Source organism: Strongylocentrotus purpuratus, unplaced genomic scaffold, assembly GCF_000002235.5.
Source record: "Strongylocentrotus purpuratus isolate Spur 01 unplaced genomic scaffold, Spur_5.0 spur5_scaffold_21, whole genome shotgun sequence".
Lineage (NCBI taxonomy): Eukaryota > Metazoa > Echinodermata > Echinoidea > Camarodonta > Strongylocentrotidae > Strongylocentrotus > Strongylocentrotus purpuratus.
This window is the reverse complement of record NW_022145607.1, coordinates 28,500,868-28,645,046: the sequence shown is the minus strand read 5'-3', so window position 1 is coordinate 28,645,046 and position 144,179 is coordinate 28,500,868. Positions and strand designations below refer to the sequence as shown.

Sequence of the window (144,179 nt, the reverse complement as noted above, 5' to 3'; positions counted from 1 at the left end):
AAATTTTACAAAATGGCGCCTAGATGACGTCATCAGTGAAGGTCAATGTTGAAAACGTTATTGTGCTTTGTACATATGTCTATACATATGTGTGCCAAATTTCTAGGCATTTGATTGAGCCATTTCCAAGTTATCTTGTTCACAAAAAAGTGGTTAGAAATAAGAAAAATATATAAATAAAGGCAATTCTAACGAAATTATAAGGTGGTCTGTACGTTATACAGCCCACCTGATAATAATAAAGAAAGAAAATTCTGACGAAAACAATAGGTGGTCTGTTGATAACAGACCACCTAATAAATAATAATAAATAAATAAATAAATAAATAAAGAAAGAAAATTCTGACGAAAACAATAGGTGATCTGTCGAAAACGACAGACCACCTAACTAGAAATTTAATTCGTCACGAAGACGAATAAGGTGGTCTGTCTAAGTCTCATGATAGATTTGAGAATGGGAGAAATTATATATGACATGTAAACAATGATGATCATGATGAACATGATGATGATCATGATAGTAAAGGTGATGATGATAATGATAATGTTATATGATGATAAAAACGATAATGTTAATGATGATGATAATGATCATGATCATGATGATGTTGATGATCATCTTTAGACCATGATGATGATGATGGTGGTGACATTGATGATGATGATGATAATGATCATATTGATGATGATGATGACGATGATGAGTATGAGCATGATCCTGACATCTGATTGAAAAAATGAGGAAATATTTAGATAGCATAAAGTCTCAGCTACAACATATTAAGATTTGGTTGAAAACTATTTTGAATAACAACCGAGACGCTGGTCAAAACACATTGTCATGCAGATTCATGTTTTGAAAAAAGTGACCTCCCTTAGACATAACACGCAAATATGACAAATTATGCATTGTCGCCTTTAATGGAATATTTAACTATGATGACGTCATCGAAATGAAAAATGAATGGCATATTTTTGATAGAGAATTATCTCAGCTACAACATATCAAAATCTGAGAGAAAAGTGATCACAGAAAAGTGAGATAATCCCAATTAAACAAAGACAAAAATGACGTCATCAACAAAATACATTTGTTTGAGTTAAGATGCCAATATGATGACTTTGTTTCACTTTGTACGAGTCAGGGTGGTATGAAATCATATCTCCAACTCATGCTTTTTCCAACCATGATATAAAAGTTGGGGGTCGACGGACTATCTGAAGAGCTATTTCGATTTATAAAGTAGCATGTTTTTGATCAAATTTACATTATATTGCCCATAGCAGCACGCGCGGAATTTGAACTTTGACGCGCGCGCACGGCCTTATGAAAGGTCAAGAGTGACTGAAATTAATGTAAATTGTCATTTACGGTAAGAGGAATCTAAATCATGTAAACGAATTAAATTTGACCTTTTCCGCGCGTTGTGAGCGCGCGCACCGCGCGCGGGGACAAGTACGGACGGAAAATTTTGAAATGCTTCAAATGACCTGATTCGTACTCTCCTTTAGTAGTTAAGTGATTTTGAGCAATTTTAAATTTTGACGCGCGCGTACGTACGCGTCATGACCTTTATGTGACCTTTGATGACATGACTTGTTGACCCTTGACCTGAAGTATATGTGATATGAATATGAATGACCTTTGCTGATGCATCATGAAGATATGATGGATAACGTGATTTCACAAAATGGCGCCTGGATGACGTCACGATGACCTGATGACCTTGAAAAGGTTACTGTCACGTCTCATGACAATGACCTATGACTGTGTCAAAATTGAAAGAAATTAACACAACCGATCTTGAGTTAACCGATGAACAAAAAACGGGGAGAAATAAAAATAAATAATAATAATAATAATAACTAGAAATTTAATTCGTCACGAAGACGAATAAGGTGGTCTGTCTAAGTCTTATGATAGAATTGAGAATGGGAGAAGTTATATAGACATGTAAACAATGATGATCATGATGACCATGATGATGATCATGATAGTAAAGGTGATGATGATGATGATAATGATAATGTTATATAATGATAAAAACGATAATGATGATGATGAGCATAAGCATGATCCTGACATTTGATTGAAAAAATAAGGAAATATTTAGATAGCAAATAGTCTCAGCTACAACATATTAAAATTTGGGAGAAAACTGTTGAATAACAACTGAGATACTGGTCAAAACACCTTGTTATGCAGATTCATGTTTTGAAAAAAGTGACCTCCCATAGACATAACACGCAAATATGACAAATTATGCATTGTCGCTATTAATGGAATATTTAACTATGATGACGTCATCGAAATGAAAAATAAATGACATATTTTTGATAGAGAATTATCTTAGCTACAACATATCAAAATCTGAGAGAAAATTGATCACAGATAAGTGAGATAATCTCAATTAAACAAAGACAAAAATGACGTCATCAACAAAAAACATTTGTTTGAGTTTAGATGCCAATATGATGACTTTGTTTCACTTTGTACGAGTCAGGGTGGTATGAAATCATATCTACAACTCATGTTTTTTCCAACCATGATATAAAAATTGGGGGTCGATGGACTATCTGAAGAGCTATTTCGATTTTTAAAATGGCATGTTTTTGATGAAATTTGCATTATATTGCCTATAGCAGCACGCGCGGATTTTGAACTTTGACGCACGCTCACGGCCTTATGAAATATGAAGAGTGACTGAAATCAATGTAACTTGTCAATTACGTTAAGAGGAATCCAAATCATGTAAACATTTTGAATTTGACTTTTTCCGCGCGTCATGAGCGCGCGCAACGCGCGCGGGGACATGTACGGACGGAAAATTTTGAAATGCTTAAAATGACCTGATTCGTACTCTCGTTTAATAGTTAAGTGATTTTGAGCTTTTTAAAATTTTGACGCGCGCGTACGTGCGCGTCATGACCTTCATGTGACCTTTGATGACATGACTTGTTGACCTTTGACTCGAAGTATATGTGATATGAATATGAATGACCTTTGCTTATGCATCCTGAAGATATGATGGATAACGGGATTTCACAAAATGGCGCCTGGATGACGTCACGATGACCTGATGACCTTGAAAAGGTTACTGTCACGTCTCATGACAATGACCTATGACTGTGTCAAAATTGAAAGAAATTAACACAACCGATCTTGAGTTAACCGATGAACAAAAAACGGGGAGAAATAAAAATAAATAATAATAATAATAATAATAATAAAGAAAGAAAATTCTGACGAAAACAATAGGTGATCTGTCGTTGACAGACCACCTAATAAACTAGAAATTTAATTCGTCATGAGGACGAATTAGGTGGTCTGTCTTCAATTCTAATGATCAGTGAAACGTCAAAAAGAAGAAAAAAAGTAAAGAAAAAAATTGTTGGAGACGCCCCAACTCGAACCAGGGACCTCGAGGTCGGAAGTCAGGTGCGTTACCGATATACCAAAACATTTCCCATAGCGATTACACGTAAACGGAAAATGAAATTCTCAAATCCCACGTTGCAAGTGAAATATGAGCATGATCTCGGCATCTGATCGAATAATAAAGGACATATTTGTGATAGCTTATTGTCTCAGCTACAACATACTCAAAGCTCAGCGTAAACAAAGATAAAACGACGGAGATATAGCTCGCGAAAGACGAGAATGTAAAATCCAGTTTTGAGAAAAAGTCATGTGCCATAGAGAATACACGCAAAATGTGAAAAATTTACATGCCTCCTTTAATCGCAAAAATACGCCATGATACCATTGTTAAAATGAAATATCGTGATGACTGCATTTGTAGAGAATATTTTCAGGTAGAACATATCAAAATTTGAAAGAAAATTGATGAACATTTACAGAGATACAATCATTTTTCCAAAAATCTGCTGACGTCATAATATGAAAATTAAAATTTTGAGTTTGGAGGCCATTATGATGACGTCATGAGTTAATTGAGGGTCAAATGAGACATGAAATGTTATCTCCAACTCATGCTTTTTCCAACCATGATATAAAAGTTGGGGACAATTGACTATCTAAAGAGCTATTACGATTTTTAAAATGGGATGTTTTTGATCAAATTTGCATTATATTGCCCATAGCAGCACGCGCGGATTTTGAACTTTGACGCGCGCTTACGGCCTTATAAAAGGTCAAGAGTGACTGAAATTAATGTAAATTGTCATTTACGGTAAGAGAAATCTAAATCATGTAAAAAATTTGAATTTGATCATTTCCGCGCGTTGTGAGCGCGCGCAACGCGCGCGGGGACACTTACGGACGGAAAATTTTGAAATGCTTAAAATGACCTGATTCGTACTCTCGTTTAATAGTTAAGTGATTTTGAGCATTTTAAAATTTTGACGCGCGCGTACGTGCGCGTCATGACCTTTATGTGACCTTTGATGACATGACTTGTTGACCCTTGACCTGAAGTATATGTGATATAAATATGAATGACCTTTGCTTATGCATCATGAAGATATGATGGATAACGTGATTTCACAAAATGGCGCCTGGATGACGTCACGATGACCTGATGACCTTGAAAAGGTTACTGTCACGTCTCATGGCAATGACCTATGACTGTGTTAAAATTGAAAGAAATTAACACAACCGATCTTGAGTTAGCCGATGAACAAAAAACGGGGAGAAATAAAAATAAATAATAAATAAATAAAGAAAGAAAATTCTGACGAAAACAGGTGATCTGTCGTTGACAGACCACCTAATAAATAAATAAAGAAAGAAAATTCTGACGAAAACAATAGGTGATCTGTCGAAAACGACAGACCACCTAACTAGAAATTTAATTCGTCACGAAGACGAATAAGGTGGTCTGTCTAAGTCTTATGATAGATTTGAGAATGGGAGAAGTTATATAGACATGTAAACAATGATGATCATGATGAACATGATGATGATCATGATAGTAAAGGTGATGATGATCATGATAATGAAAATGTTATATGATGATAAAAACGATAATGTTAATGATGATGATAATGATCATGATCATGGTGATGTTGATGATCATCATCTTCAGACCATGATGATGATGATGATGATAATGATCATGATCATGGTGATGTTGATGATCATCATCTTCAGACCATGATGATGATGATGATGGTGACATTGATGATGATGATGATAATGATGATATTGATGATGATGATGATGACGATGATGAGTATGAACATGATCCTGACATCTGATTGAAAAAATGAGGAAATATTTAGATTGCAAAAAGTTTCAGCTACAACATACTAAAATTTGGGAGAAAACTGTTGAATAATAACCGAGATACTGGTCAAAACACATTGTCATGCAGATGCATGTTTTGAAAAAAGTGACCTCCCATAGACATAACACGCAAATATGACAAATTATGCATTGTCGCCTTTAATCGAATATTTTACTATGATGACGTCAAATAAATGAAAAATAAATGACATATTTCTCATAGAGAATTATCTCAGCTACAACATATCAAAATCTGGGAGAAAGTCGATCACCGATAAGTGAGATAATCTCAAATAAACAAAGACAAAAATGACGTCATCAACAAAATACACTTGTTTGAGTTTAGATGCCAATATGATGACTTTATTTCACTTTTTACGAGTCAGGGTGGTATGAAATCATATCTCCAACTCATGCTTTCTCTAACCATGATATAAAAATTGGGGGTCAATGGACTATCTGAAGAGCTATTTCGATTTTTAAAATGGCATGTTTTTGATCAAATTTGCACTATATTGCCCATAGCAGTACGCGCGGATTTTGAACTTTGACGCACGCTCACGGCCTTATGAAATATGAAGAGTGACTGAAATTAATGGAAATTGTCAATTACGTTAAGAGGAATCCAAATCATGTAAACATTTTGAATTTGACCTTTTCCGCGCGCTGTGAGCGCGCACACCGCGCGCGGGGACACTTACGGACGGAAAATTTTGAAATGCTTAAAATGACCTGATTCGTACTCTCGTTTAATAGTTAAGTGATTTTGAGCATGTTTAAATTTTGACGCACGCGTACGCGCGCGTCATGACCTTTATGTGAGCTTTGATGACATGACCTGTTGACCCTTGACCTGAAGTATATGTGATATGAATATGAATGACCTTTGCTAATGCATCATGGAGATATGATGGATAACGTGATTTCACAAAATGGCGCCTGGATGACGTCACGATAACCTGATGACCTTGAAAATGTTCCTGTCACGTTTCATGACAAAGACCTATGACTGTGTCAAAATTGAAAGAAATTAACACAACCGATCTTGAGTTAAACGATAAACAAAAAACGGGAAGAAATAAAAATAAAGAATAATAAATAAAGAAAATTCTGACGAAAACAATAGGTGATCTGTCGTTGACAGACCACCTAATAAATAAAGAAAGAAAATTCTGACGAAAACAATAGGTGGTCTGTTGACAACAGACCACCTAATAATAGCTCACATTTATAATCCTCCTAATACTTTGTTTCTAGGCGCGGAACATATTATTACCCCGGTCATCGGATTCAGGCTTACCCGCACGCAAGGTATGCACATTCTTCACTCCCTGGGTAGCATTCTAGCCAGGCGCCATTTTACAAACGCCATTGCTAATCAAACCACATTAGCTTTCGCATCTTACCGGGTACCCATTTTAACACCCGGGTGGAGAGTGACAAATGTAGATCAATGTCTTGCCAAAAGACATTTGTGCCGCGGCGGGACTTGAACCGCGGACCTTGTGATCCACAGTCCGGTGACATATCCACTCGACCACGACACCTCTATACGAGTATAGCAAATACTGACTAAAGACTGTAACACACGTTTAGGCTCTGGTGGGCCAAAGAGTGCAGCGTTTATACTAATACAAATTCAAAAATCTTCTCGCTTGGTCGCTACGCTCCCTAGTATAATATCCTTCAAAATGTACAAGTAAACTGAACTTCAAAAACCTGTGTAGGAATAGTCACTTCCGTCACCTTCGCCGCTCCCGTTCACTATGCTCCCTTGTCCCTCGCATTTCGCCCCCCCCCCCCGGTCATGAAAAGAAATCCCCGCCCCTGGCCACGTTGAGTCTAGGGCCCCATCTTATAAAGAGTTGATAACAATCGCATCTATGTACATGAGAGATAGGAGACTGCAAACTTGGAAATGATAGGACTTGCGATTGATTTGGATCAATCTTAACTCTTTGTAAGACGAGGCCCAGGCGTCTAGATCTCGATAGAACGTAGATGTTCGGTGACCCTGTCGGCTTGTCTCCTCTCCTGTCTCGGTTCCCCCGACATAGAGTTGATGGAGCTTGGTGCAATCAAGCCCCGCCCCCCCCCCCCCCCCCTCCACTCAGTGTTATTTAGGGTACGTGTATGCCTGTTCCCTCCTTCTGAAAACACCTCCTATTAAAGTCCGGTGTGTAAAGTCAATACGGGCCGGAATTTTGTATACTACGAGCCGGACTTTGGTGCGTGAAAAGTACCCCTTTACCGGACATTTTGGGAACACGCATGGTATCCCTCCATTCACGGAGTGGGGGGGGGGGCAATCAAGGAGGTGAGGTTTTGTCTCACCTTCCTGGTGTATGTAATGGGTCGCGTCGATACTAATCCTTGGTAGTACACGTGAAGCTGACCTAGCTGGGTATCCCAGCTCGGTGCTTCCACTACACTCTCATCTTATTAGCACGATGTACTCTGAACACTCGTCACATACTAAAAGCATAAATCATCTCTTTTTTACCATTTATTGCGTCATCTTACGACTAAACGAGAGGGAGCTATTCAACTTCACTTTAAATGGTTACGACCTTTTCCAGAGAGCTGAAAATCCCTCGTTTTTCGAAATTTGGAAACCTTTTTACTTGAAATAGTGTAGTGAAATACGCTTTGAACATCTATACGATCTATCAACCTATATCCTGGACTCGGATGGTAACTCTGAACTTGAATTTAACTGGATTTTGTATTTGTCAACTGCCTCGCCCATTTTTGGATTTTGAATATGGCGGCAATTGCACACAGTACGTCATACGCTGGGAAAGCTGGAAATGAACTTCCAACAGCTACGCACTTTGGAGGTAAGCCAGTGTTTGTTAAACATAAAGACATCCCAACGATTGATGATAAAGTGATTACAAATGAAGAGATTTTCAAATGTCTCTGTAAAACTGTGCCTAGCTGTGATATCAAAGGAATTCAGAAAATCGGAGGTCTATGGAGACTGTATGTAAAAAATCAGGACAAGAGAATCAAGATCATTACGAATGGACTGAATGTACGGAATGTAAACATTGCCGTGTATGACAAGAACCCATTTCTTAGAGATAAAAATAAAAATAGTCTTCGTCTTCTGATTAGGGACATACCACTATCTGCCCATGACTCCCTGATCATCGATGAACTCGAGACACTAAAGTACAAGGTTTTGGGGACTGTTAGCTACCAACGTCTCCGCGTGAATGGGCGTTTGACAGATTGTCTAACAGGCGACAGAGTTGTGTATATTCAGCAACCATCAACCCCCCTCCCCCGAATCATGAACTTTGGCCTTTTTAAAGGCAAGATCTTCCACTATGGCCAACTCCCGTCAACTACGAGACCTAAAGTTGTCTGCTCGAGATGTCTGAGCGAAGGTCATCATCGCACCCAGTGCAGTGGCCCTGTAGTGTGTCGCCGCTGCAATCAACCAGGACACATCCAGCAAGACTGCACCAGAGATGATACCCCAACAGCTCCGTTGCATGCGCAAGATCCTACTAGTACACCTGACACCCCAGCTATACCAGCAGCCGTAGCCGCAACTGCTCCACACGTTCTAGCCAGCATCGAGAAACTCGTCGTATCTGGAAGACAACAAGCGACAATTGAATCGTCTCACAACTACCCATCGCACCATGACTACCAGACGCGCGCTCAGTCAAAGATTACGCAATTTCTGCACGGAGATAGTAAAGAGTCACCCCATGGAGCCGCTGAGGGAGTCGAAGTAAACAAACCGGATAATGTGTCATCCTCTTCCGCTAACAAGTTTGCTCCTCTCTCTAGCAATCCTGATTCCTACGTTTCGCCCTCACGTACAGATGCTTCAAGCAATGTCTCTTCATGCGATGTCGACGACGGCAGCAAAGAAGAAGCCTCCGAAATATCTTTGGAATCACCTGAGTTGCCAACACGCCGAGTGAAAGATGATACAGATAAGAGTAAAAAGAGGAAGCAAAAGTCGACGAAAAAAGCACGGAAGAAAAAATGATAGACATGTCAAACAAACTTATTTCAATTTGATTTTTGTTATACAATCTTCCTTTTTCATGTAAATGTCGAATTGTCATTTTTTTAAGTTTAAACGTTCGTGGTCTTAGAAATAAGGAAAAACGAAGTCAAATTTTTAGATGGTTTAGACATCAAAAGGGACACATATGCTTTGTACAAGAAACTTATTGGACAGCCGACATTGAAAATATTGTGAAAAGTGAGTGGCGAGGGCCGTGTTATTTTTCACACGGCACAAATCACTCCAAAGGAGTTGCCATACTATTTGATGAACACCTAGACATAGATGTCACTAGTATAGAGCAGAGTGATGATGGAAGAAAGTTGTTACTAAAAGTTAAAGGGAAAGTCCACCCCCAAAATAAGTTTGTTTCGATAGAGGCAGAATAATAAGAAAATCAGGTGAGTGAAAGTTTGAGCAAATTCTGAATGAAAGTAAGAAAGTTATGAATTATTGAAGTTGTGATCAATCAAATACAAATTGGCAACTCTGTGACTTATCATACGAGCTCTCCTTCATTTGCTTTGTGCATAATATTCCATAAAATCATGTTTTCTTCGTTATTGATGACGGAATATATATTTGTTCCTTGCAGGGGGAGTATAGAAACATATTTGCAATTATTATATTTAGGGTGCATGTATGGTTGAAATTTTTCTTGAGGGAAAATGAAAATTTTAGATTTTTTTAGTACTGAGCAAATGGAAGTTGAGCTCGCATGATACGTCATAGAGTTGCCAATTTGTGTTTGATTGATCACAACTTCAAAAATTCATAACTTTCTTATATTCATTCAGAATTTGCTCAAACTTTCACTCACCTGATTTTCTTATTATTCTGCCTCTATCGAAACAAACTTATTTTGGGGGTGGACTTTCCCTTTAAAATGGGAACCTTTTTATTGACAATGGTAAACTTATATGCACCAACTAAGAAAAAGCAAAGAGAACGGTTTTTTAGAAATCTGAATACTTTCGTATCAAATTATTGTGAAAAGTATGAAAAATCTAAATTAGTAATGGCAGGAGACTGGAACTGTGTACTAAATGTCAAGAAAGACACTACACATGTTCAGGGAACAAACCGTTCCTATTACAAGAAACCGCTAAATTTTAGTAGATTGTTAAAGAAATACGAATCGTGTGATATCTGGAGGAAAATTAATGTTAATACTATTCAGTTTACCTGGAGAAATAAATATCTAAAACTTGCTTCAAGATTAGATTATTGGCTGGTCGATAAAAGTTTTTTTAGGGAGAGTTGTAAACACAGATATCAGACCATCAATAAGAGCTGATCACAAGTTCACAACGCAATTTCTTTAAAAATAAAAACAAAAGCTGTTCAAAAGGGTCCAGGTTACTTAAAGCTGAACAGTCGTGTTCTGTCTGATGACTGTTATCATAACAATATTTGTGATGTTATTAGTTCAATGAATTCTCAAAATATGAGTCCCCTACAGAAATGGGAACTTTTGAAAATAAAGATACGTGAATTTACACAAAAATATTGTAAACATAAAGTTGAAGATCAAAAAAATAGAAAAGGGTTTTTAGAAATGAAGCTTAATGTATTACAAAAATGTATTGATAACCAAAGTGGAAGTAATGATAATGAAAACGAATATATGGTCATAAAAAAAGAGCTGAAAAATATATATAAAGTAGAATCTAAAGGAGCTGGTATCAGAGCTAAGGCAAGATGGATGGAAGAGGGAGAAAGAAGTACTAAATATTTTCTTAGCTTAGAAAAGAGAAATGCTAGCAGAAAAAACATAAATCAGCTGAAAACAGGAAACGGGAAAAGAATTATTGAAAAACAAGACGAAATATTGAAAGAAACTGTTGATTTTTATAGTAAGTTGTATACTAAAGAAGATATTGATGTTAAAAATGCAGAAGATTATATTTTTTCTCAAAATATTTCATCTCTCTCTGACGATAAAAATAAAATATGTGAAGGTTTATTAACACACACAGAATGTAAACAAACTGTATTCGCAATGAAGAAAAACAAAACTCCAGGCTCTGACGGAATAACCGCGGAATTCTTTCAGGTGTTCTGGAATGAGATCTATGAAATTTTAGTTGCCGCTCTTAACGAGTGTTATGCTAATGAGAAAATGTCGGATACTCAAAGGAAAGGAATAATTACTTTGATATACAAGAAAGGGGATCACCGAGAGCTGAAGAATTGGAGACCGATCACATTGCTGAATAGTGATTACAAAATAATTGCAACAGTGCTTGCAAAACGTTTTCAAAAAGTAATTGGTACAATTATTCATGAAAACCAGTCGGGTTACATAAGAGGTCGTCTGGCGGCTTGTAACGTAAGACTTACTAAAGATATAATCGAATACATGACAAGGAAAGATAAACACGGTGCTCTTATGATGGTAGATTTTTCTAAAGCCTTTGATGTAGTTGATGTTACTTTTATCAAAAAATGTCTGAGTAAATTTAATTTTGGACCTGTTTTCCAGAAGTGGGTAACAGTTTTATACACAAATATTTCAAGTTCTGTAATTGTAAATGGTTGGTTATCTGAAACTTTTAGTGTTCTGAGAGGAATACGCCAAGGGTGTCCCCTCTCGGCCTTATTGTTTGTAATGGCCGCAGAATTAATGGCAAATAAAGTGAGAGAAAATAAGGAAGTCAAAGGTCTAGATATTGATGATAAAGGTATTGATCTGAAATTGCTGCAATATGCAGATGACACCTTATTTTATGTATCTGATACAAATTCTTTTGAAAATATTTTAATCGAATTAGAGGTTTTTGGCAAAGTTGCAGGACCGAAGTTAAATAGAGAAAAGACTGTTTTGATTTGGATTGGAACAGCCTGTCAACGATGGTCGTTATCTTGTTTTGGCTGACATTGGACAGATGAGCCAGTAAAATACTTAGGACATCATATCGCACCTGATCTGCAGTGTGCTTTAAAGATAGATTGGCAAAATAAATTAGAAAAAATGCAAAAACTGCTAGATAACTGCAGAAAAAGAAACCTGACTTTGTTTGGAAGACTGACTATTATTAAATCACTTGCAATCAGTCAAGTTATACATTTAATGATTGTTGATACAATACCGTCTACCTTTTTGATAAAACTTAATAGCCTGATATTTAAATTTCTTTGGAAAAGTAAAATTGAAAAGGTAAAAACGTTTAGGCTGAAGTGGCTTGGGATGTTCTTAGATAATACAACAGGAAATTGTAAAGATATATGTGTAAACATTGGTTTGACTGTTTGGGAGGGCTGCATCTACTGCTCAATTGCAATTATACTGATTATACTTTAAATCTCTTAAAAATTAGAAATGTCCCACATTTTTACATAGAAATATTACATGCATGGTACCTCATAAAAAAATACACAGCAGCTGAATGTCAGACACAGAAACATGTCGACGAAAGAATTTTATGGTATAATCAAGATATTGTTTTTGAAAAGAAAATGTTATTTTATGAAGATTGGTATAAAAGTGGTATACTTAAATGATATCTTTAAAAATGGTATTTTTGTTTCAGTAAATGAATTATTTACTTAAAACTAGAAGAAGTAAACAATTTTTGATTTTTGACTATACAAAGCTACAAAAATCAATTCCAAAAATTTGGATAAATGATAAGCATAGGGTACCTTTGGTTTTCAAAGACCATAATTTTTCTACCTCCCACTTTGTATTTGGAAAATCAGTTAAGCCTGTTAGTCTTTTGAGTTGTAAACAGTGGTATAATATGATAAGTTTTGAACAAATTGAAATAAATAAATGTTGTTTGTATTGGGAAGATGTCTTGCAGAAGGACGTTAAATGGTCGTCTGTTTTTAATAGGAATTTGATTGGGATAAAAGATTTTCGTCTACGTGAATTTAATTTCAAGCTTTTATAGATTATGTTACCAGTTCGTAAAAATCTGTTCAAGTGGGGTCTCTCAAACGATGACCTTTGTTTAAAATGCAAAAAGACTGAAGATGTGCTTCATGCTTTCATTTCATGCAAGGCAAATGAAACCTTCTTTGAATATTTAAAGGACTTAGTTTAACGTGCTTTCAATCTTAGAATATAGATAGATATTGTTTTATTACTCAAAATGAATTTGCAAACCGAAATCGATTTGATAATGACGATTGCTTTTTGGTCGATTTATAAAATGATTATTTTTCGTAATAAGTATGGGTATGATAATAAAGATTTGAGTTTGATTTACTTATTTAAGAGAGAAATGACTAACAGAAAAGAAATAAACGAACATTTGAAAGTACAAAATATGAAATTTCCTGCGAATTTGCTTAGTTATATTTGAATAAATAATTTGTGTATTATTGATGTTCCATTGATTTGCTAAATTGTAATCAAAATTATGTTACTGTCTGAATATTGAATAAACACCACTAAGAGACAAAGAGAAAAAATCTTACGACTATACGTGCGCAAAAGGACCGATGAGAAAGATGATAGAAAGATAAACATGAAAAATAACATAAGAAAAGGTAACAGTGAAGGAAAGACAGAAAATGAAAGTGGTAGAAAGATGACACAAGGAATAGCATTAGAGAAGATGAAAGAAGGGAAACAAAAGAATAACGTATGAAAAGGTGATAGAAGGAAGAAACGGAGAATAACATAAGGAAAGAAAGAAAATGATAAAGAATAGATATCGGAAAAATAGAAGAGAAGATGAAAGATGGAAAACAAAGAATACCATCAGAAAAACAGAAATAAAAATTGATAGAACGATGGCACAAACAATGGCAAAACAACAAATAACAAAAGGAATGATAAGAAGCAAAATGATGGAAAAATGAAAGCGAAGAATAACATAAGAAAAGGTAATAGAAGGAAGAAACAAAGGATATCGTATGGAAAGATAAAAGGACAAATTAATAGAATAAAAGACTGAGCTAAGACAAGGCGGTAGAAGGAAATACAATTAATAAGATAAGACAAGGTTGATATAAGGAAAAACAACGAATAACATAAGGAATGATGAGAAGCAAAATGATGGAAAAATAAAAACGAAGAATAACATAAGAAAAAGTAATAGAAGGAAGAAACAAAGGATAGCGTAAGGAAAGATGGAAAGAAGAAATAATAGAATAAAAGACTGAGCTAAGACAAGGCGGTAGAATAATAAGATAAGACAAGGTTGATAGAAGGAAAAACAACGAATAACATATAGAAGGATAAGAAGGAAAATGATAGAAAAATAAAAACGAAGAATAACATAAGAAAATGTAATTGAAGGAAGAAACAAAGGAGAGCGTAAAGAGAGATAGTAAGAGAAAATGATAGAATGATAACAACAAACAATAACATACGAGATGATAGAAGACAAAACAACAAATAACATAAGGAAATTCAGAAAGAGAAAATGATGTTAAGAATAGATATTGGAAAGATAGAAGAGACGATTAAATATGGAAAAACATAGCTCTATCTCTCTCTCTCTCTGTCTCTATCTCTCTCTCTTTCTCATCTCTCTCATCCATCACCCTTCCCTCCTCTATCTCTGTCTTTATTTCTGTCTCTCTCTCTGTCTCTCTGTCTCTCTGTCTCTTTCTCTCTCATCCTTCCCCCTCACATCTCTCTCTATCTCTCTCTTCTGTATCCCTCTCATATTCATCCCCTCTCCTTTTTTTCCTCCCCCCCCCCCCCTCCCCCTCTCTCTCTCCTCTTTCCCTCTCTCTCTTTCTCACTCCCCTCTTCCTCTTGCTATACATCTCACTTGTTAGTGTCTCTTTCTCTCTCTCTCTCTCTCTCTCTCTCTCTTTTAAAAGTTATATATTCGGTTTCTTTAATAAGTAGATCTTTTATATCAACATTGAATCCGTTTTTATTCCAAAATAAATTCATCAATTCCGTGAAAACTGTCATCCAAACATACAATAAAAAGGTCATGAGTACTTGCAATAAACATTTCTGAGAGTATTTGATCTTCTTATATTACTGTTAGGCCTAAACAAACAAAAAATGTTGTATTGCCCTTTGCGACCGACCCCAAAATCTAGAAATCTACTGACGTTAGAAAAAAAAGGTATTAAAGCATTCTAAACTGAGAAATATCAGCACAAAGAGGGAGGGGGACAAAAAAAAAGGGGGGGGGGGATAATTTCCGAACGACCGACCCATGTTTTGGCACCTAAAGGGCAATACAACATTTTTTTTTCCTTTAGGCCTAAGTGCTGTTAAGCTCGTAGCTGTTATTAAGTTATTGATGTACATGGGTATTCATCATTACACCCAATATTATGATAATCTATTTCAAGCAGTAATGCTTCACAACACACAAACACAACTCGCGTTCTCACACACTCTCTCGCTTTTCCTACCTCATCCCCTTCCTCTTTCTTTCTCTCCAACTTTCTCTCTTCTCTTTCTTTATCCCTCTCTCTCTCTCCCTCTCTTTATCACCCTCTCTCCCTCTTTCTGTATCCCTCTCACTTGTTATTCTCTCTTTTTCTGTCTGTCTGTCTGTCTCTCTCTCTCTCTTACTCTCATCCCCTTCCTCTTTCTTTCTCTCTAACTCTCTCTCTTCTCTGTCTTTATCTCTCTCTCTCTCTCTCTCTCCCTCTCTTTTTATCACCCTCTCTCCCTCTTTCGGTATCCCTCTTACTTGCTATTCTCTCTCTTTCTGTCTGGCTCTCTGTCTGTCCCTCTCTCTTTCTCTCTCTCTATCTCTCTCTCTCTCTTTCTTACTCTCATCCCCATTCTTCTTTCTTTCGCTCCAACTTTCTCTCTTCTCTGTCTTTATCTCTCTCTCTCTCTCTCTCCCTCTCTTTTTATCACCCTCTCTCCCTCTTTCGGTATCCCTCTTACTTGTTATTCTCTCTCTTTCTGTCTGGCTCTCTGTATGTCCCTCTCTCTTTCTCTCTCTCTCTATCTCTCTCTCTCTTTCTTACTCTCATCCCCATTCTTCTTTCTTTCGCTCCAACTTTGTCTCTCTCTCTCTCTCTCTCTCTCTCTCTCTTCTCTCTCCCATCCCAAAAATACTTGTTTAAAATATTTTATTATTTAGAATTTATTTTAATATTGCCCTGACCATTTAGATTAGTAATTGCAGCATATTTGTTTAAATATTAAAATTTAGCCTAAGGATACGTTGTTTAAACGAACAAATTAAAAAAAAATTGGATTGAAACAATTTTGGATTTAGGCCCTATAAGAATGAGACAATAGTTCGTATTCAAAATGTTGGAACCTTTTGAAAAATATTTCTGATAGGCAACATAGTGCAGTTGATTCCAATGGATCAGAAGTACATATTTATGTTAATAAATCAGTTTTGGTATAGGTGGATTTAGACCCTTTTATGATTGGACTCTCCTTATATATATATATATATATATATATATATATATATATATATATATATATGTTTTTTGTGTGCGTGGTTGTAAGCGTATGAAGGATAGGTGTAAAATCGTGCTTTATTGGTTGGTAAAATAGCGCAAATAGACGAATTGCAGAGCCGGATCGTGACACACTCTCTCAAATTGGTTGATAAAAACCAACCAAAAAACAAACAAACAAAAATAGCGATTGACAATAATGTTTAAGATGATTTTGACCAATCTCTTTATTAATACCCTCAGGTATTATACATAAATGAACAAGATCTCGAAATCAAAAATTGGACATGATCATTTCTGATGCAATGTTAGCGTACACACTATTAAACGAGAACGATACATTACGAAACGAAAGTGACACCTTTTCAGTGATTTGATGAGGAAAATACGTAATAACGAATGCTGATCGACCTAATTCAGTATTAATGATAAAATAAATAAAGTTTAAAGCCTTGTATATTATTGGTAAGCCTGTTTGTTATTAAGGATCATCTATATGACTTCTTGACTTTTATCCTTATCACGTTAACTTTAAAGAAACCATTAGTAGATTTGGTTTGAAGTAGCATATATAGACCTTGATTTTGGCGAGAATTGTAAGGGTCTTATTTGAAAGTCTGACTCTGCAGCGACCTAGTATCTTTGGGACGAGAAATGGCCACCAAAGAATAGTGATCGGAAGCATGTGGGAGCTCTCCTCTACCAACGTAGACTAAAAATACTAATCTTGAATGATATATAGACCCCAAGGAAGAATGTTGTTATCACGCTAACAAAGCTGAATGGGCTTTCCATCCATTCACTATATTCTCGACTTTATATGTACTTTTCTATTTTGTATGTATTGTTTTTAGGTTGTGATTTGGAAAATAGATACCATATACCATACAGAGGTATAATGTACAGCCACGATACTATGGATGGCTGTACAGAAAGTGCACTGATGGATTTTTTTTTAACATTATGGCTCAGCTCCCCCCCCCCTTCTTGATTAAATTCTATCCAAATAGGTGAAGTGGTTTTTCTGTTGGTCATGGCATTCGCCGTTCCTTTTCATCTAGATTCCTCTAATGACTTGGAGGTTGGATCTTACACATGTAGGGTAACTTCGCGCTACATGATACTTTCACCATGCTGCCGTCGCTGCCGTTGTAAGCGACGCATTCACCTTTCCCGAGCGAAGTGATAGATGTCGCACCCCTGCTGCCATCGCCAAATACCAGCTGCCCACGGCTGATACTTTTGCCCCCGCTCCAGAACAGATCTTTGCCATTGGTCTTGGGCTTGAGGCAAGCTTTGTTGAAGGCAGGCAAAATAGCATCGTTGAGCTCACCCTTCAACGGGGAGGAGGCAAGGGTGGTTCGCCATTGGAACTTATCTGTTCCACCAACATACTCGCCTTGACACACAGCTTCATCCCAAGGCCCGCAGGATTTTAAGGCTTCCGCCTTGGTCAACTTCTTGGGGAAATAGCTGTTCAGTGACGAGTAAAAAGTAAGAGAGAGAGAGGCAAAGTGAGGGAGAGAGAGAGAGAGAGAGGGGAGGGAGAGAGGGGGCAGAGAGGAGGTGAGGTGGAAGGGAGAAGGGGATTTAGAGGTTGACGTAAACGGTGAGAAAAGCAGATACGGGTATAATGGGGAGAGGGTGAAAGGGAAGGAAAAGGGGAAAGAGAGTAAGGTTAATTATGTTTCAGGGTTACAGTGGCATATCGTATTCAAAACACACATTTTATCAAATGAAATAAACGTAGGCCTAAAATGCCTCTGTAAAACAACTGTTTTCAACATCACTAACACAGAGAACTTTGGAGTCTAAAGTAGCACCTAAACATGGATATGGGGGGAGGGGGAGGTACCACCGGTATTGCTCGGAAATTGAAATGTGATAATAAAAAACTACTGATCACGAGGAGTATTTGGTAGGTGCTAAACGTATTCTTTCATTGTCATTTCCCCTTGTCATTCCCCCTTCCCACTTTTCTCGTTTGTTTGTTTTTAATTAGTTTTTTCAACACTCGATTTTAATTATGATATTTTAAAGATTTTTTATTTATTTTTTTTTTATTTTTTTTTTGGGGGGGGCATACCGCCCGAACAAAGAGTTATGGAAATTTGGCCATGGGGCGACAATATACCTTTAGCACATTGTAAATGGTATTTCGATACATTTTTTTATTTGATATTGAACATTTATTAAAATCAAAATCAAAACGTTCTAATGGGCAAGAATCCCACTAAGTCAGGGGGCGACGGAGCGTCTTTCAAAGTGGGAGATAAACATCAACAACAAAAAAAGGCACATTCTTGAGAAAAAAAGAGAGGCACCTACATAGCATAAACTTAAGCTTTAAAGCGAAAACTTATGTTTAGTCATTTTATTTGGCCCTAAATTGTAATGAATGCATTAACAGGGATGATATTCGAGATTTTCGCTTTACGTGGTTAGAGATTCTGCTTCAGCATCAATATGTTGCTGCTGTGTCTGATTGTCTAAATATTCTAAGGAATCACCGATTAATTCTGGATGTTTAGGCACAATCTCATAATGAAAGAATGAATAAGACCTGCTACATGTTACGAGAAACCAGACTTGTGGTCTAGGAGCATAATCATCCCTGTACCACAAATCTCAGTAGCCCTCAAAACTACCGTGGTATAGCACTGACCCCGGTAGCTGCAAAAGTATTCAACAAAATGCTTTTGAGTAGTATCCGTCCTCACCTGGAACCCCTTCTCCGCAAGAACCAGAATGGATTCCGTCCATATAGGAAGATCTACAGTAGCGCAAATTCTAACTTTGCGAAGACTGTTGGAAGGTATTAAAGCAAAGCATCTGACAGCAGTGCTTACGTTCGTGAATTTTAAGAAGGCCTTCGATTCAATCAATAGGAAGAAGATGTTAGAGATCTTAAGAGCCTACGGAATACCACATACAATAGTTACAGCAGCAACTATACCACAGCTCAAGTACGTTTACCAGATGGAGAGACTGACTCCTTTACCATCTTAGCAGGAGTGCTCCAAGGAGATACCTTAGCACCCTACCTATTCATAATGGCTACTGAAGGGTTCGAGGATCTAGGCTTCATCCTAGCGGAATGGAAAAATAGTAGATATCCTGCTGTAATGATCACAGATACCGACTTTGCTGACAAACTGGAAAAGGCACGGAAGCTCCTAGAACAACTAGAGTCTGCAGCAAGGCAAGTCGGTCTACAAATAGTCAGTACAAAGACAGAATTCATGATGTACAACCTTCGTGAAGGCGATATTTGTACTGCTGACAGGACAAAATTGAAGCAGGTCCAAGACTTTCAGTTTTTTGGCTTGTGAGTTGATCTGTCAAAACAATATTTGAATATCCGAAAGGCGAAAGCCTGGATATGTGATCAAAAATCACAAGTTGTTCTTAAATGCTAAAAACCATTGTTTCAATCATATGTATTCTGTGACTTTTACACTCTAAGTCTAACGGACTTTAACTAGACACTTCATCTTTAGGTAGTTACTAATTGGCACAAAGCAGCCATGTAACTTGTTTTTATGACATGCAACGTGAAAGTGAGTTCCTGTCATAATTATTACAACAACTTGTTATTGAACATATTTAAGATTTGAGTATGACGGATTTCCAACCGAAAAAGATAAAAACCTACAGTATAAGCTTCTGCATATATATATTTGACTACGCTGAAGCAAGAAGTGGCCGTATTTTGTTGATGTTTTACTTTTAAGTATTGATAAGAACCGTTGTCAGCTAGGTGTAACCCAAAAGTGACCATAAAATGGCGTGATTTTTTATCGTAGTGGCTGAGTTGTATAAGTGAGATATTAGAATACTTTCAGAACAAAATTGAGACTTGGTATCTACAAAGTAACAAACATTATCGTAGCGTTCACTTTGGAGTTAGTGAAGCAGAGGATAAAATGTCTTACCTGCTTCTATAATACAATAAATGGTCAACTAGACATCGACTTCCAATCGATAACCAACCCAAAACACGTCCGACGAAGACGTGGTAACTCAAACCAGTTTTACATTTCAAGTGCCAATTTGGACGTTTACACACAGTATTTTTTTTTCAAGGACCACTATAAAATGGAACAGCCTTCAACAGTCTACCATCGATCAAACCAGTCCTCTCTCTCTCAAATCTGCTGTCCTTTTTAGAACTTTCCACTTCTAACTAATCGTCTACCATCCATCAAACCGATTTAAAGCGGCTTAATTGTTGAGTATTTAGGAGGAACCAAGCACCAAGTACCAAGAGAAAATAAGTACAACTTTTTTCTTTCAAAATATGCTTCTGATTAAAACATAAGCGTTACTGTATAAATTACAAACGAATGGTAAAAGTTATTCTTTCTTATGATCATTAATTCTTAATAAGCACAAAACATGTCCTCATTATGCTTATATTAAACACGGCTAAGAACTTTAAATCATAATGTATATAGTCGCCTGATAACATGAATTGGATTTATGTGAAGTAAAGATAATAAAGCACAATACGACAGTTTTGCATTAAACCTCTGGGAACGCATTGTTTTCGACTGAAGGAAAAAAATGGTTCTTCCTACAATTCATAACCGTTTTTAATTTTTAACAAAAGAGTGATAAAACTAGTGTTTCAATGCCAATGTCATTATTGATTCATGATAACCTGGGAATATTCCCAGAATGAACTTGAAATTTTCAAGTATTGTTTTGACAGTTCGTATTAAAACAGATGTACATTCGTGATTTTAGGAGTATACACAATAGACACCAATAACTGAAAGAGATATACAAATATTCCTTAACATGCTTTAGTGTTTATAGTGGTACTCAATTTAAATTAATAAATATATATAACGAGATAAGTAACCGATACACAATGTACATTTTGTAATAGCAGTAAAGAGACAGTTATACATATTTTGTGTTACTTTCCACATTCGAATATAATTGTGGTCTAAGCTTGAGCTATGGTTGTTACGTAAAACTAATATTAAGGTGAAACTTACGAGCCAATAAAAATGGTTTGGGATTTATGGATATAAAAACAACACTATTGTATTGTATTTTAATAATTGCAAGAAGAGAAACTTTTGTAAGTAATTGCAAAAAAAAAGGTACCATGTTTTGAAGGAACGTATCGTGATATTGCAAAATAGTGATATTGCAAGAACAAATTTTATTTAAAAAAAGAACTTCCGAAAAAGAAAAAAAAAAATCTGTTTACAACATATTTTTGAGTGTTTTTTGTAGTGTACAATTGAAATATAAATTAAATTTTGCTATAATTGTAATAACAATTTTATGTGCCGTTGTATGGCCAAGGTATAATTTGTATGAAAAACGTATCTCAACGTGACTATCAATCAGGTTGTTTATTGTTCAAATACAGAAAACCTGTGGAAAGTTAAATATATCTAGAACAAAATTGTACTAAATAAGGCTACACACTTGTGAGGTTAACCCCCCCCCCCCCCCCAACAAAAAAAAAGGGAGCGGATTTTTGTATTCGCCTTTTTCTCCTTGTTTGTTTTTTTATGAAATTTTAATCAGCTGTAGCGCATTCGATCCGACATCAAATTTTGAGATCGCGATATCGCCGGAATTCTTGTGACGATGAATAGTCTAGTTGTATCCATTTGTAGTGTAAAAGTTGGGCGTTTTTCTAGTATTCATTGATCTTAATGAATTTGTAAAGAATATGTGAAATGGATTGAATGTAACATTCCTATTTTTGTCTTCAAATGAGTTTGAGTTTGAGTTTGAGTTTGAGTTTGAGTTTGAAGTTTATTATCCAAACAAAAAGTGCATCAATATATTAATCAAATGCAAATGCTTAACATTGAAAGGATAAATGGGACCAGGACAAAAATGATAATCGTGTCTGGTACCACTAACACACAATAGTATCACAGCAATGAATGAGAATGTAATGAATAAATATAAATACATACTTAACCTACAAGCAATTCTACATCTAGGGTAATTATGTTCTGTGATTAAATACAAAGCATTGGTATTTTACACTAAATAAAAGATAAAGAATTATATAACATAATATTCAAACAAAGGCAAGAACCTTGGTTCAAAGTTAAAACAATTATTCTATTAACATTTTTGATATCCGAGTTCTACGAAAGCAAGACACTGATGCTGGTCCGCGAAATTAAACCCACCATACGTAAATGTAATATCGGAATTTTCCGCGGAAACGGCAATAATCGTGAATGCCCATAGATTTTTGAACAGCTGCAGCTCTACGTCACACAAATTCACCACCTCATCATGAGCCAGTAGCGGATCCAGGATTTTCCAATGGGGGGGGGGGGGGGGAAGGGGCACAGACCGTTATTTCAACCTAACATACAGGGCTGTCAACTTTAAGGAACTGCTTCAATGGAGATCGTGTGCAATTTTGTTTCGCTTAACGGGGAGGGGGGAAGTGAACCCTCAAAATAAAATCGTTTTATTTTATTTTCTTACTCAACACCCCCCTCCCTTTTGAGAAAAAAAGAGGTAAAGTTGTGGTTACCATCTCCACCCCCCCCCCCCTTAGAGGTTGCCAGGGGTAGGGGGTAGTTACTTTTGTGTTTACATGTACATGTACACTGTGGATCATAAAGGTGGATTAATTATTTTACCCCAATTTATGGAATGATTTTGACAATGATTTATTCCTAATACATTTACGAGTGTTTATTTTGCGTGACTGCTAAATCATGTGTGTGCTACTATGCTAATCAAATAGGGGACCTACGTCCTTAAGTCATAGCTGACAGTAATGAGGATTAATGCCTCACAAAAGGGCACTTATATAGCTGATCGACATGATTTTTATTCTAGGGCCCCGCAGTAACGAGGCCATTGCGTAGCCACTGAATCATGACTGTACGCAGCGGGGCTAGATTACGTCGCCGCCCCCACAAACACAACAAAACAAAGAAGATGCAATAAATTATCAATAATTCATTGCGATTTCCCCTGGTCTCCAACAGGAGAAATTCCTTTGTAGGACCATGCATTATGGTTCAAGGCAAGCCCACAAAGAGGATTTTTGTTTATGATGGGGGTCGGGGTAAAGTAATATGGCTATTCACTTTAAAAATTGTGTCTTTCTTACCCCAGTTTATAGCAGCAAAACTAATCGTGTAGTAATTTATCCAGTACAAAAGCCAGAGCTATACGATATTTGTTATCGTCTGAACGTTCTTTAACGAAACTTCACATAGCGAAACGGATGTTTGCGCATCGTTTAGAACGAAAAAAAGTAAATGAAAGTCTGCATTCTATATGAACGTCGCATCGTACGAGAAAGCTGTAAACGTTATTCTGGAGGGGGCTTTTGGGCAACAAAACTCATAGTATACGTAATTGTGTCAACACGATGTTTCTTTTGGCGTTACATAAATTATGTTTCACGTGTGTACGACCCATTCTTTATTCGATGTTAAGTTATACGAGTTTCGTATCAATTTCCTGTATAGCCCCACGGTGTGAAAAGACTACCCAAGATATTAACTCTAATCAGATACGCCATTATGCAGTTGTGGTCGGTTACAAAAGAGGATAACTTGGATTTGTCGATATATGTGAAAGTGGAAAAGATACTCACATGTAGTACATGCCGCTCCAGCACTGCCAAGTTTCCTGTGCATGTTTACTCTTAGAGCAGTCGCTGCAGACCGGTCGGGAAAATTCCTCGGTCCATTGAGGGTAACAGCCAGCGAGGTTCGGTTCTGCGAGAGCAGCCGAGGCTACCCCGAGCCCCGCTACCACCAAGAGAGCGACCGCAGCCTTCCACGTCATGTTCATGCTATTGTTCTGTTTCTACACACCTGCGATACGAAGGAAGATGATAGTTCAGTGATGATCGCAGCTCTGATGCGAAGTGAAGTGATCTCTGATTCTCAAATGGATATAGATATGACGAGGTACGGTGCAGGATCGTGGGATAAGAGCATTTGTTGGTTTTCATATTGAGGTGCTAGTGACAGGAAGGGAGATGATCGATTTTTCAAGGATTTGTTGTTTTCGTCCCGACGGATATACACGATCCAAGATCGAAGGGCCATGGAACATCTGGTCTCGAATCTAGGCCTGCTAGAACTAGAAGGCCGTAGCAGCTTTTAAATGCCAGTATAACGGCCTTCTGCATGCAGTGTATCTGACAACCTAATCTGTATTTTACGTCATGAATCCACTGAAGAAAATAACAATCATGAATCATTTTCCAAGAGGAAAATCATTCAAAGTGAATTAATATTCCCTTTTAAAGTTTGGGTAATATTTTAACAGGATTTGATCATAAGAATTTAAAATTTGCATTACCATGTTATTCCAAAATACTGAAACGGTGAAAATGATAGTTTTTGTGTGTGAAAGCAGCAGCTGTTTCCATCGAGGAGGGTGAAATTGGTTCGACTGTGTAGTGGGGGTATGAATGTATCTCGTTTTTATTTTTGAAAAATGGAGGAAATCGGGAGAGTCCACTCATTTTTAATTAGTTGGAACATAAAGATACAGAGAAACCAATATTTATACAAATCATCAATTTTAAGAATGTTGTCTTGTAAAAATAAATGGTTATTGTGGGAACGAAAGTAGACATTGTGGATTATTCTCAATGCACACTCCTGCAAAGTTTATATTCGATCAATTAAAATCAAGAATTACAAGAATTTCCCCATGCCCAAATCCTATAATTTATGTAAGGCCAAACAAAAAAAGTTGTGTACAGTGATAATAAAACCTGTAAAGGAAATGTATTTCTAACATGATTTATGACACCAATGTTTCTTGTTAAATAATTTACATAAATAATTAATACGTCAATTTGCGATCAACATAAATCCAAGGAATTTAGTATTTTGAACTCATTCTAGTTCGATACCATTTATTTGAATTTGACCAGGAAGATGATCGGTAGTGTTGCCAAATATTACATAATTTGTCTTTGTAATGTTCAATGAAAGTTTGTTGGCTTGTATCCCACTTTGAACCAAAACGAAATCCGAATTAATTGTATCTGGGAGAGTTTGTGGGTCATGACATGAGAGCAAAATAGAGTCATCCGGAAATGATATGAAAGATAAAATATAAGATGATCGTTTGAAATAATGTATATATATATATATATATATATATATATATATATGTATAGTATGCACAGAAGAAGGCCAAGAGGAAAGCCTTGAAGCACCCCACAGGTAATTTGTGTAATTGATGACTGGAAGTTATTTACAGAGGTATACTGTGTTCTGTCTGAAAGATAGCTTCTAAACCTCTCAATGGTCTTCCGTCTGACACCGTAGAGAGAAAGTTTATACAAAAGAATTTCAAGGCCATTTGTGTCGAAGTCTAGAAATAAACCTATTATGAGACAACAGTCATCAATTGCGCTAACGATTTAATTAATAAGTGCTAACATAGCTGTGAAAGTTGTAATTTTGTATTTGCCAGTTAAAGTATTTTTATTTAGTATAAATTGATTTAGCTTGACATTGCAATAATAAAACTACAGAGGGCTTTTGGTCAAAGATTACTTTGACAGTTCTTATTCAAAGTTTTTCTAGTTTGAAGGTCAGAAACTGGTTTGGCGCCACCTGTTGTTGGCTGATTTGCAATGATCATGTTTTCAACATGATTTCTGTTTTGTGGTTTTCTGGAGCATCCTTTGTTCCTGAGAGCTGTTTCTACAGTATAATGGAGGCACAGAGGTTAGTCAAAACACGTATTTGAACATTATGAAAATAAATGTAAAAAAGGTAGTTTTTAAGTTGTTTACATTGTATGAAACTTACACAGTAGCAGCACTAATTTGTATGGCAAATTTATAACATGTGTAAACTGTGTACTCACACATATGAAAGTACAATTACCTTACCAAAGATATCTATTGAACATTTAATATGTCATTACATCTGTAATTGATGTATTGGTTTTGCTTAAAGTTGAAATAAATAATAAAGTAAAACGTATGATGCATAATAAGACATTCTATGATGAAATTGGATGATAACTGTGAGCATATTTGTGTGAATGACAGATCAAGATTATGACTTTCACATTGTGTTCCTTGACTATGATAAAGTCATTCAAGCTGGTCACATTTTGAGTTGAAACCGTGTTAAATCTGATTTAGACATGATAAAGATGATGTAAGTTTAATTGTGTGTTAGCTTTGACATTCTACATAAAGTTCAGAGAGATTTGTCAAGTATCTGACTTATTATATAAGATTTACAAGCAAACACGAACAGGAATTAGACACTGAATTTAGACAATGCCTTTGATTTAGTAGAATGCTATAGCTGCTTTAATATTGTGAAACTTATATTCATGAACACAATATTATGCATTCCTGTTATGCTTTATCATGTATAGTTTTCACGGAGTGAAGGTACAGCGAATGATTAAACGCCTTGGAGACGAAACTGACACTCCCGTACAAAAACCTGAGTCATTGTAATTATTCAGCCTCACAAGCAGTCACAGTAGCATTATTTGTGGCATGTAACTGTCTAAATCCAGATTTGACATTACTAAGTAAATTGTTTTGTGTAAGGACATTTATAGTTCGTGTATGCACGAGTTTTTCTAATATTTTGGAAAGTTCTGTAGAACTTTGAAAGAATTATAGACCATGGGCCAAGCCTCGAAATTCTTCAGTTCCGTAGCCCCCACCTGGGAAGTGCTTTATTTTGTCCAAAATGATCAATAGATATTATATCTAAGAACAATAGTGAAATGTTCCCAGCTCCAAATTTGTAGATTTTGTCACCATTTTGATAGAAAGTTGCAAAAATCACTGTATGTAGCAGACAGCCATTCTGCAATGATTAATTGACCAATCACGGGTGGGGTCTTAGATCCCAGAGTGCAAATGGCCAATCACAGTCCCTGAACTCTGAGTCTTTGCTTGCATGCGGGCCCTGTCCGATATCATGGAGTCCTGCATGATGCATGTATATCGCGCATGTATGCGATTTACCAACAAAACTAAGATTGAGAGAGCCAGGAAGAAGCACGAAAGATCAGGACATGAAGGTAATTTATTGCTGTCATTTTAAAGCTATTTTAAAAGCATATTTATGATTAAACAGTGAAGTTATCATCGGGTATTAGTCACTGCTTGGAGCCCACTTACAAAGAAGAATATTGAGAAGTTAGAGAAGGTGCAGACCAAATGCCTTTTGAGACATTGCAGGGAAGAAGAGCAAGAACATACCTTATCGATTTGTACAAATACCGTAATGGTTATTTCATAACCCCAGCACAAAGATTTTTCTCCCACCCAAATAAGTAATTAAGAGGGCATTCTAGAAAAGTGTACCTAAACAAAGTTCCAGAACACAACTGGCTGGCCATTTTTATTCGAAAAGAGTGGTCCAACCTTGGAATAATCTACCAGAAAAGGTAGCGTCTACACCTACAGTGGCGACTTTTAAGAGTCAATTGAGAGCCCTTCCCTTAGGAAAAAGAGGGCTAATCAACCAAGTATACCAAGTAAGTAAGTATACATGACTGTTGGCCCAGTTTTTCACATCACAGTCCCATGCCTTAGTATTTGTGTTTCTGTTAAGGTATCGGTTCTCTTGAATGGGCTTATCTCTAAAGACCACTTAATTTTACCCACATACTAAGTATTCCCTTCATAAGATATACAGGCACTATTCATGTAAGAAGGCTATCTTCATTAAAATCATAAGAATACAAAAATAGATCTGTAGCCTACGCTCTCTATTTTGAAATAAGCAGACACTTTAAAAGGGATCGTTTAACAATGTTCAATCTGATATGCACGGCCCTACGTGTTATCAGTGTCCGTGGTATGGTGTAATATTGAAACCCTAAACAAATTGCGCTTCAAAATGATCAAGAAGTGCCTCAAAAAAGTAAGCCTTTATGTGACCGGTTTACCATACTCGTTTCCCCCCAATAGACTGTAGTGTTATGAAAACCGTTTGGCAAACGAATATTTACGTAAGGAACAAGATGGTATAATTAGTTTTTTTCCTAATATGCAAATTTTTGTCGTTATAGCCTAATTAATTATGCAAAATGCTTATGTTATGCATTTTACAGGAAACTCTTCATTTTTGTCTGTAGACTTTTGAAGAATGCTAAAAATGTATTGAATAAATGTTTCCTTCATCTCAAATTCATGAGGTTTCATTATTTTTATGATATTTGAAAATGCATAGGTCAATTTGCATAAATTATGAATACGCATTCATGAATATCAAATCTAGAAATATACAGGGAACTAGAATCATTACAAAAATTGTCAGACTCCACTTTTTGAATGTTAATTGAAAACCATTATTCATATGAAACTTCTTTTCTAACACAAAATAGTTATTTTGATGTAATTAATAATGATAATTTATGCAAATTTGATGCGGTTTTCAAATATTTATTTACTTTTGTATTTTATTGTTTTTTATTTCTTATTTTTAATGTATTCTTTTGTTCTGGAATACATCAAGTTACTTTGAGAAACATACAAAAGCAATTTGATATCAATTTATAGTATTCACATTTCTGCTTGTACATGAATATATGCAATTATATAGCATATATTTGATGACATGCGCATACTAATTGTTATGTAACACCTTACAGATGTATCCGATTTCGACGAAAATGGTATCAAAATGTGCGTAAGACATGAAACGTCATGAAATGACAATTCAAAATTCCAAGCGGTTGCGGCGCAATCTCCGAAAATATCGAGGGGGGGCTCCCAGCCCCAGCCCCACCCCCCCCCCCCCCCCACCCCCGGTAGTGGAAACAAGACCACCTCTACTGATTCTAAGATTTTCTAACATCATTGTAAGATACTTGAATTCACTCAAAGGCTCCACTTTAGTTACAATTGGTGACATCTGAATGAAAGTAAAGTACAACGTATCGTACAATAAATTTCACTCACAACCATGTTCGAAAAAAGGTACTTAAAAAGAAAATTAAATTTTGGTTGTTGTCTCTCCTGGCAACTGTCACAGTTTTATTCATTGTATGCACTTATGTGTTACTGCGAGTGCTGAATCTCCGTGCTCATACATAAAGATAGGGTAATAAACTATTTATGGTTGACCTCGTATGATATGAGTAATATAAATGTCTAATGACATATTAAAGTTTGAGCAAACATTATTGGGTGGACATTACAAATAATAACACTTTGATTCAGCTAATAGTAATGCCACTCAGAAAATAGCTCGGGTAGTCATTGACCACATCAACAAGTCCGCATTATGAAACAGTTATTTAGCTTTCAATCTGGTTAACTAAGATGTTGAAAAATTATTGTTTTTCCACAATGAAAATTTGTGTTTTCCTTTTTTTAGGAAGGGGACTGAACATTGTGTTCGAATTGTATATGAGGTATTTCCTTTATTTACATGAAAAGCTTGGAACAATAGTAATTTATTTTCCTGTTTCTCTTTTTGTCTTTAAAAACTTGCTTCAGCCACAAAAAACCAACGATGTTCCACATGAGGGAGAGGAATCAGTGATAAAGAAGCCACCTTCGAAGATCCGATAACTTTGACCAAGGCAATCAGATGAGCAATAGTGTTCAACCAAGGGTTCGGCATATTCTTTCACTACAGTGTATCATATTTAGAAGAAACGAAACAGCTTATGAGCATTTATAAGGAAAAGAAAGAAGGAGAAATTAACTCTGTGTGAAACATTTTCTGCAGGTAAGCTAGTACTTTCTGCTGAAATGCACAAAGATGAGAAGTTCTGATAGTCATTCGTAGGGAGGACCCTTTCGCCTTGGAAGTGAGATATCACTTGAGCTGCTACCGGAATTATACAAGGTATCTCACAAAAAGGACAGGGAAGAAAGCCTTGAGAAGAAATTGTATGAAAAGTCATATAATCATTTCTGTAAATCAATCGTAGATGTAATAGTAGTGATGGGTTGGGAGGTGTTAAGATTACAGAAATTGTTTGCATTGTTCAAGAAGTATAGAAAGAAATCCCAGGTTACAAGACCTTTCCTTTTCTGAAACTTCTTGGTCTTCTTCAAAGTAATTCTGGTGATGTAGTTTTTATAGAAGATTTGTCATTGGATGAGGTTGCAGACATGGTTCATCCATTTCCATCAGACATGAAACGTATTAATTAATATGATTACCCATTGCTAACTTACAGGTGTTAAGATCACTCATTGATTATCATGTGTTTGAATTTTTCATTTCTTGACTGTATATATTTCATTGAAGAATGTTAATAATAATATTTTATTGCATAAATGTCATCTTAATCAGTATAGACAATTCTATTTGTGTACCTCCACTCTTTGAAGTGGAAGCATTAAAGTGCTCTATGATGATTATGCAGTATGAAGGATGTATTACAACAAAAGTAAGCCTATTTCAAGTAGAAATAAAAGGATTAGGTACAGATATTGTTATACTATCAATGTTGTTTTTTTCCATAATTATTATAATATTAAATGTTATCTGTATTTAGAGTAACATTTGCGGTTCGAGATCTAAATCTTCATTTGGACAGCCCTTGTCATGTTTTTTTTTAAACTTTGACTATTAAGGTGGAAATGAGGTTAAGACCAGGGGGGGGGGGGGTACTCACATATCAAGACATACATGGGTGTGCTGCTCTAATGGGTCACTTTTTCACGAAAAATCCCGGAAAATGGGTCCCATTAAAAAAAAACGTAAACATGGGTCCGGTTTTTCAAAGTTTCCAAGATTTTCGTGTGTTTGATTTGCTAACACCCCAAAATTGTAAAAAATGGGCTTAACTTGAGACAAATCCCCCAAAATGAACCTTTCAAAAATGAGTAGGGGTCTTAAGGCTTGAGAAGCACACCCCCGTCCAAACCAAATCTGAGTTTCCCCCTGGGGTTTACAAACTTAAATTTGTTGGTGCTTTGAAGTAACCATAGGTGCCAAATGTGCCTAATCTCTGATCTATATCGTTATGGACTGTTGCATATTTATGATGTGCAACCCATGTCCATTAGAGATATACAGTGTGGTAGCAGTTCAAAGTAATTTTAAGAGTTTTACACTTTAGAATTAAAGTGAGTATAGTAGAGTATAGTATCTAAGAGCTTAGAAGTTACAATACATGTACCTGCTTACTTTGGCTGACTTAATTGAATGTAGGTATGAATATATCCAGAGACGTACCGTTTTGATATGACAGAGCTTAATTTTCTAGCAATGTGATTTCTAAACATTTTAAATTGAATTTTATCATAACTTAATCACAATTATAATTAATAAATGACACATATTTGTAAAGCTTAGATCCTCTTCTTTCATTTGATGCATATTTCACGCATCAGCGATTAAAATCAATTTGAAGAGAGGAAACCAAAAAGTCATTTGGCGGATGGTATTTGAATTTCAAAGAGAAAATCACATTTCTAGAAAGTTCTTTTTTTTTTCCTTTTATATGACACCTATATCAGGAAAAATGAGTCAGGAATAACAAAGTTCTGTTAGTTTAAAGTGATGCTTGCATTTCCATAATTCGATTTTAAAAGTTCGTTTTCACTGGCGTCTGCCGTAGCAACAAGCATAATTGACCAAAGACTTAACTCCGTTTTCGTTGAAAATCAGCCATGCATGAAGATTTTCGTCTATGGGTGATCGTCAACGAACTCAACCCAGTCATGTAAACTTAAGCTTTGTTTACATTTATCAATATTTCTACCAGTTAACTTACGACAACCTGGATTAAAATCATACCGTGTTCTAGATAATTGCGTGATTGATAAGTCAGAATGAATTGGAAAATGGTCACCTACAGAGATGATGATACTAGAAATAGCTTGAACACACATATTTGTAAATGAATTATCTTTGAGCGAGGCTGTTGTCTTTGTTATTCGAGAAGGCTTATTTATGAAAGGTAATTATATAGGATTGCGAGAACAATGAGTCCAGAAATTCATTGCAGAACAAATTTTGATTTTCATCAAGAAGATGTATATTAAAATCTCCCATATGAATGAAGAAAGGCCTATCTCGTGAATAATTTGAGAGTATTATTATCGATAAAGAAGTGATGAAATCGTCGTGATATAAATCTGGTGGTCGATATCGATCTGCTACCACAATATTCTACTGTTTTGAACAATAGTTATCTCTCTCCCGTTCTCCCGGGTAGGGGGGCGGGGGTTTCGCCCCCGACTGGATCCACCACTGTTTAGAGGGATGTTCAAGTAATTGAGCAAATTTGGATATGTAACATTATATTAATACAAGGGTTTAGTACTTAAGATAGGCCTATATGATCGTACAATTATCTTCTCGATTTTTAAAACTGCAACTTACAAGCTACATAATCATCCACATCACTTCAATATTTCGTTTTGCCAAAAGATACCTATTGAAGACCAATGCTTAATATTATGAAAGAGATATATCTCTCTCTGGAAAATCAGAAAAAAATGTGTCGTCTTGACCGCCTGCCCTACGAAATTTAGAAAACTGACAAACTTGATGTATTAACTATATGTTTATTTATAAGTTTTTAGATCACGTGATTAATTAACATAGATGTGATTCAGGTAATGGAGAGATCGATGGGCTAAAATTTGCGTGTGTGGTCAAAAGTGTTCAAACTGCAGAATACATTTTTTTTAGCTCGGTCGCTCCCCTATCTCGTGAAGGGAAATTTCATTCGTCAATGTGCGTATACTCGGTATAATGCGAAGTATGATCTTCCCCATTCCCCCCCCCCCCCCCCCCCCCGAAGAAAATCGCTGGCCTTGCTTGCCACGTAAGCCCATATAAAATCTGCATCACCCCACTTTTACATGCAGGCCGCGCCGAACGTTTTTCAAAAAGGTTGGGGGAGACTTAGGTAATTACGATCAGGTAGAGCGTGGCGTAAATTGGCGTGGGGTCTAGGGGCAAAGCCCTGGCGGTGGTCAAGGGGCGGAGCTCCAGGAAGCTCAGGGGATTCAAGCATTTAATTACGGCCAGATGAGCACATTTTGATACCTTACTTGTGAAACTGGCAGGACACTAATTGGCGTGGGGTCCAGGGGGCTGAGCCCATGAAACTCAGGGATTTGAGGCATTTTATAACGGTCAGATGAGCATCCAGGGGCCCGCCTGAGGCCCCCAGATTGGGTTTTTTAGGGCAGAGCCCCCGGAAGCTCAGGAGTTTTAGGCGTTTAATTACGGTCAGATGAGCATATTTTGATACCTTATCTGTAACACTGGCACGTCACTTTTATTCATTTCTTTTTCTCTTTCTTTCTATGTCTCTTTGATATACTTTTTCCCAAAAAAGTGCGGGGGGAGCTCGATTCTGTTCTTTTCCTCTTCTTTCTTTCCCTTTCTCTCCTCTTTCCCTTTCCCTTCTTTTCCTCTTCTCTCTCTCTCTCTCTCTCTCTCTCTCTCTCTCTCTTGCATTGTCTCTCTTGCACTCTTGCACCACTGCCTACAAGTACACCTGGACGACCCCGGTTTTAAGCTGTTTTAACATCGGGGTGCGGGTGTGTACGTGGGTGTGTGTGTGTTGGGGGATCCTCTGAAGGGCTTCAAAACGGGACCTTATCTTCTCTTCTCTTCTCTTCTCTTCTCTTCTCTTCTCTTCTCTTCTCTTCTCCTCTCTTCTCTTCTCTTCTCTTTTCTTCTCTCCTCTTTTCTTCTCTTCTCTTCTCTTCTCTTCTCTTCTCTTCTCCTCTCTTCTCTTCTCTTCTCTTTTCTTCTCTTCTCCTCTCTTCTCTTCTCTTCTCTTTTTTTCTCTTTTTTCTTTTCTCTTATCCTTTCTCTTCTCCTCTCCACTTTTTTCTCATAATTTCTCTATTTTCTTCCCCTCTTTTCTCTCTTTTCTTTCCCCCATTTTTGGTTTGGTATTCGGTATTTACCACTCATGTTGGGATCAGTGGTTTCAACACGTCCTTCCAAAAATAGTACTGCTTCCGTAGATGGCGCTATATCTCTTTCATCTTTGTAGCGAGTTAAGTTTAGGGGGGATCTGAATCTGAATATGGCAATAAACTAGTCGGACTGGGTGTGTGCATGAAAAAACACATACTATTGAAAATGCTGTTTCACATGAGCTTTGAATTCTAAATATCTTGAATGTTAGATGTGGATGTTGGTAGAGAGTTCAAGTCTGTTATATGTCTGTAAATATTGTTGGAAGGAATTAATAATTTGAACGATTCTCTGTTTACCTAATTTCATCATAACAAATGTAAGATCTCCTGGTTGAACGAGTGACAACATTTTAAAAGAAACCCTGTTTCTATAATCCTTTAAGATCAATTATTAATTATCAAAAACACATTATTTCTCAATATAATGTATAAAGATAAAAAATAAATAAAAGCGTTCTTTGTCAAACTTTAGAAACTACATTAAATTTTGGTCTGACGTTACATAGTAATACTGACGATTCAACATTTTGGCGCATGAGGACACTTGCACTTGAACACACACGCACCACTCGCACCCTTGTTTTTGTTTAGTTTCTCTCTTATCTCTGTCATTAACGTATAATTAGTAACCTTATAAAGATGAGATTCAAATGCTCATTCTATAATTATTTATATTGAATCTAACTGTTTATATTCACATTTAATTGTAATATATATCATTTGAGTATCATGCCCCCTCTTCTTGTTACTTTGCAAATATTTAACAACTCATTGTTATCTTAGCTCGGTTGACCGTCTGCTCAAGCTTTTGCTTATAACGGCGACCTTCTGCTTTATTTCTTTATACACGCAATGGCCCAACGTATAAATTTACTCTTACTCATGTATTATACATTTGTTTCTATATTTTGTATATTGTTTGCATACCTAATGTTTTATATAATTTTCCATATTTGTTGTATAACTGATTTGTTTGATTGCAGAAAATAAAGTCTTTGAAATGAAAATTAAGAAACATTGTTTTTGACCTTTTGAGCGGTGAAAATTTCAATTTGTTATTTAGTCAATTTGCTCCAGATTGTATAGTGGTTATTCATCAACATTTGGCTTACTTGCAATCCCGGGTTGGTTAACTGCACATCAAAACTAGTTTTTAGCTACTACTATCGCCATAATTTCTGAATCAGGGGGACTTTAATTCTGGTTTGATTTGATAGAACTTGTAAAGCGGGGCCCACGTATTGTTTGCCCGGGCCCCATGCAATTCAGAGAACATGATAACAGTATTCACATTTTTGTTTTCTTTAGTGTGATGCCACTTGAGTTTTAGCTACTACGACTACGTCATAATGTAGGGGAATCGGGGAATTTCCCTTGATTGTTTTGCCCAAAGCTGAAGAGGGCGCGGTGTAAACCATCGGATTTCAAGTAAGGGTGGTGTAAAACAACTAGTGTCCTTAAATAGTCTCCCTTTATAGAGGGACACTAGAAACAACATGTGAAAAAGGTGGTGCTGGCTGGCCGCCAGCGTTATAATTATGTTTGACTTTAAGAAATGTTCGGATCTCCTCTTTTCATGTCTAGTCGTTATTCATTTAAATATTTAATGAACTGAGTGAACTGGTAAGTAAAATATTAAAAATTCAACTATTTGACATGGGCATTTTGTAAATAAAATGAAATGACTACAACTAGAGCTTTAATGACATGAAAAACTTTGAAAATCACAAGCCAAATTGGCAACTCGCTCATGAGTCTGTGACGTCATTGCTTTACTATCCACTAATTGCTTTCTATATATTGATAATAAATACATTTCCAATTTTCCCCCTTAAAATCTTTTTTCTTCACACCAGCACCGTTATGTTTTTATGTGGATGCACTAATATAGATTAATTATTTCGTTAGTTAAATCATGACAAATGTGAATTTTGATAAGCTATTTATATAAAAATCAATGATTATGAATAAACAATATTCAGAAAGGACAATTAATGGGATAACAATAATACATAAAGCAACTGATAGTGATCAATGACGTTTTTCATTATATCAACCCTTTGCTTACGGGAACCTGGTGGTCCCTGTGTTAAGCTTATTGGACCTATACAATTCAGTAGTCAACGGGTTAAGCACAAAATCATAACTTCCTTATTAGTTATTCGATTTTACTCAAATTTTGTTGGCTCTGTTTCTTTTGTTTTTCTGCATCTATTAAAATCAAATTATTTTTGGAGTAGAGTACTTGGCCTTTTAGGTCGGTCGTCAATAATCATATCTGATTGATGCATGTCTGTTTAGAAACTCAATTACACACACACACACACACCCACACACGCACATGCCCACACACACACACGCGCACACACACGCGCGCACTCACACTTGACACTTCCCCATATATACAGTTCGTTGTCCACTTCTGAAGAGTGCCGTTCACAATTAGACACTAAAACGGCACTCTCCTTCAGTGTAGATTTAGTGAAACCCCTGCATGGAAAGAAATTTATTTCGCCAGTGTTCATTATGGGATAAGTTCTGTTGAGACTGGTACATCTGGGGGGTGTTTCACACTTATCTCTAAGTTGGACTTGGCAATTATGGAGGGTCGTCAGCATCTTTGAAAACATTTTGTAAAAGTTGTTTTAAAAGGCATAACATGATTCAAATCGTTCATATTTTCTATCATCAAGGAGATTTCATGTTCTTGATGGGGAATTTATGAAAAGTTTAAATTACTTGAATTTTTGCTTTTGAATATATTTTATTACAAGGCTACAAATAGCTCTCCATAATTTTAAAGTCTAACTTAGAGTTAAGTTCGACTTGTGATCTTTGTGTAACACCCCCTGGCCTCACCAAATCCCTCTCCTAGAGCACCAAAAGTCAGAAAATTGTTTATAAAACTCCTCCAAGCACTAATTCATTGCCTACGGGAGCCGAGTCGCCCCTGTATTAAACTTATAAGAATAAAACAATTCAGGAGTTAACGGGTTAAAATTAATTTTTATTTCATGTACTTTTGCAGCTACATGATGAGAAAATGAAACTCTCTTAATTTAATTAGTATTTAGCAGAAAACTTATTTCAAATTCATTCTAACAGTATTTAATATAATATAGAGACTTAATTTCTGCGTGGTGCGTTAAAATTGCATTCTTGAGACTGGTTTCAATTATGATAATTTAGGCAAAATTTGATTGCTTTTTTCTCTTCGTAAATAGATGAATTGCAGAGCCCGATTGTGACACACTCTCTCAAATTGGTTGATAAAAACCAACAAACAAACAAACAACCAAAAATAGCGATTGACAATAATGTTTAAGATGATTTTGACCAATCTCTTTATTCAAACCCTCATGGATGGTACATAATTAATCTAGATATGGAGCTCAAAAATGGGAAATGATAATTTCTGGTGCAATGTTAGGAACATACGATTAAACGAAATGGATACAGTACGAAACGAAAGTGACACCTCTCCAGTGAATTTGATGAGGAAAATACGTAATGACGAATGATGATCAACCTAATTTGGTATCAATTATAGAATAATTAAAGTTTAAAGCCTCGTTTGTTATTGGACAGCCTATTTATTAATATATACTCATCTTCATGACTTCTTGATTGTTATCATTATTACGTACAGAAACCCTTAGTAGATTTGCTTTGAAGAAGCTATATAGACATTGTTTGGGCGAGAATTGTAAGGGTCTTATTTGAAAATCTGACTCTGCAGCGACCTGGTGTCTTTGGGACGAGAAATGGCCACCAAAGAATAGTGATCGGAAGCATGTGGGAGCTTTCCTCTACCAACTATACTAAAAATACTAATCTTTCATGATATATAGACCTCAAGGAAGAACGTTTGTTACCATGTTAACAAATCTGAATGGTATTTGGTTTTTATTCACACATTTAAAAATAAGGGTGCAATTGGGGTGCAGATGTGCACCAACCTACGCGTTTTTGGCATAGGGTGCTGATTTACTCCTTTTAGGGTGCAGTTTCTGACAAGTGGCGTAAAGGTGCACCCTAAGGCCTAGTCAAAAAAGATGTTGTATTGCCCTTTTTGTGCCAGAACCTGGGTCGGTCAGGATTTGTTGGTGTTTTTAAATCTTTTTTTAATAAATAATTCCCTCAAAACATTTAACAGCGTCCGTCGCCCCCCCCCCCCCCCAAAACTAAAAAACCGGGCACGTCGCCCAAATCTTGCTGGTCTCTAGCTGGTGCAGTGCATGGTGTATACACGTACACGAGGCTGGGTTCTACTTGTTTACGCTAGCAGGATTTCTAAGCTAGGGCAGAAGATGAGTGAGTATTTGGGAATAATTTGATGATTTTATTCATTCATATCCCATTTAAACAAAGTACAAATTTTCGTATTCATTAAACATTTTTGTTCTTCTAAAAAAACGGTAAAAAAAAAACATTATTAAAAAGCCGACCGTAGATTTTAAGATTTTGGGGTCGGTCGCAAAGGGCAATACAACATCTTTTTTTTTGGTTACGCCTTATTAAGTGCGAGAAGTCGGAAAGTGAGCGAAGTTGGAAGGTGCACAATATGCACCCGGCCTAGTCTGTATCAAGACTTAATGATAAATATATTTTTAAAAAAAATTAAAGTTGAATCGGCCTATTTCCTCAAGTTTGTGTCGATGTTCAAAGAACAAGATTAAACGTGATCAAAGAAAAAAATTGATTTCACTTTTTCATAATATATTTATACAAAAAGCAATGAGCTCAATATAATTTGAAATAAATTTAATTCAGTACATCTTCTATACAGACTAGCAATATCTCTCACTACAGAGGACTGCGTCTTTTATTTAGCTAGACCATAAGCTGTGACATATTTTCATTCAGATGGTCATATCTCAGCCAATACTGAACCTTTTTTTAACTGGTTTTCGACGTTTGGACATTATTTGTTATGCTCTTTCGGAAAATTAAGAAAGAAAAAAAAAATGAAAAAGTCTAAAAATAGATTTTTTTTTGATGACGTCACACTTCACCATTGTATAATGTACTTTGGTGAAGGTTGGATCTCAGGGTTAGGGATAGGGTTTAGTTAGGAATTTTGTTTGGGTTAAGGACAGGATTAGGGTTATAGTTAGGGTTAGGGCTAGGGTTAGGGTAAGGGATATAATATTGGTAGCTTCTATAGTAGCAAATGTCTGCAAATTGGTGCCTTTATTTCTTATGCTCGACTTATATATATATATATATATATATATACTTTTCTATTTTGAATGTATTGTTTTTATGTTGTGATATCGAGAAGAAAAAACCATACTATATACCTTACAAAGGTATAATGTACTGCCACGATATTTTGGATAACTGTATAGAAAGTACACTGATGGATTTTTTAACATTATGGCCCAGCCCAACCCCCCCCCCCCCCCCCCTCCCACACTCTACTTGATTAAATTCTATCCATATAGGTGAAGTGGTTTTTCTGTTGGTCATGGCAGTCGCCTTTTCCTCTTCATCTAGATTCCTCTAGTGCACTGGAGGTTGGATCTTACACATGAACGGTAACAACTGGTTACATTTCAATGCCACCATGGAGCCGTCGTCGCCGTCGAAAGCGACGCATTCATCGGACTCGAGCGAAGCGATAGTCGATGCGTATGCCCTGTTGCGATCGGTAAATGTCACCTTCCCATTACGGATACTGTCGCCCCCGCTCCAAAACAGATTTTGGCCTTCTCTGGTCTGGGGCTTGATGCAAGCTTTCTTGAAAGCCTCCAAAACAGCTTCCTCCATCTCCTTTTCCAAGGGGGTGGAGACGAGCGAGGCTATAAAATTCCCGCCATCTTCTCCGTCAACGTTTTCGTCTGCACACACTGCTCGGTCCCAGGGCTTGCAATATGCTTCGGCTTCCTCATGGGTCAGCCTCTTTCCGAAATATCTGTTAAGTGACGAGAAAAATGAAAAGAGAGAAAGGCAAATGGAGGGAGAGTGAGTGAGAAAGAGAGAGAGAGAGAGCGAGAGGGGGTGTGCCAGGAAGAGGGGGATTTAGAGGTTGATGTAAACGATTAAAAAAACACAGATACGGGTGGTGAGAGGGTGAAAGGGGAAGGGGAAGGGGGAAAAGATTAAGGTTAGATATGTTTCAGGGTTACAGTGGCATATCGTATTCAAAACAAACATTTTATCAAATGAAAAAGGTAGGCCTGTTATACACCTGTAAAACAACTATTTCCAACATCACTTACAGAGGAGTTTGGAGTTTAAATTAGCACCTAAGCATGGAGATGGGAAAGGGGGACCCCCGGTATTTGAAATGTGATTATATAAGACTACTGATCACGAGGGGTAGGTACTATACGTATTCTTTAATTTTCATTTCCCCTTATCATTCCCCCTTCTTATTTTTCTCTTTTTTTTTTAATTAGCTCGATTTGTATTATTATATTATATTAATATTCTTATTATATATATATATATATATTTTTTTTTGGGGGGGGGTGGGGTGGGGGTGGGGAGGGCATACCAGCGTCGCCACTGCAGCCTACCAAGAATTAGGGAAAACATCGTAATGGGGCGAAAATAAATCTTTAGCACATTGTGAATTGTATTTCGATATATTTTACTTGATATTGACAAAAATATCAAAATCTCGCTGTTCTAAGGGGGGGGGGGTATCCCATCAAATCAGGGGCAATGGAGCGTCTTTCAAAGTGGAAGAGGAACACTAACAAAAAAGGCAAGTTCCGGAAAAAGGGGCACCTACATAGGATAATCTCAAACTTCAAAGCGAACAATTATAATATTTAGACATTGTATATAGCCAGTGGCGTACTCAGGATTTTATCCAAGGGGGGGGGGGGGGTGATTAAAAATCGAAAATCGCAACGACTCAGTCAGCCTCTGAATAAGTGGCGGGGGAGGGGGGAGGGGGGAGGAGGGGGTAGCAGCACATTTTTTAATTCTTTTTTGGGGGTCCAGTTTTTGAGGTAGAATTTCGCAACGACTCAGCCAGCCGCTGAATAAACGTTGGGGGGGGGGGGGGGGGGTAACAGCACATTTTTTTTTTGGGGGGGGGATCCAGTTTTCGAGGAAAAATTTCGCAATGACTCAACCAGCCGCTTAATAGGGGAGGGGGGGAGGGAGGAACACTTTTTTTTTAATTAAAAAAAATTGAGGGGAACCCTCCCCCCCCCCCCCCCCCCCCCTGCGCCTGTATGTAGCCCTAATTTGTCAAATGTATGCATTAACAGGGATGATCTTCAAGATTTTCTCATTAAGTGGTCACAGATTCTGCTTTAGCACCATATTTTGCTGGTGTGTCTGATCGTCTTAATATTCTATGGTATTACCGATTAATTCTCAATAGATGAAACTACTGATCCTGATGGAATTTTAGGCACAATTTCATAATAAAAGAATGAAAAAGACCTTTAATACACAATTGGATTATAAATGCGAGCGAGAGTATCGAGGGAGTTTTTGAGGAAATTTGAGAAATATTTCCCTCACTGTCACTTTAATTAGGGGCACAATCATGTTAAGGAGGCTATGATAGATATATTGTTTATAGGGATATGAGGGGTGATAACAACACCTTGTCATAGCACGTATGGTAATTGTCTAAATATTGTTATTCTTGAATGAAGGGCAATTGATAACCTTGGCATTCTATGTAGTTCAAAAGGGCACGGGGTTTAAACAATGATAGTACATGGAAGTTGCCTCTTTTAGCAGTTGAGTAGAATAATATGCTAGTTTAAAGGGAATACGTTGTAGTGTAAAAAGGGCACACTTCATATGTATCCGGGGAAGGGAACTTATTAAAAAGATAAAAGGGGCACCTTTCAAACTAAAAGGGGCACTTATCAGAGCCGAAACAAAGGGGTCATGAAAAGGAGTGAAAACACGGGCATGAGAAAGTGGGAGCCGTATTTGTTTAGATCTAGCAAGAAAACGAGAGATTTTATCTGAATGCTCTACCAACAAAGGGAAAATAAAAAGGTCAAGAGAAAATGCTGGGTCCGCGCTAGAAGATACATCAAAATCAAACAACGATTTGAGCTAGAAAACAGCTCCTCTCATGATGAGAATAAATGAGAACAAATCAACATAGATTAATTTGAATAGGACTTAGCTTATCTTGGCAGGCGCGGATCCATATTTTTGTTAAGGTAGTGCTCACACTACCCCCCCCCCCCCCCCCAATGAGCGAAAATAACGGTCTGCACGATTTTAAAATTTCCGGGGCCAAAAACGAACAATAAATAATGCTACACCCTTTGTAAACTGGTTGTAAACCAAAAGTAACGATAGAATGATGTACTTTTTTCTTGTAGTCGTTGAGTTGTATAAGTGAGATATTAGAATACTATTTTAAAAAAAACGATTCTTTCAGAACAAAGTTAAGAATGATATTTACAAAGTAAGAAACATTCTCGAAAGGGTTCACTCTTGAGTGAAGCAGAGAAGAAAATGTTTTACATACGTCTTTAAAACGATTAGTGGTCAACTTGACATCGACTTCCAATCTATAATCCACCCAAAACACGTCGAACGAAGACCAGTTTTACATTTCAAGTGCCATTCGGACGTTTACACCATGGACCTACTTACACACACTCATTTTTTCCAAGGACCGCCAAAAATTGGAACAGCCTTCAACAGTCTAACTTCGACCAAACTAGTCCTTACTCTAAAATCTACTGTCCTTTTAGAACTTTCCACTTCTAACTAATCGTCCACCCTCCATCATATCGAGTTGAAACTCCATTTTGGAGTATTTAGGAGGAACCAAGCACCAAGTATCAAGATATAAAAAAGAGTATTACTTTTTTCTTTCAAAATATGCCTCTCATTAAAATGCTATATAAAGTGGTAAAATTTATTATTTTCTTATGATCCCTAAATCTTAAAAGGCACAAAACATGTCTTCATTATGTTAATAATAAACACGGCTATACGAACATGAAATCATTCTATATAGGGTGCGTTCAAGCGATTTTTCGAAGCTAGAATCACAAACATGAATCACAAATCAAAACGCCGTTACAAAACAAGGTCACTGTGGGAAAGCGTTCTAGCAATTTTCCATTAACGCTGATTCTAGCTCATTTCGAGCCCAGCCACTGCGCATCACACTGCGCAGTTTGACCCAGGAAGTGTAGGTCAACTTCGGCGCGCGCTTTCTGGAATTGTTTACGGCCGACTGTCGACTGCTGTTTTGAGCATAGATCGTAATAATAAAACAAAGAATGAGAAGGTGATAGAAGGAAAAACAAAGAATAACACAAGGAAAGACAGAAAGAGAAAGAAAGTGATAGAATGATGAAAACAAAGAATTAAATAAGATAAGGTGATATAAGGAAGAAACAAAGAATAATACAAGGAGAGACAGAATAGGAAAGTGATAGAATGATTAATACAAAGAATAACATAAGAAAAGGTGATAAAAGGAAGAATCAAAGAATAACATAAGGAAAGATAGAAAGAGAAAGTGATAGAATGATTAAAACAAATAATAACATTAGAGAAAGTGTAAGAAGGAAGAATCAAAGAATAACATAAGGAAAGACAGAAAGAGAAAGTGATAGAATGATTAAAACAAAGAATAACATAAGAGAAAGTGATAGAATGATGAAAACAAAGAATAACATAAGATAAGGTGATATAAGGAAGAAACAAAGAATAACATAATGAAAGACAAAAAGAGAATGTGATATAAGGAAGAAACAAAGAATAATACAAGGAGAGACAGAATGAGAAAGTAATAAAATGATTAATACAAAGAATAACATAAGAAAAGGTGACAGAAGGAAGAATCAAAGAATAACATAAGGACAGATAGAAAGAAAAAATGATAGAATGATTAAAACAAAGAATAACATAAGAGAAGGTGATAGAAGGATGAAACAAAGAATAACATATTAGGAAAGACAGAAAGAGAAATTCGATAGAATGATTGAGACAAAGAATAACATAGGAGAAAATGATAGAATGATAAAAACAAAGAATCCCATAATGAAAGACAAAAAGAGAATGTGAAATAAGGAAAGAACAAAGAATAACACAATGAAGGACAGAACGAGAAAGTGATAAAATGATTAAAACAACGAAAAACATAAGGGAAGGGGATAAAAGGAAAAAACAATCATAACAAAAGGGAAGACAGAAAGAGAAAGAAAGTGAAAGAATGATGAAAACAAAGAATAACATAAGTCAAGGTGATATAAAGAAGAAACAAAGTATAACATAATAACAGACAAAAAGAGAATGTGATATAAGAAAGAAAGAAAGAATAATACAAGGAAAGACAGAAAGAGAAAGTGATAAAATGATTAAAACAAAAAGTAACATAAGAGAAAGTGTACGAAGGAAGAATCAAAGAAAACATAAGGAAAGACAGAAAGAGAAAGTGATAGAATGATTAAAAAAAAGAATAACATAAAAGAAGGTGATAGAAGGATGAAACAAAGAATAACATATTAGGAAAGACAGAAAGAGAAAGTCGATAGAATGATTAAGACAAAGAATAACATAATGAAAGACAAAAAGAGAATGTGAAATAAGGAAAGAACAAAGAATAACATAATGCAGGACAGAAAGAGAAAGTGATAGAATAATTAAGACAAAGAATAACATAAGAGAAAGTGATAGAATGATTAAGACAAAGAATAACATAAGAAAAGGCAAAAAGAGAAGGTGATATAAGGAAGAAACAAAGAATATCATAATGAAAGACAAAAAGAGAATGTGAAATAAGGAAAGAACAAAGAATAACATAATGAAAGACAGAAAGAGAAAGTGATAGAAAGATTAAAACAAAGAATAACATATCAGGAAAGACAGAAAGAGAAAGTGATAGAATGATTAAGACAAAGAATAACATAAGAGAAAGTGATAGAATGATTAAGACAAAGAATAACATAAGAAAAGGCAAAAAGAGAAGGTGATATAAGGAAGAAACAAAGAATAACATAATGAAAGACAAAAAGAGAATGTGAAATAAGGAAAGAACAAAGAATAACATAATAAAGGACAGAAAGAGAAAGTGATAGAATGATTAAAACAACAAAACACATAAGGGAACGGGATAGAAGGAAAAAACAATCATAACACAAGGAAAGACAGAAAGAGAAAGAAAGTGATAGAATGATTAAAACAAAGAAAAACATTAGAGAAAGTGATAGAATGATGAACACAAAGAATAACACTAGACCTGCAATCGTGGCACAACGATATGCGTGCAATGACGGGCGATTAAGCACTAACGGTCGTCTATACTAACATTATTATCAGCAGTATAATATGGGGTCTAAACTGGAATTAACTCACAATTTTGTGTGTGAACATTTATAATACTTGGTATCATCCGAAAGGGCACTTCATTGCGGTCAGTTTGACACCATTGTCATCTGCGCGCAATGTACTACACGCATTTAATATGCTATTACGTAATGCATAGTAAATTCATCATTTTTAGCGATAACTTTGCGCTGACGTCATTGAAATTTACACAACTTGGCAGACAGTTGTCACGTATATTGATACATGTGTCTGCTAAGTTTCATTGTTGTAGGTATAATGATCGCAATTTTAGAGCAAGTTGAAGTTATTTCGCAATTTTCTTGAAAATGGCGAATTTGGAGAGCAATTTTCTCAAATTTGGTCAAGGATAGGGTAAATAATTTGTATATGGCTTGAAAGGGGATATCTTCGAGTATCTAAATTCAAAAAAAAGGTACGGGTCTGCCAAGCCGTAATGGAGATACGGCCACATAAAGAAAGCCAAGTCCCAGAACTTTAGAGGGCGCTATTTATTTTGTGCATAGCCATTGGAGCGTGAAATTTAGCATGGCTATGTGAAAATATGAGATAAAGATACTGTAAGATTTAAATACAAAACGAAATTTATATGAAAAAGTTGTGGCAGTTTTAGATTTGTTGGGGTCCACTTTTCAAGAATTTTAAAGATTTTTGACGGAGTCGGTTTTGGATTTGAATTTTGAGTACGAAGATGACATTTTGAAGGTCAGGTTATACGTCGCAGATGAAAGAACATCTCTCAGACTATCTAAAGGAATTTGTTAGAAGTTTGTAGGATCTAGGATAGTGAAGATAGGAAGGAAGAAAGAAAGGCCTAAAAATGGACCAGAAACGGACAAAATGGCGCCTGGATGGTTATGCATGAGTGATTTCGAAAATCGAAAAAATAGATGACCTTGATGAGATGCTAGAGATTATGCCTATGAAATTTGAACTGAAATGGACATGAGGAAAGCACCTAACTAGAAATAACAAACACTATGTGCAAAACAAATGCGATTTTCTACAAAGAAGAAGAAGAAGAAAAAAAAATATTAATGGTGCAGAATGTGAACAAAAAGAGAATGTAAAATAAGAAAATAACAGAGAATAACATAATGAAGGACAGAAAGAGAAAGTGATAGAATGATTAGAACAAAGAATAACATATTAGGAAAAACAGAAAGAGAAAGTCGACAGAATGATTAAGACAAAGAATAACATAAATCAAGGTGATATAAGGAGGAAACAAAGAATAACATAATGAAAGACAAAAAGAGAATGTGATATAAGAAATAAACAAAGAATAATACAAGGAAGATGTGGTGTTGATCGGAGCTCTGATACGAAGTGTAATGATCTATGATCTATGCAGTAGATTGTCGTGGGATAGTTAAGAGCATTCGTTGTTTTTCATAATTATTAAGGTGCCAATCACAGCAGGAAGATCACATGAAGGGTGATCGATTTTACAAGGATTTTTTTTGTTTTCGAATCGACGGTTGAACAGTGAACACGATCCAAGATCGAAGGGCCCTGGAACACACCTGGGGCGGTATTCTGAACATTGTTGTAAGTTTTGTGTTATCTTTTGTTGTATCTTCCAGAGATAACACAGCGCTAATATTGTTGTAAGTTGGTATTCTGAACATTGTTTTATCCCTGTGTTATCTCTTGAAGGACCGCCTCTATCTTATCTTTGACCATTGATGACACGCCCATTTGTATGGACCCTACCAATCAAAATCTATTTTATATAAGCATGATAAGTAGGTCAACCAATAGGAATACTTTATGCCATATCTGAAGATGCGCCAGCGTATACTAATCTTGGGCGTAATTAGTTAGTTGAGCACTTATTACGCGCGTCATCATTATGCGCTGTTGAATGTGGATCATGAAGACAAATCACGCTTTCACTATATTGGTTAAGATGAGAGCATTAAAATCGTCATATCCTAGCATGTAATATCTTAGAAAGTTCTCATCTGTGATGTTTCCGGTCAACACGCAATCTTCTTCTAACTCGTCTATTGGCACGAAGTTGGTTCTGGGAAAAAAATATTGCCGCCATTATATCACCACGAAAGATACAATAACCCCCCTACCTGTTGTAAATACCATGCAAGATAAGATAAGATAAAAGATACACCAACTTTCAGAATACCAATTATCTCGACATAATTATTATCTATCGTGCGCATATGCAAATGAGGATTACACGCCACTTTATTAATAATACGCACAATTACAAGCGCACCAAACTATGAGCGCAGGCGCGGCCAATGAGATGAGAGAAAAGATACAACAAAAGATAACACAAAAGTTACAACAATGTTCAGAATACCAAGTTTATCTTATCTCAAAAGATACAACAATATTAGAGATAACACAGGGTTCAGAATACCGCCCTAGGGGTGGTATTCTGAACATTGTTGTAAGTTTTGTTTTATCTTTTGTTGTATCTCCCAGAGATAACACAGCGCCATGGGTGTCGATACTTACGTAATACCTATTCATCAGGGGGGGGGGGGATGAATGAACAGATCATCCCCCCCCCCCTGATGAACAGTCAGTTACGGATCGACACCCATGCACAGCGCTAATATTGTTGTAAGTTGGTATTCTGAACATCATTTTATCCCTGTGTTATCTCTTGAAGGACCGCCTCTATCTTATCTTTGACCACTGTTGACACGCCCATTTGTATGGACTCTACCAATCAAAATCTGTTTTATATAAGCATGATAAGTAGGTCAACCAATAGGAATACTTTATGCCATATCTGAAGATGGGCCTAGCGCATACTAATCTTGGGCGTAATTAGTTAGTTGAGCGCTTATTACGCGCGTCATCATGCGCTTTGGCATGTGGATCATGAAGACAAGTCTCGCTTTCACTACATTAAGAAAAGAGCATTAAAATCGTCATATTCTAGCATGTAATTTCTTATAAAGTTCCCATCTGTGATGTTTCCGGTCAACACACAATCTTCTTCTAACTCGTATATTGGCACGAAGTTGGTTCTGGGCAAGAAATATTGCCGCCATTATATCACCACGAAAGATACAACCAGGGGCGGCGATTTCTGTTAATGACCGGGGGGACGAAATGCGAAATTTTTTACAAGGATGTTATGCGAGGGAGCGTTTTTTTTTGCAATTTTATTAGTCTAAACGCTGCACTCTTGGGCCTTCCGGAGCCTAAAAGTGTGTTGCAGTCACTATTCAGTATATGCTATACAATTTGTTTTGCACTTTTTCAAATTTCCAGGGGGACGATCCCCCCCCCCTAAAAAAATTGAGGGGGGACGTGTCCCCCCCCCCCCGGGATCGCCGCCCCTGGATACAACTACCTACCAGAAGGCCGAAACAGCTTTGTATCATCAATGCAAGTATAACGGCCTTCTGCATGCAGTGCATATTGAGGTGCTATAATTTCAAAACGGGAATAGAAAATTGGTCGATTTTAGTCAAGAAACATTGTTTTGAAGCTAAAGTAATATCAATCTTGAGAGGAAGCTATGCAATATAAAGAGTTTATTAGTCACAATTCCATCGCTTTAGACTCGATTTCAACCGCGACAACGATAATTGGGTATTGTAGGAGCGCATTATGCTTTCAATATGTTCATTTGAACCAAATTCATGACCCCATACCAAAAACTTTGTATTACCTTTAAATAATAGTAATAGTGACAGATGTAATTCTGCTTCAACGTCTCGTTGTCAGAGCCTGACGTTGGCGACCGGCCATGTATGCACCTAAGACCAGACCAGAATTTATAGAGCCCTCAGCACCCCCCCCCCCCCCCACCCTGCCCATAATAATAATTTGGATGTAGGATGCTCTTAAATGCAAAGTTTCAGGTTTTAAAATATTGAAATTTTCTTGCTCGGTCGCTCAGCTCCCTCGCACAATAAACCAACTTAACCAATGTTTTTACATTCTTACACATGCATATTTATGCAGCGAACACCGCGTAGAGGTTATTATTATTATTATTATTATTATTTTATTTGGCAAATCAAGTCACATAAATACAACAATATAACAAACATGAATTTAGATAACAAAATCAATACTGAGCATATATAAATATTGCAATAGCAGGTGCATCCGGTCGAGCTGCCCGGGTTGGGAAAAAGTTAACCAAATAATTGTGATCCGCAGACCTTCCTCCCCACACCCGACCAGATGCACTTGATATTGATTGAAATAAAGCTTTAAAAAGAAAAGAAAGATGAGGAGAAGGAAAATGGAAAAAGGGAGAAAAAGGGGGGGGGGGGAGAAAAAAGAAGAAGTTGTGATTTCATGACAGGTATAGTAACATATTGTTACTGTTAATCATTAACATCATCATCACATTATACTAAATAACAATAATAATAATATTGTTATCATTTTTATTATTGATATTATTATTTTTATAATTATTATCATTTATATCATTGATATCAATATTTATATTAAAACATCAACAAAACTTCATTTTCATTGAGAACACAATTCCATCAACAACCAGTCTCAAAGCTATTGCACGATCATACTATGTATAGTTGAATGTAAGCCCTATATCATGTATATAAAAATATTAAAATTCAGATCATACTAGTAACACAATTTTGTCCAACCAACTGTTGGGTAAATTAAAGACTTTGCATGATTTACCCAGTGTTGGATAAAAAGAAACTACCCAACTTTTAACCAACAGAAAATAACCCAATTATTGGACAACATTTGCCCAACATCTCTTTGCCAAGTAACATCTACCCAACCTATTTGTTTTACCTTTCATTAGGTACTCATATAGTAAATGGTTGGGAGAAAATAACCCAATTATCAGACAACATTTGCCCAAAATCGATTTACCCAGTAATATCTGCCCAATGCATTCAATAGACAAAGGTGTTGCAAAAATGTGAATATTGGACAGCTTTATCCAATAAAAACAGGCATCGAAGAGGAATAGGCATTACATTCAACTCCATATTTGGTAGCGCTTTGCCGCAGGGACGTGAATAGCGTCAGGAAATGCGCTTCAGAAATCTGTATTGGTTTTATTTTGATTATTAAAATCCGTAAGAGGCAATAATTAAAAAAACAAACTATCATTTACATATTTGTTTAGCTGTGTGTAATAAAAGCAGGTAGCAAACAGGAAAAAGCTTTATCATCATTTGCATATTTGACAGCTTAATTTGTCAATTAAAACAGTCATGACGTACGAGCGCTACCTTCATCTGCATATTAGTCTCGTACGGCCCATAGAATGTAGGTATAATGACGTCTTTGATTGTAGTTACATAATGTAAAATGATGCGAGAGGGGTTTGGAGAGTTTGGAGGTCTTTCTTTTCCATCTCTTCTTCGTCCTGGGTTGCGCTCATTCTGGGCTCACTCCCCATGTACCCACACCGCGCATGACGGGATGATATGGGGACTGTGTCTTTTCATCCATTCTTCAGCCTTTGTGGGACTTAATCCCTTTCTTTCTTCTCGAGACTACAATCTAGAACATGTCAAATAATGCCTCAAAACATATCTATTTCGGCAAGAGTGTAAAAAATACTATTTTAATTGGAGGAGCCTGTGCCTTTGAACGTTCTTTAATCAGAAATATGTCGCCACATAAACGGTGTAAATTATCATTATCATCACTACCATCACTACCATCATCATCATCATCATCATCATCATTATCATCATCAACATCATCATCAACATCCTCTCCTCCCTTTTACAATTTTATTTTCTTTTCTTTTCCCCCAAGCTGATACGCATACCAGAAAATATAACATTACGAAAATAACCGGATATTATAACTTTTATATTTATAAAAAACGACGAGAATTCGACCTTATTACATTAAAAAAACTAAAATGTTACCGATTGAGCTAACCTGATTAACAATCTACATCATGTCACTCCTTATCTTATACATCATATTTATATACTACATCATATCATAATCTATCCATATCATATATTCTCATAGTAATAACATATTGTTATCATAATCATATCTTGTCACATCATTACTATATCACATTGTATCTTTTTATATGATATGATATCATAATAATTATTATTATATTCATATCATATCTTCTCATATAAAACATTATATTCTTGCTTCACATGATATCGTATCTTATAATAAACATGTTGTTATCATTTCGTGCAATGTTAAGTAAGATGATATCACATGAATGCAATAACATAAAGATATCATATTTAGATCATGATCTGTAACATCAATCATGTCGATCATATCTCCTTTACTCTATATTATTATCATTATTATTATCATATCATGATATTCATAGGATTGTGACGGTAAAGTGTTAATTTGATTTCTTCAATCGTTAAGAGTTCATTTTACTGTACAAGTGTTGCCGTAATTATATCTCGCAATTATAATTTTGAAATATAAATGTAAATGTATTTATTACTGTTATATTCTGGCACGTCTCCTTGGTGGACCAGTGATCAAGACATTGACGTTCTATTAGCGAGTGACCCTTGTTCGATTCCAGCAGGGTCATTTTTGTCCACATTCGCAATCAATTCCAAAAAGGGAATGACAGCAACTAAATGTATCGAGGAAATCAATGTATTTCCCTGGCGTTGGATTTCTGTTTCGTCTTCGATATTCTTTCTCTCTTTCGAAATAGTCTTACATAACATCTTATTTTTATGAAACCATGGATGTAGTAAAAAAGTTAATTTCAAGGATTTGTATTTCAATTATTTTAATCAGCATTAATATACTCTCTTAGAGTATGTAGCTTGGATAGAAATTTTATAATGGAAAAAAATATGCATCAGTATTAGCAAACTTGACACTTCTGTGGCGTGGGAAAGGGGTGTAACCCTATTGATCAGGGGAAAAACAATTCCTGATCACTGAATTTCCGTCAAATTATTGACGATTCATTGTATGTGTCTCTTTCGATTAGAAGCCTTTTCATTATGAAGGACAGTGCTGTCGTAAATAGACGATAAGGTGGCAATGTAATTGTTTAGTGATACAAACTAAAAATTCCATAACCAACAGACGGAGCGTTCTCTTTCATATAAATATATTGGCCCGAATTCACAAAGGAGGTTTGTCGACAAACCTGGGTTTTCGTGCGTCATAATAATATGACGCGTTCCGAGGTGTCGTGGTCGAGTGGATACGTCGCCGGACTGTCGATCACAAGGTCCGCGGTTCGAGTCCCGACGCGGCACTAATGTCCTTTGGCAAGACATTGATCTACATTTGCCACACTCAACACAGGTGATGTAAATGGGTACCTGGCAGGAATTAAGTCCTTTAAAATGGTGGAGCGCTGTATAAACGGCTGCTAGGCTAAAGCCGGGGTAATAATAAATGTGCCTCGGAATAGACTTATCTAAATAGATCGCGCTATAGAAATGCCTATTATTATTATTATTATAATTCAGGTCATTCTGTTTGTGTAGGAGGCAACCCTCTCACTCCCTTACTGCGCCAGTGGCTGATGTGTATTGAAAAGGTTGTGGCAATTAAACAAACAAAATAATATAGAGCCTCCCAGTGCATGGTACATTTGTTTATTATTATTGAAATGTCCACATCTGACAAATAATTTTTCATAATGTTATTGACAGCATGGATTATGTTCATGCAGATCTTTTCCATTGATCGGAACAAAGAGAGGGGGAGCTAGGGCATATCCGTCTTCTTATGGATCGGGGGGGGGGGGCATGATGATGGGAGGTGCACGGCCATAACGCGTTCTTTTCACACCTTGAGCACCATAAGCGTCACAACGTGACGGACATGTGCGCCATATAAGAAGCCACCATTATTGTAATAATAATAATAATTATTATTATTATTATTATAATTCCTTCTGATCTCAGAATAAGCGACCTAACAAAACAACCAAAATATCCGCACTGTTGGCCTAGGCATACATACAGGTACATCCCTCGCAATAGATCAAAGATTGCCAGCAAGAGCCCTCTCCCTCTCCCACCTTCGGAATCGTATAGGGCCGGTGCACTGTATATCATGTACGTTCCTTTACCGTGTGCGTAGGCCAGGGTTTTCGAGGCCGGGTAGATTCGTTATGAAGCTCATAATTTGATTTTAATGTAATGGTAGTTGACATATTATAGTACAGGAAACCATATTAAAGAGGTATCTGTTGCATCATTTGTAGGAATTGAAATTGATTGTCACCTTTCATGGAAAGAACATATTCAGACAATAAACAAATGCATAAGAAAGAAAGTAGGTATTCTGTTTAAACTGAGACATTTTGTTCCCAAGAATATACTTGTGTTATTATATAAGGCTTTTATACAGCCTCACCTCTCTTATGGAGTAGAAGTATGGGGGAGCACTTACAAAAGTAATCTAAATTGTATATATTTAAGTCAAAAAATGGCAATGAGAGCAATTATATTCAGTCCACTTAAGACAGACTCCAAAGCTCTTTTTCAAAGTCTAAACATTTTAAATATTTTCCAACTTCATGAACTTCTTGTATCAACATTTATGTACGATTTGGTAAAAGGTTTTTTTACCACACTCTTTAGTCGATTATTGTCAGATGATACAGCACAAATATGCAACTAGGAGAAAAGAAAGTGGCCTACTTTATCAACCAAAATGTAAGACAACGCAAGGGCAATTTTGTATTTCGTTTGTAGGAACAAAGCTGTGGAATGATCTGCCAGATGAAATTAGATTAAAAGCATCAAGGTTATCTTTTCGGAGACATCTTTCCACCTACCTTCTATGTAAATGACGTGGGCTCAATCTCATCCCCCTTCGTTTTGTTTTCCTTTTATATTACTTGTCTTCCTTTTCTATATGTATACACTTCCTTGTTAACGATTATAGCGGCCTTAAGCTTTTACAGGATTTGTGCATGTACATACATGTGTATGATTATTTGTATTAATACATCCTTTTCATTTCTTATGAACACATTGATGATTTTATTTCTTCAAAGATTTGTCTTCTTTCATTATAATGTCCATGCTCTGCTGTTCAGGCGCGAGGCCTGCTTAAGCTTTTTTATTTCTTTTTTTTTTCATTTTAGTAAAGAAAAAAAGTTACATGATATTGTATTATTTTGTTGTATATATGTAAATACAAAACAAACAAGTTTTACATTCATATGTAAAAAACAAATTAACAGAAAAAAAATCTTGCCAAAGAATGGAACTAGGCTCGACTAGCACTTGTGATAACTTCTAGTTCCCATTAACAACTTCACCTAAACATAGTAATATACATATTTACGTATATATCTTTTGTACATTTAATAGTATGCAGATGTATGTCTAAAAATATCGTTTTAAAACCATTACTGTTCAATCGACATTACTCTTATGTTATGTATACATGTATCAGTATTATTTTTAGCATTGTATGATTTTTCATATGTACTGTCATTATTGTGATGTGTTGTTGTTAATAAACTCAAATTCAAATTTATCCAGGCGCGTATCAAGGATTTTCCAATAGGGGGGGGGGGGGGGGGTGGAAATTTGAAAACCACACAGACCATTATTTTATTAACTTGATATCCCAATACTAGAAGCACCGTACATGTAACTACAAACGGGCTCAATTTTGGAATGTGGGCAGGCTCACATCACGTCACGTCACTTTAACCTCGAAATTTGAGCATGATCCTTCTGTTTGGATTGAATTAAAAAAAGCTTGAATTCGAATTTGAACGTATCTTGTCCGATATCAACAAACCAGTGGCCCCCAAAAAATTGGTAAACCAAAAAAATGGTCATGTAAATTTTACCTTTAAAAAAAAAGACGCCCCCCCCCCTGCCAAAAAAAAGGAGTAATTTTTCTCTTTGGCTCAAAAAAGGAGGGGTTGAGTTTTAAAAAATAGTGCTCACTAACCCCCCCCCCCCCACCCCCCCCCCCCCCCCCCCCCCCCCCCCCCCCCCCCCGCCGGCTGGATCCGCCCTGACAACAACTGGTAGTGGTATGTACTTGAAATACAAAATTAACTCTTGTCCTGCATGTCAGTAATCTTTTTAGAGAGAACTCAACTTCTTTCACCACTAGACATAAGACAAATATTATGCCCTTTTCTCTCCTCCCAGGCTTTTTTCTTCTTCCTTCTCTCTTCCCTTCTCTTTCTTTTCCCCTCCTTGTTCTTTCTACCTCCCTTTTCTCCGTTTTCCTTTTCCCCCTTCCTTCTTCCCCCCTTTTTTATCGGGGGGCACGTGCCCCCTGTAATCCGCCACCGATGATAACAGTATTCACATTTTTGTTTTCTTCAGTGTGATGCCTCTTGAGTTTTAGCTACTACGACTACGTCATAGTATAGCGGAATCGGGGAATTTCCCTGGATTGTTTTGACCAAAGCTGAAGAGGGCGCAGCGAAATTGTAAACAACATGAGGGAAAACGTGCGTCTGGCGCTGACCAGCTTGATGTTTGAATTTGAGAAATGTTCGGATCTCCTCTTTGCATGTCTACCTCGTTATTCATTTAATAATTTTAACAACGGAGTGAACTGGTAAGTAAAATATAAAAAAGCAACTTATTGAGATGAAAATTTTGTAAATAAAATGAAATGACTACAACTAGAGCTACATCAAAAGTAGAGGCAAATTAGTTGGGAGCTCCATCCCGGATCATAGCAGGAGTTGGTACGTAGGCCGTAGGTATAGGGCAGCCCAGTTGTGCCCCAACTGTCGGTGTCATTTACGGTCGCATGCATGCGCGGTTTACAAAGTTTTGGTATGGGATCATGGCCTTTGTTCAAATGAACATGAAATCATATGCGATTTTACAATATTCAATGTTCGATGTCGCGGTTGAAATCGAGTATAAAATGATGAAATTGTAAATAATAAACTCTTTAGAGGTCTATCTGTTCATGTTATTGTAGCTCCCTCTCAAGACTGATATAGTCTAGGTCTACTTTAGCTTTAAAGGAGGCGAGTTGGCTCAGTCAGTAAAGCGTCCGCCTGTCGAACCAAAGATCCCGGTTTGACTCCCACCCAGACGGATGACTGAAGCCTGCGTTGTGTGTTAACGTGCCCCTTCCCTTGTTCATAGACGCAGGTTATGTTAAGTGGAAAACACTCCGTCTCTCGGATAGGACGTTAAATGGAGGCCCCGTGTTGAGAAGAGTCGCTACCTTTGCACGTTAAGAACCCACTGCACTATTCATACAAGAGTAGGGGGAAACCCCGGTGTAGTGGTCCACCTGCACACACCCCCAGTACAGTAGGTTAATACTCTGTAAAGAGGTCTGTACTCAAAAAGGAAGAAGAAGAACCAGTGGCATGAACAGCCTGCAGCTGCACTAAGCTAGTTCAAGTCCAACTACGGTCGATTTTTAGACATCCCCCAGAAAATAAATCTCTATATTAAATACTGTTCAAATGATTTTAATAATAAGTTTTCTGCTATATACCGTACTAGACTCTAAATACTAATTAAGTTAAGAGAGTTTCATTTTTTTATCATGCAGATGCAGTCTTTGTGAAACACCCCTAAGGTGTGTTAAATTGCTTCCAAAAGATGAGACTGGTTTCAATTATGAAAATTCAGGCAAAATGTAATCGCGTTGTTCTCTTCCATAACTTTTCTGATCATCAACTGAAATTGTGTAGGCCTACTTATTTTAGTATTTTTAGTATAGAGTGTCACATATAAAGATTTTTTTTCAGAAAGTATCTAATTTCAGAATGTTTCTAGAATTAATATTCACAAAAAAAATATGATGTATTGACAATCCACAGCGCCATCTAGCGACGTTAGTGTTTGGGCGATTTCATGTGATGCATTATGGGAAGAAAAAAATCAGCTGTGGCATTGTATATTAATATACCCTTGGAGATAAGGGAGTTAATAATCTTTTTTGGTCGGGAAGGTTGCAAAACCTATCTGGGATAAAGTTTTGTACTGATACAGTTCTCTCAAAGTGTGGATTTTCTAAGGGGAACTGATATGACTTTTGTGCAAACTGCTATGCTGCCCTCAGCTGTTGTTGGGTTGATGTTTGAGTTTATTCAATTATTTATTTATTGTTTAATTTATTCATTTATATATATATATATATATATATATATATATATATATTGATTGATTAATTGATTGGATGGTCTATTAATATACTGAACTTGGCAGCCTGTAGGCTGATTACGTTCAGTTTACATGATAGAATAATTTCACTTGATATCAATGTTGGAATAATTATCACATGAATATCAAATGAATATGAACATGAATATATTACAAAACAAACCTATAGCCAGGGAGATGTGAGTCTCCCTGCTAGACCTGTAAATAAATAAACATAAACACAATCAAAGCATTGTTCACATATATGTCTTGCCATGAAAGATATGGCTAAGAAAAGAGAGAGAGAGAGTAGCAGGGAGGGGGGGGGGGTGGAGGAGAGTACCAGAGTACTTGTAGGTGAAATGGGGAGGAAGAGAAGAGGGAATCGAGAGAAGGAAAGTAGATAGAACAAATTAGAACTAAGGAAATAGATGAGGGAGACAGAAAAGGAGAGAGAGAGAGAGAAGGTAGAAGGGAAGAGTGAGGGAAAGACAACAAGGGAGACACAGAGAGAGAGAGAGAGAGAGAAAGAGGGGAAGGGGAAAGATGTGAGGGAAAGGTAGAGGGAGGAACACATAAAAAATGAGAGGCAGAGTGAGAGAGAGAGAGAGAGAGAGAGAGAGAGTGGTAGAGGAGGGGAGGGGCGAGGGGGGGGGGGGGGGGGGGAGAAGGAGAGAAAAGGCCTATATGGACAGAGTGTGATTCAAACTTGTTATATGCCAGTTTAACAATAGTTAGGTCAAATCACTGATGAATATTATTATTTCAGCTATGATTAAGCTACTGGTATATCACAAGTTTCGCTAATTGAGTCAAGCTTGTAGATGTTTGTGTAGATAATAATAATAATAATCTTACAATTATAGTGAACTTTTACAGTATCTTTCAGCTCTACTCTTTAGTTCGCTGTACTATCGTCCTCTGTTGGGTAGACTGTTGATTTTGAGAAATTTCTTCCATTTGGGGTTTCACTGGCATCAAATGGTCATATCTGGATATTTTTACATACTTTATGAAATAAATGGAGAAAAAAAAAATTATTACTGGAGACTTTGCATGGAATCGGCCACTTTTATAAAGAAAAAAAATGTATCTACAATAAACTTTTGAGAGAGAAAAAGAAAGAGAAAGAGAGAGAGAGAGAGAGAGAGTGCAAACAAAAAGTTGATCAGTCATTGATCTCTTTTCGTTTGTATTGCTTCCTCTAACAGACCTACCTTCCCTTTGTCATGCATTTCCTGCACTTGCTAGTGCATTGGAAGTTGCATTTGACGAGGTACTCAACTAAACTGTCCAATTTCCTGTCAGAATTCTAGTCTGCCTCTTTATATAGCATGCATGTATGTATATGAATGTGAGTGAGGCAATGGTGTTGCATGTAGAAACAATAGGTCCATTCACACATGGGGAAAAATGTTTGAAGTGCGATCCATTCACATGTGGGAATTTCGTTCTTCTCTTTTTTGCTGATCCTGGACATGTACATGTGTACTGCTATGTGCTCCTAGCTAATAAGCTTAATGTAGGACCTTTGTTGTAATTAAGTTACTCTGGATGCTTGGCCAAAAATAAAAGTTCTTCACTACAATTAGATAAATAAAATTTAAATCATGATCAGCATGTCCCTTTAAGAATGAGGTACATGTATGCTCTTGTTCTCAAATTTAAAAAAGAGTGAAATTCTGATCACAGTTTAAAAATAACTTTCTATTAAGTGGCTTGTGTAAATGACCCTTGTGTTCAATAGCAGTCATGACTACGAGCCTCCGCGAGACTGCTGAATGACATCTCTCCTGCATCCACATCGCAGTAGTTTTTGCCCCTTTTCTTCACCTCCTTCCCCTCTCTTTCATTTGCTTTTCCCCCTCAGCGTCGGCATGGCGACGGGTGATTGACAGCTGTTGATTGGCTGCCTGGGACAAAGTCAGGATGACATCACACATCCTGTTTTGTTTTCCTGGCTCGATCCCTTTCTCTCTCTCTCTAGCTCTCGGCTAATTAGCCGGACGGCGAGCCCTCAGATCAGCTCAGCAGCAGCAGCAGTATACGGGGTATGACTGTACGGAACTTGGGAGTCCTCGCTAAATTGGATCTACCTATGCACGTGAGTTGCTTTCAAACGGAGGCTCAGTAACTTTGATTGAGGACACATTGTTTTGAGAGTGAGTATAAATTACACTGTGGTTTTCAAGTATCTCTATATTACACTTTACGAGTAATCTATCCCCATTACACATTCTCTTAACTTAGCTGAAGTGATGTTATTCACTATCGAGGCTGGTGATTAACTATGTGGAATCTGGGATCAAGTTTTAGAGTAGCAAATTATAAATTTGATTGACAAAACTTTGTTTTGAGGGTATACACATGACCACTCCAGCAAAGTATAGTGGCCAATCCTACACAGTGTTCATAAATCTTGTATTAGAAGTCTAGTGCGTGTCTATCTGTGGTGGTAGACTTGTAGATGGTGCCTATAGTTTTAGTCTTTAATAGTGATCCATGCAAGTGTGTCATTAACTCGCGTTATATAGCAAACTAAGTAGTTTATAGCTTCTGAATGAAAGACAAGGGCCTGTATTTAATTCAATACTTAAGTTTGAGTATTGTACTTAGTCATCGTCTTAGATAAAATACTTAGCAAATTTTAGTATTCAGGTCAAACTTTTAGCCAAGTACTTTACCCTAAATTTAAGACAGCTGATCCCTACCAGACTTAATAAGCCAATTATTTGGAGGCCTTGATTGGCAGGCATAGGTTTTCTGAAGCAGTATCATAACGTGTAATTGCGCATTACTTTTGATTGACCGTGTGATGTCACAATTATGCTTATCAGTAGGTATTTTACTTACCGGGTAGATTTTGGCTTACGTATGTAAAAGTAAAAATGCAATTTGAATATGAGATAAGTTAAGTACTAAGCTTAGCAATTTACTTGGTAAATTTCTTACTTATATTCTAAGTAGTGAATTGAATGTAGTCTCTGGGCTCTATAGAGGTTGGCCTGAACTTGTGCATATGAATAGACTGTTTTTATCAAGACTAGCTCTATAGTCTTTGAATGTTTGGACCATTAGAGAGATGTACCTGCAACCGGTCTTAAAACTCTCTACAAGGTCCTGTTGTCTAATTTACTGGGCTGTGAAGCACAAGGTTCAGGGTTTAAGTCTTGGCTCCAGTGGGGTCAATTCATGTTGACAAAAAAGGGTTTTCTAATTGAGGGGGGAGGGGGAGGGGGGGGGGGAGGGATGTTTGCAAACATTTCAGTGTTTGCAGAGTTGAGAAAATGGTATGTATTTGAAATAAAAGGGCCGAAAGATTTCATAAAAAAGAGTCATTTATTACGAACAGGAATATGCAAGTCAAATAACACAGGGGAAAGGACACAAAATTAAGGTACCGGTACTTCTTGTGAAGTTGTACTTGTTAGGCAAAAACAAATTGTAGGGATATTATATTTAGAGCCCTTTTTTAAAACCTCTTTTAAAACCTCTTTTCAGTTCGAAAAAGTAGTGATATAAGTATGTTGTGTAAAATGTTCTTGAAAATCCTGTTAAAGGGGGTCATTTTCAACTTTTTAACTCATTTCCGACTTCGTCGTTTGGCACAGAAATGTTTAGAGATCAACGGTCTTGGAATGGTTTTGATTGTGCCCCTCAAAGGAGTCAATATTAGTATACTAGCTAGAGCATGTGTCATTGAACTGTTCTAGGCAAGCAAAACTCTCACTTTGAGTCTTAGGACTTGGCACAGGTTGCTATCATGTGCAGGTGAGCCAGTGAGTGGGAGGTCACCGTGATTGACCTCTGTCCAACAGGTTAAGCAGGGCGCTCACTAGACGATCCCACTGCGGATCTGATTCTTGAAGAAATGGCACAAGCAATGTGTTGCCCATTTAGATTGTAAGCAATGATAGAACGAACAGAATTTTAGTGTCTTTAAGCTATCCAGTCAGAAATGATAAATACTGAGTCGGCTTCAAATCATTGACAATCGTACTACTGGGGGGTGTTTCACAAGGACTCTAAGTCAAACTTAACTCTAAGTTGGACTTAAACACTACGGAGAGCCATTTGTAGCCTTAACTATTCAAAAGTGAAAATTCAAGTATTTTAGACTTTTCATGAATTCCACATCAAGAAAATGAAATCTCCTTGATAATAGAAAATATGAAGGATTTGCTTCAACATTTTATGCCTTTTAAAATAACTTTTACGCCTTTTAAAATAACTTTTACAAAATATTTCCAAAGATGCTAACGGCTTGTCATAATTCTTAAGTCCAACTTAGAGATAAGTTCAACTTTGGATCTTTGTGAAACACCCCCCCCCCCCCCCCCTGGTCTGATGTCAAATGGTACTAAAAAAAAATAAAAAAATTAACCAACCCCTGGAGTGGGATTTTTTTTAATGCCAGCCGATGTAGAATGCATTATGCATAGCATGAAATGCATAGATTTGTGTGACTTCTTTTCACTAGATTCTGTGTAATGATCAGTTCTTTATCATCATAGGAGGGCCTTTTAAAGCTTTTTCTTTAAAAAAATTAGATGCAGGGGTGTTCATAAGAAACGGGGACCCCATCCTACATATGGACCACATCCGTCCTTTACTTTACATTGGTGAACTAATAAAAGTAATCATACTTGTAGGTTTCCTTTTTCATCTGTACAGTAGACCCTTTCCCCCCTGGCTGTGTAAATAAGGGTTTGGTTCAGACCAAAGCCCATAATGTAGAACACTGTTGAAATGGAATCTGGCCAAAATATGAAAAGGTCATCCCCATACATGATGTTTGGTGTCGGCTAGCCCTGGGACATGGATGGGAAGTTAGAGAAGTAAGCCAAGGAATTTTATAATTGACATTTTCTGAACTTGTGGAGTCCCACTTTCTTTCCGATCCCCCTCTCTCTCTTTCTGTCACTCTCTGTCTCTCTCTGTCTCTCTCTCTGTCTCTCTCTTTCAATCTTTCTCTCTTTCTCTCTTTCAATCTTTCTCTCAATCTTTCTCTCTCTCTGACTCGCTCTCTCAATCTGTATCTCTCTCTCTCTCTCTCTCTCTCTCTCTCTCACACACTCACTTTGTCACACTCCCTCTCTGTCTCTGTCTTCATCTATCTCCCTTTCCCTCTAGCTCCTATATTGTCTGCATCTCTCAGACACTCTAAATCCCGAAAAAGCTTTTACCCTACATGTATGTACCCCATACACATGCACACTTACTTTTTGACAAGATCATCTATTTTCCCCCAAAAGACCGAGAACACAAGTAGGAAAAGTGGGTGCAATATGAATTTTCTAAAGAAAATCTCACACTGAAGAAGGTGGGATATTCTAAAGACAACAACAAAAACAACATGAGACAAAGTATGTTACCATCTCCCTAAGATAAGAGTGTTTAACCGGTTGAGAGGCAATATTTAAAGGTAGTGTATTCCTTTTGCAGCCAACATCAAATTCTGTTAAACTTTGCATGAATTGTGAATATGTCACATATGTCGTATCTGTGAAATTGAAACGTTAGCAGGTTCCTATTATTCAAATTATGCAAAGAAACCTGCTGACTTTCTACACTTCACTGTCAAACAACTAATGACTGACTGACTTCTTTTTTTCTTTGGTAATAACATACATTAAACTGATAAAATGAGCTGTAAATTAGGGTACATGTGCATTTTGTACATGTCAATAACCCACTTCTTGTAATTGCCCAAATTAAGCTGATTGAAACTTTGCGCAGCACAAAATTTACGACCATACGGTACAAGGGTATGGAAATCAGACTATTTTCTACGCATAATGACTGATATCATTCCACATAGAGGCAAATAATATCTGCATTTAATTTTCAGTTGCAGAATCAAAATTCTTTGGCTGAGGTGACAATTAAGTCTGAACATTTTCCAACCATTCATTATTTACAATGTCATCACTTTGGACTCCATTTCAACCGCAACAACGATCATTGAATATTGTTAAATCGCATATATATGCTTCCAATATGTTCATTTTAACCAAATTCATGACCGTATACCAAAAGTTTGTATTACCTTTAATCATATGACTATATATTCAGATCCTCGGTCATTGAGATTTTACACGTTTGAATGTTCATATAAAAAGCTATCAAATATTCTTCCAAAATCAGATCGTAGTCAGATCTTGTAGTGTGTGCCCGTCTTTAGTTTACCCTATTTACAGCGGAACACTTTACCGTCTGGGTCTAGCGGAAGGCCTAAAAATAGCTCCAAAGTAGCGCACTCGTGCCAACCTAATCATCACATGTGGCCCAGTTGTCTTTACTCATGTCTGTTCAGTCACTCTCTATATATATCCCACTCACCTTCTTTTACGTTCCGCTCAAAGTGCACTAGTGTACTTCCTATCACACCTGTAAATTTACGAAGTGGGGGGGGGGTGGGGGTGGAATCTAGGGGGCATGCATAGGGGCAAGGGGGCACATACCCCTGGCCTAGCAAAACACAGCATATCCAAACAAAAAATTACAAAAAGAGAAAATATCCTATCATGCTTGAAAGTTTATAGACCAAAATTAAAGACGCCTGCAAAATGTAATGATTTGTTGTGGGGGTATGCTCTTTATGTTGTATATCGCCCTCGCAAGACTGAAGCTTTAAAACAAAGTTTCTGGACTACAATCGATCAATTTACTTTTCTCAGAGATTTCTCGGAGATTATATATTAGAACTGCATATTCTGAGATTTTTATGGTCGCAGCTACCATAGAATGGCCTTCAGCGCTATTTAATATATGAAATTTACCAGCAGCACCAGTTAATTTTTTATTATTCAATTTCCCAAAATCTGAAGAGTTTTAGGGGCTACATTTTCTAGTGCTTATGATACATCCACAGGGGCAACCAAATATATCGAAGGGGTGGAACCCCCCAAGCCCCCCTCTGGAACCAGTAGGCTACTGCAGAAAACTATATTACAATATTCATTTTTTTTCTTAAATTTTTCTTTCTGTTCAAGATACTGGACATGTATGTTCTGTAAATGAACATTTAATTGTAGTAACTATACAAACAAGTATAGTTTAAAGTTGGTAAACAAAACTAAATATGTGATAACTTTGTAGATTTTGCAGAGTTGTGCCCCCATGCGTGATAATCATGGATCTGCAACTGAAACTAGTCTTTTTCAGGCTTGGCTGTGAGGGTGTTCTCTTAAAGGTTATTGTGTTTGTGTAAAAACACAGTGCAAGAGGTCCTCAAGATGTGTGTCACATGATGTTGAAGATTAGAATGCAAGCACTAGCTGTAAGCATATTGAGAAACAAATCAAGATAGAGTGCTGGTTTTGAAAAGGACTTTCCTTATTGTTGGCACCTCCAAGAGCACTGTGAACAATATGGAAGCTTACTTAAAAGTTCTAAAATAGCTCTGGTCCAGAAACTCAACAACATCTGTTTAGAGAGTATAAAGTGCTTAAAGATGAAGTTGAGTTCTGGTCATGCGATTGCATTGTGAAAGAAACAGTGTGAAATCGACCAGAAAAGGTTGATCATCTAGCACATAAGAATTTGTGTGTATTGCAAGGTTCTGGAATCATCAAAATAATAAGAAATTTGGTAAAGTTACAAACACTGTACACAGAAAGATGTATATGGGACTACACGAGCACGTGGCGTAAAAAACCTAACCCCCCCCCCCCCCCCCCCGAGTTTTACGAGTTACATGACATATTTAGAATATAAAGGCATTTGAAGAGCCATACTTTTCAGGGAACATGTCTTATCTGATGTTCTTCCATCCTTGCATAATAGGAATGATAAAGCTCACAAATTATTTTTCACCTCTTCCCAGAACTCAACCTACTCTTTAAAATTACATAATAATCTGAAACTTGAATGGATACTATGAAGAACTTTTAGTATGTTGTATGCTTTTTTTTTAAAGCTTTGCCGATTCTTTTATATTATTGTATACTAATCACCTATGTATACATGTAAGATGAAGATATTGTTGCAAAATGTTCATGAAGAGTTTCTCTTGATTTTAGCACAAGAAAGCTAACTCAGAAAATGCAGAAAGTGTAATTCGCTTAAATAGTTTGATATTACAATAATAATAATGATAAGAAAGATGATGATAACAATGATAATAATAAGAAGAATAATGATAATATTAATAATATTAAAAATGATTCAGTAGAAGTGTCAAAGTCAACTAATTTTAGCACTTGACTTGATATTCAAAGGTTGCGGTTCGATCCCCGACACCGCACTAATATCCTTTGCAAGGCATTAATCTTCATTTGCCACACTAGACTCAGATAGTAAATGGGTACCTGGCAGGAATTAATTCCTTGAAAAAGTAGTCTTTGTCTACAGGTTTTACTGTATTGCCAATTTTTATTTTTCTAAAGATGTACTACATATATATGGCATACAAGTAGATGTACATGTACATACGCTTTATATACGTAATTGAAAGTTCAATTAACGCTGCACCTGTTAAAGTATTGCAGGATATAATCTATTTAGTTGACAATTAGTCAACAAATTAGTCATTAATGTTTTATCAAGTTTACTTTTTTATTTGTATAGGTCAGTGTTACTCGTAGTTAAATGTACTTTTTGCAGGGGGGGGGGGGCAGGGGAAGCAATCATTATAATGTCCTTGGCTTTATTTTGTGTGATAAGATTGGTCGGGTTACATTTTCAAAGATGTGAAGTACCGTTTTTTCAACCGAGGTGCTGCAAAATATATTTCTTGAAAGGGTGTCCCGACTGAAAAAAGTGGTGGCCCAGGGCTAAAAGTGATTACGCATACCAAATGCTACGGTCACAAAGGTTCGTACGAACGATAATTTCGTACGAATCTCCCTGTTTTTCCATTGTCTTCCCGAATTTCCATTGTCAGAAAATCGTTCGTACGGCGTTCGTCGCAGTTCGTAATGGCATTTGTGACCGAGGCTTTAGATACATGTATGTGTATCTCTGGCACGCGTGATAAAATGCACATAATTTTGAATAGCAAGGACATTGGTGCGCACATTGAGATTCACATTATATCGTTTGGGTGCGCTTTTAATAATATATGTGATGTCATTTAATAATACAAATTATGGCAACCCCCAGGGCAGTCTGAAGGACTCCTGGCCTTGTCACGGTGATTTGGTCCGATGCGTTATTTCTGGACTGCATAGTCCTATTGTACTCATTCAATATAACAACAAAAAATCATGTTTTAATTCACGTTTTGAAGCTTGTGCATTAATGACATGGATTATACTCGGTTACGTCACAATGAAATGGAAAATGAACTCGACAAGTATAGCTCGTTATCTGATTACAAGTGACTTAATCTACCGGTACTTAGAGTGCATATTCAAGTATGCACTCACAAACATGAATTATTTCTAGAATAGCACTGCGATTCCCATCAAACATATCCCATCATGAATGTGATATTTCTATTTATAAGCCTTATTATTGCCCCTTTTCATGGACATTTATTTTTTGATTGCTTATGCTTCAAAACCATATCTCCCGTTGTGTGAATGGCCTCCAATAATTGCCATGCAAAGGTAAAACGGAGCACTGAAGGATACCCAACTACTGAGCTTCCTGTATGAAAGAGGTCAAAGCGAGGTTTCAGCTGAAGCTTCAGTTGGCGACAATAATTTATTTATACCCCATGTTACTATTACAGTTAGTTAGTAGTTAAACTTAAAAATAAAAAAACTGTTGTACGACATTTCTCCGTTGTGTGAATGGCCTCTAATCTTTACCATGCAGAGGTAAAACGGAGCACTGAAGAATACCCAACAAGCTTCCTGTATTGAACAAGTTCAAGGCGCCGGTGACAACAATATACCCCATGTTGCCATACAGTTTTAGTAGTTAAAATTAAAATTAAAAATTGTTGTACAACATTTCCCCTTTGTGTGAATGGGCTGTTCAAACCCTGCTGAGTGAACATAGAGTGGAGACACTGAAGGATACCCAACAAGCTTCCTGTATGAACAAGGCCAAAGTGAGGTTTCATCTGAAGCTCCAGACAGTGACAACAATTTATTTATACCCCATATTGCTACACAGTTAGTAGTTAAACTTAAAAATAAAAAAACTGTTGTACGACATTCCCCCTTGTGTAAATTGGCCCTTCAAACTCTGCTGAGCGAACATAGAGTGAAGACACTGAAGGATACCCAACAAGCTTACTGTATGAACAAGGTCAAAGCGAGGTTTCATCTGAAGCTCCAGTCAGTGACAACAATTTATTTATACCCCATGTTGCTACACAGTTAGTAGTTATACTTAAAAATCAAAAAACTGTTGTACGACATTTCCCCCTTGTGTAAATTGGCCCTTCAAACTCTGCTGAGTGAACATAGAGTGGAGACACTGAAGGATACCCAACAAGCTTACTGTATGAACAAGGTCAAAGTGAGGTTTCATCTGAAGCTCCAGACAGTGACAACAATTTATTTATACCCCATATTGCTAACAGTTAGTAGTTAAACTTTGAAATAAAAAAAGTTGTTGTACGATATTCCCCCTTGTGTGAATTGGGCCTTCAAACTCTGCTGAGAGAATTAACATAAAGTGGAGGCACTGAAGGAAATCCGACAAACTTCCTGTATGAACGAGGTCAAAGCGAGGTGTCATCCAATGCCCTAGTCAGTGACTAAAATTGTTTGATGGTGCGGTTGCCATGGTAACTGTAATCAGAGGTGAGAGGGGTGTGTGTTCCTGCATTTTGAGTCATGCTTTTGATAGCTGCATTCAAAGTAAAAGCATGATCGCAAGAGACATGATTTTTTAATGATTATAATAATAATGTTACATTTATGAAGTTTCCTTTTCGTTAGATATAGAGCGCATTAGCAAGAAAAAATAACAAATATACCAGGAGAGAGAACATCAATGTCATACATAGCTTACATGAATTAAAAACAGAGAGGAATATTACAACAAATATAGAAAATATGTGTTTCAGACACCTCTTGAAAGCTGTGAGAGTATGGCAGTTCTTTAGTAGTACATAAGGTAAGGAGTTTCAGGTTTTGGGGGCAACTAATACATGTAAGTGGAAAAGCCCTATGATCAATCTGTTTACTGGTTCGAGGGAAGGTAAGTGTATTATTTTAGCCGATCGTGTATCATACATGGATGTGTGCGAATGTAGTAGATGACCTGGGTATGCTGGGGCTTGATTATTAAAGTGACTCGGTAACATTGCCTCAGACTCAGAAACAAAATCCTGGATTTAGCTCATGCTGCAATCATAATTATAAACCTTCAGGTCAGTCAGGAATCCCATGACTTTAACAAATATCAGAATTTCATTTTTTGTTTTCCTAACGGTTTTTTAACACTACAGTCTATTGGGGAAAATGAGTATGGTAAAACCGGTCACTCAAAGATTATTACTTTTTTGAGGCACTTCGTGAACATTTTATAGTGCAATTTTTTTTAGGGCTTCAATATTACACCAAAAGATATCACAGACACTGATGACACGTAGGGCCATGCATCTCAGATTTAACATTGTTAAACAATGCCTTTAAGACATTTGTTGGTGAGTGTTTAATAAGGTCTTACGTATGATATCATTATTAACGCAAAGCCAGTGAAGATCAGTGATCATCCAATTTTTACCAAAAGTACATTTACATACTGCATGATGATCGATGCATGCAGCTATAAAGCTTCCTCTCTTTCAGCCTGATGTGGTTGTCATGGCTCAGTGTTAGAGTAGTGGTCTCGTAACTGGGAGGTTTTGGTTTAAAACCAAGTTAATGTACATACAGTATTGCTTGTAAAGTAAACACATTACCACCAAGTCATGCACACCAAAGTCTATGGAACAATACATGCAGTCACGGCTGTCACGCGTGACACAGTGTGAGACTTTCAACTTTATTCCAAGCAATACTGTACTCGTGCCCTTTGGTAAGGCATTAATTTTCATTACCAAGTCCCTCGGAGAGGACTTACAGCCGTCAGTCCCCTGGTTGTTTACTTACCAGCATTTACATACTTGGGACTTGGTACATGCTTTCTTAGCAATCAGGTAAAACAATCATCAAATAATAGACCAGTTCACGGTTAGCACATTACTGCAATGACCCCGAATATCCACAGATCTTCAAAACATGAAGAGGTCCCACTTTGTACATTGTGAAATAATCATTCCTACAGCGATGAAGGTGCTATATAACATAGCCTTTGTTTTCCCTTTTGAAAGAATACTTCCACCTGTGTATCATGGATTGCACTGAATGTGCAAGAATGAATAACGATTACATAACTTTCATGAGCACGTATCCAGTATTTCGTCTCCGTGTATTTCACAATTTGTTCTGCAATGACCTTGATCTGCTCATGCTCAGACTGCAACCGTGAACTCGCTTATTGAAATCAATTGAACAACTGTCATTTAGGTATATGGATTTATTTTGTTGTGGCAGATTTGATTATTTTCTTTACCATGCCATTTGTAAACTTGGAATGGAAAACATGAAATTTGTTTGAGACAGCTTGGGGTTTGGGAAGGGGGAAAGGAAGTTGCTGAGAATCAGAATTCGCCAAAAAGAACCTAAAATAGGGGAACCCCCTCCCCACTACCTTCCATCTGAATATATATCGCAGTGGAAGTGTGTAATAGTCCACAAGGAACTTTGTATCTATAATTAATACAGAGATTTAGTTGGGAATCATAATCAAGAACCATGCATTTCCTTATTACAGGAAGTTTGTTAGATACCGTAAATCTAATCAAATTTCCAAGGGTTATGTACTCCAAGGGTGATACTTTTAAGAACAAAATGCTTGGTAGAATTTCCTTTAAAACCTTAATTTGTTTATAAAATGCAGAGTAACACATTTGAAAGTTTTTGAAAGTTCTACAGGATTTTTATTTAGAGAAATTTATTGTATTATTAATAATACTAATAATGATATATAGGATTTACAAAGTGCCAAATCCACTTGAAAATGTTAAAGCTCAAGGTGCACTAGTGCAAAACAAGAAAAAGATAAACATACTTGTACAAAAATACTATACAACACAAAGAGAAGAGAAATCAGATCAAGTCGAAGCAAACTGGACAACATAAGTTTTAAGGTTGCTTTTGAAAAATATCTCTGATCCCTCTAGGTAACAATTCCTGAGTGATTTTTTAATTTTCGAGGACCCCCCCCCCCCAAAAAAAAAAATGTGTTCACTATTCCCCCCCCCCCGCATGATCGCCCGGCATGAGCAAAGGCTCCCCCCCCCCCCCCCCTATCAAATCATAGCAAACATGGTATCATTTTAAACAGGAATAAACATTCTTTCTTATAGTAGGGTAATGAAACTAAAACAAAGCAATAATACCCCATGACAAGAGAGATGTAATCAATCAAATTTGAATTTCCAAACTTTTTAAAGGGGTTAGCTTCATGCCGACTATCAGCTTCTGAGAGGCATGTAAATCAGTTAATTGGCTAAAAATCAGGAAAAAGAACTTGCTGTCAAATACTAGCTGTTTATATAATATTTCAAGCATCATCTTTGTGGTCTTATCATGATGTGGATGTATGTGTACATTGTATGAATTCAGTTTGGAACATTTATTTATTGGTTGGGAAATGTACAGGTGCTGTGTTCGAGTGGTTATGTCACCAGACTGTGGATCACAAGGGCCGCGGTTCAATTCCCCCCGCGACACGTTATGTCCTTTGGCAAGACATTAATCTACATTTGCCACACTCAACCCAGGTGAGGTAAATGGGTACCAGGTAGGATTATTCCTTGAAATGCGCTGTGCGCTGATAATGGCTGCTGGAGCTAAAGCTAGGGTAATCATTTCCAAAGATCTATAGAAATGCATTGGGATGTTATGATATGCACTATAAACTGAAAATTATTGAACTATGTACAATATACAACTGCCCTTTAGGAAATCATGCAAATATAAACCATGGAAATGTGCACTCATGAGCAAAGCACAATGTCTTTTAAAATGGGCCATACCGGTACTTGCAAGTTGTACTGAAATAAAGGCTGGGAATATGAAACATTTCTTATGGGAACATAAACCTGAATGTTTTGTGCTCTCAAAGATATTAAAGCATGGATACTGGAGTTCTCTTTTCAAGTTTAATTAGATCCAACTGAGTGATATTCCTTCAATTTTGACTGCATATTACCCTTAACTAATTCTAGGTGTAGCATTTGCTCGTAACTATAGCCATTTGCCCTTCGCCACAACCCATGAGTATGACGTCAATCGTGAGGAATTAACCCGTATCCAGTGACTTTCCAGTGATTAATCTTGAATTTTGGAATGAGGGGTATATGACATGTCTGCTGACAGCAAGATGGGCGTTAGCTCGTTTCTTTTGACGTGGAGCTAGTGCCCTTTTGGCGCTCGACTGATGCATGTGTAGGGTACACCCTGTAACCAGAGAGCTTGATAGGTTTAAGCACCTCCTTCCTGTTATGAAACAAGAGTCATCACAGTGTCTTTTTTTAATTTTAATGTGATGAACGTTGAAGCCATGTGATACTTTAAGATCGTTTGTACTGTATAGCAACTCTATGAATGGAATAGGTATTGTAATATATGTCTGCCACTTAAACCTAGAACAACAGCAGATGGTAGTGAGACTAACTTTCATGTAAAAAACAGGTAGCAACCAAATTATTCATTCAATTCAATTCAATTCAATTCTCATTTATTTCATTCTCAGTTAAAAATTACATTGATACAAGAGATATAATAATTCATAAACAAATTTAGAATATGAAATGGGGAACTACATAAATAAAGCCCTTAGACCTTGTACAAGCGTATTTCCCAAGTTTTTAAGTATGTGAAAAAACTTATTTGTTTTTACGTTTATTCATTTTTTCTTTTTTCTTCAGAAAGATGGATGTTGCACACCAGATCTCACAAAGCGTCGACCACAGGAACAGCATCCTCAAGCAGCGATGGTGAGCACGTCATCTTCCAAGCTTGCCGTCGGGGTGGGTCCGGGCTATGACCGCGACCCCGAGTACCGACCTGACTTCAAGGGCAAACTCCTGCACCAGGCTGCCATCTACTCCAATGCCAGCCTCCTGGCTGACCTGCTCCGCGGATCCCAGAAGAAGTACATCAACGAAGCGGACTCGTACGGGCGGACGGCGCTCCATGCGGTGTGCGCGGCCGAGGTCCTGGAGAAGGAGGAGAGCGTGGAGTGCGTAAGGATCCTGCTGGAGTCGGCGGCGGATCCAAACGTCCAAGCGAGGGAGGTGTACAGTAGATATGTAAGTTGGGGTTAAAGCTATATACAAGTAAAATCTTGTTACATGAAAGAGTATGTCTGGGACTGAACGGGGTAAATTTTCATTGATCATACTATATAAAAGGTGTCTATTACAGCCCCACTGCACTACTACTTGCGCCCTCTTTATAGCAAATATTGCCTAATCGGGACCATTAGTCCCCCATGATCCCCTTTTTCTTATGTTAATTGAGAGCTGATTTGAAGAGATAACCACTTGTCATTGACCTTGCAGGGAGGTCTAATCCCTCCTGGCCAAACTAGTGCAGTTGGGCTTTAAAGCTATAAAAGTAATACCCTGTTTAATACATGGACAAAACTATGTATGGGACTGAATGGGAAAAATTTTCAGTGATCGTATGTAGAGGTGTCTGATGGTTAACGGCTTGACTGGTGTGCTGAAGATTATGGGTTCAAACCTCAGGGTGGCACATACAGAAGCAGTCACATATGTTAGGGTAGCCGCACAGCGTATTTTGAATTTGTGGAGACAGCAAACTTGCGGCTGCCGTGTGGCCTTTGAAGTGATGACGCACGGTCGCCTTAGGGCGTCCCTGCGGCAGCCATAGGCTTTTGACAAATACCAAGGCAGACGCAAGGGGTAGCCACAATACTACCATACGCCCGACGTATGGTCCCCTGCATGGCTACGTTGTGTCTTAAATGCAAATTTTTCAATAATTCTGAATTTATATTCAAACAACTTCTGTCATCTTCTCAAGATGTGAACTTACATGTTAACAATTTTACGATAATGCTTCAACTGCGATTAATATGAAGCAAATAAAGCTCGTAAAAAGTTTTTAAATTTTTAACATTTCCAATATTTATCTTTGGGGAAAATAATGTGAAGTATATATATATACCACAACAGGCATTGTCATCCACAATATTAAATTTGAGTTCATTCGTAATGAGCATCTTCCAGAAGAAAATTGTATCATTGGTTTAATTTTTATATTTCCTATAATTTTAATTATTATTTTTCCTTTTCCTGTTTTCTTTTTGTATTGCCTTGAAGTGAATAATTAATAACTTTATAACATTTTTCTTTTGTTCCATTGAAGACACCATTACATGTGGCAGCTAAGGATGGCAAGCTTCAGATGGTTCGTCTCTTGGTAGAATACGGTGCCGACCTTGAAGCCAGAGATGGAAAGAGGCTGACAGCAGTAGAACTCGCTCGCATCAACTTTCGTCAGGAAGTCGTCCAGTACCTCAAAAATAAACATGGTATGTTAATCTCATATTTTGTTAAATTCTCACTATCGCCAACACCATCAAAATAATTGTAGCTTAGTTTCATGCCTCCGTTCCGAAATGGACTCTGGGACAGCTTGGTGAGTTGCTTTCGGTATATTTTGTGCGACTGTAGTAGCTGTGCCGTCCGCTCTCAACCAGCGCGGAGCGGCAGGGCAGCTGGTAGCCAGTAGTCGCCAAGCTAGCTGTCTATAGACACATTGCAACGGTTGGATAATAATAATAATAACAATTTAATTTATTTTCCAAAGTACACAAGGCGCTGTCTCATAGACTGGATGGTGGTACCTTGATTTAGTTTTCGGCTTTTTTGAAAATTAAGGCCATTTTTATATATTTATTTACAAACTGATTTGTCATTTGCAATATGGTGCGATACTGTGAATCTGCTGTGTTCTGGTCGGATGAAAACAAACGAAAAAAACCTTCAAAGGTATCCCTGAATGAGAGATGTGACGTGAGTAAAATTCCCAATTGATCCTATGCAGCGCGCGACCTGGAAAAAAGTTGCTCCGAATGCAAGACAAGTTTGAATTTTTTTTTCTAGAAGTACATACCTACTTGTACATGCATTGCAAAATCATATATGCTCTACTCTAGTTGGTTGTTATTATTAGTATTATTCAATTAATCAAGCATTTTGTCATGAAGCCATTCGATCTCCATCTTGACTTGAGTCTAATATGCATGAATTAGCAATCCTAGACGTTGATGCATATCTTGAGATGTTGGTTTCCACTTGACAAAAAATTGTGAAGGACAAAGGGCTTTGTACTATTGCTATAATTAATGATGTTCAAAACCAGTTGTTGCTGGTTCAGTAATTGCATATTGTAGATTCTGAAGTGACTAGATTAGCACCAAACCGTAGCAAGCAGCAATGTTTGTAAAGCATGCATGCATGACCCTCTTTATTTAACTCTGACATTTTTTACCGCTGACATTTTTTACCGCTGACCGTAAAGTGCATTTTGTACATGTACATGTACACTGTAGGTTCTGAACTGGCTTCCTCCCTACAGAGTGACACTATTAGTTGGAGTCTGGTGATACATATTGCAGGAAAATCTGTGGCGTAATTCAGAAAGTTTGTGATGGTTTATTGTAGATTCTGAACTGGCTTCCTATATTTATGTAGTGAGACATATTTGTAGGAAGATCTGTGGCGTGATTATTCAGAAAGTTTGTGCCTGGCATATTGTAAATTCTGAACTGGCTTCCTACATGTATTTAGTGAGACATATTGTAGGAAGATCTGTGGCGTGATTATTCAGAAAGTTTGTGATGGCATATTGTAGATTTTGAACTGGCTTCCCATATTTTTAGGAAGATCGATCTGTCGCATAATAATCATTCTTTGGTTCAGTTGTGAGTTTTGGATACCACCATGATGCAAAGAAGCAGTAAGAAAGGTAAGCTGATAATGAATGTTGTTTGGTTGAGTATCCTTTTTGATTTCAGGTTACATGTGGTGATTTTAACATTTTGAAATACTGTATGCACTGTTTGTTAGGACATGATTGAAGTCATATACGTTTTCTTATCCAAATATATTTAATTGTTTTGTTTTCATTTTGATATTTATGGTGATTACTTTTATTTGCCTTGCTGGTCTAGTACTTGTAGCACAGACAAATTAAACAGCTTTTTCTGAGCATGTATGAAGGAAGAATATTATGTCTTAATGTTGTTTAAAGGCATCGTTTATTATGTTTCTACTTTTACAAATCTGCAATGCATGGCCCTACATGTTATCAGTGTCTGTGATATGGTGTAATATTGAAGTCCTTAACAAAATGGGGTTTCAAATTGATCATGAAGTGCCTCAAAAAGTAATTATCTTTGAGTGACTGGTTTTAACATACTCCTTTTCCCTCTATAGACTGTAGTGTAACAATTTTTGAAATGTCAAATTCCAATCATAAATCTCTTGATAATCAGACAGGCTATCGGCTTGTAAAAGTCATGGAATTTCTGATTGACCTAAAGGTTTAAAATTATGATTGCAGAATGAGCTAAATCAAGGATTTTGTTTCAGAATCTGCCAGAGGCAAATTAGATACCCAATTCTTTTAGATATTATCTGTATAATGTATTAAGTAATATAATATAATAAGTATAATGGTTACACTTTCAATGTTCAACAAGGAAATTAAGTATAATTGTCACACCACAGAGGCAATAAAATTAAATTACTTTTAGTGACATTATGAAGGAGTTGTTTCTATATATTACACGATTGCGGATTTTGTTTTACTTTTAAATCACTTTTTCAAAGAATATTTAAATTCAACTTTCATTCGTGTTGCTGAGGAAGGGAAACTAAGCATTACTTTTGTTTTAATTAAAAGTGATTAAGGTGCCGGAACTCTACTTTCAATTTTCGATTAAATAAGTCATTTACCCTTGCTAATATCATCACCACAAAGATAATAAACATATTTTGTATGGATGGAGAAAGAGATTGTATATATGTGTGTTTCGATTATCTTCAAGTGTGCTTTTGGTAGGTATGATCGATAGTTTTACATAACATAGAACTTTCACTTTGCTTCATGATCAAGTGTAATTTAGGAATGGTAGTTCTGTTTTTCAATACTTTTGAAAAATATTTCCTTCCTACATCTTATCTTGGTTTCTCTTAACCCATAGACTTCCCCATTGTCAAATTTCTATAAGCTTAACCCAGGGACCACCAGGTTCCCGTAAGCAACGTGTTAATTGAATTTCATTTCAGGATAAGTGGCTCAGAGAAATTATATGTTGTTTGAATCAGCAGAATATATTAAACAATGAAAGATTACAAGACCTTGTTGTCACATTTCATATTAAAAAATTACGAATTTAATTTCTCTCCACCCCGGTCTTAAATGGGTACCCGGTAGGATGCGAAGGTTCATGTGGTTGGACGAGCAAGTGTGCGCTTGTAAAATGGCGACTGGCTGGAATGCTCCCCAGGGAGTGAAAAATGTGCACACATTGTGTGCGGGTAAGCCTGAATCCGATGACCGGGGTAATAATATATCTGTAAAGCGCTTAGGCACATCGTTGGATTTGTGTATTGAGCGCTATATGAAAAACGGATTATTATTATTATTATCAGCAGAATATATATTAAACAAGAAAGATTATGAGACCTTGTTGTCACATTTCATATTCAAAAATGACAAATCTAATTTATTTGTATGAGACCATTTTTGTTCTCAAGTGGATCTGGAACTAATAAGTGTGGTTATCTTTGCTAAATTTCCTATCATTTATTGTTCATCACAGATTTGATTTATTTGTTAATGATATTATTTTCTACTACCAGTAATATTTTTTTGTAGAAATCATGTAGTTTTGAACATTCAGTGTTAAAGATTTTGTTTTGTTGTTTTGTGTTTTGTGTTTTTGTTTTTGTTTTACATGTAGAAATTAAGTTTCTGTCATTAACATAATTATGTCATGTCATTATAATGGCTTCAAAAATCACTACCGGTATTACAATTACCAAGTTTTTTTTTTCTTGATGAAGTGTTTTGGGTTTTTTCCATTTCTTTTTAATGTCTAAACAATGATATGTTTTACTTTCATTGTCTTTCTTGGAAACAAGGACTATCAGAAAAAGTTGTGTTTGTCCTTGTAAAGGAAAAAAAAAAAAAAAAAAACATAAAGAAACTGATACCCCTTTCATAGTCCTTCTATCTGAGTCACTCGCTGTGGCGAGCCCAGACCAGAAGTGAAGAATTATTGCGAAATCGCATGTTAGCTGCTAGCGCGCACTTTGATTTGGATTCGGCAGACAGTGCAGTTAGTTTTAGATATTGTTTTTTTCACCATTTGGACTAATAGATTATAAAATTTTCAATAAATATGTCATCGTAACGATATACTCATTTGGATTTTTTTACAAAGCTTGTTATTAATGTAAAGTACAAATTAAATGAATAAATTTAAGCCCGCGCCCCATCTAGCTATAGCAGCATGTTCACACGCATTTTTGTCAGAATGTTTAGAGTGTTCAGTGCATTTGTGCGATCTGAATCAGTGCTATATCCTGTTACAGCCTTCCTGCCCAAAGTGCAAGATAGGGATCACAATTAAGAGAGATAGAACATGTAAATATAGGATTTTAATTTAAGTTTTATAATTCCTTCTGGTCTGTCTAGCTACATGGAATCTATTGTACTGTACATATTAAAATGTTCCCTCAGATTTGATCCCTTCAATCATCACCACACTAGCTATATTCTCATTTCCCGAAGATCCATCCTGCTTTGGCAATGCATGCTGCCACAAGAGCAAGAATGAGAGCAAGAGAGAGAGAAAGAGGTAGAAAGAGAGAGAGGGAGAAAGGGAGAGAGAGAAAAAGAGAGAGAGAGAGAGAGAGGGAGAAAGAGAGAGGGAGAAAGAGAGAGGGAGAAAGAGAGAGGGAGAAAGAGAGTAGGAGAAAGGGAGAGAGAGAAAGTGGGAGAAAGAGGGAGAGAGGGAGAAAGGGAGAGAAATAGAAAGAGAGAGAAAAAGAGAGAGAAAGAAAGAGAGGATAAACTGAGAGACAGAAAGAGTTTTCAAAATGTCTGCTCTGTCACATTTCGCACCCATTTAACCTTACATTGGATGCGTCATTCATGTCGCATTGCTTGACATTTTTAGCCCATGGCACCGATCAAGCGAGCGGCACGGACTAGCTAAGACGCTCTTTCCTGCGTCTGAAAATCGTAGCCTCGCCAATCTTTGCCCACCATCCTTACCCCTCCGTGCATGGCAACAGGATGTCCAAGTGAAACACTCTTCTTCTCAAGGGCCGTGGCTGATCTCATCACGTACGCCAAAGTAATCGCGGATCAACCTTTCCTTCTCCTTCTCCCTTTTCGAAGGTCTTGCATCTGTGTTTGGTCACTGGAGCCAGCGATTCTACCCTCTCTTCGTCTTTTTCAGAAATATCTGATTCTAAAGGGGTGTACATGCAGGTTATTCTTCCAAAGCTTTTGGATCAAGGATTGCTGTATGAGACATCATCTTTCATGACCCCATTCAAAGAGGGTCATTGTCGCCGTGATGTTTCTTTGGTCACCCATTCCTTCATCTCCTTCTCCCTATTCGAAATTCTAGCATCTGTGTTTGGTCACTGGAGCCATGCAGCGATTCTTCTCTCTCTTCTTCTTTTTTTTCTCCTAGATGATTTTGTCCGTAATATAAGATTCTAAAGGGATGTAGGTTATTCATTAGATGCTTTTGGATTATAAAGGTTTGACTGAAGGAGACGTTATCTTTCATGGTGCCATGCAAGGAAGGGGTCATTGTTGCGGTGATGTCTTTTTGGTCGATACGAAAGGGGCCGATGTTATCGTTTATTGCAGCGCTATGCTACCGCTGAAATAATGTTTAAAGTCAGTTTGGATTAATCAGTGATGCAGTAACTGAAAGTGAGCTACACTGTTCGAGGAGGGGTCATTTATTGTGAGGATGTTATTAATTGTGAAGATGTTTCTTTGAAAACTACTAAAAGAAGCCAACTTTGTCATCTTGCTAAATCTACTCTAGAAGGATTGTGTTTATATACTGTACTGTCAGTGTCTACAGTGATTAAAAAGCAGTATCACAATCGTGGCAAATTTTAGGAAAGGGTTAATTTCTCAAGTGAATTTTGTTTTCAGTCAATGCAAAAGGAAGTCAACGTTGTCATGCTGCCAAGTTTTTTTCACCATTGTGGAATCCGTAAGTTCGGCAGTGTTGACCTATTCAGAATAGCAAGGCAGTGACTAAAACATTGGCAAATTTTTAAAGATAAACTGTAAGAGAAGAATAATTGCTGCAGTGATTGTTCTTTGGTCATGCACTACAGAAGAAGCCAACTTTGTAATTATTTTATTCTACTGCTAAGATCTACTCAAGAAGGAATCTATACATTCTGCAGGTTGTCTGAGAGTCAGTGACAAATATATTGGCACTTTTTGGTGGCCATTAAATTGCAAGAGGAGGTCAGTTGCTGTTTCTTCAGTTAATGCGAAAGGATCCAATTTTGCCTTCATTATTCTGTCAGATCTTCAGTCAGAGGGATACATGGTCTATTTTGTAGATTGACAGTTATATAGACACTGACTGATGTATTAATTGACACAGAAGGAGTTCATTTTTGTCTGGTGCTGTTTCTGCTGTAACTTCAAAGGCCAACTTTGCCGTTTATCATACTGCTATTAAAGATCTGCCTGCTTCGGAAGGAATCTGTAAATTCTGCAAATGGTAATAAGACTTGATTGTAATGATTGCAGTGATAATATATCTCCCATAACTACAAAAGCCAACTCTATCATTCATTATAATGCCCAGATATTGTAGTCTTTTGTAATTTATGCAATGTGGACCATTCAGTTCAAGGTAGTGACTGAAATTTTGGATTTTCTTTGTGGCAATTGCAAGAAGGATAGAAGGAGTATGCTTTCTTAAAGAAAGGTCTTGTTTAAACACAAGTCGATGCTCTTTCAGCAACAGAGTGGTGTCCGCCTGGAACAATCTCCCTCAAGAAGTAATGGCTCAAACTCTGTCAGTACATTCACGCAAGATTGGTTAAACGCAGGTGATCTGAATGATTTTAATGTAACATGACATACCAAAATCGTCTCCAGTCTGCGCATGTGCGAAATCAAGACACTGATTTCCCATTGACCGGAGACTGAAGAAAACCTATAGAGCCAACTCTGAAGAATTAGTGACCAAGGATTACAGACTTGACCTCTCCTCATATGAAGATGATGATGATGACTGGTCAGTGGGGCCATTAAAAAAAGGAGACAATAAATTATGAGTGATTTTTTAATTCATTTACGATGAAATTCTCTCCAGATGATGGAAATATTGACAAATGGCTGATGAATGTACCAGTACGTGGATGCCATTAGTTCACAGCGCTTGTGCGACTGACGAGAAATTTCATGATTGCGGCTTGGTCGGAGTGGATAAGATATCATTCTTGAAGAGATGTTTGTGATGAGTGGAGAAATTTTTCAAAGCAGATCCTTGCTGTCTGGATGTGATGACACCTCACAAAGTGGAAATAATGCCTCTTCAGGTCAGTATTATAAATAGGTATGTCGTCATCAGCTCAAGATTGCCAAATAGCCCGCTATACAAGAACCCACTATTATTATTATTATTATTATTTCTGATTTTGGAAATAATCCCAAAGTTACAAATCGTAACTTTATCAGCTCGAGACTCAAGCTCGAAACTTTAAACTCAAGCTCGAGAAGTTAGCTTGAGATATTTTGTTCAGCGTTCGCGCATAGTGCGAGTCTTCGTGCTGGTGAATACGCACCGGACAATTAGTAGGATATTTTGCAAACTAGCCCAAGATATCTTGATCATATCTCCTGCTAATTAAAACTTTGGGCTGATGAAGACGCACATTTACCGGATAATTTGCGATTGGAACGGTTAAAATAGCGGGAAATTTGAGCTGATGGAGACAGGCCTAATGTGAGTCCTATGAATTTTTAATGGAATATATGGTGACAAGCGATATTTATGGGGGTTTATCAAGGATGTAGTTAAAGGGAACACGATTCTTAAAAAACAAATGGAAAAGAAAATGACTATACATTTACTGTTGCTTTTGCTTTCTATAATTTTGTGAAAGACAAAATACAATTTTTGTGTCCGGGGGGGGGGGGGGGGGGGGGGGGTGGGGGGGTGGGGGGGAATCACCTATCAAGTTTATAAGTAAGGCAAGAATTTGTAAAAAATGAGATAAAGATATTGCTGAAAGTTTTGTTAATGGATAATGATAAGAAAATCAATAAATCAAGTGCAAGCCCATTTAAAGGTGAATACCAGTTTTGGAAACGCCCCCCCCCCCCCTCAAAAAAATGAAATGGAAGCTCTTATTATTAATCATGTGAAAGAATATGCTTTGACTAATACGTGATCATACAAATTTTGCAGAGAAACCGCCTACTAATTGATATATTTGGTAAATTATTATATCTATTTGGACCTGATAGATATAACGCATGTGTCGCGCATGTGTGCGTAGTTCCATATACATCTTTCTGTGTACAGTGCTTGTAACTTTACCAAGACTGGGCCAAATTTCTTATCATTTTGATGATTCCAGAACCTTGTAGTATACACACGAATACTTATACATGTATGCTAGATGATCAACCTTTTCTGATCGGTTCCACAATGTTTCTTTCACAATGCAATCGCATGACCGTAACTGGCCTTTATCTTTAAACTAACCTTCCAAAAATCTGTTACATTTATGTTTATCCAATATCATTAAAATTGTCACCGATCTATTCTCAGTTTTCAACTATTCTTCAATGCAACTTGGTTTAAAAATCAAATGGATTAACATTTACAGATCGACCTTTCAAGACTTTCAGGCCTTCAACACATGATACTGCATGGCCTATGAGAAATTAACTTCTGCCTTCTAGAAGATTGCCACAGTACAGTACGATAAGAGACTCATTACGATTGAGTCGAGGGTACGAGCTATAATTACCTTGTGTTTTGGCAGTCACATGACAGCTCGAACACGAAGTTGTGAAAGATAATCTCCTGTCTAGAGTTTTCTTTTCTTCCGTAAGTAAGTAATTCTGGGCGTGCCCCTCTTGATTGGCTGCTAGATAGTTTACATTGCAGTCGTCGTGAAAAGAATGGAAATTAGATCAAGCTCTTGACAGATTTAGCAGCGATCCCAAATAATTTTGTGAACTATATGTTGAGTCTTAGTTTTTGTTTTTTGTTTTGTGTTTGTTCTAATTTTTTCCCGGTGATATTGTGATAACAGTCAAAAGACTTTTTTTAACCCTTTCTATACAGGAGCCAACTGGTCCTTGTGTTAGGTTTATGGTAATTAGATAATTCAGGATCAACGGGTTAAGATCTCACAAACATCCTTTTTGTGTGAATGGACTCAATGCCGGCATATCATAGAAGAACAAGTCTGTGGGATTTCATCAAATTGGCATTTCTCTTGTGATCATTTATTCAGCTCTTGTGGGGGGGGGGGGGGGAGGAGGGGGACACAGACTCCTTACGTGCAATCACATGTTTATGACTAATTAATGACCCTTTTACACCCATCAGATTGACCCCCAGAGGTTGCAGCTCATAATAATTGCATCCAAAGAAGATTCGCTGTGAAAACATGAAGGCCATTTTAATGTATAGGAAGGTCTTCAGGGGATGTTTTAATTGCACTGTGACACGTACCCCTCTTACATAACACTTATTTCTGTCTGCATGACCCAAAGGTACCCGTTAATTCTCTCTCTCATTCTTCGTTCCCCTTCCCCTATAATTAAACCCTCTGCCCATCCTTACAATATATCCCCCCCCCCCCCCCCTCTCCATGAGGAAGCATTCGCCTCTGAACACTGCTTTAAACACGTATGTTAATTAATTCTGGTGACTACTTAATTCTCATGATCATGAATTGTCTCGTGTCGGCTGTCTGAATTAGAAGGCGAGTTATTTTGGGTAACGCACACACCCGACATTCACGGCCTGCGCTCTCTCTCCCCTATGGTGTCTTGTTTAAGCCCTCAGCTGGGTGGCACGTTAACTCTCTCCATCGAGTAGAAGTGAAAAAAATGGATCAATCATATTCACTGATTGCTAACTAAGTTGTTTTTGGAAGGCTGCACATTTATTTTTGGAGACCAAATAGCAAGGGAAGGTCAGCAGGGCTGCTTAACGCTGAACGAGTCCTCAACATCTTGAAGTTTTTTTTTCCCACAGCACTTTAAACGTAACCGCCAAGTTTAGAAGATCTTCTCAATATGCATCATGGTTTCTGGACTTCAAAGCATCTTGCGAAACACAACTTCAATTTCATGTGATCGAAACATTGCTATTTTGATACTGGCAATCGTCTTCAATATTGTTTCAATATCAAGGGGATCTTCAAGACCGACTTCGAGTGATTTACTTGCGGATATTCTAGGCATGTTATTGGTCCTCATGTTCCCACAAAACTAGTTGAGCTTTAATTGGCACCCAAAACTGTTTTGCTAATGATCGTATCAGGGCAGCAGGAAGGCATTGTTATTTTTCCAAACCATGAGGTAGCATATCATTCTTCGGATGTTGCTGGAGTGAAAGGATATCGCAAGTATCTTCCTTTTGTCTTCCTGATAAAACAATTGTTCAGCTGTATTCAACACCTAGTCATACAGTGGCTATCTGACACAAGGAAATAGTGTGGCATTGTGTTCAGAACTTCAGTTGCTTTGCTAGCTGTCAATACACTGTCGACTTGATTTCAAGAATTGCTTGCGATCCCAGTCCATGTGATGTGCTTCATCATTTTCTTGGACGTCTCCATTTTAATAGCGAACTTTTTTGTTGCTGTCATAGTGGAGTAATTGGTTTGAACCATCCCGAACTCCGAGGCAATAGTTAACGAATCTTTGTCGTCCCAATTATTAGTGTTGAACATTCTGGTACATCTGTATTTAACCAACTTCTCTTTGCTGCCATATAGTGTCGTGGATGATTTGAGCCAACTTGACTCCATGTCCATTTGATTTCAAGAACTGTTGTCATCCCAGTCTGTGATATTTCCGTTACTGAATATTGAATATTTTAATGTTTGATGATGTCGTCTTCTTTGACTCTGAGGTGTAAGAGGAATTTCAGGTCGTTCGGCAAAAAATGGAACTCAAAATCCTTGAACTATGATGAGAGGGAAGGCGGAAGAAGGAAAAAGAGTGAGTATTTAATATCTAATCGTGGCTGTTTGAGGCATGATATCAATAGTCTGGATTTATATAGCGCTTTAATAAGAAATACTCAGTGTCTCTAAGGGTGCATTTAATCAACACTTTTTCACCCTAGAATCACGGTTTTCAAAGACGTTTAGTTTAAAACGCAATTCGTTTTTTTCGTCGGTCGTAAAGTAAACTTTAAATTGTAGTAAATATTATTATTATTTCTCTCTTTTTTTTTTTTTGTCAGAGATTTTTTTAGATTTTTTAGATTTTGTTATTGTGTATTAATGATGTCCATATTCTATTCCACAAAGCAGTAGTGAGTTATAATGCATGGCTTTTGGTGATAGATCTACATTAAAATATAGAGTTTTAAGTTCTGTGTCTGAGTAAATTCGTAAAAAGGTATGTACTATCATACAGCAATTAATCTGGATCTTCAAAGTCATAAATGTACCTATCTTCATGTTTACCATGTCGTCAAAATCTGTGATGGCACATTCAGTACAACCTTTTTATCCAAATCAGAACTTTACAAACAAAATAAAATGAAATGGAGATCAGTGTCATAAATAGCATGTTTAACTGAGTGCATTTAGGAATAGGATGCTTCTATATTTAAACCATTTGGAATGAGATTATATTCAGAAGTCAATGAGTTAAAAAGGGGTGGCTTAATTTTCAGTCTGAAGAGGGTCGTGAAGAAGGAGGAAATCATTTGACGAGCTCCAATAGGATGTACGTAATATTTTTATACTTCCACAGTAATATAAAAAGGTCGATTTGAATATATGCATTATGAGTTCCATGAGCACAAATCACACCTCCATAAGAAACTTGCTTTCTGCATCATCCAATATCACTAAATTTTTAGGAGTGGAAGGGAATTGGGCTCGTCTTGCAGCGTGTCCACACACAAAACAATTTATCCCGAAACTCTATAACGAAACGTCGTATAAAGAATCATCGTATAAATTTCAGAGTGTCCACACACAAGAAACGTCGTATAAATAATCATCGTATAAATTCCAGGATGTCCACACACAGAAGAAAGTAATTCTGAAACTCTACAGCGAAATGTCGTATAGTTGTGCAGTTTGCTAAGGTCATGAAATGGAAGAGAAAATGAGAGGTCTGGTCTCCTTTCGCTCGAGGTCACGTTAAGCCCCGCCCAGTTAGTTACACTAGTTACACTCCCCTGTCCACACACAACATTTTCCGTGATTAGGCATGATTCTTTATTGAGTTTCAGTTCGAAACGATGCCCAAACCTGCGTTTCGTTAGACTAGTTTCGTTATACGACGTATCGTTAGTGAGCGTCCACACACACAATTTTTATCGTAAAACTATCGCGAAACGGTATCACTATCGCGAAACGGTATAGCTAATCACGGAAAATGTTGTGTGTGGACAGGGGGTTGGACTTCATAAATGATTATTTCTTTCCTCAGCTAGAAGGCTAGTTGATAGTTTGATTTCCTGTTGACCACTTGTCCACACTCACAAATATTTCATAAAATTCTCAACTTTACTGCATGATTTCCACATTCCGATTTGCAAAGCAGGTATATTAAATGCTCATCTTGGACTTTGTTAATGACAATTTTTTCCTCAGCTAGAAGGCTAGTTGATAGTTTGATTTCATGTTGAACACTTGTCCACACTCACAAATAATTCATAGAATTGTTTATTTTACTGCATTATTTCCACTTTTTGTGTACAAAGCAGATGTATGTAACATCAAATTTACTTTTTCTTAGCTTTATTTGGAGGGGGAGGGTTATATTAAAAAGAAACCTTAACAAAAACCTTTTAGTATTTACATGTACCATACAATTTTTGTGGGTTTTAGATGTTGATTTTACTCCATAAGGTTTATTCTTCTCTACGACATAGTTAATTTTTGTAAAAATGAATTCATTGCTTATACATGTAGCTACTGTTTACGGGTTCATGTGCATTTATGAGTGGCTGTGTTATCTACCATAGTTATCATGAATATACATGTATCTAATTCCAATGAAATGCCACTCCTTTATTAGGATCCGGTAACTTTGTCTCAGCCGATTCTGAAACAAAATCCTGGATTTAGCTAGTGCTGCAATGATGATTATAAACCTTTAGGTCAGTCAGGAACCCCATGACTTTTACTGATTCTGATTATCAAGATATTAATGATTGGAAATGGAAAGAGATCAAAGATTTTTACTTTTTTGCGGCACTTCTTGATCATTTTGAAGCGCAATTTTTTTTTTTTAGGGCTTCAATATTACACTATATCATAAACCCTGAAAACATGTAGGGCCGTGCTCCTTAGAGTTCACATTGTTAAACGATGCCTTTAAGAATATGAAAACTTTATTGGTATTGTAGTTTTACTAAAGTGCATTTGAGACCAATTACTCCTTCCTAACACTGATTTTACACTCCAAAAGTTACCTTTAAATTGTCATACCTGTTTAAAGATTATTATTATTTCTCTCTATTTTTCTTGTCAGAGATTCTTTCGATTTGTTTGTTAATTGTGTAAATAATCATGTCCATAGTCTATTCCACAAAGCAGTAGTAAATTATCATTTATTGCTTTTGGTAATAGATCTACTTTAAAGTGTAGAGTTTTAAGTTCTGTGTCTGATTAAACTCGTAAAAGGTATGTACTATCATACAGCAATTAATCTGTCATCTTCAAAGGCATAAATGTACCTATCTTCATGTTTACCAGGTCGTCAAAATCTGTGATGGCACATTCAATACAACCTTTTTATCTAAATCAGAACTTTACAAAAGAAATAAAATGAATTGGAGATCAGTTTCATATATAGCATGCTTAACTGATTGCATTTAGGAATTGGATGCTTCTATATTTAAACAATTTGGAATGAGATTATATTCAGAAGTCAATGAGTTAAAAAGGGGTGGCTAAACTTTCAGTCTGAAGAGGGTCGTGAAGAAGGAGGAAATCATTTGACGAGCTCCAATAGGATGTACGTGATATTTTTATACTTCCACAGTAATATTAAAAGGTCGATTTGAGTGCCTGCATTACGAGTTCCATGAGCAATAATCATACCTCCATAAGAAACTTGCTTTCTGCATCATCCAATATCACTACGTTTTTAGGAGTGGAAGGGAATAAGGGCTTGTCTTGGACTTCATAAATGATTATTTCTTTCCTCAGCTAGAAGGCTAGTTGATAGTTCGATTTCCTGTTGAACACTTGTCCACACTCACAAATATTTCATAAAATTCTCAACTTTACTGCATGATTTCCACATTCCGATTTGCAAAGCAGGTATATTAAATGCTCATCTTGGACTTTGTTAATGACAATTTTTTCCTCAGCTAGAAGGCTAGTTGATAGTTTGATTTCCTGTTGAACACTTGTCCACACTCACAAATAATTCATAGAATTGTTTATTTTACTGCATTATTTCCACTTTTTGTGTGCAAAGCAGATGTATGTAACATCAAATTTACTTCTTCTTAGCTTTATTTGGAGGGGGAGGGTTATATCAAAAAGAAACCTTAAAAAAAAACCTTTTAGTATTTACATGTACATGTACCATACAATTTTTGTGGGTTTTAGATGTTGATTTTACTCCATAAGGTTTATTCTTCTCTACGACATAGTTAATTTTTGTAAAAATGAATTCATTGCTTATACATGTAGCTACTGTTTACGGGTTCATGTGCATTTATGAGTGGCTGTGTTATCTACCATAGTTATCATGAATATACATGTATCTAATTCCAATGAAATACCACTCCTTTAAAGGGATCCGGTAACTTTGTCTCAGATTCTGAAACAAAATCCGGGATTTAGCTCATGCTGCAATGATAATTATAAAACTTTAGGTCAGTCAGGAACCCCATGACTTTTACTGATTCTGATTATCAAGATATTAATGATTGGAAATGGAAAGAGATCAAAGATTTTTACTTTCTCGCGGCACTTCTTGATCATTTTGAAGCGCAATTTTTTTTTAGGGCTTCAATATTACACTATATCATAAACCCTGAAAACATGTAGGGCCGTGCTCCTTAGAGTTCACATTGTTAAACGATGCCTTTAAGAATATGAAAACTTTATTGGTATTGTAGTTTTTCTAAAGTGCATTACAAGTCGACTCTGTAAGGAATCCATCATTTAAAGCCATTGTTGATGTTGTTGATGGGCTGTTAATTATGAGAGGAGGCAGGCAGGTTTTTGGCTGTGGCTCTAGAATGACTTGAGCGTGACTCATCTTCCTCCCCTTCCGCCCCCACGACATCCAACATGGAGAGAGAGAGAGAGGGGGGGGGGGGATCAGAGAGAGAGAAAGAGGGAGAGAGAGAGAGAGAGAAAGAAAGGGGGAGAGAGAGAGAAAGGGATAGAGAGAGAGAGAGAATGGGAGAGAGAGAGAGAGGGAAAAAAAGGGAGAGAGAGAGAGAGAGAGAAAGGGAGAGAAAGAGAGAGAAAGAGAGAAAGGGAGAGAAAGAGAGAGAGAGAGAGAGAAAGGGAGTTGAGATCAAGAGAGAAAAGGAGAGACAGAGAGAGAGAGGGTGAGAGGGATGGGAGTATGGAGATGGATTTGTAAAGAAAAGGCTTAGAGAATGAAGAAGAGAAGAAAAACTTTCCATTTCTTTTTCAATTCAGATTATGTACAAGTATGTACAGTACAAACAATCTTTTGAAAAGATTTATATAAATGTGCATAATTTTGTATCTTAATATAATAATAATAACAATAATTCAGACATTCTTTACGCGCAACATATCCACCCAGAGGGTGCTCAAGGCGCTTACAATGATATACTTAGAAATAATTTTGTTTACATTACATTACACATGATTATAAAAAAAAAAAAAAAAAAAAAAAAAAAAAAGGAAGATGATATTAGTCAAAGTTGGCCATTAGATAAGTTTTCAGGCTGGCCTTGAAACTATCTACTGATTTACAGTCCTTAAGTGTGTTAGGGAGACTGTTCCACAATCGGGGAGCAGATTATGAAAACTAGATGATGTCATCTTTAGTTTTTCCCATCTGAACATTATCATACAATATAGTGTCTGTTGATAGCTAAGTAATGTCTTGGGACTTGACATAGTTGATGCCCTTTGATGCAAAGGAATTATAGCGCAAAATACATATTAGTCTCTATAAGCTTTACAAAATAAAGAAAGTTAGTTAATCTACTGTGTAAAAACCATAAAACTATTAAAAGTAGAAGAAAATTCTTGGCATAATAGAACAAGATAAGATACGTGTGGTACAAATTAAAGTATAACACATTGCAGTTTTTAATCTGTCATACACTATTCTTTATTTGCACTGCTTCCCCTTTGAAAGGATGCAACCTAGCAGAGGAAACTGGGTTTTCCCCAAACCTCATTCTAATCAGAAAACATAACTTTTGATTCCTTGTAAAACACAAGTGAGAGTCATTGTGTCAGGTTTAGTCCAAACAGGCAATATATACTAAACATTGGTGATATGATAACTGGAAATGTAACTGCAAATTGACCAACGTAATATATTATCCCACAGCAATATTTATTTAAAGTGATTGGATCATATATCTTTGCCTCAGATTCTAAACAAAATCCTGGATTAAGCTCATGCTGCAGTCATAATTATAAACCTTTAGGTCAGTCAGGAATCCCATGAAATACAAGCTGATCGCCTGTCTGATTATCAGGATATTTATGATTGCAAATCAAAATTTCAAAAAACGGTTTCCTAACGTTTTTTTATAACACTAAAATCTATTGGGGAAAATGAGTATGGTAAAACCTGTCACTCAAAGATTTTACTTTTTGAAGCACTTCATGATCATTTTGAAGCACCATTTTTTTAGGGCTTCAATATTACACCATGTCACAGACACTAATTAACACATAGGGCCATACATCTCATATTTAACTTGGTAATAAACGATGCCTTTAATAGCGAAATGAAACAGAGGAAATGGTTTTCCCCAAACCTCATCCTGATCCGAAAATATAACTTTTGATTTCTCCACGAGTGAGAGTCACTATACAAGATATAGCCCCCAAAATGCCCAATCGGGTAATATTGGGTTCATACTAAAATTTCTATTGGAATATACCACATGTTTGATCCACAACATGAAACTGCAATAGACCAACGTCATATATATCAGGTATGTTAATGTTAATGATATATTTAGATGAATGAAAGTGATATTTATCTTTTGTTTACTGGTAATGTTGTATATAAGAAATTAACTCTAATTTTAAAGCAATTTATTTTGTTATTTATTGGGCTAATACATGTTTCAGTAGGTATTATAAATTTTCTTCAATATTCAGAGTTATCTTGAACCATTTATTTTCTTTTTATTTCAAACCTGCTTAGATGTATTGTAAGAACATTTGTCTTAATGGAAGATGAATTTTAAATCGGTTTAGATCTATAGGCTACATTTTGCTTTTCTTTCCTGTTTTATTTTAAAACCTGCATGCACAGATAGATTCCTTTACATTTTTATTTTAACATGTACAAAATAGATTATGTCTGCTTGCGGTCTCTAGCATTTGGATAAAACATTTGACATCTATTTCCTGCATTAATGATTTGTGAACGGTCTAATCTTTTAGTTGCAGTGGTCAAGCGAAGGGAACAGCTTGTCCAAATTATTCTATGCCCTTGACCAGCGCCATCATGCTTTCTGAAGTAAAGGACTTTCTAATATGATTTCCCAAAAGAGAATAGATTGAGTCATGGTTTATATCTGGAGAATTGGTAAGGCCGGGGCTCTCATGTGGTCCAGTGTAGGTTATATTTTATATTTTTATTTATTTATTTATGCATGTTCACAATTTCACAATTCATTGGAGTTAACATCACATAAAAAAGAATATAAAAAAACAAATCGTTTTTAATTTTACAATACATTTCAATTGACTTCACTTCACATGAAAAAGAACAATGTTTTATCAAAGACAAGTTGCAACTAAAGCCCTGTCTTAATAGAACTTTTCCGATCTCACCTGAGCGACCTGTGGATGAGAAATGGTGGGGGGTCTGATCGTAAAACACGGGGTGAGCTTTTGGACACCGTCTTAATCAGCCATCCGCAAAAACCTCACCCAGCGATCAGCTGGCGCGCACTGTGTACATGTATACATTTTTTCACGGCGATGACGTAATTTAAACCGAAACGGATATTCTTTTTGCCCAATTGATCGTGAGCCCGGCAGCCACTGAGCAGCGCCAGATCGACGTTGCTCTATCCCTTATTTTTGAACGCCAAACAAGGTAGCAACAACTCCCATCTTTTAACGTCTTTTGGTATGACGCGGCCGGGGTTCGAACCCACGACCTCCCGGTTGTGAGGCGGACGCTCTACTGAATGAGCCAACATGTCACGCGGGTAAATATCACCCTAGCTCGTCTAGGGTGAGATTTACCTCGATATTGTCCGGACTGATGCGTTTTAATTGGAAGGGGGTAAATGTCGTCCGGACGACGTCCAGACGTCACCGCGACTTTATTTTCCAATTAAGACAGGGCTTGATATACAGTTTAAAGAATGAACACTCAAAGGTGGTGAAACATAAGCAAATAGAGCTTATATACATCTCTGAAATTATTTATAAACTGGCCTAAGAACAATATAACAACAACAAATTGTTTAACTGTCTATGAACATCTGTCATTTTATGCTAGATTTCTTATTTTATTTTTTTCCACGGTAAGGGCAAACAAGTCGACAGGATTGTCCATGCATAAGCTTTTCCATTGAAAAAAATGAATTGTTCGAAATATGATAAGGATTTCTGTGAATGAGACTTGAAATTTATTATATTCTTATTCTGACATGTATCTGGATATCGAACCCAATATTTCAGAATTATGTATTTCCTTTTTGAAATATTGAACATATAATGAAATATTCTTTCTGCTGTTTATATGATAGTAAAAAACAAAAAAGAAGAATAACAAAAATGTACATGTTTCAGTTAACAACTGATATATACCACTTAGTATCCCTAACTTAAGGTTCATCTGTGAAAAAATTTAAAAGAAGCTAATTTCAACTGATTTGGGTAGGTATGGGTATAGACAACTACCAAAAAAAAGGAAGGAGGGATGGGGTTTGGGGAGAATTTTTTATTAGAGGTCAAAGGTCAATGACCTCTGCCTAAATTACTAAAAAACGTATTTCAGCAACAAATTATGGTATATAGATGATCTTGGTGTCAAAATGCACAGGATTATGAAAGAAGATGACATAGAATAACTAATGACCCTTAGAATAAAATCTTGACCTCCAAAAATGAGGTCAAAGGTCAAAAAACTATTTTATCTCTAAAATGTCATATAATTATAACAGTAAAATTAGCTTATGATATAATAATGAGCACAAGCAAATCAAAGAGGCTAATTTCAACTTATTTTGGCGGATATGGGGGTATGGGTGTTATTATTTATTCCAAGAGCAGAGGGGGAGGGGTAAATTTCCTTTCTGAGGGTCAAAGGTCATTGACCTTGCACTAAAACACTATACATTGTATCTCAGCAACAAAATAAGGTATATAGATGATCTTGGTGTCAAAATGCACAGGATTACGAAAGAAGATGACATAGAATAACTACTGACCCTTAGAATAAAACCCTGACCTTCAAAAATGAGGTTAAAGGTAAAAATATACGTTTTATCACTAAAATGCCCTATTGGTAATAGGAGAATTACGATATTATATAAAAGTGAGCAACAAATCGAAGAAGCTAATTTCAACTTATGTGGCGGGTATGGGGGTTATTGTGTATTCCAAGAAGAGAGGAGGAGGGGGGAATTTCCTTTATGAGGGTCAAAGGTCATTGACCCTGCACTAAAACACTAGAATTTGTATTTCAGCAATGGCATGTTATACATAGGCCTCAATGATCTTGGTGTCAAAATACACAGAATTATACTGGGAGATAAACAATATATGAAATGGATTCTTCACCACCAAAATACGAAGTAAAAGGTAAAAATGAGCAGGGGGTGTGAAGGGGGGGGGGGGGAGGGGGGGTTAAAGTTCATTAGTGTCAATTAGTTTGTGTATGTAAAGTATATGTGCATTTACAATCAACCATTTGCAGAATACTACTCACAACTTAGAACTTACAGTAACTATTGACAACACAATACAAATTAATAGTACTCAGTCTGTTTCCTCTTTATCGTTACCAATTCTTCTGCATCTATGCTTTCTGTTCCATTGGAGCCGTCCACAGCACACTCCACAATTGCAGATACACATGACATGCCAGCTTTCATGCAGCTGCATTTCATGTTTTGACACTGCCTCTCCCCTTTTCTGCAGTTGCAACAAATTTCTTTAAGAAGGTTGTATAGCGCGCTACCAACAGAGAGCATCTTTGGTCTGAGTTTTCTGTTGGAATCTAACTCCTATCCTTTTCCTTTGGGATCAAGAATAACTTGAAGATGAGTTACTATTATTAAGGAGAGGAGTTTGGTGCACCTTGCAGAAAGTCATGTATACAGCAGAGAAAGTGATCAACAACAAGTCAACAACTCTTCATTATTAGAGCAATTGGAACGAAAATGGACAAGCAACACTCCTATGATAGTCTCTCGTAGATGCCGAAACTTTTTCTTACAAAAGGAGCTGACCCCGGTCCAAACATTTCTCTTCACAATGGATCGCATGATGAGGAAACCAAATAAGCATGAATTTGGCAATATGCTCAAGGAAACAGCTACAAAAGTTGAATTGGACATAAACAGCAAGATGCATGTTGTTGATGGAGGGTAGTTACTTTATCAGGTAAAGTGGTCCAGCGGTGCAACCATCAAGACTTTAGCTGATACATATGTCAGGTATATGTTCAAAACAAATTCAAGGATGCTGCTGTAGTGTTTGATGGCTACGGGAAAGAATCGTAAACGAAAGATCATGAACATATGCGCCGCCTGGTTGGGAAGAAGGTTTCTTCAGACATGAGCGTCACACCGGACTATATCATGTGACAGAGAGGTTTTCCTGGCAAACCACAATATCCCTGCACTTCAATCAAAATATGATCGTGACACGCTGATCGTTAAGTCTGCAATAGACATGGTCGGAAGTGTGAATTCCCCAGGTGTTGTTGTCACCCAGGACACCAATATTTTGATATTGCTCTGCTATCATAGGCCTATCCACTGTACTCATTTGTATTTCCAAGCAGGCTTTGATGGTCTTTACGACATCTGTAGCATAGCCAAAGAAGAGTTCCTCTTTAAGTAGGGCTGGTCTTGAAACGACACTATTTCATGCATTCATGGACATACCAAATGTGCTCTCTACAAATGCAGATTTCCTGCCAGTGTCATTACTGCATTCTCAAGTAACTTTTTAACTGACTCCACATTTCGAACAGCTGGGTTAAAAGAAATGCAGATCGCATAATTATGGCTCTGGGATACTCCCCTAGAAAAGTCTTGCCTATGAAATTCAAGAAGTAAGCAGCCAAGGGCAAAATCGATCCTCACCGCCTTCCACCAACGGAAGATACAACAGCTCAACATTCCCTTCGTGACCATCTTCAAGTTGTGGTATGGAAGCATATCTTGACACTTCTTTCTTGATCCCAAAGGAAAAGGATGGGAGTTATATTCCAACAGAAAACTCAGACCAGAGATGCTCTCTGTTGGTATCGGGCCAGACAACCTTCCTTAAGGAATTTGTTGCAACTGCAAAGAAGGGGAGAGGCAGTGTCAAAACATGAAATGCAGCTGCATGAAAGCTGGCATGTCATGTATATCTGCAACTGAGTACTATTAATTTGTATTGTGTTGCCAATAGTTACTGTAAGTTCTAAGTTGTGAGTAGTATTCTGCAAATGGTTTATTATAAATGCACATATACTTTACATACACAAACTAATTGACACCAATGAACTTTAACCGCCCCCCCCCCCCCCACACTCTGCTCATTTTGACCTTTTACTTCGTATTTTGGTGGTGAAGAATCCATTTCATATTTCTTTTATCTCCCACTATAATTTTGTGCATTTTGACACCAAGATCATCGAGGCCTATGTAAAAGATGCCATTGCTGAAACACAAATTCTAGTGTTTTAGGCAGGGTCAATGACCTTTGACCCTCATAAAGGAAATTTCTCCCTCCTCCTCTCTTTTTGAAATAAATAATAAACTCCATTCGCGTCAGTTGAAATTAGCCTCTTCGATTCGTTTGTGCTCATTTGTACATAATATCGTTATTTTCCTGTTACTAATAGGACATTTTAGTGATAAAACGTATATTTTTTACCTTTAACCTCATTTTTGAAGGTCAGGGTTTTATTCTAAGGATCAGTAGTTATTCTATGTCATCTTCTTCCGTAATCTTGTGCATTTTGACACCAAGATCATCTTTATACCTTATTTTGTTGCTGAGATGCAATGTATAGTGTTTTAGTGCAAGGTCAATGACCTTTGACCCTCATAAAGAAAATTTACCCCTACCCCTCTGTTCTTGGAATAAATTATAACCCTCATACCCCCATATCTGCCAAAAATAAGTTGAAATTAGCCTCTTTGATTTGTTTGTGCTCATTTTAATATGATATGCTAATTTTACTGTTATAAATATGACATTTTAGAGATAAAATAGTTTTTTGACCTTTGACCTCATTTTTGGAGGTCAAGATTTAATTCTAAGGGTCAGTAGTTATTCTTTGTCATCTTCTTTTGTAATCCTGTGCATTTTGACACCAAGATCATCTATATACCATATTTCGTTGCTGAAATACAATTTTTAGTGATTTAGGCAGAGGTCATTGACCTTTGACCTTTAATAAAAATTCTCCCCAACCCCCATCCCTCCTTCCTTTATTTTGGTAGTTGTCCATACCCATATCTACCCAAATCAGTTGGAATTAGCTTCTTTTAAATTTTTTCACAGATTGGCTCAATATGTGGCTAATTTAGGGTTACTAACTTGTAAATTTCATGTTTTTTTGTACCGGTATGTACATGTATTAATTGTAACTCAGTCAGGTATGAAAGGTGGACTGGTTGAAGTAGGGCCTTTGTTGAATCCTGTTATATCTTTGAATGTGACCTTTGATATGTCACATTTTTAAGAAACAAAAATCAGGACAAAACAATTTTTCACGTAATTAATAAGTTACAAAACAAAAACATGAAATTTACAAGGGGTATGAAGACTTTAGTTGCTAACTGTACTTGTGAAATGTTATATCTGCACTAAGGATGTACAGGGTATAACTCCGTAATCTTCAGTCAACTTTGTATGAACTTTTGCAAGTCATGTCCATTTTGGGAGTGAATTGTCAGATTCCGCGGTCTAGGATTGTCATTTAAAATAGGAGACATGTGTCAGTTTTAGACAGTTCTTCGCCGCTCGTTACTCTGCTCGTAATCAGTTAATCAGCAAACAGGATTTGGACGCTAATTGATGGTTTTTGAAATAATTATACAGCCACAGTTCTGTTCAAAACGGGTGTGATCCCTCGTCTTATAACCCGATTGCATGCATGGTGATGTAAAAATAGATCTGCACATATGCCAGACTGCCTGCCGCACAAAAGAAATTGAAATAGGAATAACGCTTAATCCGTTCGCTCTCTCCGTTTACGATCCACCACCTTGCACGTATTTGACTGTAATTATCGGTTCGTAAATAGTCGCTGACTCACTGACGTAAGATTTTTCACGTGAGACTCATTACTACTAATAGAGTGTATGTGTGTGTGTGGGGGGGGGGGAGAGCTAGAGTGAGAGAGAGTACGCTTTGTGTGGTATAACCCTATACAAAGGGTCAGTTTTAATCCTAAAATAATCAATATTCAGTATCACTTGAAGCAAGTAATATGATATTTAATCAAGCGAACAAGTTTAAGCACTAACTAGGTACTTGTGCTTTCTTATGCATTGCATTGTTCATTATTTCAGTACTGCTTTTAGATAAGCAAGATTTACAATCTTTGATAAAGCGCTCAACAAGTTTATAAGTAGGTACCTGTGTTTTCTTTTGCATTGCATTGTTCATTTACAATCTTTGATAAAGCGCTCAACAAGTTTATAAGTAGTTACTTGTGCTTTCTTTTTCATTGTAGCAACTATAGTCTAAAAGACTTTTTTTTAATCATAAGAAATGAAATGTAAGTGGCTCAGATGTTTCCTTTGTTATCATGTTCTTATATAACCATGCTCTTGTTTTAATAATAACAATATTTGTTTCTTGTATAGCATATACATTTCACATTATAACGTCTCTATGCACTTCCAAAGAGCTTTGGAAATTATTAGTTTTTAGTGTTTCAAGGGTTTCAAGTGTGTATTATGTATTTCAATATATAACGCCCTGATTGGAAATGCAAAGTGAAACAGTTTATACCATCATAAAAAACAACATCTTTCCTCATTACTTCACCTTGTCATTCTAACGTTCCGGGTACAATACCAATTAGACATCAAATACAAATTTAAAAACTAGCAGAAACTTTGTTCATTGTTCATAATTTGAGTACCGCTTTAATCAAGATTTACAATCTTTGATAAAGCACTCAACAAGTTTATAAGTAGGTGCTTGTGCTTTTGTTTGCATTGTAGAAACTAGTACTGGATTTTTTGTTTAAATCATAAGTAATGAAATGAAAGTGGCTCAGATGTATTCTTCTTTATCATGATCATATCATGCTCTTGTTTTGAGGGTTTTGATGGTTTAAATTAACAAAAGGGTGAAGTGTGTATTATGTGTTTCAATATATATATATATATATATATGCCAACACCCTGATTTGAAATGCAAAGTGAGACATTTTATACTACCGGTATCATTAAAAAATTCTCTTTTCTCTTCATTACGACATTTTATCATTCTAATTTTCCTGGCACCATACCAATTAGACATCAAATGAAAAAAAAGATTAGCAGAAACTTGGAATATATAATTAAGCTGCGGCAATAATAGGCTTCCCCCTATACTTTGGCTTGTTCTACCCCCTACTTTGGCCTGTTCTACCCATAATCATAATCAATTAGATTTTCCATAAAGATTGTCATATTGATTTGGAATCCTATATTCTTATATATTTGGCCTGTTGTTCACCTGTATTGTAGTTTAAGTGCTTCATGTTCTTTTGTTATTTTACAATTTCATTATTATGTCATTTGTTATGTACCTTTTGTATTTTAACTGTATTGCATATGATTTTGATCCTAATGATCTGTGGGTATATCTCTGTTCAGTTATTCTCATCTCTTGTAATTGGTAAAGTTTACGTTTTCAAAAGCAATTTGTATCTGCTTAATGAAAAGGAACCATATAATTTGTTTGTATTATTAGTATTTTTTAATTATTATTAAGTCGCAGGCAGAGCTAGATCTGTCCAGACATATAATTTCATTTATAAATACAACTTCCAAGTGATAATGTTTCTTACTCTGTTTATTTTGAGAGCAAATTCAGGCAGAGCTTAAAGGTAATACAAAGTTTTGGTATGGGGTCATGAATTTGGTTCAAATGAACATATTGGAAGCATATGCGACCCTACAATATTCAGTGATCATTGTCGCTGTTGAAATCGAGTCAAGTTATGAAATTGTTAATAATAAACTCTGTATGTTGTATAGCTCCCTCTCAAGGTCAAGATATTAATTAAGCTATAAAACAGTGTTTCTTGACTAAAATCGACCTATTAGCTATTCCCGTTTGGAAATTATATATCACAACTACATATTCTGAGATTTTCATGGTCGCAGCTACCATTGTACGGCCGTAGGCGCTGTTTGAAATATATTAACATTTACCGGGAGCACCGGTAAATTTGTATATTTCTCGAAAGGCGAAGTGTTTTAGGGGCTAAATTTTCTAGTGCTTATAATACATCCACAGGGGCATCCAAATATATCAAAATTGTAGAGAATCACTATCCACCAAATTTTCATGATTTCCCAAAACTTTGTATTACCTTTAAGCTTGACATAATTATATACTTGTATCAGAGGCATGTTCAGACATACATGGATGCAACATAAAGTCTGTTAATTACAAGTAATAATGTTTCCTATTCTGTTTGTTTTGTGCAGCTAAACAAGAGCAAATCCAGGCAGAGCTAGAGCTAATTGATATACATGATCAGAGGCATGTTCAGACATACATAGATGCAACATAGCATATTTATTAATTTCATGTGATAATGTTTCCCATATTCTGTTCATTTTGTGCAGCTGAACGAGAACAAATTCAGGCGGAGCTACATGAAGAGCTTGTAATACATGTATCAGAGTCATGTTCAGACATACATGGATGCAACATAGCATATTCAGTAATTTCATGTGATAATGTTTCCCATATTCTGTTCATTTTGTGCAGCTGAACGAGAACAAATTCAGGCGGAGCTACATGAAGAGCTTGTAATACGTGAATCAGAGTCATGTTCAGACATACATGGATGCAACATAGTCATAGAATATTCATTAATTACAAGTGATAATGTTTCCCATATTCTGTTTATTTTGTGCAGCTGAACGAAGCAAACTCAGGCGGAGCTACATGTAATAATTATAATTATATTCAGCTTTTATATAGTGCTTAATACATCTCGGACGTCTCTGAGCGCTTTACATATATACTATTACCCCAAGCTTGCATAACATGTATTAGAGGCATGTTCAGACATATATTGATGTATTACATAGAATATTCATTCATTACAAATCTGAACATTTCCTTTTCTGTTTATTTTGTGCAGCTGAACGAGAGCAGCTCCAGGCAGAGCTTGAGCTGGACTTACTGGAGGCATGTTCAGACATACGCAAGCTAGAGTTTCTACTCAAAAAGCTGGGTTTCAGTGCGATCAACAAAAACTACAAGGAAACTCCTCTTTTCAAGTAAGCTTTCATTTCCTACCATTATGGATTTCAAATCATCGGTATATAGTCATGAAAATGAGTTTCATGTGTTAACAAGATTGATGATTATGAGTACAATTATCAAGCGACATATATACATCATGATTATATGATAATTAGTAAAAGCAGGTTCTTGAGTTTCTGGGGAGTGTTTCACAAAGACTAAGATCGACTTTAAGTTAGACTTTAACTCATATCCTGCCATGAGACTGCTAGCGTGCTATTGTTATAGTGCTCTGTGCACGCGAGCGCGCTATCGATTGACTGCCACGTTCATGCTAGCGAGCCACCGCTACTCTGCTTTGTGCACGCAAGGGCGCATATGTAATAACAGTCATTGTTCATGCCCATTGCACCGTGTTGAGTGCTTTTGAAGCGCTATTGAAAGTACCATCGCGTGCATCAGATTATCGGCTTTGGATTACGCGTCTTTGTATACAACAGTCAGATTGGATTTTCTCAATTAATTCAGCAATTTGTTTTTTTGTAAAGATTTAAATAACACGCACTTGAACCAACCTTAAAATTAACTTGGCACACAGGAGATTTGTGGCTGGCACAATAGGGACTAGCACTGTGGCACTGGGTGCATTGTATCGGTGGCAGCTTAAGAGTTAATAACTATGGCAGACTGTTCGTGCCACTAGTTCCTCTAACCATTCCTGCCATTGGTTTCTCAATGGACGTATAAGTCATGGTCACAAATCTACAGAATTAGAACATTCCTTGATAGTTCTCGAAGGAAAAAATATTATCTAAAGATCATAATTGAGAGACCAACGGCTGAGAGCAACCAGTTGCATGAATGGCCTGCAATAGTTAAGTCCAACTTAAAGTCGGTCTTTATTCTCTGGAAACACTCCCCTGGTGTTATGCACATAAATCATTGCATAGACGCAGTGATCTCAAATTTCAAACATTCATAACTTTCTTATTATTGGTCTGGTTATTGGTGAAACTTTCGCCATTCAGTTCTGTGTATAGGGTTGAGTTGCCCTTTTATGAACCTCTTTATACTTTGTGATCGTTTATTGGGTGTTTACAGGTAGATTGACATACATGCTGAATATACCTGAATTTAAAATGTAATGCTATTAATTTCACACGTATTCTGATGTCATTGTAATAATTTTATTTTTATTTTTTATTGAATGCTAGCAATGAGGATATGATGGGTATGTATTGTTAATGTCAGTATTAGATGGTAATCTGATTTTTCTTTCTCTCTCTCCAATTTCTACCTGATCAATAATTGCTTGCAATGAAAGTGAAATTAATTGGCTGAAAGTGTAGCTGTTTATTAGACTTAGTTTCTTTGATTTGTTGTTGTTTCGTGATCCTTATTGCAATGAGTGGCATAGCTTTATGTACATTACAGGGGGCAGAGAGAGAGGGGGAGAAGGAGAGAGAGAGAGAGGAGGAGAAGAGAGAGAAAGAGAAAGAGATAGAGAGAGAGCGAGAGGGGCAGAGTGAGAGGAGAGGAGAGAGGAAGGTTACAAGCAATAGAAGTGGAATTAATTGGTAGGAGAATAGCTATTCTTCTTATCATCTTTTCTATTTATCAAATCACAGTCTAGGGAAAATGAAGGGAAAGAATGAAAGAGATAGAAAGAACGTATCAGAAAGATTAAAAGATGATACAACCCCTTCCCATTCCCCCTAACTCTTAAGCCTTATTCTCTCCCATTTCATCCACTTACATTAAGTGCCCCCCCCCCCCAAGATGGCATTATCAATGAACTCGTCAGCCTAAGATTTCTTTTTTCGCTGGGTGTAGAAATGTGGGGTCACATCATCTTCGGCTTGCAGCAGGTAGGGGGAGACATCGGGGTGATGGAGATTATTAAAATTTAAAGGTTGTTAAATCAAGTAATCAACCAGAGGGTTGAATCAGCCACCACCCCCCCCCCCCCCCCCCCAACCCCGAGACCAATGCCCCACAGTAGCTGGGTCCATGCTATGTCACTGATGGTGATAAGAAGCAATTATTAAAAGTAAAATTGTTTGGCTGAACAATAGCGTTTATTACATTTAAATTTTCTGTCTGATCTACGCAAACTGCACGCAATGAAAGTAAAATTAATGGCCAGGTTAAAGTCCTCTTATCTCAGTTTAGTAGACTGAGTATTTCCATAACTAATCTTTTTAATGTTTCTGGATTTCACTTTCAATGCACTTAAATAAACATATTACTTATAAACCGCTCTATTAAATATATTGAAGTGCTTGGATTCTGTGGTTACTCTCGATATCTTTTTCATACGAAGGAACATGATCCCCCCCCCCCTCCATCAGAATGTCAGTGGGGAGAGACACAGTACATGTACAATAGGGACACACATTGCTTTTAGTTGAATTTGGTATAATTTGGGTAATTCTTAATGGGCTATAGTTGCCATGAATGAGGATAGCTGCCTAGAAGTCTAAAGGTATTGTTTGATGGGATAGTTGTCCTTTGGGTAGTTGTTCTAGATTGGAGTAGGATAATTTCTTTCTTTTTTCTCTTTGTTGTCAGATATTTCAGTCGTAACCTTTTTTTTCTTTTACCTGAAATATATAAATCCTCTTTTATCTTATTTGTCAAGGATTTTTTGTGTGATTGTGCCCTCCTTCCAAAGTCTATGTTATGCTGTTCTTTTCCTCTCGTCATTGGCCTATTTGCAAAGATATATTTGACCATGCAGGCCCTACAAAACCATCAAAAAGTTGCTTGAAATTATTTGTTTAACTGTAGGTTTGATTCTAAAATAGTAGATCTCAGCTTTAACATGATTTATATAGTTAATATAGCTAAATTTTTTATACCCTTACCAAGTTTTGTACTCCTTTTAGTATAAAAAATTGATTTGTCATGATTTACATTTCTTCAGTTTGTGACATATTAAAACAAAAGTATTCAACTAAGGCCCTAATTTAACCGGTCTATGAAGAGAAAAAATCAGACAAAGATTAGTCTACAAAACGTGCCTTAAAAGACCACTTCAAGATTGTTTAATGATTCCAAACTTTGAAATTACATAGAAGAAAGTAGTCTCTTTTGGGAAATGCTAAGAACTAAAATTCTGGCTCCAAAAAATAATTTCAATCCATGGTGGAGGATCATAGTGTCAGGGACCATGATTTGGACCATAATTTGGACCATGGTTTCAATTTAAAGTGACTCAGTATTAAACATTGCCTCAGATTCTGAAACAACATCCTGGATTTAGCTCATGCTGCGATCATAATTATAAACCTTTAGGTCAGTCAGGAATCCCACGACTTTCACAAGCCAATCGCCTGTCTGATTATCAAGATATTTATGATTGGAAATCGAAATTTCATTTTTCGTTTTCCTAACGGTTTTTATAACACTACAATTTTGGGGGGAAAATGAGTATGGTAAAACCGTCACTCAAAGATTTTTACTTTTTCAAGGCACTTCATGATCATTTTGAAGCGCAATTTTGTTAGGGCTTCAATATTACACTATATCACAGACACTGATAACATGTAGGGCCATGCATCTCAGATTTAACATTGTTCGAACGATGCCTTTAAACCTGATCGTTTGTAACCTTTTTTTACAGAGCGGCACAGGGAGGGCACCTGGACGTGGTCAAGTTCTTACTGCACCGGGGAGCGGATGGACGGGCTAACCAGGAGAGTAAGATGACTGCCCTCTACGCTGCCTGCCAGCACGGCTACCTCGAGGTGGCAGAAACCTTGCTCAAGGTAAGTGACTGAGTCCTGTTTTTTTTTGTCTTTGATTTCATCAAATTTTTGGGGAAAAAAAGTCTCCCAAAATTCATGTATATCCCATAACAAGAAGCAATGCCTACAAATAATTATAAAGTCTGTACAAGTAAGAAAACAAAGGCAAAACATTATTTTACTGTTTTGACCAGTTTATTGAAGTAATTAGTCAATTCTATTTTTCTTAAGAAAGATATCCTTTGTGTCTGTTCACTGGCCTTATATCTATTCTGAAAGCAAATCTTCAATGATGCCTTATTCTTGGTATAATATGTATAATGTATATATTTCCAGTGTAACTTTAATAGAGAAGGTTGTTTTGTGCTACAATTTTATAATGCAACTGAAATGAAAAAGTGAAAAACAGCAATTCATGTCCATCATCATCCTCAGGAAAATAAAAACCTGCTTGTGGAGGTTATGTGAAGACATCCCATTTTGTTAGTTTACGCACATTTAACCCTTAGCAATAAGAATAACAGGAAGTAGGGTATTTAGATATTTTGTCTACATTTATTTTTGCTTCAAACTGCGTCACAATTAGATAGCGTTCTTCTGACAATGGAAGCCTCCACTCACCCTCTGTTTCTGTTATTTTAGGATCTAATATCAACAATATCATGACATCAATGAATTTCCTGAATCTTTGGACGGATACATAGAAGTTTTTGTTATCAGTTAAAGGCAAAGTGCACAGATACATGTCTAGTGTAGGCCTGGCCAAAAGTTTGATTTAAAAGAAATCTGCTTTTTTACCTTTCGAGATTCCTTTGCATTTTGGTTCAATTCATTTTAATTTGAAAAAATGTCTTTCCTTGTCCATGAAAATAGAAAAACCTTTGCAACACTTGACATAAGATAGAATGGCATTGATGTTTTAAAAAAGAAATTTTATGATTGTAAGGTAAGGTATGTGTACTGTACATAAATGAATGAAGGTTAGATTATAAATAACTCTTATATTTAAGCATTTTCTTTGTGAATAAATTATATATTTTCTTAAGATAGAATTTATCAATCCTAAATTTGCTTTCAACTTTCTCTGCAGTAGAGCAGATATAATTTCCCCAAATTTAAACCCCAATAGCCTTGATGAATAAAGCAGGTGTTATTTGTACGGCACTTCCTAATTTCTTTCAAACGATGCTACTTTTCTTTTTATAGATGTATAATTTTAGAATTTAATCTATTAATATGTACATTGCATGACAAATCTGAGTTTATGAGGTGCGTGAAGTTTATCAATGTTTTTGTTAGGTGATACGTACGTAGACGTATCACTGTTTGATTTCGTCAAGATTTTCTTTATTATTATTATTTTTATTTTTATTATTCTTCCTCAAATTTGTTCGCAAGATATCTCAAGACTGAATAAAGTTATTGTCATCAATCTTTCAATGATGATAGATCTTAGTCTAACTTAAAACTGCGTGACTTTTCAAAGACTCAAGGTCATCGTGACGTCATCCAGGCGCCATTTTGTTAAAATCAACTTATGATCATATCTTCATAACTGAAAGTAATTTTTCATTCATATTTTACATGATTAAGATCAATATCCGTCCGGTCAATTTCAGGTCAATAAGAGTGCGCAAACGCGCGCGTACGCGTTCGTGCGCGCTTTAACGCGCGTGCAAAAATTTAAAATGCTCCAAATCATCCCGATTTTTTTTGCATACGTTTCAGACCATATGGCGCATTTGACTAAAAAATCATGCACAGCGCATGCGCACGCGTTTTTTGCGCGTAATGGCATTTGGCAACGTAGAATCACCGAATTTTCTCTGTCATCATATTTGGCACATTTTTCCAAGCATTTCGATAACTTGTTCATCTTTTAATAACGCAATGAGCGTCCGTCAAAGTTGACAGCACGCGCGGATCTGCGTTATTCTTATCCACAATACATGGGCAAAAACATGCCTATACAAAATTTATTGTAACTCTTCAGAATGGATGGGAAATCCCAATATTTTTTCATATCTAGATAGATTATAAGTTGGAGATATGATTTCATGTCTCATTTTTGCCATTTAGTATATGTTAACATTATCATATTGACCTTGGAACTCAAAATACAAATTTGAATATTATGACGTCAGCATATTTACGGAAAACGATTGTATCTCTGCAAATATTGATCAATTTTCTTCTAAATTTTGATGTTGTAGCTGAGACAATTCTTCACAAGATTATTACCAATATTTATTCATTTGATGACGTCATTATGGTAAAAATTTCGATTGAAGACGACATATGTCAGATATTTGCTTAATATGCGTGTTATGCCTATGGGAGGTGATTGATACTACATTCCAGTCTAGACTTGTTCATTATGTTGCGTATGTAGTGCGTCGAAATATCAGTTCAATGATTGGTAGGCTCTGCGATCAGGCGAAAATTTGAGCTTGTTTAATAAATTAATAGTTTAATCATATAACAAATGTCTATCAAATACCTGAATGGGGCGCTATACCACTTTTATTCATTGTCATTGTCATTTAAAACCAAAAAATCATCATCATCAATATCATCATTATCGTATTTATGAAGATTATCATTAGATCATCATCGGCACACTTTCATGATACAAAATTAGCTTACGTATCACCTAATTCGTCAAAGTGACGAATTAAAGTCTAGTTTTCATTATTTTTTTTTAAATATTTGTACAATTGCGAACAATAGTCACTTATTAAAGGAGAGCCCCAAACAGGCCAATCAAATTGCTTCGCTGCTGCTCACATGATGTTATGTTTTAATAATCTATTCAAAAACAAAATGAACAAAATATTTCCTACACATGTCACGTAAGAAATATATGAAGCACCCAATGTAGGAACGTGGAAGCAGAGTTGTGAATAGGGGAAGCTATTGTAGTATTTTGTGACTATTTATGTCACACTTTCTCTTTAACTGTCTTCAAATGAAACTGAAGTTTAACAGGAAGCTTGTAGGAAAGAATTGTACACTCCTGTCATTTCCCCACAGCATTTTGAGATTTTGCCAGTTCAGTTGTTGATGTTTTAACACACTGTACATGTGGAAGAACAAAAATCAAATTACAGTGCACCATGAGAGTGCTCTTTTGCTCTGGTATAGTATATACTCCTGGGGGCCGGGGGGGGGGGGGGGGGGGGGTGTTTCACAAAGATCCTAAGTAGAACTTAACTCTAAGTTGGACTTAAAAATTATGGAAAGCCATTAGCATCTTTGAAAATATTTGGTAAAAATATTTTTGAAAGGCATAAAATATTTATTCAAATCATTCATATTTTCTATCATTAAGGAGATTTCATATTCTTGTTGTGGAATTTATAAAATGTCTAAAATACTTGAATTTCTGCTTTTGAGTATATTTCATTTTAAGGCTCCAATGGCTGTCCATAATTTTTAAGTCAAACTTAGTGTTAAGTTCTACTTAGGATCTTTGTGAAACACCCCCCTGATGTAAGTTTCTGAGATAGTTTGCAATATGAAGTCCTTTTTTTGTTTCTGTTTATACATGTATTGCTAATATGTGGCACTATAATGTCCTTTGGCAAGACATTTGCCACTCTCCACCCAGGTGAAGTGGAGGGGTACCCGGTAGAAAGAAATCTCTTGAATGCTTTAGTGAATATGATGGCAGCTCTGCTACAGCCCTTTCTAAGTTTCTACTTGTGTATCTGGTATATATTTTAGGGTTCGGAATCAGAAGGTATCGAGCCAAACCACAACATGCAGAATATATGTCACGAAAGGGTTAAAGTTGAGTTCTGATCATGCGATTGCAATGTGAAAGAAACATTGTGGAAGTGATCAGAAAAGGTTGATCATCTAGCATGCAAGTATTGGTGTGTACTGCAAGGTTCTGGAATCATCAAAATGACTAGAAATTTGACCAAGTCTGGGTAAAGTTACAAGCACTGTACACAGAAAGATGTATATTGGACTACATGAACATGTGGCATAAAAATCTGTCCTGATTTTTATGATGTTCATGCCATATTTAGAATATTAAGGCATTTGAAGAGCCATGCTTTTAAAGGAACATTTTTTATCTGATGTTCTTCCACACTTGCATAATACAATGATAACGCTCACAAATTATTTTTCACCTCTTCTGGCTATGCAGAACCTTCCCTTTAAATGTTTTTTTTTCTTTTCAGAGGTTTCCTGGCATGGCAAGTGAACAAACGCAGGACATGGAGCTTCCTCTTCATGCTGCGGCCAAGGAAGGCTTCCCCAACCTCGTCAAACTCCTCCTGGAATTTGACTATAAGACGGCTGTCGAGGAATCGGTAAAGACCATATATCCTTTATTTCATCTGTTATGGGATAGTTCCGTTGCTTAGAAATTGTAAAACCCAAAAGTAGTTTGTACAAAGATCCTCAAAAAGAATATTTATCTCATTGCATCCTTTTTTTGTAGCAAGAGGAGTGATAGAGGAGTAAACTAAAATGACAGTACAACCTGGTTTAATGAACACCTGATTAGAAACATCATGTTTCTTTTAAACACACAATTTTTGGCTCCTTTAATGTTTTCCTTGGAAATTATATAGGTGTACAAAAAGCCAACCTTCTTGTTAAGACTGCATTACTTGTATCCTTTTAGCGGTCATTATATGCAGATTTCTTATACTGCTCTTAAAGTTTATTTGAGATATGTTTGTATGCTACTATGTTGAAAATGATTTTTTTTTTCTCTCTTGCTTTTCCAGAGCATCTGTGAGTCTGACCTTGGAACCTCCAGCATCACCTTCAAGTCGTACAAGGGCAACTTGCCCTTCTACATCAACCAGAGAAACATCAATGGACAGACTGCCCTCTATCTAGCCTGCATGGCCGGTCACCCTGAAGTGGTCCGTATTCTCTTGGAATACCAGCCTTCGGGGACAGCGAGACATTCCTACGCGACGCTCAAGAAGAAATCATATGTGGACGTTGATTGTTACACGGTGCTTGGACAGACGCCCTTGCACAGTGCGGTCATGAAGGGCGATACTGAGATCGTAGCGCTTTTGCTGAGGCATGGTGCCGATGTGAACCTTCCTATCAAGTCTATACAGTGCCTGTTTGATTCCGCAAAGGAGAAGGATTCAGGAAAGATGACGGAAAAGATGTTCTTTGCCGAAGAGGATTCGTCACTGCTCTATGAGGCGTGTAGCGCCAACGAGTACAACATTGACATCATCAATATGCTTCTTCGGCAAGGTGCGCGTGATGTTGACGACAAGGCCTTGATGGCTGCTACGCTAGCTGTTCATAATGACATCAAGACTAGTATTCTTGCACATACTGGTGTCCATCCAGATCCAGACTTTGTAATCAGTGACAAACCTCTTAGCAAGTTCAAGAACTACTTCTTTGAATGCTCACGGAGCAGTAGCCTTGATTTGGATGAGTCTTCAATTAAGTATGGGAAGGGATCGCGGGAAACTGCATCAATGCAGAGATCCCGTTTTGGGAGGCAGGACTCAAAGCAGAGTGAACACCGAAGGGGTGGGATCTTAGATCGCAGGAAAACCGTTGCGAGTATCAAGCGGTCGGTGAGCACGCATGGACCATTCGATACTGCCGTGACCATCGACTGGCATGATCATAACTTAACAGAAGTTAACGTTGAGTGGTTGGTGGAGGCTGGTTTTCGGCATAACCCAGCTCTAAGACATTACCCCGTTCCCGGATCAGGGATTCATGATGTAGTCGCTACCATCACCCGAATTGACATTTCTGATAACAGCCTCGGTAGGATTCCTCTGGTTGTATTCCAGCTGCCATCCTTGCAGCACCTGAATGCCAGTCGGAACAAAATCAGCAGACTCCCTGAAGGACACACTGTTGGAGAACAAAGCTCAAGAAAGAGTACTCATTCAGATGGTTCCGATGTATTAGCTCCGGATCAGTGGAACGCCCCCTTGCTGAAGCATATTCACTTGGAGCACAACAGGATAAGTGTCTCACCTCCAGATATCTTCTTATTGCCATGTCTGGAAAACCTTTTCCTTCAGAACAACAGGCTGGCTCACATGCCGTTTGAGATGTGGATGTCACCGAAGCTGAAAAAGCTCAATCTTAGTCGGAACAGGATAGAAGAGTTGCCCAGTTACCAGATGGACTCTGCTGGTGTTGTCAACATGAGCTGTCATTTGGAGAATCCGGGGAGCATTCAGAATCACGCAGGATGCAACCAGAAGACAAGCCAGATCTCTCTACCCATGGCGCTCTTGGCCGAATCAAAGAAAGACTCTGCATCATCACCAGGCAAAGGAGGCAAATCCCGTAGCAGTCCAACGCTTGACGAAGCCGGCTTGGAGAGCCAGTCTACCTCTACAAGGGGGATGAAACGACAGATCTCCTCTGGAGCGATGTCGATGCCAGACTCAGAGGGAGCTGATTCCGGGTCGCACACACCCCCGCGGCGGTACTCCTTTGTCAATATGAAGCGCCATCGCTTGTGCAGCATGGGGACATATGACGTCTCCCACGAAGAAGAGGAAAATGTGAACGTAGATGAACTGAGTTCCTTGGAAGTACTTGACCTGTCTCATAACAAACTTTCCCAGATACCATCAGGTCTACCTTGCCTGTCTCCAAAGCTGACCAAGCTTATCCTGTCCCACAATGACATCTTAGAACTCTGCTCTATCAGCAAGCTACCAGCAGGTCTGATGGATCTAGAACTGGCCCATAATAAAGTCAAGTACATCTCCGTAATAGCACCAAGGACCTCTCTCCGCGGCAAGAACACTTCTTCGCGGCTCATCCGGGCGGCATCTACGGTGGAGAACCCTACCAATTCGACCGACTCCTGCTACAGTCCGAAGACATCCTGCTACATGGTCACCTCGCCGCTATCATCCTCATCGTCCAGACGTAGGAGCCGTGAGTCCGTCATGGTGTCGCCGACTCTCTCGGTGTCCACCAACAGCCTGGTCCAGGTCTGCAAGCATCGGAGGCACCGGACCTTGGCCAACCTCAGGACCCTGGACCTGTCCAACAACTGCTTGGAGAAGCTGGAGATCATCTCAAGGATGCTTGTGGATGCGCCCCATGATATCGATGAAGATGAGGATGAACCCATGGTAGTGACGATACATGGACAGCAGGATGAAGACCCAAATGTAAGTCCACCCCTAGATTTAGTAAGGCTTGTGAAGGGTCGATTAAATAGTGTTCAAGATACATTGAAAGAAAGTACATGTATTATTGATCATTTATCAAACTATAAGCAGCAGACGTTTGTGTTTGCTGCTGCTTTATACCAAGAAGAGAGAGAGAGAAAGACGGGCAAACAAACAGACAGAGGCCGATACAGATAGACATTCAGACAGATAGGCAGACAGAGACAGATACAGATAGACATTCAGACAGATAGGCAGACAGAGACAGACATGACAGGGAAACAAATGGAGAGAAAATTTCAAGAGAACAGTGAAATTTGCTTCTGGTATACACTGTAGATAGTCACTATGAATATGACTGACAAAGAAAGCGGACAAAATATACAGTTCCTCAGGTAGACAAAGGAACATCCCTTCACTGCTATTATGTAAAAATGTGTAGAACAGGTGTCACATGGATATTCACCTTTTTACATAATAGCAGTGAAGGGATGTTCCTTTGTCTACCTGAGGAACTGTATATTTTGTTCACTTTCTTTGTCCGTTATGTTCATAGTGAGTTGTAATATGTAAAGGTAGACAGGTTCAGTTACAATACATGTAGCAATTGCAAATAAACACATTTCTCCCTAATGAGTGACGATGTTGCCCGTTTCCTGAAAATGCTTTAATGCAGGATTCTTGTGACTTATATCAACATTCATTGTAGCTGTAACAATATATGAAGTTATCTTTCTTGTTTATGATGTAACAAGTAAAGTAAAAACTCTTCGCTGCTGTTCGAGTCTCGCCGCAGCACTAATGTCCTTTGGCAAGACATTGATCTACATTTTACCTCGCTCAATCCAGGTGAGGTAAATGGGTACCTGGTAGGATTATTCCTTGAAATGCACTGCGCTGATAATGGCTGCCGGAGCTAAAGCTAAGGTAATAATTTTAAAAACTCTTTGGAAGCGCATAGACATGTTATTTCATAACGTATTATGCACTATACAAGAACTGAATATTATTATTATTATTATTGTTGCTTGCTTGTAGATTCCTGCTGATGCCTGGAAGCTCTACACCAACACAGCTTGCACGGACACAGAGGGAACCCTACTCTTTCCGAGCCTGAACGTCCTGATGCTCTCCAACAACCTGCTGAGTGAGATCCCGGCCGATGTGCAGTACCTGACCAAGCTTAGCAGTTTCAAGGTTTGGAGAAACAACCTGTTTCTATTTTGTTAAAGAATTCTATTCAATTTTATTTCACCAACTTGGAAGTAATGACATACTACATACACTACATGTATATACATTGGTACAACAATATAAGAGTTAAATAAATTTAATGCTTCCTGGGAGAAAATTAAATTGTTTAAACATATTTGTGGCTTACACCCAGTAAATAAGATCGATTGATCAATCTGTACCAGATTACAAGTATATGACAAAATACAACAATACAGATGAAAAAGATAGTGCCTGGCATATAATAATTAGAGATAAGTTGAAACAAAATGTTCAAATTAGATAAATATTTTGCATGAATGACTAATTTAGAAACCCACTTTTAAATGCGAACAGCACTAAGTAGGAAAGAGTGTTGTGCATCTCATTAGGACAAGCTGAACTCTCTCTATCTAGTGAGATATCTATCTACCTGTATGTCCCGTAGCTTGAAGGCTGTTTTGGGGCAACAATGAAATGGACCTTGAAACACAGGTTCTCCATAATTTTCTGAGCTGGTAGGCAATCTTCGCGAGTTGCCCCCTCAGGGCTTTGAGGGCAGGGGGGAGGTCTGTGCGAACGAAGACGCGGTCCTCGTTGACTTCTGGTGGGTTTGGTTCACGCGGCTTGCGCTGGCGGTCCTCGTAGGCACCAAGTACCTTGTTACGATCGGACATGTAGACTAATTTTGCGATAATCGCGTTCGGTGCTTGGGGCTGGTCTGGTACGGTCTGGAAAGGCGATGGCAGTTGGCTAGATCAATATTAGCGGAGTTGATCTATTTGATTCAGAGTTGGATGAAAGTTTCACGAAGCACTTGGGCGACATTCTCATTGGGTTTGTCGGAGATCCCATAAAAGAGCAGGTTAGCGCATCGCTGGTAAATTTCCCTTACGGTCATCTTTTCCTGTAGGTCGGCGATTTGCTTTTCAAAATAGTGTTTAATGTTGGGCAGTTTCTCTAGCTCTATCTCTGAGACTTTCTCCGAGTTGAATTTCACAGCATTTTCTAGCTCGGTGACTTTTGATTTTATGGAGGTCACTTCTGCTGTGAGGGTGTCTAGCTTAGAGCAAACGATGGCAGAGGAGCGATGGTTGGATTCCTGGATATCCGCTAAGGAGAGGATTGGCGTGGGCGTGTCTGTGGCTGGTACAAGGGCTCGAGCCGGTGATGCACCTGCCGCTTCAGCCGGGATAGAGGCTGCCGGATGATCGGCATGTCTTACAGGAGTTGCGTCCTTGGCCTGGGATCGAAGTGCACGCGAAGTCATGGTGGTAGTCAAGAATTCACAAATTTAGGCAATATGTACGATGCAAAGCTTTCCCAAACAGGATATATTTGTTGTGGGTGAATAACTATAAAGGTTTGAGTGAAAGTTATGAGCAGAATAGCATTAAATCCGGGTGTAGAACATCGGTGGAAAATTAATATGGGGCGTTGGCTGCGAAACCAAATCTAGACGTTCGTCTCCATTGAAGGCTGTAGTAGTAGTTCCTTTTTGCAAAATGGTGTTGTTTACCAAGATATTTTTCCATCTAGTTCCTGTCCACTGCTTGATTTTATTAGTCTGTGTCCTAGTTGGTCTGCCCCTCTTTCTTCTCACATCAATTCCTCCTTCCAAGATGGTGTTTGCTGAACTATTCTTCCATCTAGTTACATATATTTAGATTAAAAATGGTGAATATGATTGTTTAACCTTTCAGGTGGATGGTAATACAAACATCACTACCCTACCACCAGAGATGGGAAGACTCAAGTGTCTCTACGACTTCAACGCAGATGGTTGCCAACTTGTGGAGCCTCTCTCTTCAATGATCAAGACATCGCTCGTCAAAGATGTGCTGGGATACCTTCGTTCCATTCTCGATGAGTGAGTTGCATTTTTAAGCTCTTTTCAAAATAAGGGATATTTGTTCTTTCTTAAAGCCTATCTGTAATAGTTTGGCCAGAGGGATTAGACCTCCCTGCAAGGTCACTGACAGGTGGTTATCTCATCAAATCAGCTCTCAATTAACATAAGGAAAAGGGGACCATGGGGGACCAACGATCACTGCTTAGGCATTGTTTGCTTTATAGAGGGCGCAAGTAGCTATAAGTAGTGCAGTGGGGCTTTAAAAGCATATTGAGTATATATGTAAGCTTACAGAACCATCCATATTTGGGGCCGTGTCAGTTTCAGCCATGGTCGACTTCTAATTTGCAGAGGTATCGAGCCTAGAATAATTGACAAAATTGAGGTGAGAAATTGTGTAACAGTATTGTACATTCACACTTAGGATGATCAAATATCTTGCTGATTTCTGTAAATAGGATCATCTTGATCAACAGGAGTTTTCTAACTGTATCTGTGCTTTTTATTTGGTCGCTTGCTATCTCACACCTTCAAAAATCGAACACAAAGTTTAGAGGGTGTGCTCATATCAATTGTAGGAAATCACTCGAGTAAGGCTGTCTTGTACATATGAGGCCACTATATATATCACTTAGTTCATGGGCAAGTGAGAAGTTACGAAATATACAATGTACATGATATGTACATTACTTGTTGGTGAGGTTCATCTCTTTTTCTTCAGATTCTACATGAGATATCACATCATTTTAGTAACCGATTAATATACATGCATGTACATTGTACTTCAAAGAGACTGACAATTTTCTTTTAAAATCAGTTTTGAACTTCAAGAATACCTTGTTTAGATTTCTCACAGAGTCTGTTGAAGCATGTCTTAATTTTGTTTCACTCTTGTTGTCTTTGAAATGATAAATTTTTGTTTTATTCAATTTTTGTATAACAAATAATTTTATTTTTCAGTGCCAAGCCGTACACCCGTATGAAACTTATGTTTGTAGGGAAGGCTGGCATTGGGAAGACAACCCTGCTGAATGAACTTCGCAGGGATGGTGTGGGTGCATATATCGCCCAGTCACTAGGGGTGAGTCCGATTTAGTTGTAGTGGTGGTGTTAGTAGTGGTAGTAGTATTAGTGGTAGTGGTTGTAGTGGTGGTGGTATTGGTAGTGGTAGTATTGGTAGTGGTGGTGGTAGTGGTAGTATTGGTAGTGGTAGTAGTGGTAGTGGTAGTAGTGGTAGTGGTAGTGGTAGTGGTAGTGGTAGTGGTAGTAGTGGTAGTGGTAGTATTGGTAGTGGTGGTGGTGGTAGTGGTAGTATTGATAGTGGTGGTGGTAGTGGTAGTATTGGTAAAGTTAGTGGTAGTGGTGGTAGTGGTAGTGGAAGTATTGGTGGTGGTAGTGGTAGTACTGGTAGTGGTAGTGGTAGTATTGGTGGTGGTAGAAGTGGTAGTGGTAGTAGTTGTGGTAGTAGAAGTAGTAATGGTAGTGAGTAGTTGTAGTAGAAGTAGTAGTGGTAGCAAAACTTTGTAGTTATCAGAATTTAATGTTGGTTGACATTATGATGATGCAACTTACCCAAATATTTAAAAGAGTTACATGTTTCCTTCCATACTTCTTTCTACGCTAAAAACTTGAGTTGATATACATGTATCTACTCATACATAATGATTCCAAGACTAAAATTCTGTTCTACTTATAATTTGTAAAATATTTGTAAATTCATATAGGAGCTGCACTGTATAAATTGACATTTTATTATTGTATCCAGTGTTTCTTTTCCGGTTTATCAAATATAGTCACATGCGATTCCTCAATAAAAAATGTTTTACTTACCTTAATTGAACCTCTTTTTTTCATCGCTCTTTTTTCTATATCGTTAGACTTTTGGAGAGAGACAGGGCAACAGTCACATCAGTGGAAAGACCTTGAAGGGCAACCACCTGTCTACTGTTGGGGTAGACGTTTGTGAGTGGACCTACAACAAGAAGAAAGCCAAGCACGGCAAGGTCACCTTCAGCACATGGGACTTTGGAGGACAGGTGAGAATATCGATCAGGGCGTGGCAGGGTGTGGTTGGGGTGAAGGGTAGAGAAGACTCTAAAGGGTACTCACTGTTCTACCGTCTGAGTAGACGTCTGTGAGTGGACCTACAACAAGAAGAAAGCCAAGCACGGCAAGGTCACCTTCAGCACATAGGACTTCGGGGGACAGGTGAGAATATCAGGGCAGGGTGGGGCGGGGCCGAGGGGTAGGGGGATAGGGATCTAGTGATCGAAAAGGGATGGGAAGACTCTTAAGGGTACCCACCATTCTACTGGAGAAGCTAGGAGCCAATCACAGAGTGTTTTTTTTTGTCATTGAGGTTAAAGACACATACATGTAGTAGTCAGCTCTCATGGGGAATTTGACACCGTTCAGGTGTTTACCCTATAACAGGCTTTGTCAATCACCAGGATTAGCTTTCAGTTTTATGACCAAAATGCCCTATGTAATGCCTTGTATTTCCTCATCCATTCCTCCACAAGGTAAAGTCATTATCTCACTTCTCCCTCACCCGAAGACTCTCCGAGAGACGAAAGGGTATTTCTTGATGGACCTACAGGTTCGCTGTGTGCAAACTTGTAAACACATTAATTGTATTTCCACCAAGTCTGGTGTCAGCGAATTATGGCTTCTGCACATGGAAACTGACAAACCACTCCCTTTAATAGCCTTCTTTACTCATGATGCTGTACCTGCCTTGGCCAAAATCTACCTTGTAAAATAGTGGTGGACTTGGTGTCCTGGCCCAATAACAGACATTGTAGTGAAGACTAATTTTGTGCATGCATTTTTCAATTATACCCAAAGATCGATGCCAGGATTCTAACTTGCTGTATACATTTTCTTACTTGTTTTCATTCTACAGCAAGAGTTCTATGCAACACACCAGTACTTCCTGACCAAGCGCTCCCTCTACCTTGTGGTGTGTAAGATCACAGATGGGTCAAAGGTCATAAATGAACTCCAGCAATGGCTGGTCAACATCCAGGTACGCGTATGGGTTTCATTTCATTTCATTTAACCAAACTCCTCCCCCCAAAAAATTGGAAAGTCAAGTACGATCGATCATATCTCTCTTGTTATGGTACAGTCAAACCTGCATTAGTGACCACCTGTCTTCAAAGACCACCTGTCTACAACAAGCAAATTTTTTTGTCTCCCTTGAAAATGGTTTACATGTACTAAAGGAACCTGTCTACAAAGACCACTTTTTTGTGTTTCCCTTGGTCACTGTAGACAGGTTTGACTGTATAATCATCACTATTATTATTATCATTAGGAAGTGGGTTATCACTTTTCAAAAAGATACTCCATTTGTTATGATTTTTCAGTCATGGAATGTGCAGTAGATCAAAATACACCTACATGTGTAGCAGGTGTATCCGCAGTAGGAAATGCAGGGTTCCCATGGTAATGGAAAATTCTGGAAAGTCAATGAAAAATAAGTTCTTCTGGAGAGTCATGGAAAATGATAAAAACTCTCAGGGTCATGGAAAGTCATGGACATTGATCGTCGGTGTTGGCCGTGTGTGGCTATGCAAGCCTTTCAGTTTGAACTGACATTGGACGTGGTATTTGCAGGCCGCTTAGATGCTGCAACCCATACCAAAATGGTACTTATCTGGGCCTGTTGCATAAAACTGACTATTGATGGTAACTTTACCATCAATGGCAACTACCATGGGCTCAACAGTCAATCAAAATCAAGGTTTCCATGGTAGTTACCATTGATGGTAAGTTTTGTGCAATGGGGCCCTGGTCATGGAAAAGGGCAAAAAAAAGGAAAATCATAGAAAGTGATGGAATACTGTATGGTTATCAAATTTCTGTGGCAACTCTGAAATGATAAATGAATAGGGGTGGTAGATTTCTTTGGAGAGTAGATGTTTTAAGGGCTATTGTCTAGTGACAGGTGATTGGAGATGTTCTCTTGAGATAGTAGTTGGTATCTCTCTCTCTCTCTCGAAGTGCCATATCAATTGACTTTGGTGATCATGCTGTTCCACAACCCTCGGTTCCTAGCCTTATCTATTAGCCCCACTCTCAGTTATTTCACTCTTCTCTCTCTTCCAACAATTTCTGCAGACTGTCCGTCCTAAAAATCCTCCTTCTTCCCCTACTCGGAAGTCTGTATACACAAAATATCAGGATAGTTATGCATTTAAATTAACATGTGTGTTCCTGTTTATTTTTCACCAGGCGAGGGCACCTAACTCGCCAGTCATCATTGTCGGCACGCACTACGACGTCATCCTCCGAGATAAGAAGTACTCAAAGGAGTACTGGCCCGAGCTGAAGCGCACCATCTTTGATCGATTCATCAACATCGCCCATCCCCAGGATGCGGGGCTCCCTCATGTGATAGCCTGCGTGGAGGTGAGCTGTGCCGCGAGCTCCAAGTCGTACAATGTCAACATGCTTAGGGACTTGGTCTATGACACAGCGTACAGTCTGACCGGTGAGTGTTTCCATAATTCGAAAGCAGAAATTCATGTTGTTTCATTTGAACACATCAATCAATGCTTTTTAATATGTCTTGCTTTGCTGTTGATACAAACAAAATAGAAAATGGGAGGTTTCCCGTTAAGTTGGCTTTGCATCATTTTAAGTAGAGAGATCATTAATTATTATAATTGTAACATATACATGTATATTGTGTTTCACAAAATGGCATACCAACATTTACTTCATTGTTTTTGTTATGCTCAGAGGGTAGAGAGAGGGAGCCCTTGCTGATGCAGCGGGTGCCGACATCATATCTTGCCCTTGAGAAGGCTGTGATGCAGATCTCGGCCGACATGAGGGCCGCGAAGAGAGAGCCTGTCCTGCACAGTACTGAATACAAGTACGTCATTGATCATTGAATGCACCTGAGTTTGGTTATATATGTTAATTTATAATTGTTATTTTGGAGGAATAATTCCTGTTTTCTGCCTTCAAACTAGTGTCATGAACCCTATATTCCTCTCCTTTTCTGGAGAAAAACAAATCTGAGCACTAATTTTTACCTTCGTTTTTGACTTCCTTCATTCTGTCACATGCAAGATATGTGTAGAGTCTATGGGAGTGGGAAAGTGGGAACCAAGGCATGCGACGGAATGTTTGCGGTGCGAAAGTACACTAGCGCCAAAATCTATTCAGAAGCATATCGTACAGTATGCTGTATTCCTAATTTTTTTCCAGGAAAATGCGGCTTTAAGCTGTAGAAGGTTGGCTGTTGCATGAAATGATTTAATATATGATAGTGAATAACTCCTTCTGACCAATTAGGATCCAGCTTTAGCTAACCAATCAGAAACCATCTGACTGGTGCAGTGAATCCTACCCAAGGGTATATAAACCCCCACCAACCATAGACACTCATCCTGGAGACAACCTATTCAAATGTAGAAAGAATATGGCGTGTTACCGCAAACCTCACTTAAAGGTAAAGACCAGCTTTGGAAACGCCTCCATTTAAAAAAATGAAATGGAAGCTCTTATTAGCAATCATGTGAAAGAATATGTTTTGACTATTACGTGGTGATACAAATTTTGCCAGGAAACCGCCTATTAATTGATATATTAGGTAAATTATTATATCTATCTGGATTGGATAGATATAGGGTAGTCCCATATACATCTTTCTGTGTACAGTGCTTGTAACTCTACCAAGACTGGGCCAAATTTCTTATCATTTTGATGATTCCAGAACCTTGCAGTACACACCAATACTTACATGTATATGCTAGATGATCAACCTTTTCTGATCAATTCCAGAACCTTTCTTTCACAATGCAATCGCATGACCATAACTGGTCTATACCTTTACAAACTCCTTCTCTCTTCCGTTGTCAGGTCAGAGGTGATGAGGATGATGGTAGAACAATCTCAGATCTCATTCCATGACAAGGAAGAACTCCTTCAAGCTACAAGGTTCCTTCATAACAATGGTAATCATTCAATATTTTAATTGTTTTGCACTTACTGGGGTGAAGTGGTTTCTTTTTTTGTGTAACCTATGAGTCATGTGACCAGACCGTGACACCACTATTTGTAATTGTTATACCATATCCAATATTCACTATTCATAAGTCTGTGTTCAGCATTCAATGTTCAAGATATATATTTCATGATGCATTACTGATTATTCATCGATATCTTCTGAATTTCAATATCAGGTATTCTTCTTCACTACGAGGACTCCATGTTGAATGACTACTTCTTCCTGGACCCGCAATGGCTATGCGACACATTGGCTAAGGTCGTGACGATTCCAGAGATCAATCCGGACGTTAAGAAAGGTATGATAGATGGATGGTAAGAATGATGAAGGGATAGTTGGATAATGAGATAAAGGAGTCTACGAATGGAAAGACACACAATATATAGATTTTTTTTTTTTTTTTTTTTTTTTTTTTTTTTTTTGGGAGGGGGGGGGGGGTTCTTGTTCGTAGCTTCTCCCTGATGCATTTCAAGGAGTAAGTAGGACAAGGCCCAGGGTCTTACAAATTCTGCATTCCCTTCTTTTTTTTCCCTTCCAGGCAACTTCAGGAGGTGCAGCAGGGGGAACTCAATCATATCACATGTTTTTTTATAATTTCATGTTACTTTAATATTTCTTTTGAATGCCAAATAAATAATAGTTTATACAAAAAAACAATAAGTTTGTTCAGTGTTCTGGCAGGAATTTATCCAAAAAGCCAGTTCGTATTTAATTTTTAATCCACTGAGACATATATATGTACCTTAAAAGTGGATATTGTGCTTTTTAGAGGAATTCTCTGTATGTAATGACTATTCATTTTTCAACCAAAGACACGTTCCATGATTTTTTTAGATGGGACCAATCTCTTTTAACAATCGAAGGGGAAACAAAACCTGGTGTAGAATGACAATAATATTGATGATGATGATGATGATGATGATGATGATTATAATATAATGAACCTCTCAAAAAAAATTGGAAACTCAAGCTTGATCTATTATATTTCTTTTTGTTGTGGGATAATTTACTATAACTAAAATAGAGAGTTTGGCTGGTTGTGCCCTCCCTCTCTCCTACATTAGCCCGTATTTATTTAGTGAACAAGTTTTCTTACAGCATTTGATTAAACCATCTGTTTCTTTCTTTGTTGTTTTATTTAAACAAAATTACAGGTGTCATGCTAGTCAGAGATTTGCATCGAAAGTTTGAGGATTCCAGCGTGAAAGAGTTCATCGTCAGTCTCCTCAACAAGTTTGAGGTGGCCGTGACCTATGACCCCAAGCACCTGTTGATCCCCTCTCGTTTACCCCAGGAGGGTGTGGATACCACCATTATACCGGTCTTCAGAAGCAGGAGCGACTCCACTAGGGTAAGGATGGTTAAAGCCCCACTGCACTACTTATAGCTACTTGCGCCCTCTATATAGCAAACAATGCCTAATCGGTGCCCATTGATCCCCCATGATCCCCCATGATCCTCTTTTTCTTATGTTAGTTGAGAGCTGATTTGATGAAATAACCAACTGTCAGTGACTTTGCAGGGAGGTCTAATCCCCCTGGCCAAACTAGTGCAGACGAGCTTTAACACTTATACTGTCAGCAAATTGATTCATTCAGAACAAGAATTTTCAAAGGGTACCAAATTCCTAATAACGAATAATTTGCGTACAGCTAAATGTAGAAAGTTAACCTAGCATTCTTTGGGTTAATGGTTAAGGAGTAGGAAGAAACTAAAGGATGATAAAGAAATAATCCTGCAGACTCCTGAAGTCTCTCATTCCCCATTGCTTAAAGGTATAGACCAGTTTTGGAAACACCCCCCTCTCAAAAAATGAAATGGAAGCTCTTTTTACCAATCATGTGAAAGAATATGTTTTGACTAAATACATGATGATACAAATTTTGCTGGGAAACAGCCTACTAATTGATATATTTGATAAATTATTATATCTATCCAGCCTGGATATGTTTTATTCATGCACAATTCAGTTACTTGTAACTGCGATACATGGAAATGAATCAATAAATACCATTTATCTATCTATCTATCTATCTACATCTTTCTGTGTACAGTGCTTGTACCTTTACCAAGACTGGGCCAAATTTCTTATCATTTTGATGATTCCAGAACCTTGCAGTACACACCAATACGTATATGCTAGATGATCAATCTTTTCTGATCGATTTCACAATGTTTCTTTCACAATGCAATCGCATGACCAGAACTGGTCTATACCTTTAAACTACCTCGTTCTTATAATCAATGGGCTCATATCAATGTGTAGTTAATCAAATTTAATTTTGATATTCATCCTCTGTACAGGTGTACAGGAAGACAGGAGCAAGAAGTCCATCCCCAATTCAATCCTCTCCCCCAGAAAGATGGAACAGGAAAGCAGTAAGGGGTCACAGTCCCTCCCCTTCCAGGATATACTGCCATGATGGATCACCGACAGACGGCTCGTCACCCAGAGAGACGTCTCCAGAGACCGTTGAGACCCCTGAGAGGAGCCCAGCCACGATGTCCATCCCTGTCCCGATCCGCAGGAACCTCCAAGGCAAGGCCCGCATGGCAAATTGCGCTTCATCACCTCCTTGCGAGATGTACAGCGAAGCCTCAACGTCTACCATGGGGTTGGACGCAATGGATACCCCCACATTTGAATTGTTGAGGAAGTCTGCCACCATCACCAAGAGCCCCAGCTCAGGGGATGTCAACACGGGAACGGTCAAAGGGAAGCTGGACAGAGCCGACATCGAGTTGGTGTCCAATAAGGCACAGGACAGCAAGGTACCGAGCCCTTTTGATGGGTACAAGTTCACTCCTGTGGAGAACCTAAAGACAGCTATCAGAAGACTCTATATCCTGCAGTACATTCCTAGTGGCTTCTGGTCACATCTGATCAGCAGACTGTTGTCCGACCAGATGATCCCTGGTCTCATCAACTCCATGTATCTGCTATCGGATGATGTCCACAGGTTCTTTGAGGGTGAGCCCCTGTCAGAGTTCACCAATGAGTTCCAATGGGTATGTTGGCAGTCGGGGATCGAACTGAAATTCATGTCGGTGACTGTGTTCCATGTGAAGGCTGTTGTCAGGGAAAAGCTTCTAAGTTCTGTCTTCGAGCGAGAGAGGAGACCCGAGTCCGTCCATGTATTGAGCCTAACAGACGATCCTGACCACTTCCCGAGGAACGTTTCCCTCTCCCGAAGTGGTCAGCTAGAGATACTCATTCCTAACCAAACTCTAGAAGTTACCCATAGGATACAACAGAGAGAGGCCAATGGAAAGGGAATGTCCGATTCTGTGAAGATTCTGACATCCTTGGAGACTGTCTCTCGTCTCCTTGCCACCATCATCGACTTGATTGACACCTTGATAGAGAACTTCTACCCCAACCTCTGTGAGCCTTTGGGCACAACTTTTGAAGGAGAGCTCTTCATCACAAGAGTTGTTCCTTGCCATCGCTGTTGGCGGGACTATAATAAGCCGAGCTGGGACGAGGTGGATGTCTCCGAGTGGGAGTTCATCCACGCTTTGGATGCGGAAGAGCACATGAACGCTGAACACGAGTCTCCGCTCCTCTGGTCGTCCATCAGCTCCGCGGATGCCCAGATGATCACCACCCGTACTGGTGAGCAAAGCAAGCTCTGCTGCGGTCTCTCCTGCAGCTATCCAAGACTCCACGACGACATCCTGACAGGGGTCAACCTCAAGCAGCTCAACCCAAGACGAAGAGCAGCCCATGCCCTCCAGCGGAAGGATCGCATTGCAGCAACGACCAACGCCCGCCTCTCGGCCGATGGTGACATGACTCTACAGACAGAGATCGACAATGACCGTGAGCATCCCCTACCGCTGGAAACCTGCAGTGAGCTAGGCATTGAGCCTGATGTCAGCAACGATATGATGCCCATGGACACTGTCCTCAACAGCACCCTGTTGAGCTCAATCCATAAGAGTGCTGATGTGCCGCATGATATCTGCGTGTACGGATTCCTCTTTGAAGAACTAGTCCTGCAGTCTATGAGGAATGAGTTTGTGGAGTGCCCCAACCATGGAAACATAGCAATCTCTGTTGTTGCCCCAGATGTTGTGAGTAAAAATTATTAGCATACCTGTACATTTAATTGATTGTACAGGACTTTCATATGTTTCCATTATACATTTACCTCTACATATAATTCATATCAAGATCTGTAGTTGTTATACTACTGACACACAATTTATCAAGGTAAAATTGCCTTGTCAGAGCTGCCAACCTCCAGAACAGAAAATCAGTAATCATAAGGCTCAAAATCAGTAATTTTGGGAATAAATCAGAAATTTCCTATGCGGCGCCATGGATCTAAAAACAATGGCACGCGAATGCATGCGGGCATGATTGTCTGAAATTTTTGGTGATTTTACTCCCACAAAGTTGATAAATATTGATTTTCAGGACATCACAACAAATAAGTTTTCAATGAAAAATAGGCTTCTAAGAGAATACTTGATACTTTTCCATCTGTCTCATGCAGCGAGTGTTGGATGGCCACCATACTGCACAGCACTCACTACGATAGATCCCTTTACGCCAAAAAAAATCCGTGATTTTTAGACAACATTCTGTACTGCCGTAATGATTGTTAATTTCCATTCCAATAAATTACGGGAAATCCGTACTAATTGGCAGGTCTGGCCTTGTGCATGTATTGAAATGACCTCTGCAACCTTCATTTAATCCATTTCTGACCATACTTTTTTTTCTATTCTTCATTTAAATACTTCTGGATTATAAAATTTGATTTAAAAAAAATGGATTAGGTTGTTCATTTGGAAGCTTTTTTATTCAAACACTGTTTATAAATTGCTCGGTTATGATTGTGATTGCAGATGTATGCAGACCTGGGCCCATCCGTCCTTACCGAGAAGTCTGCTCTAGACATCCAACGTCTGTTGGGCAGCGGGACGTTTGGTCTTGTCTTCCAGGGGGTGATGGCTCGCGCCTCCGAGCACCGACGGCCTATCGCGGCCAAGATGCTCCAGCCCTACCCTCCGGGGCAAGGTGCAGGAAACACTGACCGACGGCGCTACGACAATGACAACACAAAGTGGCACCGGGATCCGCTGCGGTTCTCCTGCGAGGCGTATCGCACGGCTCGCAAGGAGCTCTCCATCATCAACAACCTTGATCATCCTCATATTGTTCCTCTGCTGGGCTTCTGCAGGCATCCCATGTGTCTGATCCTTGAGCTGGCACCACAGGGAGCGCTGGACACCAGAATGGAGAATTTTAAGCGCGTCGGAGCCAGGTTGACACCTCACACCTTGCAGGAATTGGTGGTTCAGGTATGGTGAAGCTCTGTCAAAACTTTTCTTTCTTATCCCTATGCTACCATGGTGCTAGAGGCATAAAATGTTTACATGTTGTTTGTCTGTCCCAATTGTTCCAATCTGTCAACTTGAGGATCATTGAACAGATTTTACCCAAATCATGTTTAAGCAGGGGTGAACAGATTAAACTTTTTGTACAAGAGCTAATAAATGTTAGAAACATTGATTGCCTAAGGTCTTAATGCAGCAAATAAGAGTGCATGTCGACAATGACCATATCTACTTTTATTGTCTTCCTTGAGGTGCATCTGTATGTTATACATCCTTCCATGGCAGATTTCTTTTTAACCAAACCATGTATATAAAGCATATAGGGATGAACAGATTAAACTTTTGGTACAAGATGTAATAAATGTTAGAAACATTGATTGCCAAAGGTCTTAATGCAGTTAAGAGTGCTGATTAGAGTAGGTCTACATATCAGTTGTGAAGTGTGAAGTCATCAAAAAATCTGTATTTTGAATTTCTAAATTTTGTCTTCATTTTCCGAAAGAGCATCAAAAATAATGTCCGAATGTCGAAAACCAATTGAATAGGTAAGTATTGGCTGAGATATGACCATCGGAATGAATAGATTTCCTACTGGAACTCAGTGTTATATTGCTCTGGTTCATAACATAACGAGCCAGAGCAATATAACTCTGAGTTCCTTAAGAAAATCTATTTATTCAGATGGTCATATCTCAGCCATTACTTAACATATTCAATTGGTTTTCGACATTTGGACATTATTTTTGATGCTCTTTCGGAAAATGAAGACAAAATTGAGAAATTCCAAAAATAGATTTTTATGATGTCACAGCTTCGGTACTCTATATGGTGTGATTCCTATGTGCTTACTTTCCCTGTCTTCCTTGAGCTGTACTGTATGTTATACTTCCTTTCATGGCAGGTCTCATCGGCTGTAGCCTACCTTCACAGCAAGGATATCATCTACCGAGACCTCAAGGCAGAGAACGTCCTGGTGTGGAAGTTCCCGCAGCCTTACAGTCCGAACCCAGCAGATCCGATCAAGGTCAAGCTTGCGGACTATGGCATCAGCGTGACCGCTCTTCCTTCGGGTACCAAGGGGTACGGTGGGACACCGGGATATATGGCTCCGGAGATCGTACAGTACGATGGCAAGGAAACCTATAATGAGAAGGTGAGATACCCTGAAATTCAGTTAGGATGATTTGCCTTAAATATTGCTTCCTTCAAAAAAGGTCATTTGCATATTATGAGGTCAACTGCTGAAAATTTACCGCAGTAAAACAATATTAAACCCCTTAACATCTAACTGAATGGCAAAGCGAAAGGGGGGGGGGGGGGTGTTGTAGCTGCATGCAAGAAAGGCCCCTACAATACGTCCTTATCTTTATGTTATAATATTCAGAAATATGTAAAGTTTTACTCTATATCACCGTTGCATGGTTCGTCTTGCTGTGGCAATAGTTTTTTTTTGTCCTCAGTCTGGTCACCTCATCATGTGTGAATGAGGTGTGGCCAGTATCGTTCAAGACTTGTAATACTTTTTTCCAAAGAAATAAGAGATAGATTTTGAAATACAAGTAACGGACAGTGCCACTATCGCATTGATTGGAAATCGTGTAACATTTTCCCTTTTATAGTAATAGCTAAAAGGAAGTTTAAATGATTGCCGACTTGAATGGAGTAGTCCCAGTATTAAGCCTTTGGGAATGAGAAAATCCAGTTATCATTAGGTTGAAAGTGGATCAGGAAATGGGATCAATAAACTAAGATTTTGATATTCCAATCATACTGACTGACTATCAAAGAATGTACATTTACTTTGATAACTAGGAATTGAAAAGTGGTTTATTACACGTAATAAAGGAGAAAATCTCTACCTCTCTCAGGTTGACTGCTTTTCCTTTGGAATGTTCATGTTTGAGCTGATGTCCCTTCAGAGGCCCTTCGAGTGTCTGGTCGGAAAGGATGTAGGTCGTCTGTCGGAGGTCATCAAGCAGCTTATCAAGGATGGACAGAGACCTGTACTCTCAAGGAAGGTAGGATCATCGCAATTTTCTTGGTTTTCCTTTTTCTAATTTAAATCCTTCCTAATTAAGGTCATAGTCATATGGATACATGTAGTATAACCATGCATACTGTAATTGCTAAATTTTACAGGCACCCGGGTAAAATAAAGAGCTTGATAGGCAGTTAACCTAATGATTTTAAAACAGTTGCTGCTTTGGCATTTTCACTTACTTGAAGAAACATGATTTAAAAATATGATTTTGGGGGTATTCACTATTCAGTGATACTTTATGTACACTGTGCAGTTGTCTTTACAGAGAAGTACAAGTCTTCATATCTCACACTTGCCATTTTCCCTCCAAATCTAGCTGTTATCAGGAACAAGGCATGCAGTACAAAGCCTTATCAATGAGAATCTAGTGGTTTAATCACACCTCTGCGATATCTGATACTTTCGTTGTCATCATCCACACCAACGTCCTCATCATTATTACTACCGAACTCATTTCTCTTTCCAGGAGAAGTCCTACCCAACCTACATGCTGGACCTGCTGTCCTGGTGCTGGGCTCAAGACTCCAGGGACCGACCCTCGATGGAACAGATCAAGGACGTCTCAAAGACGGCCGAGTTTGCCAACCTCCTGGAAGTGCTCTCGCTGGAGGAGAAGCCTGTCGTCTCCTGCGCCGTTGCCACGACGGCAGGATGCAGCCCGGAAGGAGGTTGGTATACAAATAATACACAGCAGTGAGGGCATTAGTAAGAATTACTCACACAAGTTACCTTTGGAACAGTCCAAACACACCCGAAGCGATAGCCAAGGGTGTTTGGACTACTTTGAAGGTGCCGAGTGTGGGAAATTCTACTAATGCTCGAACAAAATGATGTGTGTTATTTGTTTACAAGATGATGTTTTATGTGTTTTATAAAATGGCGTTTTATAACATAATTTCACTAATGACCGGTCATTAGTAAAATTACCTGTTAGGCAACATAAATGCCTAGTCATTTGTATGCTCTCAACGGTCTTTTGATTAGGATCCGCTTCATCATCTTATAATTGGTTTTATGATGCATGCTCTTCCGACACTAAGCAGGATTTGGGCAGACTCCAACGTCTCCAGAATAAGTGTGATCGACTTATCTGTTGTTAAAGATCCGGTGACATCCAAATATAAGTTAATTGCTGTTGATGTGCAGGGCTGCATACAACTAATATTTTATTATTAAAATATCTTAATATATTTCATAGATTTTTAAATATTTTTAACATAATTTTCTCAGACCTGCTAAGCTCCATTTCTAAAAAAATGCTCCAGATCTCATTCATCTTGTGACATCATCTGTCAATCATTAGTGAGCTAACAAAAGACAGTGGTATGTCACTTTAACTTCCCCTACACTATCTCCACTTTACCTTTCTTTTCCTGGTGATGATTCAGCACGTCTGACATACATGTAGCAACTCCTACAGTATGTTGGTATTGTATGGTCTATTGTAAACAGGTGGTCAGCTCTGGTAAAGCTACACTGTACATACCACTGTTTCAATAAAAGATTTAGAAAATGAAAATGTATCAAAAATGTGGATAAGTAGATATCAAAATAATTTAAGCAGTGTCATTATATAAACTTCAATCAATTTTCCTCAAACTTCTTAAGATGGCCCAGATGCATCGTCCAGTCTGCCGGTCATCTGGATGACCCAGACCGTGGAGGAGGACCAATCCTCATCAGTGGTCATCCTCAACATTGACCGCACCCCTAGCGACGACACGACCTGCTTCAATCTGACCGTTACCGGGGGCACCGTCCGCTGTGTGTGCTCCGTGGCTGACACCATGTGGCTTGGTTTGAATACAGGCTCCATAGTGGTCTATGAGTAAGTGTTAACAGATCAGGGGGGCGTTTCACAAAACTTGTCATCAGTGACAAATGACAATCTGTGTTACAACTACTGAAGTGCTTGCTTTTGATTGGTTATCAGCAGATTTGACACTGATTTCGTTATTTGTCATTGAAAAAAGGCTTTGTGAAACAGGTCCAAGGGGAGTGTTTCACAAAGACTAAGATCGACTTTAAGTTGGACTTAACTATGGCAGGCCATTCATGCCACTGGTTGCTCCCACCATTGGTCTCTCAATAATGATCTTTAGATAATATTTTTTCCTTCAAATATAAACTATCAACAAATGTAGATTCTTGATTATGATTTGTACGTCCCTTGAGAGACCAATGCCAGTAAATGGTGAGAGAAAACAATGGCATGAACGGCCTGCCATAGTTAAGTCCAACTTAAATTCGATCTTAGTCTTTGTGAAACAATCCCCAGATGTACATGAATTTCTGACACTCGTATGTCTGCAAGTTTAGATAAAAATCCATACAGTTCTGAATAGTTCCCTACCATATGAAGATATACACATGCATGCTAACATGTATCTTATCAAACATGTTTTCAACACTTGAACAAAGATATTATTGGGTCATGTAATATACTATTATTGTATGGTATAGGATGGTTGCAGGAAAAAAAAGGATTTCACCCACATTGTTATCTAAACATGATAACATTAAACCCTTTTACTAAAGACAAAGCCAGTTACATGTAGGGTAGGTAAAATGTCATGAAGGATATGTATTTGACGCTCTGTAAAATACTTGATCAATCAGGAACAACTTCAGATAATGTAAAAATCTTTTTTATCTAGCTTTACATTTTTTCTGAAGTGAAGGGAGATGTGACATTTTCTTTTCTGTGGCTTGTTCAGATATGGCGCTGTAAACGCTGCAAAAAACCACTGCAGATTTTATACAAGAAAATGAATGGCAGCTGTGCGCAACAAAGGACTTGCATGTATTCATAAAGCTCTGTATTATAACATACAGAAGCTTATAACACTTTACATCATCATTTTAAAAATAATGGTGTGGTTTTGCCGCATCATGTCTGAACAAGCATTAACAGCATCGAAAACATCTTGATGATATTCATCCTTCTATCCGTCTCTCCCATGTTTTTTTCAGGAATGGAAGGTTCTCCTACCCCAACGAAATAGCGCGCCTCTCCCTGCCCCAGTACAAGAGCAAACCTCGCTCCCCCTGCACCATGCTCCACATACCCCCTCTACAGCTGGTTGCCATAGCAGCAGATCACGAAGTGGCCTTCAGGCAAGAGGATGGTAACGGGATGCCCTCGGCAGACTCGGACGGCTTCCACTATGTCCATGTTCAGAGGGAGATCATCTCCATGGCTATCGTCCTAAAGAAGAATGGAAGCAAAAGGTACCGATGATTATAACAATTAATTAATTAATAATTATAGGCATTTCTATAGTGCCATCTATCTAGCTGCCGTTACAGCCCTCTAGCATTTCAAGGAATTAATTCTTGCCAGGTACCCATTTACCTCACCTAGGTCGATTGTGACAAATGGAGATTGATGCCTTGCCAAAGGATATTAGTGCTATACCGGGGATCGAACCACGTCCTTTGAATTGCAAGTCAAGTGCTTAAACCACTCGACAACGACACTTCTACAAAATGATGGTGACTAGTTCTCTTGTGTACAGCAAAAATGACTCTGTTTCGTAGGAACTAAGTATAAACTGAAAGAAGGAATTGCTATGTTAATCAATACAATTGTATCTTAGATTCTTCCTCTGATGTTGCTTGGCTAATTTTTCGAGATCCTGACATTCCTTAGCATGACACCCCTCGATCCCTTTGATTTACTTGACTTGAAATTCAGAGGTCGTGGTTCGATCCCTGACACGGCACTAATGTCCTTTGGCAAGGCATTAATCTACATTTGCCACTCAATACCCAAGAGAGAAATGAGGACCGGGAAGGATGCAAAAGGATTTGTAATAGTAATTGTCTATGCCCTTACGGTGACAATACGGTAGGAATATGAATATGAATTCAATGACCGGGGTAATAATATTTGTATAGCGCTTAGAGACAATATACCGTATTAAGCACTTTATAAATCCAAGTTATTATTTTGTTTATTATTTTTTTATTTATACAACAACATTTTTTTTCTTCCCCTGATCATACATCACTTTGTCAAAACTATTGGAGCCACAATGCCAGAAATAAATTTGGGTGATATGTCTGCCAGGGTGTGACTGAACCTGTTGACAAAAATATTATCCATTAATTTTCTCAGATCCTACGAGTTATGGTGCGGTCAGACCGAGGGATACATAACCGTCCTGGACGCCGGCAACTTGACCCTGTGCCAGGTCATCCTCTGCCATCTTGACGATCCCCTCCCCTTGGCACCTGTCACTCAGATGGTGACCTATGACCTTGCGATCCAGGAGCAGATGGGCCTTCAGCATGTCTGGTCTTATGTCCAGCCAGGTGGGTTTGACCTCCCAGATAAGTTTGATGCCCAAAGACCACTGTTGAGCCTTCATGATAAAAATGTTAAAAGGGCAATACTGATTAGTTCTTTTTCTTTAACCTTAAAGGCCGTCTGTACTAGTTTGGCCAGACGGGATTAGACCACACAGCATGGTCACTAACAGGTGGCTATCTCATCAACTCAGCTCTCAATTGTCATTTATAAGAAAAAGAGGATCATGGGAGACCAATGGTCACCGCTTAGACATTGTTTTCTATATAGAGGGAGCAAGTAGCTACAAGTAGTACAGTGGGGCTTTAAAAAGGCTGGGTTATTTTGGTTATCTCACATAGGCCTATGGGGATCCTCCCCTCCTTAAACCAATTAAAATTTGAGCAGTTAACACCCAATTTTAATTGAGTTTAAACTTGTAAAGCCATTTAACGCAACAACTCTTCCTCCGTACATCTTCTCACTCTCTCAGCAGTAAAGAAGATCATATTCACTTTTATTTACATCAGCTCCTTCCCTTATCATTCCCAAATCCCCAAAACAGGCAGGCTTCAAATCCTTTCACTCCGTTGCCCTGTGCCTATGGAAAAAACTTCCTGCATCTCATTTCTAAGAAATTGATTTTCACTGGACTTCTTCAAAAAATATCTGATGACCAATCTCTGTAATTCTTCGTTATTTGTTGGTTGACAAAAGGACAGTGTTGTGCATCCTCTTGAAAATATGCTTTATACATGTAAATCCAAATATCTTTTTAATTGTTATTATCATCATCATAATCATCATCATCATCATCATCATCATCATCATCATCGTCATCATTATCATCATGATTATTATTATCATTATCTTTACTCAGGGCCTGTGGTGTACAAGTGGAACACCGAAACAAGGGCAATAGAGGGCAGGATTGACTTTGTAGCGACTATCTCGACTTGTCGATCTAACCCCCGACCAAGAGGCAGACAGAGCCATCGACCAATGAGCGGTAAGTGACTTAAAAGGCAAAAAGTTCAACTAGTTAAAATTAGTTTTTGAAGCTTCTACCAACCTTGAGTTTTGTTGCGCAGGTTTTCGTCCAATCCTGTGGACTTTCTCAAGCTAAGTGATCAGTCGCATGTTTTCTTAGATGCACTGCCTGGTGTCCTGCGATCACTGGACCAAAGATAGGTGACAATAGGTTCACTATTCCAACTAGTTGCAATGATATTTTGTTAAGCTCATCGCATACTATACGATCTTCCTGTAATCCAATTTTTGAAAAATTACAATTTTTTAAATATGGAAATTGAAACATACATCGACTTCCTGATTTAGGTTCTAACAATTATAAGAATTCTTACAACTCAAATTTTAGTGCATGGAAGCCTTCTAGTCAGATTAAAAACCGATTCAGCTTCAAATCATGACTCTGAGCCGATTTACCATTTCCTCCAAGGAAGCTTGAAATCCATTGAAATTTAGAATTTATTAATCATATGACTATTCAGATCATCAATCATTAATATGTTAAATGTTTGTGTGTACACATCAAATGCTATTGCAATTTCTTTCAAAATCGGATCACAGCCGGATCGTATAGTTGGCAGTTGGCTTTACAGTATGCTTGTGTATTTTCGATTTTAATGAGATGACAGTAATGTTTACCAGCCATCTGTGGCTCCAGATTTACAAATATGTGTGAGCAATGAGATTTCATCAAAGCAATTTAATAACGAGTTCCTTTTTTATGGTTCTACAACACATATTCTCTATTGGTGATAATTGCTCTGTGGTTAAATTCCTACTCTAGCCAGTTTCTTGACATCAACCTTTGACCAAACACTATACACTCATCCTAACTCTCACTTAAAAATCTGTTGCAACCTTAAACCTAACCGTGTATCATTGATAAAATATTTCCAAAATATGATGTATGGTCACATTTTCCTTGTTATCTTGATACATATACCAACAGTGTTTGATAGGATCACCTTTCATAACCCACGTTGTTTTTTCTTCTGCTATAGCCTTCCGCTCTCAAGTGAACTCCATGTGCCTGAGCGGTGAGTACCTCTACATCGGGATATCCTGTGGGCATCTCCTTGTCCTTGATGCCTCCACCCTTGCGCCGGCCATTCTGCTCTCCTGTCACGAGGGTCCCGTCAAGTTTGTCATCCCCGTTGCGCCCTCCCATCATCACCACTTGGTCCCTGACCTTCCGGATTCATCCATCATCCCTGACCATCAGTCAGAGGTGGCCGTAGCCCACCGGTTCCGCTTCAGCCGCCCAACCGTGGTCACCCTCGGAAAGGGGTTCAACGATCTGGTCGGTGGCTACGGGAACTCGCCATCCCGCTTCACGGGTCAAGAGAGGCTGGGTTGGTATATTCTCCTCTGGAACATGGAGTACTTCAATGAGGATCGCCTTGAGTTGGGAAATGATTTCCTGGATGGGATTGTTAGAAAGAAGTCAAGGAGCACAGAGGTATGACAACCTGGTCTAGGTCTAAGGGGTCTCGCCAGCCTGCTTTAGAGAGTAGGGGCACTTTCAACAGTCATTCCTTCTTTTGAACGCGAAGCTCTTCTGTGAGGATCGAGGAGAACAGAGGAGTAACGACTTAGTCTGGGACTACAGGTTCTCTCCAGCCCACTGCTGAGGACCAGAAGCAATCTTGCTGGTCCAATCCTCCTCTGGAATATTGCCTTTGATGAGGATCTCCTATTTCACGGGACAGGATTTCTTGGACAGGATCACGAGGAAGAAATCAAGAAGTACAATGGATTGATGATCTTAGTCTAGGGCTTCAGAATCTCCACCAGTACATTCTTCTTTGCAAGGTGATGTTTCCTGAAGAAGGTCACCTTGTGCTGGGTCATAATTTTCTACATCGGTTCATCGGCAAGAAGTGAACAAAAGTGTAGAGGTCCGATGACTTAGTTTAGGGCTACAAGATTTTGCCATCCAACTTCTTATGATACTTGTTTATGTAGGAGCAGCTCCAGTGGAATATTCTCCTCCAGAACAGAGTACTCCGATGATCGCCTGGGAGGGGGACATGATTTCTTGGAGAAGAATGTCAGGAAGAGAAGTCCACCAGGAACTGAGGTTTGTTGGTCTGGTCAGAAGCTGCAGGATATTGCCATGATCCTGCTTCACTGATTCTCCCCTGGGACATGGAGATCTTCAACATGGATATCCTGGAGGTGGGATATGATTTCTGTAACACGATTGTCTGGAGATATCAAGAAGTAGAGAGGAGTGTCTTTACCTTGTCGAGGTTACATGATCTTTCCATCCTGCTTCACAGGATAGGAGAGCTAGGGTCGTATGTTCTTTTCAAGAACTTGGAGAATTCTGATCACCTTGGATCACCTTGAGTTTGGGCATTAATTCCTTTAGCTTTCATGATGGAGTACACAGGTGCAATTTTATTCTTACAAGTTAAGCCACTGGAAACTGTTACTAAGTGCATTTCTAAAGGATTTTATCCAAATATATGTTGGGCAAAGTTTTCAAGATCAAGAACACGTATAGTCATAACTGAGAAGGTGATTTTGATTACTGAGGGAGAAAAAATTGTAGGAACATTTATTTCTGCAAAAGCAGATTTATGGCTTCCACTACCTGCACCATTGTACACTGTTTCCCGTATATCTCTTCTAGAGCAATCCTTGCTTTCCTTTTAATCCTTTCCTTTAACTTATTTGGAGACAGAGATGAGTGAGAGCTTCAGAGACAAGGAGGGACAAGAAGGGACAAAAAAAAGATAAATTGATAGACAGTGACAGAGATAGGCAGAAATATAAGTAGACAGGCTGGGTTGGCATGAACCGAGAAGAGACCTTGACAGAGAGAGAGAGAGAGAAAAGAGAGAGAGAGAGAGAGGGGGAGACAGGGGAAGGGAAGAGTCTGAGAGAGATACAAACAGACATTCTGGCAGACATGCAGGGAGGGAAATAAACCAAAATACAGAGAAACAGAGAGGAATGCCTGACATGACATAAAACAGAGAGAGAGAGTCAGACTTAAAGACCAAAATAAGGGGAGGGGAAGAAAGAAAGAAAGAGAGTCAGATTGACAAAGACAGAAAGGAAAGAGAAAGACGGGAAGAGGCAGCTGCCTGTGTCCAACACCTCACCTAACTCTGAGCCACTTAAGGTCGTTATCAAGTAGAACCTGCAAGGAGATACTATTGATATGTTCTCAAGATTAAAAGCCTTGATATGCAGCGAGAACTCCTAATTGGCCCAGTTTCGATTCCACCGGGAAACAAAGAACTGATGTTACATTTGATTGTCAGCCATGTTGTATTTGTTCGGAAATGTGAGAGAATGCCGAGTTCTAGAAAGGGGTTAAAATGTGTGTCATGAGAAATTAGTTACTTTTTGTTTTAAGTGTTGATTTATTTGTTTAAACAATATTCAAAGCCATGGAATTAGTTGTGCTGTTGTGAATTATTGACCACATAGATAATATGTACCCTCATATTGCAGAATGTTTAATCACAGCCATAGGAGTATTAAGCTGGTATGAGATTATCTATGCACACAGCACTATTTTTAACTCTTTGCCTGTTGGAACTTGTTGGTTCCTGTGCTAAACCTATAGGAATGAAATAATTCAGTAGTCAATGGGCTCACAAAGGTAATTCACCTTTTAGGTCAAGTACAATTGACTATTAGTTCTTGGTTCAATTTTCTTTTCCACTGAAAAATCAGGAAGAATTATTCCATGTTACTTGATATTTGATATTCAATATTTTCCAATACACACAGATACCTGTATTATATATGGGGTCAATTCCATTTTTATTAATGCAATTCATTCTTTCATATATACCACTGAAGCTCAAAACAAGTTGAAATTGTACAATGTTAAAGGGAAAGTCCACCCCAAAAATAAGTTTGTTTCGATAGAGGCAGAATAATAAGAAAATCAGGTGAGTGAAAGTTTGAGCAAATTCTGAATGAAAATAAGAAAGTTATGAATTATTGAAGTTGTAATCAATCAAATACAAATTGGCAACTCTGTGACTTATCATACGAGCTCTCCTTCATTTGCTTTGTGCATAATATTCCATAAAATCATGTTTTCTTCGTTATTGATGACGGAATATAAATTTGTTCCTTGCAGGGGGAGTATAGAAACATATTTGCAATTATTATATTTAGGGTGCATGTATGGTTGAAATTTTTCTTGAGGGAAAATGAAAATTTTAGATTTTTTTAGTACTGAGCAAATGGAAGTTGAGCTCGCATGATACGTCATAGAGTTGCCAATTTGTGTTTGATTGATCACAACTTCAAAAATCCTAACTTCCTTATTTTTAATCGGAATTTGCTCAAACTTTCACTGACTTGTTTCTCTCATTTTTCTACTCCTATTAAAACTAACTTAATTTCAGGGTGGACTTTCCCTTTAATGAATTTTGTTACTAAAATATGCATACCTCCTCTGAATTTTGAATATTGTTTTGTCCAAATGAAAACCAAGAAAAGAGGAGCATGAGAGAATGAAAAGGAGGCAAGCACACAAATCAATCAAAGTGGGCTTAGAAACTGGGTATCGACTTTATTTGTCCTATTTGTCTGAAGGGATAGTTGTTTTTTATTGAAAATTACTGTTATGCTCAATCTATATTGGAATACATGTAACGTAGCTCATGAAGTAAAAGGCACAACATTTGTTTAATCAGCAGCAAGCTTTTCATATATGGAGTCATGATATGTACATTATATAGCTCAAATATACATGTACATTTCAATTTAGTTGGTGAATATAAAGTCATGGGTTGTTCTATGTATTTTAGCATATTGACATATGAGCTCAAAATTTGGATGGTTTTTAGTCTTTTTCATGCTCAAGTATACATTAATATTACCAAAGACTCAAATTCAAGTTTTTCAAACATTCAACATAGTTCACTGTCTATACCATATATCATCTTAAACATGATCTATTAAATCATTTAGTTATATATGATAGGGGACATGTGTGCACATGCTCAACACAAATAAAGCTTTCAATTTTTACTTTGGATTGAACAAAAAAATATGCCTTGAACAGCACAAACTATCACACATATTTGTCATTTAAAATACTATCAAACGTAAGTCTCAAAAGATTTCTGAAACTTTGCATGTAAACTTCTTCAAATTACTGTTGGAAATCAACTGTCCGGATAACCAGCCTGTCCGGACGCACAACGTGTGGATATACAATTACTCCTATTTCGTTTTTACTTTGAGATATTATCCAAATTAAGAGCTTTCAAAAGGGTTGTCCTTATGATCTTGGTATCAGTGATGACAACCAAAACGAGCAGTTTAGAGATGAACTGATAAACAGATTTGGAGAAAAAAAACTCTGTAGACCTTTTAAAGCAAGAGCTTTCAAAGGGGATGGCCATGTGAACTCTTATATCAGTGTTGACACCCAAAACGAGTAGTTTAGAGATGAACTGATAAACAGATTTGGAAGAAAAATCTGTAGGTGTAATCTCAACAAAAAATATCCATGGTGTAGAATTTCACTCTTCAAAAAAGAAATTGGTTAGACTATTTATAATTGATTGCAATTATATCATGATTAATGACGGCTGAAATGTCAAGTTATCAAATTCACGGTCTAATATTCATGGTAGGATATGTATCAATATCCACTCTCTCTCTCTCTCTCTCTCTCTCTCTCTCTCTCTCTTTCTGTCTCTCAGTGAACCCCTCCCTTCCTTCCTCCTCCCTTTCTCCCTATCTCTCACCTTTTCTCTCTTCCTACTTATCCATCTCTCTCTCTCTCTCTCTTTCTTCCTTCTCTTTCCTCTTCCTCCATCTCTCACATTTCCTCCCTTCCTGCTTCTCTCTCTCTTTCTCTCTCTCTCTCTCTTGTTGGGTAGGAAAGATTGAGAGATTAAAAATATTTTTGGCAGAGTGCAATATCACCAAAAATACATGTGTGTACAAATATTCTTGCCGAAAGATGCCTTCACCAGATGTAAATAATTAGTATCATATTCTGGTTATTTTACTAATGATGATGTGCAATAAACATTAAACAAGTATTACATGAAAATATATGTGTAGATGTTTCGCAAGGTAAATATTATATTGCATTGAGAAATATGTACATACATTGTACATGTATACGTCAGTTTTATCTGAAATTGGTGGAAATAATGTTTTATAACTGTTATATTTACTGTGCTTACCTGTACATATTGTACATTTACTTGAATTAGGATGTGTGTGCATTCATGTTTAATACTAATAGCTTTTAACAAAGTCAAAGGTTTCATGATTTTGGGTTATCAGGCATATATGTCTACAAAATGGTATGAAGTGAAAAATGCTTATTTTTGCTTTTCATGAAATGACAGAATGTGTTTAATTTCTTACTCTATTCCAGGGCCATGTCGCACAAAACTTACCATTGATGGTAACTTTGCCATCAATGGTAATTACCATGGAAACCTTGATTTTGATTGGCTGTTGAGCCCTGTTACCATGGTAGTTGCCATTGATAGCAAAGTTACCATCAATGGTAAGTTTCAAGCAACAGGTTCCTGGAGTATATTGGTACAGTATTGTCTTAACAAGTTAAGCTCTTACTATCAATACAAATTGTCATTTCTTCTTAAAGCCATACTGTCCTAGAAGCACTACCTCTAGCGCCATCTCGGGTCTGCTGCAGCAGTATGGCCCGCAACTCGCTTCACTGTTGGTTCCGCTCAACTTTACACTCTGAAGTGTAGAGTTCTGTTGGCAAGTTGACCAGTGCACCAACGCACTTTTGGCAAATTGACCATGAGATGGCGCTGTGCAAGTTGACCAGTTCGGTATCGCTTTAATGATATTTTTCTTAGTGTTATTTTATTCTTCAGATGTTAATGTAAGAAAAACCAGTAGGATGCATAGGCTGGACCTATCTCTCAGAAATAATATATTTTTCTTTATTTTTTGTATAAACTTCATTGGTTCCAAAGCATGCATGTGTGTACCTTTCATTTCAACACTTTTCTGTTGTAAATGATATTAAACGTTTTTTCTATGATAAGGAAAACTAAGTGATACAAATGACAGACATGGAAATTGAAAGTTGTTGTTGGGCAAAAATGAAGAAATTAGGAAAATTATGAAATCAAAAACGTGAGAGAAATGCATGTTTCACTGCTGGTCAGTTGAAAAGAAAGAAGTATATTTTTCTTAATTATTTTTTTCGAGAAAGTAATTTTATTGCTACTGTCCTTGTCAAAGATGAGACTTTTAAAGCTGTTTGTCATTTGATGTATCGTGTATTATTCAATATTGTGTACATTTGCATGGGCGATTTCAACAGAATGATGTTTTTTTTTAAATATGGCAATACTTCCGTCAAATTCCACAGTGTAGTTTTTTAGAAAACTATATACCAAATGTATGTTATTGTATATTGTATCACCCATTTATTTTTTTTTGGGGGGGGGGAACAAAAATACTTTTGTAGAGAAGTGAAGTATATTTATTACATTTTCTGAGCAATAAATAATTGATATGTGTGTTTCACTTTCTGTCTGTGATTATAATGTATAACATTGAATATGTATATTTGTATAGGGGCTGCATGGCATTTGAAAATAAAGTAAAGAAGAAAAGATGAATCAAGTTTAAGGATCTGATTATTTCCAGTTGTTAAAATAAATGAGACTGTGTACAGTAGCAGAGTAGAATAGAGAAACACTTTACAATGTTTATAGATAAAGGGGCACAAGGGGGTATCTATAGACCCCAAGTACAAGTTCATAAAATACAAAGAAAATGCGCCCCCTATTAGTGCCTTCCAGCACCAAATTTAGACTCTGAAAGGCATTTGGAAATTGTACTAACCATTATTTGCACGCGTGAAAGCAGAATTTGTCCAATTTCGTGGAGTTGAGCCCCTCCCCTTTCCTGTCCCTAGCAACAAAACTCCTGGATCCACTACTGATTCCGGGCAGATAGTACATGTTGATCTTAGAGACGAGAGAGAGAGAAATTGAACATGAGGAATAAGGATGTAACATGAGAGAAGAATAGGAGGAAAGATGAGAGAGAGAGAGAGAGAGAGAGATAGGAAAGGGCTTGATTTGAAATTGAAAAGACGTGACAAACTAATTCAGCATCAACACGTATATAATCTTACATGAATACAGTAGGCCTTTACATAGATAAAATCTGGTCCGGGTGGAAAAGGGAAGAACGAGAAATAATAAGGAAAGTGTGTGCGAGAAAGGAAGATAATTAAGACCAAGAAACAATGGGAGGGAACAACAGCCTATTTTGGTAGATTTTGGTTTCGCTCGAATTATGTATTACAGGGATTAATTTTTGTCTCTAGGGTTCAAACAATCTTCTTTCAGGATGTTTTTCTTTACTCCAATTACGTTTAAGTTGAGAAAACAGCTTATTTTTAGAGTCGCATTTTGTGTGCGTCATTGATCTCACTCCGCCGATCACAATCAGATATCTTTAGACATCAACTTCACTCAAAAGGACGACGTCAATAGAAGAAAGAAAAAAATCAGTGTTTTCTAGATTGTTTTGGATTCCATGACATTTGCTCCGGCGACAATTGCTCCGCTGTAAATTTCATACACTAATCGAATGGCTAACTTCAACCCTGGATTCAACACTATACCCTACCCTAAACCTAACCCTAAACCTAACATAAAACCCTATTGAAACCCTAACCCTAACCCTACATCTTAGACGAAATAAAGCCCGGAGCAATTGTCGCAGGAGCAAATGTCGTGTCACCTTGTTTTGTCTTGACAGGAATTGATCGTTTTCATCTTGCATCAAGCGGATTTTTCTCTTTTTTCGGTTCGGGAAAATATTTTCCTTTCATTAGATGTGTCAGGGGACTTCCATCTCTCTCTCTCTCTCTCTCTCTCCCCCCCCCCCCTCTCTCTCTCTCTCTCTCTCTCTCTCTCTCTCTCTCTCTCTCTCTCTCTCTCTCTCTTTCTTCTTTTCTCGCCCTCTCTCTCTCCCTCCTTCCCTATATCAGTTATTGTCCAAAGGAAAAGCAGTTTAAATACAAAAATTGAAATGTCAAAATCTAACGAATCTGGAGAGAAATCGGAAATTTCTGAATTGTAAACCCGACAGGATGTCGGGATCCATATTTTGTTCAGTACAATGTCCTGCTATTGAAGTTGCCATTGCAGAAATAAATAGGTCTATTTAGATAGTTAAGAACTGACCCAACAGACCGGTTTACTAACAAATTCAAAGTTGTGTTGCATACTTTTTAAACGAAGGTTGTTCTTGACAACCTGAATGCTTGTCCCAGGCTTTGCCCGACATATCAATACATAATGTTTGCAGACTGGATGCCAAGTATGTAGTTCATTCATAAGTAACAGGTTCATGGAATAACTTGACACTAGGTTCCGGGAATTAAACATCCATGCATTTTAATATTGTACTTCCCGGGGACCTATTGATAATGAATGAACTACAATACTTGGAATCCAATCTGCATACATTATTTAGCGCTATGTCGGGCAAGCCTTGCGCAAGACGAATTTTACTAACAAAAGAGAAGTATTTTGTACTTGTACAAGGTGCAGATGGGAAGAGAGGGGAACAATGTTTATGAGGCCAACCTTTTTTATTGGTACCTTCATTATGCGAAGTCTTGCATAAAATTATGTGCTGGAGAGTAGAGGGGTTTAATTTGGGGTAATAATTATAGTTCACAGTATTTTCGGGTGTAACTGCGTCATGGACTTGGAAATAGCAATTTGTGTTAGGAGTGTTGCGGCGGTCATGACAGATAGAAGGAAATCGTAAGTTGTTTTTAATCTACATTTCACTTTAGATGTTGTACAGATATTATTGCTGGTCTCATGCCCCCGATAAGATAACGAATACGGGAATAGTTAATTGGTCTCCTGGTTTTATGTAGACAATGTAGTGTGGATCTGTCAAAATCATAGCCTGGCCAGACTTTCCGGCTTCTGGAGAGGCACGAGCGATGTGTGTAATTTATGAGAATCGGTGCTGAAATCTCATTATCATGTTAAGTTGGTGACCATCATCGAAATCCGAGACCTTTCCAACATAACTTTCAGGACACCGACTTTATAGTTAAAGTTATTGTTATCTTTGATGAGGGACCGATCCCTCATGTTTTTTTTAATTATAATATTCTTACTTAATATAGGATTATTGTAATCATTATTATTATAATTAACAGTAATATTTTTTAGTAGTAGTAGTAGTAGTAGTAGTAGTAGTAGTAGTAGAAGAAGAAGAAGTATATTAGGGGCATTCGATGTAGCGCGGTTTAGGCCTACGAAGGGAAACAGCATCGAGGAAAATTTAATTGAGAAAACAATGGAGGATAAAATCAAGAAAAATAAACTCAGAATGAATTAAGAGAGTTTAAATCGAATGATATTTTTATAAAGCATAGCAGGAATGCTAACGAGAATATATACATTTAGGCTTGCTTGAAAGCCAAAAGATCATGCAAAGCAGCTATGGACGATTTCATATAGATGGAGAGAGGGAGAGAGAAAGACAGAGATA

At 37.5% G+C, this 144,179-nt stretch overlaps 2 protein-coding genes across 3 annotated transcripts; one reads left to right on the top strand and one right to left on the bottom strand.

Annotated features, from left to right (window-relative positions):
* Nucleotides 1-16,839: 16,839 nt before the first annotated feature.
* LOC115927989 lies at nt 16,840-24,528 on the bottom strand. Its single transcript, XM_030994427.1, has 2 exons — nt 24,247-24,528; nt 16,840-18,110 (listed from the first exon to the last, which is right to left on the bottom strand). The coding sequence occupies exons 1-2, from the start codon at nt 24,444-24,446 to the stop codon at nt 17,705-17,707; spliced, it is 606 nt and encodes a 201-aa protein (XP_030850287.1). The 5' UTR covers nt 24,447-24,528; the 3' UTR covers nt 16,840-17,704.
* Nucleotides 24,529-56,218: 31,690 nt separating this feature from the next.
* LOC754172 (leucine-rich repeat serine/threonine-protein kinase 1) lies at nt 56,219-135,449 on the top strand. 2 transcript variants are annotated; one of them, XM_030994424.1, is made up of 28 exons: nt 56,219-56,328; nt 59,755-60,046; nt 72,769-73,152; nt 74,237-74,402; nt 100,856-100,994; nt 104,585-104,729; nt 108,902-109,033; nt 109,457-111,859; nt 112,898-113,056; nt 114,775-114,941; nt 115,884-116,004; nt 116,801-116,959; nt 117,829-117,951; nt 119,163-119,421; nt 119,673-119,808; nt 120,801-120,895; nt 121,124-121,246; nt 122,103-122,299; nt 123,253-125,025; nt 125,806-126,261; nt 127,199-127,450; nt 128,166-128,315; nt 128,805-129,006; nt 129,947-130,166; nt 131,312-131,569; nt 132,459-132,655; nt 133,510-133,638; nt 134,660-135,449. In XM_030994424.1, the coding sequence occupies exons 3-28, from the start codon at nt 72,835-72,837 to the stop codon at nt 135,121-135,123; spliced, it is 8,943 nt and encodes a 2,980-aa protein (XP_030850284.1). In that variant the 5' UTR covers nt 56,219-56,328; nt 59,755-60,046; nt 72,769-72,834; the 3' UTR covers nt 135,124-135,449. The 2 variants fall into 2 exon arrangements, with proteins under 2 accessions (XP_030850284.1, XP_030850285.1); XM_030994425.1 differs by lacking the exons at nt 56,219-56,328; nt 59,755-60,046; nt 72,769-73,152; nt 74,237-74,402 and adding an exon at nt 83,791-85,132.
* Nucleotides 135,450-144,179: the final 8,730 nt, after the last annotated feature.

Bases quoted from the DNA above. Each gene is read 5' to 3' on its own strand.
- LOC115927989 (XM_030994427.1), bottom strand. From the start codon at position 24,446: ATGAACATGACGTGGAAGGCTGCGGTCGCTCTCTTGGTGGTAGCGGGG. The intron at 18,111-24,246 runs GTGAGTATCTTT...GTCACTGAACAG, and splicing joins TGGAGCGGCATGTACTACAT to CTATTTCCCCAAGAAGTTGA.
- LOC754172 (XM_030994424.1), top strand. From the start codon at position 72,835: ATGGTGAGCACGTCATCTTCCAAGCTTGCCGTCGGGGTGGGTCCGGGC. The intron at 111,860-112,897 runs GTAAGTCCACCC...GCTTGCTTGTAG, and splicing joins AGCAGGATGAAGACCCAAAT to ATTCCTGCTGATGCCTGGAA. The intron at 129,007-129,946 runs GTTGGTATACAA...AAACTTCTTAAG, and splicing joins AGGATGCAGCCCGGAAGGAG to ATGGCCCAGATGCATCGTCC.